This window comes from Pholis gunnellus (genome assembly GCF_910591455.1).
Source record: "Pholis gunnellus genome assembly, chromosome: 16".
In the NCBI taxonomy this organism is placed as follows: domain Eukaryota; kingdom Metazoa; phylum Chordata; class Actinopteri; order Perciformes; family Pholidae; genus Pholis; species Pholis gunnellus.
The window spans coordinates 11,214,892-11,357,934 of NC_136543.1; the positions used below are offsets into that span (position 1 = coordinate 11,214,892).

The window sequence follows — 143,043 nt, forward strand, 5'->3', positions numbered from 1 at the left end:
TTATATTTATGGACACATCACAGTGTTCTTTGTCTCCCACCTCAGTTTTGTTCCTTTTTTATAAACGACATAAAGGCACATTTATATGAAATTCCGATATCAAATGTGGCTGTTTAACAATGCAATATTATCAAAATATATAATTGTGCAATACATGTTAAAAACGTAGGCGCAGTTGCTGTTATTGGTAACATCATCAGAAAGTCATTTCTGGAGCGCAGGCGTGCTGTGTGACGTGGCACGAGGGGGGCGGAAGAACTTGTTTGTGTTTTGGTTCTAAGGGGAAGTTGCGAGAAGAAAGAAAGAAAGGAGGAGACGTGACGGGGTTGTTGAAATTATTCTCTTGGTTTCCCAACACCACAGTGTCCCGGGCTCCTTGTGTAAATACTACAGCAGTGGTATTTAAAGTCCCAAACATCGTCGGCTCTCAGGTAGTGTACTTGACATGAATCTACGAGTTGTGGTGTCCAGCTGACGAGCTAACGCTCATCGGGCACTAACGTTAGCTAGCTCTGTGGCTAGCTGCCTCCAGCTAATGTCGGAGATGTTTGATAGCTAAGGGAATGCAGAAATGCAGGCCTTTGTCACATCTTACCGAGGACAACTGTTCCCCTCTCGTGTTGACGTGGTGCCGTTAGCAAGGTGCTAGTGAAGTCTGGGGGTTGCCAACAGTTGACTGTGTGACAGCTAACAGCTAACACTAAATGGTTGGAATCATGTCAGTGGGTGGAATGCTAATAGTGCTAGCAAGCTAACGTTGGTGCTTATTATTTGAGGGTTGTCTACTCCCCATTAAATAACTTAAGCAAACCAGCACAACGTCTACATTTGATAACGTTTTCTAGCCATACAACGATTATCTTGTTAACCCACCGTATTTGTTTTATGCGTCGTTGTTAGCTGAGCGGTTGGGAGGCTAACGCCAATGTTATTGTCCAGTTAAAAAGCTATGGCTGGCTAATTGCAAGTACGCTAAACCAACTAGCTAGACAAACAAAACATTCCGTCTGGGATCAAACCGATAACTGGCTCCAGCTAATAGGAGTAAAGTGTGTTTACAGTCAACTAACGCCAGTCAAATATTTAGTGAGCATTGCAGTGCGCAGCGTTTGTTGACAGTCCCTGTCGTGTGTCTCGGTAACCACAGCTGCTGTTTTTACGCAGCAGTTCCTAATGCATGTATGTTTTCTTCTTGCCTGCCTGCGTATAAAATTATTCTTGTCAAATAGTCTTGGTTGAAGGATAAATGTCGGACCTAAGTACCTCGGAAACGATCTCTCGGGTCACTTTCTTTTGCGTTTTATTCAAGTGGAAATTGTTATTCCTCCATTCCTGATTTTTTTGGTGTATTTTAAGACAGTGCTTTGACAGGTGTTTTTGATGAAAATCCCTCCATATGTTGTAAATAAATCAGCAGATCCTTTGGTATTGCAACATAAAAATAATGTCTGACCTTTCTGGCCTCAAACTCAACTATTGAGGCAATGAACACCCCACAGAGAACAATATAACTACTGTGCTTTACAAAGGTATTTGTTCTTTTGCATAGCCATTGCACTGTATTGCATATGTGAGTATGATGAGGTATCTGTATTTTTGTTAGTACCCATATTATCTATCTCCTGGATAAGGAATTGGTGGGGGGGGGGGGGGGGGGGGGGGGGGGGGGATTACACGGTGAAATAACTTTTGTGATTAGGGATAATATTCAACAGATCATGCTCGGGAATATTTTCTGCAAATCGGACATAGAACCCATTTACCTCTTGACAACAGCCATCTGTTGAACAAATTAGTCAGCAGTTCGATCCTAAGTAAGTTACTAAGCAATGCATGAATGTGTGGCATGTATCCATACAGAGTTTCTTCCAAGTGATGTGGGTGAGTGAACCTCTGGGATTCTTTACGTCTCCTTTGATTTATGGAATTGTATGTGGTTTTGGGAGCTTTTCCTCTTTCATAATGTCGTATGTAAAGGCAAGGAATGCTTACTTGTGTTTGTAACTGAATGTCAACAATGACAGTTATATTTAAATGCATGTTTGAGGTGCTTTCCCCATAGAGGTAATTGGCTGTATTGAAATGACTTAAATAAAACATTAATTTACCTTTTCATAACTGAAAGACAAAAAGTAAGGCGTTATAGCATACATTGTGAGCACATTTTGATTATATTTGAATTCAATCACAATGCATAATTTTAATGTAAACTTATTTATAGCTTTCAGTCGGAAAATTTGCAACATTTTCTCCTTTTGCAGTGAAAAAAGATGACTAATAGGATGCTACAAAAACTGCAGTGTTGTTGTGGAAGTTCTGCAGAAGCCAGCTGTATATATGAAATGACTTCTGCAAAACTTGTAAAATGCAAGATGTAGAAACCGTGTGATACTATGGGGCTAAAGCTTCAATTTTTAATTTGAAAGTAGGGGTGTGAAATGCATCACTTTCACTAGATTGGCTCTGTTTTCAGTTCACATGATTGTTATTGTCAGTTTGACAGGCGGGGCTAGAGACTATCCAAATGTATTAGTAATAGAAAAGAGAGCGTCACAAACTATGCTGCTGACTTTTTCTTGTGTTACTCCAGATAAATCCCAAAAATATGAATTAAGGACTTGACCAATAATCACTAAACTGATCCATTGTAATAAGGTGCTTAAAGTCGAGCCTCCATATTAAGTACTTGCAGTAGTACTACCACCCGTATATTAGTCTAGCTCTAGTTTGTATTATTTTATGGATTATTTTCAATTTCTTTTTTATTGATTTTTTTCTTATTTATTGCATGATCTTATTCTAAATAGACCACACATTGTCACTCCCCTTATTTGGCAAAGTACACTGATTTATTATTCTATAGTCTTGTTGAACTGCATCTAAACGTCTTAATGTTTGCATTCTGTTCTCCCAATGTTCTTCAGAATTCTAGAAATGCTCAATATCACATGTTCAGTAAGGCAAGCCAGTGAGAAGGCCACGGCTTAGACTTGTATACTGCACAGTTTGAGTAACATAGTCTGCACCTTGTTCACTTACGCCATGTAGATTGGTCTCGCTACTTTCTCCCAGTGTTAACGTGTTTAATGCATTTTATACATGTCACCCGTTGGCAGATCAAGCCAATATCTCTAATTCCCGCTGAATATTACCTTTATTTCTTGAAACCACCACTAACTTCTCGCACAAAATAATAACGCTCAGTAGGTTTTTGATTATTTTGTCTTTTTGCACAGAGTAATACTACATTTTTCTCTCACAAGTGTCTCGTTCAACACATCTTCATTACTCGTCCATGAACTCTTTCTTCTCTTGCTTTCTTGCAGCAGAAGTCCTGATAGTGAGGTTTGGCACACGGGACACCGGGGGATCTGACTAGGTCATGGCCAATCGGGGAGGAGCTACGAGACCCAATGGGCCCAATGCAGGGAACAAGATCTGTCAGTTTAAGCTGGTGCTCTTGGGGGAGTCAGCTGTTGGGAAGTCCAGCTTAGTGCTCCGCTTCGTCAAGGGTCAGTTCCATGAATTCCAGGAGAGCACGATAGGAGGTGAGTTTCATATCAACAAACCAGGCTATTGCTCATGAGCTGCCAGTTGGTTGTGATGCAATTATGTGATATTTATGACAGGTGCACTTCCTTAGAGCCAGTTGGGTGCTTTGCTATTGTAAAGTAAACCATTTTTATTTTATAGTCGGGATTATTACCATATTTGTAAAGTGAGTGACAAGTCATCTGTCTCTTTTTCACGTCAGCTGACATTTTGTTATATTATATTTGATATGTTTATCTCGCTTAATGGCAAAACGGACAATGCTTTGTTTTCTGTAATGTTTACACAGCATTATAAAACATATTGTGTGTAAATATTCATTATCTAGTACTCACTCACCCCTCACCTTATTCTGTCTTTTCAGCTGCCTTTCTCACCCAGACAGTGTGTTTAGATGACACAACGGTGAAGTTTGAGATCTGGGACACTGCAGGTCAGGAGCGTTACCACAGTTTGGCGCCCATGTATTACAGAGGAGCACAGGCAGCCATCGTGGTCTACGACATCACAAACGAGGCACGTTTATTCGCCGCTGACGAACGTCTTACGTCCTGCTTTCACTATTATAGTTGTACAGATGCTACTTACCATAATCATGCCCTCGAGATGGAATAAGATCACTTCAGAACGACAAGCTGTAGTTCAAATACAGCCAGTGGCCTCTATGAAAATGTCTGATTTTGAAAGGAAATCTCTTATGAAGTTACCGATCACATGAAGGTATTGACAGATTGCACTTCTTTTCTATTTGTAGGAGTCTTTTGCGCGGGCAAAGAACTGGGTGAAGGAGCTGCAACGACAAGCTAGCCCGAACATAGTCATCGCTCTGTCAGGCAACAAGGCTGACCTCGCCAGCAAGAGAGCTGTTGACTTCCAGGTCAGAGCAAACAAACAGCTGTCTTCACACTCAGTCTTAGCTTTTGCATTTCTTGTGAATACTGATCTACTACTTCTCCTCGTGGATATCTTGGTTTTGTCTTTGTTTGGTTTAATGTTATTACATCCAGAACATACACAACAAGTGATTAGTTCCATTAGTCTTCTCTACCAGGACTTGCCGTCTCTATACCACCATGTAATTGTTGTTTGTTGTCACTGATGTCATATTGAAAACTCCTGGTGTTGACGTTGTGTTGACAGGATGCCCAGTCCTACGCAGATGACAACAGCTTACTTTTCATGGAGACATCGGCCAAGACATCTATGAACGTGAATGAGATATTTATGGCTATTGGTGGGTAATTATTGACACTTTTATTCATAGATTTTGCCAGTGCTTTTCTAGAGTGGTACAGATATATATAGATGTATAGTGATACAAACAACCCGCGTTTCGGCGACTGATGCCTTTTTTTTTCTCGTCAATTTGGGCGACTTTTGTGAATAGTCCTGATCCGTACAGTTTTTTAAAGAATTGCATTGATTGCATATTCAGGGGACATCCTCATTATACGGGCTACTTCGGAAAACACCGGTGGCAGCAACATGACGATCTCGCTGTAAACGTTTATTTTATAAATCATTTAATTAAAAACTAATACATAGGCTCGATAACACATGGGATTAAAACATGTTCTTCCTGAAAATTACCTTGTTGTATTTCGTTGTATAAAAGTGCATTTCAGTTTCTAGTAAAACAGTATATCATCATTGTTGCATGTCTTGATAAACCTTTCAGTGAAAGTGTAATTACATAATAATAAATACGGTCAAAAATTCTAATCGGACAGAAATATACATTTATAAATATGAATAGCTATTTACAGACTGTGAGCTAAAACACACAAGAAGCCTAATTATGTTGCTTTTTTCTCTTTCTGAAAATATATAATGAAATGTGCTACTTAGCATCTGTCTTAATCTGAGTATATTAAATATAATTACCTATTTATTTAGCCATATAGCACAGGCCTTCATCGCATGTTTTTATGTTATTACGCTGCCTTTTTTCTACTCTGGGTTGCTCTCCTCCCCTTTTTAGTTTTTACCATACATGTGTTTGCATCACTGTATATACGTAGATAGGCAGGTATTAATGAATCCCACTGCTATTTGACATGATTTACATGAAGTTATTCCATTTGTAACTTATGCACCCTGCAAAATGAAACTTGCAGTCTCTTTTGTTGTTGTTCATTGTGTTGTTGTTTTTTTTCCCTACAGCAAAGAGATTGCCGAAGAGTGAGCCACAGGCACCAGGACCCAATAGCGGGCGGAACCGGGGAGTGGACCTGACAGAAGCTGCCCAGCCGGCCAAGGCTCCGTGCTGCAGCAACTAACGTGAAGAACGCCTTCCTGCAAACCAACCTGTAGAGCAGTAACTAATGCGGCAGATGCCCTGAATGCCACCGCATTAATGCAATGTGTTGTACTCTTATCTCCAATTCTCTGATCTGCGAAACGATGCCCTGTGCCCCCCCCCCCCCCCCCCCCCCACCCCACCCCTCTTCAAGTCAATGGTATTACACTGATCTCTCCACATGGCTTTGCCTCTTTCCCGCCATCATGGTTCTGCTGCTACCTGGTTAAGCCCCATAACAATTCTTTCCTACTTTCTGCTATCCAGCTTGTTACATCTATCAATTCTTATTGATAGATTAATGACAGCCGATACTAGAGACATTAGTGTTCCTTGCCTTCCATTGTCAACCTTCTTAACTTGTAGATGTGAGTTTCATTTAGAGGAAGTGGTTACTTCCCTGTTTTTGGGATACTTTAAGACTTTACTACTGCATTTCTAATACCAGTCTTCTGTTTGTTTTTTTTATTATTTTGTTACTTATTGTTTGCTATGGTAGCACACACCTATATACTTACATGGCCTAAAATAGAAAAACTAAAACCCTTTTGTCTGCGGTAGCACAGAAATTGGTTTATTAGAGAAGAGGTGGTGTATTCTTGTGAATCTAATAAAGATGGAAAGGCAGAGAGAGAGAGACACAAACCCTAAGCTCCACACCTCTCTGTCACTTGGACCCTTTTATCTTAAAGTTAGAAAACATTTGTGGACCGTAGTCCTTTTAGATTCTGCTGCCTGTCCATGTCTGTTCCCCCACTAAACCCTAAGTAGCACTAGTGAACATTATCTAAGGCTCCATTCTGGAGCCATGCCTGCTTCTAGCTGTCCCGAGTGGCATTGTGCAATGTTTCACAGTATTTACTCTGTGACTTGAGCGTCTGCAAGGACCAATGCAGCACAGCAAAAAAAACCCTGTTCCACCCGGCTTTCTCCACAACAAGGCACATGGCCCCTCTGAGGGACACATCAGTGTCACCATCTTCTGATGCAGTGTCCCTTCATACACCTTGTGTAGACCGTCCCTGTGGTTCTACCGGGGTCTCTTGGTTTCTGTCTTTGGATGATTTAGTGTATGCAGATTACCTTTCCCATTGTGTTAATATTGCTGGACCGCTGCTGGGTTTTGCGCCTGTTTAAAAAGCGACGGTGATGGTAGTGAGTTGGGAGTTGCAATATGTAAGGCTGCTTCATAATCACCTTTTGAATCATAATTGTTTGCCATCTTCTCTTGTTTAGGAAGTGCTTTAGACACAGTTGTGTGTCAGTGTGTATACAAACTGGGCCTGGGCTGGCTGGCTGGTGACAGATTTCATCCATAGACTCACACACACACACACACACACACACACACCCCGTGTGTGTGTGTTTGTGTTTGAACACATTTGCACATGAACACACACATTACATTGACTTCTTCGGTCTGAACTTAGACCTAAACATGATTGTACATAAGCGCGCACACACACACACACACACATGGTCTGTTACAACTCTCACTCACTTATGTTGAGAGCACTTTTTTTCTTGTCCCAATCTCACTATAATGTTACACATAGCAACACATGCACATGCACACAGGCATACATAAATACACACATACATGCATACATATATGTGATCAATAACTCTTTTTACAGGTCTTACTCATGCCTTGCACTAATGATGCTCATGAATATATCTTGACATAATTACAGCCAGTGTGATATAAATATATATATATAAATATAAATATATAAATAATATACTGTAAATAGGGTGTTGCAGTGTAGTCTACCTTTTTTCGATTTACCAGTGACGGGACTAATGCTTGCTAGAGGAGTTGTCTAGATAATCATTAAAAAATACTGTACAGTTAGCAGAAAAAAACAGCTACAATCTGGGTTTGGAGTTTTGTTGCTGTTCCTTTTTTCACACAAATGGTTAAATTATAATTAGTGGTGGTCTTATAAATGTATGTAGTGTTATTAACAAAAAATGAAATTGCATTTATTTAGTCGTCTGTCTTGTATCTTTTTCTCAAAAGAAAAAAAAAATAATATCCAAACATTTTGGTTTCTATTTTTTTAACATTATCTCTTTCTTGCATTTCACTAATTATTTTGTTGTTGTATAAGACTTGTCCAGCACTCTTCCCTGTTATTAGACCCGATCATCCAGAAACACTGGTTGTAGAAGCTCGAGAGGAGTCGGACACAAATACAATACGGATTGAGTAACCAACTGTCTGCCCCTTCATAACAATTCAGTAACCGTGTGACGATATTGTAGGAACAGTGTAACAACTATCAGCTGGCACGATGGTGATTCATGAATAAATGAATTAACAAATTATAAGGATGCAAATTGTATGTTCTTTTTTTGCCGTGAACACTTAATTGCAGCCAAAAACATTTAAATGCAAGCATTTTACAGTTCTGGTATGTAATGACCAAATAAACACTGAAATAAATGTGATCATTTATTATTGTAATCTTGCTGTGTGTATGATACTGTGATATTTTGTTCTTCTCAACTGTTTTCTTCTTCATGTTTGGTTATTGTAGGTCATGATTTACTGTTTATTTCTCCTCATCGCCTCTCAATTTGACATTAAATTGAGAAACACTTTTTTATTCTTTAGACATCGCCGACCTTTAACCATTTTTCTGCAATAATTGTCAGAATCTGATTAGATCCCATAATTTATTTCATTTAGGGCTTTTAAGTTATTGTTCCAACAATTTTGTATTTTTAATGATAATTGTAATACTAGTCTATACATGATTGGGTATTGGTATTCATTTCTTATGTTGCATGAAATTACCACTATTCACCAGACACTGTGTGCTCAGACATGGATCCGCGTGGCAATACACATTTCTTCTACTACATTTGACCTTGAAATTTTGCTACGAACAGTTGCATTTTGTGACCTCTCCTCTGTGAATTGTAGTGGATTTGGCCTATCCCGGTTGAGTCCCCTAGCGGAGGAAAATGGGCCTACAGTGAGAAATTGAAAATAAGGATGAGCGCCATGTCTGATCCTCCGCTTGTGGAATAGAGCTGACGGCAGAACGAATATTTCCCGGGCCGGGGGTCCCGTCGGGGTTCCGTGTGAATCATGGCCGACAGCGCTGGGATTCAGCAAGGTTCGCCGGCCATCGGGGCAGCGGGCCTGGTTCCGGCCGCTCCTGGAGCCGGGGGGACGGAAGGCTCCGGCGCCGCTGGAGGATCCGCACGTATCGCCGTGAAGAAGGCGCAACTCCGCTCTTCACCTCGGCCAAAGAAACTGGAAAAACTCGGAGTGTATTCATCCTGCAAAGTATGCTGTTTTTTTGCAGCTGGCTGTCTTTAAAACACAGCGGTTTGTTTATTCACAATGAATCGTATTTCACGGGTTTGGTTGCAATAGTTTACAAAATGCAAGCGCAGCAAAGGAAGCCATTGCCGCACTTCATTTTTTTTTTTTTCATTTTGCATGCACGAACCAATTATTGTAAGAGCGATATTAATAATCCAGTGGATGCAAGCGTTATTGTTGCAGGACTATAATGTAGGGGTCTTCCAGCTGTAAGTTGTCCACTGTATGTACAACGTTACTATGTTTCTGTCTAGGTGGGGGGTCGGTGAACGTAAACATTGGCTTGGCGCTGGTACTTGGGAGTAGCAGGCTGTGTGTACAAGGGCTGCATCCCAGTGTGTGTGTGTGTGTGCGCGCGCGGTCTCAGGCTTCCCACTGGAATGATACAATGCCCCCGTGCTGACTGTCAACGGCAGTGTTGAACAGAGAGGATTTTATTGTTTTTATGCAGTATATCTTCTGCAGAGAGGGACGGGGTCTTTGTTTTGACAGGGTGACAGCTGCTGGAGGGGCGGAGTTTGTTGTTGTTTCAGGCGCATGCGCAGTGTGGCAACACCGCCTGACGCTGACAGGCCTTCTCCCCCCACCTCCTGATATTATTCAAAGTTGGTCGTAACAAATCTATTATTCTGAGCGGCTTTGTCAAGTTTTGCTGCTAAGGCCCATTTACTGTATATTAAAATAATACATTACTAGGGAAATGTTTAGTGCCTGAGATATAGCCTACTGTTTACTTTAAAGGCACTGGTTAAAAAACAGATAAAGTATGCAAGTGACTGATAACAGCAACTCCACCTGACAGTCACAAAGCACCATAGCCAACTTTACAAACAACAAATAATTTCAATTTCGAAAAAACAATGAATCTATGCTTTTTTTTTTTCAATACAACTTCAGCGGGTTTTTTTTACTATTCACTAAATATGAATCATATGTTTCACAGATTAAAAAGGCGCTTCATTTGAAGTGGGTCTACCCTCATCTGTATTCCTGCCTGTACTCATTTACACTGTGTTTTTCCTAGGCTGAGGGAGCCTGTAAGTGTAACGGCTGGAAAAGTCAAAACCCCCCTCCTACACCCCCACGAACTGACCAGCAGTCCAGCACAGTCAACCTGCAGGAGCCTTGCCGGAGCTGCTCCCACACCTTGGGTATGTCAGCAAGTCTAGGAAAGAAGCTACAGCTGATAATACTACCAAACAGTACAGAGTATGGGATATACCATTTTAAAATGTATTCTGTCCTCCCTAGGTGATCATGTGACCCATCTAGAAAATGTTTCTGAGGAGGAAATGAACCGACTTTTAGGTATTGTCCTGGATGTGGAGTATCTCTACACATGTGTTCACAAAGAGGAGGATGCTGACACTAAACAGGTCTACTTTTCGCTCTTCAAAGTAAGCCTCGTGTTCTACAATCAAAATTTGCAAAAGCACAGGATTTTACAATTGTGTGCAAATGAAAATTTCTTCTCTCCCCTTTTCTGTGTATTCTTCAGCTGTTGAGGAAATCCATCCTACAGATGGGTAAACCGATGTTAGAAGCACAGGAGAGTCCTCCATTTGAAAAACCCAGCATCGAGCAGGTAACCACATGTCTACCATGTGCATCAACGGCAATAAAAAAACAACAGCACTATTGTTTCATCGCGTCTGCTTTCCCTTGTGTTTCTATTTTTGTTTCATAAAGGGGGTGAACAATTTTGTCCAGTACAAATTCAGCCACCTGCCCTCGAAGGAACGTCAAACCATAATGGAACTGGCAAAGATGTTTCTCAACCAAATCAACTACTGGCAGCTTGAAACGCCCTCTCAGAGACGACAGAGGGTTCTTAATGATGATGCAGCTGGATACAAAGCCAACTACACCAGGTAGCAGCACTACCAGATGTCCTGCCAGATATCCTGTTAACATGCGTCCCACCTGTTTACAGTCATAGTTATTCATCTGGTGTGCTCGTTATAGATGGCTCTGCTACTGCAATGTGCCTCAGTTCTGTGACAGTCTACCCCGGTACGAGACCACTCAGATCTTCGGCCGGACGCTGTTGCGTTCAGTGTTCACTGTGATGAGAAAGCAACTGCTGGAGCAGGCAAGACAGGAAAAGGACAAGTTGCCGCCGGAAAAACGCACACTCATCCTCACACACTTTCCCAAGTAAGAAAAAGAAACTCTTGAGATGAAATACAAAGGGATGCACCACAACGTTAATTATCCATTAAGACTAAAATATAGAGCCACTTGCTCATGCGCTACACATGCATGACAACCATCTTTGAAACAGTTAAATTGTGGTTGTTTTGTTTTGTTTGGCTCAGGTTCCTGTCCATGCTGGAGGAGGAGGTGTACAGCCATAGTTCTCCGATCTGGAGCCAAGACTTCTTGGCAGGAGCTTCAGGAGGGCAGATACCTATCCACACAGGTAACAGACACCCTCGCAGACACACTCTTCAAGCCATCTGTAGACACTGTAAGAACTGTCACTTGAGAAAATGATAATTAAAAAAATGTCTCTGTTGCTCTGTAGTTATCAGCGCGCCCCCTGTGGCCAGGCCATTGTACTACAGCACCAGCCCTGTGTCAGTGGACCCATCCACCTGCGGCAGTGTGAGTCCTGCCAGGAAAACAGCTTCTGCACTGGAGCCAAACCCAGGTATGACAGTCAAACCTGTAATTACTCATAGGATTACAATGATTCCACGTTATTACATGTCATCTCATAGTAAACAGTGGGCACTAGGGAAGAGTTAGCCTTGTGTTTTACATTTAAACCGTGTTTATGTGTTGTTGTGGCATTTGCACTTGAACCTCCTTAGGTAATAAAGATTCATGATTTCCATCCGACCCGCTTTAATTCTATCAATTGATTCAATTAAATCTTTTTTTATAATGGAATGTCCCAAAGTTTAAAATTAAGCATTTCCTCAAATACCTATTTGAAATCTTGGCCTTAAATCTGTATCAACAAACAGTGTTTACCCCGCAATGACATGTCAAAAAGGGGCCTATTGGAGATGAGCCCATAGTAAGCTAACCTTAAATGACAGGTAACTTCTTGTTTGTATTGTGATACAATACTGAACTGCTGAAGGTTTAAAAGAGACATTTAATGAGGAAGATAAACTAAGATAAAACTAAATTCACCCCGAAGGAAATTTCTGTGCAGCAGTTGCAAAACAAAGTGTGAAGAGTGCCAAAATATAGATTGCAAATATAAAAGTCTTAGATAGATACCTTCCTCTGTGTCCATGCACTATCACAGTTGGAGAAAAGCGTAAACCCACTGAGCCTCTCCCCCATGAGGAAAGCAAGAGACCTAGAGTAGTGGGTGACATCCCCGTGGAGCTCATCAATGAGGTCATGGCAACCATCACCGACCCTGCCGCCATTCCAGAGGTAACCAGCTCCCATTGACTTACAGTTAAGAGTTGGATGAAGAAAACACTTATCTTTATTGACATCAAACACATTTTTAGCCTAAAAATATTGTTATTCATTTGGCAGGAAATGTATGAGATAAAAAGAAGATGTTTTGACTACATTTGAGTATCTCCCTCCCGGCATTGCTTGATGCTGTTAATGATCTACTTGTAAGTCCAAGATCCAGGATAGTTTCAGAAACAGTGATGTGCAGTAGTGCGGAGTGGTGTATAGTGATCTGTTCACACTTAATGAAGACAATGTATATCAAGACCTCTGATAAGAGACAGTGATGAAAGGAACTAAAGGTGATTATCATTGTTTAACACCTTCCTTCCTGTGCAGACCAGTCTGCTGTCAGCTCACTCTGCACGCGATGAAGCTGCTCGTCTAGAGGAGCGCAGGGGCGTCATTGAGTTCCACGTTATTGGTAACTCCCTGAACCAGAAGCCCAATAGGAGGATCTTGATGTGGCTCGTCGGCCTCCAGAATGTGTTCTCTCACCAGCTGCCTCGCATGCCCAAGGAGTACATCACGCGGCTGGTCTTTGATCCGTGAGTGCAACCGTACTTAATCATCACATTCAGAGATGTGTTTGGATGTACATTTTGACTAAAATCTCTATTTTTTTTTGTTTTTTCAACAGGAAGCACAAGACGTTGTCACTTATCAAAGATGGCCGTGTGATCGGCGGGATCTGCTTTCGAATGTTTCCATCGCAGGGCTTTACGGAGATTGTCTTTTGTGCTGTCACCTCCAACGAACAGGTCAAGGTGAGAGCACGTTCTGTTTGTTAGCGTGGTGAATTCATGCTGTCTGATTGGTCAGCTTTGACCTTTGCCCTTTTTTGGCTGTGTGCTTGCAGGGTTATGGGACCCATTTAATGAACCACCTGAAGGAATATCACATAAAGCATGAAATCCTCAACTTCCTCACTTACGCTGATGAGTACGCCATTGGCTACTTCAAGAAGCAGGTAACATGTTGCGTCCATTAAAGTGCATGTAACATTCATGTAATGCTGCGGTGACTTTGGTCACATTCTCTTTCCCACTTTTCTACTGAACCGTGTCTACATAAAAAGCTTTAAATAATCTGCAAAAAGCAAAAAAAACATTTCAATTTAGACAATTTCACTTGTATCCAGTGTAAAAAAACCTGTTATTGAACTTTGCTATTTCTGATATTGCTGTATAAGTAGAATTACTATCACTTTGCAGCATTTGTACTGCTTTTCACTTACTTTTACTTTCATTTTTTGGTCTTTAAAGTATCATAAAGAATATAAATCAAGAATGAGATGAGGGATGCTTTGTAAGTGGGCTCATTTTTGTAATGGTACGATTCAGTGTATGTACAGCTTCAACAATACAGAAATATCTTCCCTCTCAGGGTTTCTCAAAGGACATCAAGGTTCCCAAGGCCAAATACGTGGGCTACATCAAGGACTATGAAGGAGCCACACTCATGGGCTGTGAACTCAACCCCAGCATTCCCTACACAGAGTTTTCTGTCATTATCAAGAAGCAGAAGGAGGTGTGTGTTTTTGCATTTAGATTGTTTTAATGCCTTCCTTTTCCGTTTTTCTTCCCTGCACTCACTACCTTTTATTCTCATCTGTCTCCCTCAGATCATCAAGAAGCTGATCGAGAGGAAGCAGGCTCAGATCAGAAAGGTCTATCCGGGGCTTTCCTGTTTTAAGGAAGGCGTTCGGCAGATTCCCATTGAGAGCATTCCTGGCATACGTACGTTACTCACAATATTGACTTCACAGTATGCAGTATATCTTTCTCTTACACTACGTTAGGTTTGTATTTAACATGTATGGATGTCTTTAGTATGATATATGAGGTTGATTTTAGTTTCTTTACATCAAAAGGTGAAACTGGCTGGAAGCCTGTGGGCAAAGGGTGAGTGTGACTCCTACTGTACAGGATTTGAATTTAGCAGAGTGCCATTGCTTCACCCAATGACTTGGGTTATTCATTTGATGATGTTTTCTGTTACTTACTGTATTTCAGGAAGGAAGTGAAGGACCCAGATCAATTGTACAGCACTCTGAAGACCATCCTCCAGCACGTGAAGGTGAGGATTAGGCACACACGTACCCATGATGCAGTGTTCTTTTAACACATACACACATTTTATTCTTACCCGACTGCTCGTAATGTCTTAGAGTCACCAGAATGCCTGGCCTTTCATGGAGCCAGTGAAGAAAACAGAGGCACCCGGGTATTACCAAGTAATTCGCTTCCCCATGGGTATGTACAGTATACAGTATGTGTCTGAAGTATAAGAGGATTTAATGTGGAACACACTTACCAATAGGCAGACCTAATTATTTACGATAATTAATTAAAACTGAGGCGTAAGACATTGCAGATGAGGTTCGAGGACACATCGTCAGGACAGATGCATACTGGGATTGAGGCCACTGTGTCCACTGGTTGAACGTTAGTCTCCACAGGAGGAAATGCTTAACCTTTCTATTTCTATTCGTGTACCATGCTCCACATTAATCGTCCTTTCAAAAATCGTTTGCACTTTTTTTTTTATTAGAATTTTTAGATCACAGCTCAGGTCTTTTGGAATAAGTACTTATAAATACTATGCATGTCCTTTGTGCATTAAGAGAAGAGCTCTTGGTTTGGTAGCGTACATATTCAATCAACGGTCAAAAACTCGAAATGCTTTTTTTTCCCTCACAGACCTTAAGACAATGAGCGAGCGTCTGAAGAGCAGGTACTACACGACGCGCAAGTTGTTCATGGCCGACATGCAGCGTATCTTCACCAACTGTCGGGAATACAACCCTCCAGAAAGCGAGTACTACAAGTGTGCCAATTTACTGGAGAAATTCTTCTACACCAAGATCAAAGAAGCAGGCCTCATCGAAAAGTAGAAGAGAGGACGAAGAAGTTTCTCCTCACCTTAACGAAAGATGAGACTATTCATGTTAAAGGTTAGGTTATGGGTCATGCAAAAGACAGCTGTACGCATGGAGAAGTGAAGAAGAACAGGACTACTGACTCTGGAGCGGTTAGGTTTCAGAAACACATATCTTAATTTAAAAGATGCGAACGGGTCTCAGATCAGCACTCTTTTGACGTTTGACGCATGCCAACCCAGATCCTGAATCAGTAGCTTAGACTGATATTAACACTGAAAGATGGGCCGTAAGGGAAGGCCTCATTGAAGGCATGCGAGACTGTTGCTGACATTAAGCAAAAGAAGCATTGTGTCTTTTTGTTTCATTACATATCCCAAAGTCCCATGGAAAAAACAGGGCAGTGGAATAGTGATATATTTTAACCAGGTCAGAAAACTTCCGTTATTATTTTTTTTTTTGTGGTAGACATTAAAAGGCAACAAAGATTGACAGCTGATTGGAGATTCACTCCCTCCATCTCTTCTCTCCTTTCTTTTCATATTTTCACGCCCTGCCTTTTTGAGTGTCTGCCTTTTCCTCTCAGTTGACTCAGGTAGAGTTGTGAAGCGCAGTAACCACATCTACATTGTATTACGTCATTACACAAGTGTTACCTGTGAGGAACGTGACTGAGAGTTCAGGTTTTTCCTGTCTATTTAACTTCGTTCCTGTGAGCGTGCCCGGCGTTAATGAGGTCAAAGCTTGTCTGTGATGAGTTCATCCTGCCAAAAGAGGAATACATACTTTAAATATGTACAGATTTGAATTATTTTAAAGCACTTATACCCACTGTATATTTTAAATGTGTATATAACATATATTTTCTGTTTCAGAACAAAAAAACAATCTTCTTTTCCCCCAATAAGCCACATAGGGCAGTTTGACTATCGAAATGCACTTTTATTAAGTATTTGTTCAAATATTTTTTTTCTTTTAAGAATTTGTTTTACGCTCAAATTACCGCTGTTCACTAAGGACTAAATCAATTACCTAGAGTTTATTCTTATTTATGTTCTGTAATTTAAAAGAATTATGCTTAAGACAAGGTCTTAATTTATTCTTTCTTATTTTTGTCCTGCAGATGGAGATTGATAACTTTATACTTTGGAGATATATGAAAAGATTGTGCAATACTATGTAGTTTTGCTGTTTTGTAAAAAAGTGTTTGTACTTTTCAAACTTTAGGAAAAAAATACATTTTGTAATATGTCTGGAAAATTATCTCATGCTCTTTGTACAACTGGTTTTAATGACATAGTATTAGCCTATTTTATAGACTGAATAAAACAGAAGTGAGGCTATTTTAGTGTCTTGTAATTTTTTCAACTCAAGGATCCTTCACCTGTTGCATTGTTTTTACTTGCAAACATGACACTTTATACTACTTTATTCTTTCATGTCTGGTAAGGGAAACTGTTCTAAAATAATTATAATTATGGTACAGTTTCCTTTTTATTTTTGTAAGATTTCAGACTTCAGACCAGGCGTACTCATGGTTTCCCTTACCAGACATGTCAAATAGACATTCTATACTATGTTATACAAAGTCATAGTAGTTAAAAAAAAAAAAGTTATAAAAGTCAAATAGCATGTCGAAAGAAATCATGAAAAAGTCATAGTGTAACATGTCATAGTCATAGTATAGCAGGGGTATTCAATTAAATGTATATATATATATATATATATATATATATATATATATTTATATATTCATTTGTTTATAGACCTACATATGGGCAAATATGTTTTAATGGTCTATGGGTGGAATTGATTTCTGATGATTATTGTACATTTGTAGCCTTTTTCATTTCAATTAAAAGGGAAAGTCCTTTAAGTCTCCTCAAGGCGCTTGTCCTGATCTTACATTAGAGAATAATACCAAAGTAAAGTAGCGAGTTTGAGGAAAGTTTAACAGCTTGTGTGCCATCGGAGGCTCATGTCCGATGGCCGCATCAAGATGCACCGCACATGAAGACACACAAACGTTCTAGTAGCTGCATATCTGACGGAGATCTGTTTCCATTACTCTATATAGCATAGCATGCCAAAAAACTGTATCGCTAGGTAGTTAAACAACTGGGCACAAAGGGACCTTCACATTATTATCAAGCAGCAGTCGGTCAGTGAGCGGGCAAACAGTTGTTTTCAGATGTCGTCAAATCAGACAGGCTTCCATAAATAAACTACACAGAATCCCACCACTTGCCTGCACAATGATTAAATGCCTGCAGTGCGAACCTAAGCTTACAACCTCTTCACAGATACAAATTGTTAAAACAAGCTGAAACATTTTATCTCAAAAACAATTAAATACAATTAAGGGCCTTAAATGTCACTAACTTGATTTATAAACTTTTATACATTTAAGACCCAGCGGACACCCTGACTTCATTGTCACGCTACTACAGACATTAATATAAACTTGTATATAGTTGAAAAAGAGAAAATTAAGAAGCATAATTTATTGTCACATAATACAGTAGAATATTATAATTGAGGAAACATTCAAATATATCAAATGACAATAATATGAAGTAATTCAGGATATAATAAAATAGAAGATGCTGACAAATAGAATTAGCCATCTTCATAAAATAACCATTAATACATGTACATAGAGATCACGAGGAGAGAAGAAAGACTTTAGCTTTGCAGCCAACAAATAAGATCTACTGATCACAGTTTTGTATCAAATAAAAGAAAATAGAACCTTGAGAGTTAAAAAAAAACAAAATGACCACTTGTCAAACCTAAGAAATCACATTAAAACGGACAATACCAGCCAACACTCAACAAGGTAGCTGCCTTCAGCGGCATCCAACAAATGACTCATTGTATTTATCAAATGGCTGCTGGCTGCTAACTGAATTCCTTGATTTCGGCACAGACCTCCTGCCAGACTTCTGCTTGAAAATAGGAGAGCGGAGGAACTGCACGTCTGTGAACTTGTCTCCACGCCGAAGTTTCCTGTCAACACCACAATGTAATTGTTGGAACACATCTGAAATCGTTTACACTAACAGCCGCATCAATATGCAAACTTACGCATTTAGCGTGGGCTCCTTGTAGTCCACCACCATGGTGCAGCGCCGCTTGCGAGCAGGAACCGGGGTGGCGCATCGGGCATCAGAGGGCCGTGAGCCGCCGTGGGAGAATTTGCGATAGGCTGCAGGGGACAGATTGGTCACATCACACAGACTCAAGCCCCGCCCCGCTGTCCTTACACCAAGCCCACCTGTGGAAACGTGATGAAAGATGTGACCCAAAAGCAAGAAAAAAATGAAAACAGGGGTGTGCATTCATGTGCGCGCACGAGTGAGCAACTCAAAAAGACATTGCCAGGAAGACTGGAATGCATCGAGAAGTGACAAAGCGATGAAGACGAGATCCGGCAAAAGCCTCCCGTGTGCCCACTGATGCGACAAGGCTGTTGTCTTTAAGCAGTCGTACTGTGAGATTGTACAAGCACATTTAATAAGTGACAAGTAAACGTACGCTTCTTGCACATCTTGATCCTCTGGGGTGTTTGGTGAGGTAAAAGAGGAGGAGCTTCACCAGAGGAATCGCCAAAATTAGACAGGACATTGTCTATTCTCATCATCTCCACTTCAACCAGAGGGCTGACAGGCAGCAAACAATCCTTCTCCTTAACCCCTCTTGGAGGCTCTGAAAGACCAGGATGAACAAACAAGTTACGACAAGCAAAAACAGACACTCGTGTGCAAAAGAGAGCCATGAAACAATTCGCTAAACAATTTAACGGCACATCTTTGTAAAAGATCATACGAGAGAGTCGAGGGTAACACCAAGAAAGATTTTTTGGGTTGCACTTAAGAGGGCTGAGCCTCAGGGAAGTTGAAAACATCGTGCAGGAAAAGAAGAAAAAATGTATAATGTGCGATACATTTTGTCACTTTTATGAGATTAATTTGTTGCTGCAGACCAAAATTAATTAATTCAGCAGGAATATGGACTAAAACCTCCTAGTCTGGCTGGCCAACCTGGATGTCTATAAAGTCTCTATAGACACTTCCGGTTCCCTCATCTTCCCTGAAAAAAAGGTTCTATGGTTTGCACAGGCTTGAGATATTAAAATGTTTCGCTCTACGATATAAAACACATCAGTAAACACCCCTTAAATAAGGCGGTTACTAATAAAGTGGCTAAATGGGACTAGAAAACGTCATCACGCCATCTAGTTCGACTTTGCGTATACTCACGCTCATGCATTACAACCCGAGAGCTATAACTCTAATGCTCAACGTGTTCCTGACCATTTACTCACCGTGGTGATTCTCCTGACTCAACACCGCTGGGTCAGGACTGTTAGAGAAGCTAGAGTCTGGCGAGTGATGAGCTTCTGTCTTTTCAGGCTCTACAGCCTTAGGACTTGACTCCTCATCTCTAAAGACTACAAAACACAAAATAGTTCATTAAATTGTTTAACTACAACCACCTTAACTCAAATAAACCACAAATCAAACATCAAGATCAACGGACCCAAAAGCTCACCAGAGATCCCTTGTTTTGGGGGGATGATTTCTTTCTGTCGGACGACTTTAGAGCGCCGGCCTCCGCGAGTGGTGATCACTTTGGTCTTGTCAGGGGAAGCCTGTGCCCGTCTGGTCTTCTGAGGGACATAAAGGCTGTCCTCCGATTCAGAAGCCGGTGACGACGACGAGCTGGATTCAATCGGTTTGGAAACCACATTTGTAGCCTCCGTTTGAGGAGTCTCTTCGCCGACGGGCGTGGACGACTGGTTGTCCTCTGCCTTGGCCCTAAACGGTGTGAGGTGAACCGCCTCCTCGCAATCAAAGTCAAATGTGTCATTAAATCCCAGTGAGCTGTTGAGCTTATTGCCCTGTGACGGAATCGCTGTTTGGGCCCGTGTGGCTGACCGGTCCCGACTCTTGGAGCGAGTTCTGGGTTTGTGATTCTCCCACGGTTTCTTCAATGGGGCCCGGTCTGGTTTGCGGCCTCTCTCTGCTTTCTGTGGAGCAGGTTCTGGTTTGGTTCGGGGCTGCTGCTGCTGCTGGGCTTTTTTTCTGCTGGGCCGCTGCTGGTTGTTGCCGTTTTTGGGCGGGGCAGGTTCAGGAGTAGAATGGAGAAAATCCTCAGTTCCAACGGGGTCCACTAAATCCGTTTCTGCTCCTCGCTGTGGCTGATTTCTACTTTCACGGTCACTGCGAATAGGACTTGCTATCAAAGCACCCAAGCCTGTGATGGGGTCACCCTCGCTCAACGACTTCCTTTCTTGCACACGCTCAGACCTCCTCCTGCTTCTTCTATCTGCATGGCGACGTCTCACACCCACCGTAGATGGCAGCACCATCTGCCTGTCAGATTGTGTGTTCTTTTCAGAAAGCGGAAGGTCTGTGAAAAAAAAAAAACATTGTCATTATAACAGTTTAGTTTTTTTTGGATACATGCAATAGTTTATTAAAACAGTGAGACCAGTACACAATAGCTGTCATGTCATTTTGTAAAATTAGTCAACTAGGTGATCTGAAGAATAGCCAATATTTAAATGTGTTCTGTTTATCAGTCTACAAATAAGACTCCTGGCAGAATGCCTCACAATTAGTTTCAGTACTTAACTAACAAAATGGTATAAAAGTACTCAGCTGACAATAAATTAACAATTCTGGCTAATCCGTAACATTAATATTAAGAGTAGCAGTAGTGTTGGTGTATATATATATATATACCTGCACAAATTGGTGAGGATTTGCACACAATGGGTGTATCAAGGTTCTGGCTGGACCGCTTTCTCCTGTAAATTGAGAGGTAATAGATCCCGATAGTCATAAATCTCAGAATAAGGGATGTCATCAAAGTTTATGCGATTCAGTTTTGTTTACAAAAAGTTACCTTGCCGAATCCACATGGTGATTGGGTTCCACAAGGACGTTTGGAGCTTTATTCTAAATCAACACAGAAATAAATAAAAAATATAATTTCGTTTACGAAGGCACACAGTAACATCGGAATAATGAGTTAGTTGATCAACAAAGAACAGATCACACAGGTCTCCTCGTTGTACCTCTGTAGCACTCACTGCGAGAGCCTCCTGCTCTTTGAGCTTCTTCTTGAACAGAAGTAGGTGAAGAAACAGTGCCTGTTGCTCCCTTTTCAGCTGCAGGATCACTGCATTAGCCTGTCTCCCCTTTTCCTTCTCAGCCTGCAGGGCAACAGCCAGCTCCTTGTTGTTCAGCTGGACACCCTTCAGGATGGTGTGAATGGAGTTAACCACTGGGAGAAAACACGGGATGGATGTCATTTGCTTGTTTAGGGTAAAACACCATCTGCATTTCAACATCTCTCCTGCATCTGACAATGTCATGGTATTGGCAATGCCAAGTACTAGTATGCTACATAATTGTGGGGAAAGTCCTACACGTCATCTAAGCTGTGATTGTTAAAGCGATAGATAAGCATGGCCCACTTCCTTACCACTGCTGTTGTTTATCAGTTTGGACCGTACTCTTCTGGGGGCTGAAGCACGAGCCAGCCGTTTGTTCCTCTTTTCCTTCATCCTGTCCTTAATGTCCTCCAGACTCTGCTGGAAGGACTTCTTCTGGACCCGTTCTTTCGCCATGGCTCAGGATCTGTGATTAGTTCAAATGTTTTCCTGGCGTTAGCCAATTGATCAACAGCGTAGCCTGCCGATATACCTCAGCAAAACAAACGACTAAGCTAATGTGCTAACTAGGTTAGCATGCTATTTAACGTTCACGTATGTGTCGATATAACAATGTCTACCGTAGTTGTAGGCTGGCGTCATGTTTGAAAGCAACCTAAAAGTCAACTTACCGACACGTGCAAACCACCAGGCTATTTGGTGTGTAGCAAAATGCGTTGGTGACTCAAGTTATTTAGCAACACAATCCATTTCAGGACATCACATCCGACTCTCTGCTCCCCGCAGGTTGACTTTCGAATTTTGAGCCGCGGCTGTTGATTGGTGGGAATTTGAAACAACGTCACTTCCTTTGAGCGAAACTACCGTGCGCTAGATGGCGCTAATGTATAGCAACACAAATAAAGAATGTACATTATCTTGCTCAGTTAAAGAGGTGTAACTGATTTGGTATTCATTATTCGTCTGCATATTCTGATTCTTTGAGAATAAACAGTAAACCACCACATAGCACATCAAGTATCTAATTATACTTAATGTCGGTTCAATCAGCATGTTTTCACCTGTTCTCCTGTCTGTCTCTCTGTTTGTCTGTGGGAGGCAAACAAAGCAAAGTGGAGAACACTGACCACTTGGAAAGTGGAGGTCAGCTATAGTAAATGTCTTTCTTTACATTTTCTTTGTAATAATTCAGATAAGTACTCATCAGGGTCAGGCTCATTCAGCCCAAAAAAATCACTAATTGGGTATAATTGTATTAATCTGAGAAGCCCACTGCAATGTTATATTCCTTTAGGTTTTTCAGAAACTCTTTCAAAAGTAGATTAAACAGTAGCTCAGAAAGCAAGTAAATTATTAGATGAATGCACATTTTTGAGCCAGTTTGTCTTATGACACTATGCTCCAGTGTCCAGCCTTCTGTGTTGTTTAATATATTATTTTTGTTCACATAGGGCATACAGTACACTTGCCTTAATGCATACACACAGCTTTCTTAAAGCCACCCTGCTTCCATGCCGAAAGTAGGCTACCCATTCCTTCCCTTCTCAGGTTTTGTTCAATAAATGTTCTGTAAATATTGGATTACACTGAATACCTCATCATGATCCCATTTAATTTCCCAACTCAACGTCAAACAGGCATGTATTACTTGGCAGAGTAAAGGGCATTGCAGCTAATGTAACATCCATTTGGACCTTCTGTCAGTGAGAATCCAAGAAAGTGTCTGTGACAGCCACCTGAATGGCATATTGAGGCTACAGGAGGGGTTTGGTAAAGCTTGGGTGTTGTCAGTGTCACCAGCTGAAAACAAATGACTTCAACAGGGCGCTTCAGCTGTGAAACAGGCCTGTACTTTCAGCATACAGACAGCTCTTGATTGAGCTGACTTTTCTCACAAATATTTGACGCTTTGTATGCTCTCAGTGGAAATTTACCGTATTGCGTTTGTAAGGTTATGTAGCAGTTAAGTGAACTAAATTTAGACAATTTTATTACAGTTGAAAATCCCTAAACTGAAGCTAACGGTTTTTTTTAGTAACACTTTTAGTATGGTTTAGGGGTCTGAGTAATGACTCACTGTTTTAATAATAACATCACTTCTGTTTTCCAAAAATGTGTGTTATTCTTGCAAAAAGCCAGTCAATTTTACAGCTGTTGCCTTACAGCAGGGAAATAATGAGTGGTGTAATTTGTGTGTGAGAGTGTGTTTTGGGAGTCTGTATTAAAAAGAAAGAGAGAGAGAAAGAGAAGACAGGCGGATAGACAGCCAGAGAGACTCCAGGTTTTAGCTCAGCTTGCTTTAATGGACAAATCCATCACACAGTCATTTTCATGCCACCCCTGACTATTCACGTGTCAAGATGACTGGAGAGAAACGTGTTATCACAGGTACAGCAAAAGGACAGAATAACTGATTAAAATTGACAGAGCATTGTGGCAGCCAGAGGAATGTAGGCACATGAGCATCAATACTGATGAATGCATTGCCTTTTTTAGTGCAACAGAAGCCAGTGCAAGTTTATTTATCTACTGACGTGATGCACTGGTATCATTATTAAGAGAAAATAAACATCTCTGTCTGGTCACATCTTCAGCTCACCCATCTCTGTCCAGACGCCAATGAAGAGATCATCTGCTTCATGAAAAGTAATATCTCTAATCTGTGCACTCGCCTCAGCTGGGGCCAAGAACACACAGCCCTTTTAATATGGAAAATATGACTATAGTGCCATACTCTACTATACTAATGAAATCATAACACAGATTGTGTGATCAACCCCAAAATCAACCTTTAAGACAGAAGAAGCTCAGGTAAGATTATGACTTGTTTTATGGATCTTAGATTGATGGAAAACTACAGAAAAGATAATCCGGAAGCCAACTACATCTTAAGCAATCCGATCAGTGTTAGATCATAGAGTCTGTCTTCCAAAGTACCCTTTCAAACCCACACTAGAACAAAATGAATCAACTGATTAAGAAGCACAATAGTTAAAGGGAATAACTCGTCACTGGATACAGTGAGTACTATAACTGGAACATCCCACAATGCATTTCAGTATTGCAGAGGACCTCTGATATGAACATTCTTCTCTCTATGGGTGTGGGCAATGTCAGACTGCATTGCAAACCAACTAAACTGAAGCAGCACTCTTTTTACCACCGCAGCCCTTTGAAAGCGGCACTGAGCACCAGACACACAATCAACGCTCTGTGTGGTGCAGCTTGGTCATTATGCTTTACAGCCTGCTCTTGAATACCCTGCTGAGCCATTTGCTTTACAGCCTACATCTCCTCCGTTTACTGATCTATTGCTCCCCGCCATGCAGCTGCACTGCCTCCGCAGTACCAGAAAGCCTTACAGGGACTAAACAAATCCTGGCTGGTGCTGCAAGAGCAACAATCGCTACCGAGGAGAAAAACTTGAACTGACGGCTGTGTCGAAACGTACTCTGGACAACTGTTGAAGCGACAGACAGACAGACAGAAGGTGCTTGTGCCACAGCTTCTGCCCATTCATCTTTTGTCTGAGCCACTATAGGGCCAGAGAATCACCGCTCCCAATGGGAGCTTTTACAGGTCTGTTGGTGTAGGAGTGCCAACCTAAGCTGTTTCCCCCATTTCCAGTCTGTTGGCTCCAGCTTGAGTGGTATCAATCTTCTCATCTAACTTAGGCGAGAAAGCAAAATGCGTGTATTTCCCAAAATATTGAACTATTCTTTTAATTATTCCTCCAGCTGTTAAAATGGTATTTCAACTATATTTCAACTGATTTCTTATTTGCACTTATTTGAAGGCAGACTTTAAATAGTACTGGTTTAAGAATGTAGATTGCATTTCATGAAAAAAAGAAAAAGAAATTCCAAACCACATTTCTGTTGGTCGTAGTCTCGTTGCACGTATCCACGAATACCTTCGTTTTATTATATGCAGAAGTCAAAATGCTGCACCCTCGCACCGAGAGCATTTATTATAGTCCTATTTTTATGTGAACTGCCCACATATGTCATGCAAACGATTGCTTTGTACCTTTGTACTCTCTCCAGGTAGCAGAGAATGAAACATTCCCTGAATGCCAAGTCAGGCTTTTGTATTGCTGACATGTTTATGTGTGCATGTGCGCGTGCTTGCCACGAATTTGCCAGAAGAGTGAGAGACAGAAAGGCTGTGAAGAGAGGAGCCCTGAATGTATTGTGAGATAACGAAAGAAAGATGACAAAAAGTGAAAAGAGAAGGCAGTGAAGGTTGGCGAGAGAACGAGCCAGGGTTAGGGTTCGGCCAGACCAGAGGAGGTCTGGATTCTGACAGCCTGTGGAGAATTGGGAATCCCACACACAGATGTTCACAATCACCCCAGACGATTAATAATAATAATGATAATGACCGCTGTGACATGGAGAGTCATGAGGCTGTGAGTGATTGGAAGATAATTCTCTGAATTGGACAGTAGAATTATTGACTTTGGAGCTGCTGAGGGAGAAAGAAGCAAAATATATCTAACTAACTATTCCAGTTTGGTGTCAGTTGATTGATGAAAGACCAAAACAAGAAGATAGTCTGAGGGGTCGTAGAAAGTTGAAAAAAGACAGCAATCACAAACCTGATGGAGTGGGTTAAGACTTTGACCTCTGAGAAAAATAATCATCATTCACGGAACATCAGCATAGTCTCATCAGTGATCACACAAATGTCAAAGGTTTGTGTCAAAAGTTTAAAAAAAGACACAATCTGATCTATATCTAATATTTCTACAGTAAAACATTAGTGCCTGTACTGAAGCAGTAGTACACACACACACACTCTATACCTCTAGGCCTCAACATTAGCTTACCAAAAATGAGACACACATTGATTGAGGCTGCAGTGTTGTGAACATCATCCGACAGACAGACAATAAAATCAGGCAGAACATTCTTGCCTTGATTTATCACAGAGAACGAGGGAGAGGGGATTCAGAGGCTACTCTTCAGTAATAAATAATTGGGAAAAAGTCTTCAAAGTCCTCCGTAGCCAGATAAAGGCTATGGATGCGCTGTTTTCAATTTAGTTTTTTAGAAAAATACTTGAGTGCAAACCAAGAGAAGTTTTTGCGTACTGCTAAGCAGCAAAGGAAGATGAAATTGGCTTTGGTCTGCGCCTGAATGCAGAGAGTTATGGGTATGGGCGGAGGTGATGCGCTTCTACATTTCAGTGTCTGGGTGAACACCAACGCGAGGAGCTGAAAAGACTAACGTAGATGTTCGTTACAGCATATGTCTTATTTAATACATCTGTTGGAACAAAACTGTGTCACCATGAGAACACCAAGTTAAGTTGAAAGGATGTTGCACTTATTTTTGAATAAAATGCATGTTATGGAGCATTGAATTGGTAATAAAGAATCTTCTGGGGTCAAACATGAGTATCCACAGCTATTGTTTATTGGAAAATAATAAACCTCTTCACTCAAGCATGCTCTGACTGGCATATATATATACTTATATGCATATCTGCACACACAAACACACACAGCTATAGACATCATGGAAGTTCACCATAATGCATCTTTCATATACTGAATTAAACTTTCCATTTTATTATTGATTTTCTTGATTGTCACATAGATGATCAGCATCTATAAAAAAGTGTTTATTACTGGAGGAATGAAGCAGTGGTGCAGCAAACATGTTGTAAAAGTTTGACTTCTATGATGACTATATCTGCGCATGCACTCAAAACACATTCACACAAATGCTCACATCAGAAAATGCTGTTGTTTACGCCGCTTTGTGCTTCCTCCATCGCAATCTACTTTGTGGTTTTGGGCCCAGGAAATAATCTTCAGTCCTGGTCCATGACACCCCACAGCATCTGTTGTTAGTAGAGCACTGTCATTAGTAGAGCACTGTCTTATATACCATGTTGTTCTTGTCTCAGGTCTGCTTTTAGGTGCAGTTCAGAGCTGATAGAGACGTCGACGGGGGTCAATAGGGGGAAAACAGAACCGATGTGTGTGCCGAACAGATGGGTCCAGGGGCCGAATGCAGCAGCGCCTGGGGGAGGGGCTGACTCTGAAACAGGGCGAGGCTCGAGTTCGAGGCAGGGCGGAGAGGGAAGGGGGGCAGCAATGCCATGGCAGCAGCAGCGGCGGCAACAGAGAGTTGACGCTGTAGGAGACAGGAGGCCAGAGGTTTGGTCAGGTCTTGCTCCTTCCGCAGAGCGAGACGTATCTGATGAGGAAAACCACAGACAAACAAACTGCAATCAAGGTTCTTTTTTTCACTCAAGAGGAAATTGACCAGTTAAGTAGGAAACCAGGGACGGGACAAGGAGATAAAGTCTTAGCAGCTACTTGGCCAATAGAAGTACAAACTGTCCCAGTTACTGCCAAACAATCTTATCTGGAATCTGCTCTCCAGCCTTTTTTTCCCTCTTACAAGGTCATAGGATTACAACATGAGATTGTTCAACCCATATATCGCAGACAAGGGAGTGAAGCTTCCTGGAAGAGGGTCGAGAGAGTCAACTCATGTACACAAATACAATGATGAGGGATGACAGTAAATCAAGCAACAGCGGAGTACTCACTGCTTGGAAACTCTGGTGACGCTGGGCGGGAGTGTACGGGCTGAACTTAGGCTTGGCTGGTTTACCTGCTGCTCTGTCCTTGTGTCTCCTACTGCTGATGTGCTGGAGGAGAACAGACAGACAGACAGACGCAGGCAGCGGCGTAAAATTCAGAGCGTACAAAGAAAGAAGGCATCAGTCGCCTTTGTTTGGAAGAGATAATTAAAGGAAGCCTAATCAAAGGTCTTAATTTGATGATTCAGACAGCAAGTCAATATTTTGCTGGCTCTGACTTTGAGATTAAAAATATTCATGAGGGGGCGGGTTTGGAAATCGTCTTGGTTTGATTGACTAGCACAAACAGATGGCTACGGCCACACAATCAGCAGTGTACCGCTAAATATTCATGAGCACCTGGCCAAAGTTAACTTTTAAACAGTCAGGCCAACACTGAGCATTCCTATCACGAACAGAGATGCTAACATCATGTTCAGATGCTCGCTGAAAAAGACAAGGCTTAGTAGCTTTGTGCTCATTATTTCTAGGGATCTGTGATTTTAACTCACCTGCAGCGGCAGGTGTGAGACGTCCGCACTGTGATTTAACAGAAAATATGCACGGTGCTGAATTGCCTCTCTGTAATACATACTGGATAAAGTGACGTTGAATCTGTTGATGCCTTTGAGCGACTCGGCTGTGTGACAGCTGACCTTTTCATACCTTTTTATTCAGAAGAGGAACTGGCCAGTAAGAAGAGTGATGAGCCAGTTTCTCATGTCACCCACCAAGTGTTCACTCTGCTCGAGCAACGTAGCAGCTACGGTTGTTAGTTGTGTCATGCACATTTTGCATGGACTTTAAGACACTTCCATGTTATGCTACTTTATATTTCTACTCCACTACATTTCAGTACTTTTTGTACTCCACTACATTGATCTACACACAGCTGCTAGTTACTGTTTGGATTTTTACATTGAATGTCATATGATAAGCTTTTACATTAAAACACATTGCTAAAAATCAAACCGGTGGTGCCCAATCTTTTGGGCTTCTGACCTTGTTGTTTGAGTTCTCCCGCTTATCCTCTTTCATGGTTCCATTTGTACAACTGGTTGTGGCCAAAACAGGTAATATTATCCAATAAGCAAAAACAAATTTAAATTTAAATTCGGAGCAGAGCTTCGTTTTTTTCTTCTTTGCTCGTCTTAATCGTCTTATGACCCCTCACGTTTATCTTGTGACACTTTAGAGGGGGCCCGACCCACAGGTTGGAAACCACTGGACCAAATTTTCTAACTTTATACAAGGTAGTTTAAACTAGCTCCACCTGAACCAGCTACATCAGTTAAATGCTGCTTTCAAACAGATGCATAAATATTAACAAACTAATATTATCATATATAACAACATTACATTCACGGGGGACAATTTTCTGCAGAACAAAAATGAGTACTTTCAGCTGATATCACTATATATCACAACACTTCAATACTTAAGTAGGATTCTGAATGCAGGACTTTTGCTTATAATTAAATATTTTTTCATTAGTACTTTTACTTAAATTATTTGAGTACTTTATTTGACATTATATTAAAAAAATATGTCCCTCATAGCATATGAGCACGAAGTGGACTTATAAAGCCCATTAAACCTGTAACAGTGCACATCACACATAGATCACAACAAACCATGTTGAACAATTTATTCTGAGTTTTGTAAAATGAATGAATTATATAAAAATAAAGATTTGGCATCACTATCCAGGAATGTCCATGCAAAACATCCCAGGAAAAGATTTTTCTGGTACTGTATTTTTCTAGTTCTGTACTCGCAAGTTTGTTCCAAAGCAGGATCATTTAAATTGAGTCTGACGTTTGGAGGTTCAAATCCCAAATCTCCACTGACGCCTAAAACTGGTCTAAACTTAGCCCCGTAATGGACTGTGTATTTCTGTGTTAATCAGTACAACAACTAACCACAATGACCTTTATGACTGGCATTTTCAGCAACTGACCTGTTTGAGCTGAGTCTCGGAGTTGACGTGCACATCGCAGATCTCACAGTGGAATGTTTTGTTCTGGAGTCCAGTTGGCGACTCAGACGGCACTACCAACTTGGCTTTGACCCCGGGTCTCGGGAAGGACTTGATGGCCCCATCACCACTCCTAGCCTGCAGCATTGTCTTGTGCTTAGTGCCTGAGCAGATATAAAGCCAGTGTCAACAGACCATCAAACACAGCACAAGCAGGCTAAGCTTGACTACAGCAGCGCATACACGTCCTCACCACTGTTGTGGGCCTGCAGCTGGGAGGCAGAGTTCGCAGCAACCTTGCAGAGGGAGCAGTAGAGCAGACGTAAAGCTTTCTCTTCCTCTGTTTCGTCCTCTGGAGCCACCTCCATCTCTCCGTCTCTTTGTGTCTCTGTCTCTGGTGTCCTCAGGCTGGGTGAGAGGGAGGGGTCACAGGGTGCGTTCACAGTTTCAGTGGAGCCGCTGCTCGATGGCGACGCCTCTGATGTAGGGTTCAGGGGTGAGGGTTCTGAAATGAATGCAGAAAGAAAAAAAATGATAAGAAAGGAACAGAAAGAGAAAAGAAAGCCAACAAGAGAGATGGAGACAATGAAGATGAGACACATTTATTAAAATAAATTCTCTAGATTTCTGAACTCCTGCTTACAATAAGATGAACTGATTTCATGATGTGCACAGAGACAGAGATAAAAACTCACCAAGCTACAGGTGTCTATGAGCTCTATCAACATCTCTAATCGCACTAATAATCAATGATTTCCCCAAGGATCTGCCTCCCAGCGCTTAAAATTAGAGTTTAGAGTTAGAGATGATTTGGCTGTATTATCTTTTGTGAGACTGACTTGTAGAGGTTCCCTGGAGGAGCGTGTGCTGATTTAAGGATTCACTCTTTGCAAATAACAATGATTAGCTCTGCCTAGCTGAATGGTTGTCTATTTGTTGCCACTGACTCCCCACTGTTAGAGGTCGACGAGGCTGTTTGTTGAAGTAATCTTCAGAGAGCTCTCCTGCCGTCTCATCCACTTCCCTTAAAACTGGAAATGATCACTCTTTCCCTCACTCTTCAAACACACACTCACAGTACAGCGATGAAGTACAATTCTTCAATCTGTTTGCTTTTTAGCTTGCAGCGAAATGTATTATTTTCATTTCATAACACCCACACACATGCAAAAGTAGCACATCAGGACTGGCGCACACACGCGTACACACACACAGACACACACACACAGACATGCTGGAAAGCAGTCAACACTTTAACATACCTCCACACTTATAGTGACACATCTCCAGGCACACAGGTACTCACACACACACACACACACACACACTATACAGTGTTACCCACTGATCATAATCAAAGCATTATAATGGGCTTTTGATCTCAGGAGGCCACTCAAGAGGTCGGTAAATTTAGATATGAAGAAGGAGCGGGGGGGGTAATTCTCAACCTTTAATCTCTTCACTGTGAAACCCAAAGCAGCGGGAGGTTTATCACATCAAAGAATTAAAGTCGTGACTGGGAAATGCCGTATAACACTGTCATACATTTCATGTCTGCACACACACCCACATGCACAGGGGGAAGCATGTGCGCCCGCAGAGACACACACCTCCCGATGTCGTGTCAGCGCTGGAGGGCTGTGAGCAGGGTGACGGGAGGATTTGCGATGTGGTTTCCCTGGCAACCGGTTCAGAGGTCCTGATCTTTAAATCGGGGGTGTCCATCGCTTTCAGCCTTTTTGCGTGTTTGGTTCCAGTATGGTGGGGAAAAGCCTGTGCCTGTTCACACAACAGCAAACAAGACGGTATGGAGTCATCGCACACAATTATTTAGTTTTGTGAACCTGAATTGTTTTTATACAAAGAAACAGTTAAATTTACATGAACGTGAGCTCCAGTACAAAGTATTAAAGGCTGATTTCCCTTCACATTGATGACAGATGTGTTAATTTATAGACTAACGCCAGCCAACAGGTTGATCCAAGTGTGTTATGTGACATAAACATGGGTGTGGTGGCTTTGATTTGCGTGGCATCATTCTGTAATGAGCACAGTAAATAATGCCTACTCTTCAAAGGACAGATATTAACAGGTGTGCACCCAATTATGAAATGTGGCAGGTCGAACCTCAGGGCACTCCTCCTAAGGCGTTCAACTGTCATGTAAAGGGTGTGTGTGAGAAATGAAAGCACCCTGAAAGAAAAACAAATCAAAGTGTGTGTGTGTGTTTCCCACACGACAGCGCCCACCTCAGAGTTGAACCTCAGTGGAAAGACTCCGCAGGAGCTGAGCTTCCTCCTCAGCGGCGTTGTTAGCCCGAAGCCTGGGCCAATCAGAGCTTTATGGATGTGATCCATCTGCAAGAAAAGGAGAGGCGTAAAAATTAAAGGTCATGACCGGTTCAGGGTTGTAAAAAGGCCAGACCGAGTATGTAGTGAAAGTGATCACCTGTAGTGTTAATGGCATGCTGTCTGCAAGCTACTCATGTGCTCCTTTCAAGACACACAGATTCATAACATCTCAGGTCATAGGCGGGTGTTGTAAGAAGGAGCTGAATGGGCGAGTATTTGTCTGGCATGCATGGACACAACAGTGTGTGAATGGCATAACCTGCACTGAGGCTAGACCTTGACTAACCCCAACAGGTTTAAAGTGAGTATGAAGCACTTAGCACCTGTACATTTGAAAGTTGCCATTTAAAAGCCTCCTTTGAAAAAAAAAAAAAAAAAAGCCATCCCTATGAATGTTCTGATGATTTGATTTTCCACACAAAAACATGTAAATATGAGTGTTAAGAGTGACCACCCTGAATCCCACCTGACCACCTGGCCTCCGCTCTCCATGATGGAGCAAACTATAAACTACATTTTACAGCCACCTTTCAAACCTACAGGGGGTGAGTGCTTCATGCTGAAAGCCTCACCCAGTCCTTCTCCAAGAACATTCAGATCCTGCTGATGGTCTTTTAACCAGACAGTTAGAAATCAGGGTGGGGTTTAGAAACATTCCTCAAAAAGGTGTCATTCACTTTTAAAAGAATGCTTTTCACTATTCAGAGAAGACTGAATCACAGTTTTAAAATGATGTGCTGTGAAAAATCAAACTATTGAGGAAATCTGACCTTTCACCCCAAGACTAGGTTTCTTTGAGAGTGTAAGAAACAGGCAGTAAGCCTCTGCATGTCTTTGTGTGTGTGTGTGTCTATGTACACAACTATATCAGTAACTGACCACACATCACCTCTGAACATTACCTACTGGTTTAATGAGCCCATATACTCAATGCAACAAAACCCAACAGGCCTTTGTGGAGCATAACAAACTCGTGATGAAATGTAGGGAGCCATATAATCAGCCACAATCAGGGAGGCATTATGGAAATCTGTCTGGAGGTGACGCAAAAACGTAGATGTTGTTGCGGGCCAGCCAACTAGTGCTGTAAGCCTTGGGGACATTAACTGTAGCCACTAGAGATTGTGCTCGTTTCTCAGAGATGAATTATTTGCTCTTCAAACGTTAAAAACGTAACAGAATCTGTCTGGAAGTTTGTGTGTGTGTGTGTGTGTGTGTTCATTTTCTTTGATCATCACTCCAGGCAGCTGCAGTGGAATGCACTGGTCTCTTATCTCTCTGTTTCCCTGCAGCTGTCTGTCTATGTAAAACTCAAGCAAACACATAAAAACAAATATAGTTCTGTCGTCTCCCATATCTAAAATACAAATCATGACATCATAAAAGCTTAAAAAAACCCCAGTAACTAGGCTTCTGTAATAAGCATGGACATATGCGGTGAGTGTTGAATGTAGCACATCAATAACAACATGGCCACATTAATGTTAATCATTTATGAGGACGTAGTTTTCTATTTCTCTGATTGAGACTGAACATTTTAACATCAGTAGAAGGCCTCCCTCCCTCCTCGGCCCCCAAGGCTCCAGTATCACTATCTGACCTTCCATCACACATTCCTCACTTCACCCCTCCATCTGCTCCCCTCTGAACTCTCTGCCTCTCTCTTTCGTGTCCGTCTGATCAAAGTCACCTTCCTGCCTCAGTGGACTCACTCTTACCCTCTACTCCCGATCCACACTCTCGGGTGGACTAACACCTGTGGCAAAGTCATTTCGCCCTTCTTACTCATTGCCTCTTCTTTCTTTCTTCTGTTGTCTGTACACTTTGCCTTGCATTCATTTCCTGGAAATTTACCCTAACCCGAACCAATTCGAGCCTAATCCTAAACCGTAACCTTAAACCACTTCTTCACCCTAAAATGTAATGATTTACGTTACGGAGAAATGCATTTTGTTCCCAAAAGGAAAGCGAGTCCTCTTAATGTGACTGTGTAAACAGATTTATGTCCCCACAACATAGGTAATACACACACACACTACATCTAACCTCCCGGCGTATTGTGACATTAAAACCAATAAAAGCAGTAAAGTCAGTGGGATGTACAGTAAATAAAGACCTCCACCACATAGCTTCAGCATTAATCAGTACTTTGTCTCTAAGTTCCTCATACACCGCAGTGGTTACGTGTCAGACGTGCTCAGCTCAATGGAGTGAGTAAGGCTGAAACATATGGCCCAGTAAAGGAAAGCAGACTTTTACCTGGAGCACAGTCAAGAGCCTGAACATTTATAGTGATGAATGTTCCTGGATTTATATTGTGTACCAGCGTGACTGCTATTTGTGAGCACATGACGTCAAGCAACAAGAGTGGGTTATGATGACTGAGCTGCTGCGTTTGGTTCTTTGTCATTTAAATGAGTATTTGCTTGGAAACAAAGGCACTTGTTTTTGTTTCCAATTCTGTCAGACTACAAGCCAAACTAGCCCGTCCCAGTTTGGACCCAACCAACACCAAGCATTGTAAAGGTCAGACAATATTCCTCGAACTGCAGAGTTGGCGAAGTGTTGGAAATGCAATAAAATGAGAGAAATGAGTTATAGACAGGTGAGAGGGGATGTAACTCAGCAGGGAGAGGGTCTTGTGAGATTTCAGAAGACATCTTTTGACCTGTGGTAAATTATAAGTGAGACAGCTTTTTCTTTTTTTTTTAAATTTGATGACAAATTGTAATATTTTGATATTGTATGTGTGTGTGTGTGTGTGTGTGGTAAAGGAGGAAGAGAACAAAGAAAGAGAGAGGAGGGTCAGTGGGGAAAGTGATGGAGTGACGCAGAGTTGAAAACTCTGAAAGTCAGAAAGAGTGCATGAGAGGGTGGGAGATGGGGAAGATGACAGCAGGAGACAAAGTGGAAAATACTAGAAAAGAGAGCTGAATTGAAGAGGGTGATGGAGCAAGAGCAACACAGTAAAGTGCACAGGATGGATGAGAAGGCTTGAGAGGAGAGAGAGGTGAAATGGAGGGGAGGGGGCCAAGACCTCCTCAGGTGGCGGAATGGCTTTTTTCGACAAAGATGAAGATGCTCCACTCCCACACAGAGCAGATTTAGAACACTAACAGTCCAGCAGACGCACACACATACACACACAATCCACTCTTTCTTTTAAATGCTCAAATGATCACTCTACATCTCTCCTTCTTAATAGCGAAGAGAAAAATCCCGGTTTAAAGACGAGACCAAAGTTAAGAGAAGGGAGGAATTTTTGCTTTTGGCCAGACTCAGTGATGGGATCATGAGTCATCTCAACTTCATCTCAAGTTTAGGTTTTACAAAAGGTTTGGTATTAGCGAAAGTGTGAGGACAAAAAACACATCATGTTTTCTTGGCTTCGTGTGCTCGGAACAAATAAAGGTGTTAGAGAAGTGCTTTGTGTTAAAATACAAATAAATACGTGGCAGCTATGGAGTCAAGCTACTTTACTTTTACTGCATTGATTTAGGCCAGAACAAATGACTTCATACATCGTGAAGCCAGGAGTATATGGAGGCATACGGTACGATCCCCCCCCCCCCCCCCCCCTCTGTGATCCAGACATCAACCCTGCCTGACACATCAACTCTCTTCTGGACTTGGACTTGGCCAGCTTTGTTTCTCTCCACCTTCACGAGCACCGGGATAGACAGCTCTAAGAAAAGCTGTGTGAGGAATATCAGGGAATCAGCTCCACCCTCCAGCTGGTGTGGAAATGTCACAGCTGTCTGCATCAGAGGTGATATATTTGTAAAAAGGGTGTAGGCAGCTCGCTCATGCATCTGTGTATTGAAAAATAAACTCCACGCAGGCAGACTGTTCTAAACACTTGCAAGCAGAAATCGCCGTGATGAAGTGAACGATTTCTGATTTTCTTTAAAAAGGCACAGTTGGTGAGATCGTGGTTGCTGTGACAGCGACGATGGCTGAAAGTACTCACGTCGGTGAATCCAGGAAGCAGATGGAAGGGGACGAGGGGCTTCGGGTCTGGGGAGGGATGGGTTCTCCCCAGCGTGGGGCGGGCCAGCAGAGCGCTGTGACACACACTACCTAGAGAGGAGACAGGTAGATCAAGATATGGAGGAATGACTCAATAGAGATGAGGTGATTCTCTTTAAGAAATAATAATATGGTGATGACGAGCGCAAATACATAGAAGCTACGGTATATGAAGACATTCTGTGCTCAAAGTTGTTGTGCTTATAAACTTGTCTGACTGTTTTCAGAGCACAGTGTTGTGATACGTTTCCTTCAGATTTGTCCTCTCTTATTTTCATTGCATCTTTACGATGTATGATGCTTGTCAGTTTTTAGGTGTGGCACTAACCAAGGCTCATTTGTATTAATATTGTTAAATGCCAATGTTGATTAATGTGCTTTCTTACCCATACACATAAAATTAAATGATCAAAATGTAGGGTCATAAATATAATACAACATTATTTAGCCTATTGCCACTCTGACTGTGCCTCTGTCTTGTTTAAGTTGTACTCATCCTTATCGGCAGTTATTAAAATAAGATGCACTCAGATCAAATATCACTTAGTTTTATGTTGATTTGAAACACCTACGGTGAAGTAAAATGTGGAACTCAGGTGGCAGGTAAGGCCTACATACATTGACTAAACACTGAAGCACAGTTCTGAGGTAGTTGTACATGAGTACTCCCATTGTGTCTTATTCGTGTATCTCTACTTCACTACATTTGAGAGTGCAGTATTCTTTGCAGATTAAGATTTATTTTATAAAATGCAAAGTAATGTATGTACAAGTTTGGTTTGTCTGTATGTGCGTACATGTTTATATGATAAAAAAAAAACGAATTACTGTAACAAATATTTTACACACAAAACAGGAAATCTGATTGTTATAGATTATGTAAGTGTCTGCTAACCTTAATCCACCAGTAGTAATTAAACAATACGTAACACTCCGATAGCCATTCTGTGTTCTATCAGGTCGACTCGTGGGGCCAAATGTGTTTTTACACACTTCTGGTTCAATGAGGCCATTACTAAAAGTTTGTGCGGCTGCGTCCTGGTTATGGAAGCTTGTTTTTTTAGTTTAGCAATTCCTCTCTGAGCTTGATTACAGTTCAATTTAAGACGTGTGTACTCATCATAATCAAGACCACAGCACACCCATCCGCTCTGCCATTAGCCTGATTGCCTAAGCTTGTAAAGTAATGTAAGTATGCGTGCACGCACGAGTTGTACTCGTCTTGACATGAGTAGGCTATTTGCTTCAGCATGTGCGTGGGAAGGTGAATTTGGTAAGGAGGGGAGGGGCTTATGCACGCGCATATTAGAGACTTTTGCGATTAAATAATAGAGCCAAAAGTAGGATAAAGATATGATCCATATGTTATTAATCAAAGAAGACGTATTGTTGTCAGGGACCTTCACAGTCTTACATAAATACTGCCAAGACGTTTTGAGTCTTTTAAGATGAATTCACTCTTCTGGACATGAGGATCCTGTGTGTCATCGTGTTTTCTGTGCGTAACAGCGCGCGATGTATTAGTCATCACAATGATCCACACAACGCGGTCACCTGTTACCATAGTGCCATATATCAATTGAAAGTAGATTGAAAGCTCAATCTAAATGTTTTTCTGGAATAAAAAAAAAAAAAGTTCATTTACATTTTACTATGTTCGTGCATAAGGAATTGCTCACAATCCGGAAACCGTTTATTTGAATGTTTTTTCACCTTTTTTGTTTGTGAACGAGACTCACACAACGCGCGGCGGCGGACCGCGAGACACATGGTCACGCTTGGCATGACACACGCTCCACCGCCCCTCTCCCCCCAAATGAAACAATTACATTATTCTTCATCAGAGATTTCTTTTAAAAAGTATCGAAACATTCTAAGTGTGTGTGTGTGCATGTGCCGCCTCGTCCACGTGTCTCTTGTATCATAAATTCTTTAAGTATCCAAAAGCACATTAACGTGCAAGGGGGGGGGGGGGGGCAGCTGCAGCCTTCCATCTGGCCAAAGTGAAAGAGTGGTAATGCTATTTCACACTTTAAAGCCTAAAAAAGCGATTCATCATCATTAGATATAATTCCATAACTTGCATGTAATAATCTAAAGCAATAATAATTTGTTTTACTGTGTCCAGTGATTTGTCATAGTTTATAATCCTGTAAGAATTGTATATAGTGTAAGGCAATCAGTACAGTACGGGCAATTTTAAGAGCCAAGCGCAATAAAAAATGCTCTAAACCAAAACAAGCTAAATTATGTGTTGAATAGGCTGCACTATCACAGCCTCTATTTCACTCTGACTGACTTCACAAAGCTCACATCCATCTCAACAAGTGACTCCGCTGCGCTTATAACAACAACAACAAAAGACTCTTTTGAGATCAAAACGCATCGTTTACGTACCAAAATACATGGCAGCTCCAAGTGAAATCCGTTTGCTCAGTGTAAGATAAAGGTGTTTTTCATCTCCATGCAGAGATAAAGCTCTGCGTCTTCTCCTCCACAGTCGGTCTTCCCTCTCTAGCTCTCTCCTGCAGCGCGATGCTGCTCCTTCCCATCTGGATTCCCTCCTCCTCCTGACTGCCCCTCCTCCCCCTTCCTCCTCTTCCTCCGCCTCATCGCTTCACGATTTGGATTCAAGTCTGCTCCACATCTCCAGAAATCTGTTTTTAACTCTGTAAACAGACGGAAATGACCTTAATGAGTGTACAGTACCACCCTGGAGTATTGCAAACCCTCAAACGCCAACAGAGCACGAGGCACATTTGGGTTTGATACAGTGTACAACTCAAAATAACACCACAAATCAGAGAGAGGGTTTCTCATCTTTAACAAAGAAACTTCAGGCAGTTTTTTTCAGGCAATATCAAAAACAAACCTTCATGCTTGAAAGAATGAGGGGAAATCCTTCTCCTCCTGGCCACAGGGTGACTCCCGGCTGCAGGCGTCCCTCCGGGGCGGGTGGGAGCTTTCACTGGGAGGAAACTACACACAACACATCCCAACACAGTCTACAAACATCACCGTCACGCTTCTATCCAGGCTTTTGCATATGCATGCACTCACTCACACTGCATGCAAGGAATATAATATGTTCATATCCGTCTTTTTGTGTTGCGCAAACACACACACACACACACACACACACACACACACACATATCCGTAGAGAGTTTAGATGTACTGTATCTCTTGGCAGATACCTTGTTTAACGTTCATATTCCCTAAGCCCAGGCATGTTTCCCCTCCGTGTCAGGAAAGTGAACAGCAACATGTGTTTTCCCACAATCTGCAACTCCAGGGAGATTAAGCTCTGGAAGGCTGTCAATTCAACAACTGCTCTAAAAATGCACGCACACACACACACACACACAGGCACACACTCACAATCTCTGTGTGCTTGAACTAAGAAACATTTTAATTAGTGATGCACATAAATCGGGCACATATTTCTGATTAGACAGTGCAGCCCTCATTATAAGGACGACATGCAAGATAAAGCCTAAAGTGATGTAAAATATGAATAAATATATCAGAACGGTCCCATAAATCTTCATGCTCCTGGGTGAGCCATGTCATCTGGACATGGCCCCAGATGACATGGAACAAAAGCTGAGGAGGAGAAAAATACACACATGGAAATATCTGCTCATGAACTCAATTTAACGCCCCTTTTGTCACTTACTGTATGCTCTGAGAAAGAGCAGAACACATATTAGGGGCTGGGTGGTATTATAGCCTTTCTCCCCCCTCCCCTGGAAGGAGAAGCTGAAAAAGTTTCTCTCAGAGGCACATTTGGAAGCTCAGGGTTTCATATTCTAGGTTTCGCCAGGTGTCTGCGGGTAAAAATGTTGGACTGCTGTCAAAAATGTCTGGGTCAGTGGAATTTGTGGCCAGTGCAGCTTTGTGAAACCACGCAAAAGTCAAGTGTTGTGACTGTGGATAAATGACTTTATTACGCTAATGTGACTGAAAAGGTTGCCATTCACGGACTAACCCGTGATCTGCCTCCTACTCTCCAGATGTCATCACTCGAATGCACGCTCAGCAGAAAGCTCACCTGTGACACCAGAGGTAATATATTAATGACAATCCAATTTCACGCCGTTTCTGGTCTCGGGTTTCAGCTGAAAGCAGCACTCAAATAATAGTTCACCGCATCAAGTTTACACCTGCAGCCGTTTAGCCCCACAGACAGCCAAACGCAGAGGCTGTCATGGCAACTGAGGTATGTAATATTATGGTAAGTGAACCGATGCTGAGGTCTCTCGGTTCCGTTTGTCGCTGGCAACCTGTTTAATTGTACGCCGGAAAGGAATCCCGTGACCCCAGCTGGACCTTGAATACGGACGGCCAAGCGCAACAGAAATGAAGAAAAAACATTTTAAAGAAGTGACTATGTGGTACAGACACAAGAGAGCACACAAATGTACACAGTAAGTTATGGAAACGTTTTTTAATTTCACAACAAGCTTCAAGTAGGAGCGAATAACACACTTAACACTCTGCAATCACCTTCAGGCGACAATTCACATCTCAGCTCTCTCTCTCTCTGCTGCACATTCTTAAGGCGTAAAGAGTCTGAATATACAGCCACCCATCAGCTCACCTCTCCCTTTGATTGGTCGCCATAACAACATCACCATGGTAATCAGCGTGCATGGACTGTGATTCTATTTATGCGATGATGTCAGATGACAGAGAAATCATGAATTGATGTTCTCGGCTGAGTTGCGCTGAAAGATGCAGGATGATGGAGGAATGTAGGCTTGTCGCACACTTGTGTTTAAGCTTTGGTCTTGTTTTCGTGTTTGTGTGCACATGTGGAGGTGCCACAGACAAAACATATGGCACATGAGCCAATGTGACACAATGGTAATGAACCATAAATCTCGCTCTTGATGACAAGACCTCTGTACTTTAACATAATGATATTATTACCGTCCAGTTTACTGTCAGATGAATACCCTGTATCTCCAAATTTGGTTGGGATTATGAGTTGAGAAGATATTTCTACATCCTAAAATAAACCATCCGTTGAATTAATAGGAAAAAATGCATCATCACAAAGCTGCAAACTGATATTTTTGTTGATTTATGAAAAGTTGACATTATGGAGGTACAAGTTGTTCACGGGACAGCGGTGATGTGCAAACATACTACAAAATAGAGATTTTATATGTATATGAATAAATGTTCCCGGGGTCTTATGTCAGTCTCTGATTATCACATGTAAACAGACGATGGAAGCAGAAATAGACAGCAGGAAAACAGCTCTGTAAAGCCAGTTGAAAATAAGTCGAAAAAAAGTTTTAAAAAGTCAGGTGTCTGGGAAATGAGGAATCGGAGAGGGGAAGATAAATAGCAAGGCAACCGAAATAATGGCTGGAAAGTATGGGTTTTAAAAAGATCCGTGTTCCTCGGGGTGAAAGGTCATAAGAACACAAAGGTCACAATAATACCCATACAGATGTGATATTGCAGCAGTAAATTCTAGGGGGACAAGATTCCCCAAAAGTGCAGGAGGAGGTGTCGTAAAAGGGAGATAGAAAGCCCCATGTTGGGGTCAGACCACTCATCACTTTAGCATATATGAGTCTTGGTTTCAAAGACTTTTTTTACAACCTACACATGTCAAGTAGCATGTGGGTAATAGCCACCACATGTATGTGTTAAATCTAAAGTCTTTCCGATCACTTTAGAACAAGGTCAGAAAGTGGTCTACACACAGATCCAGGGGGAATTTGTGAAATCTGTAAAGTGGTAGCTTACAAAGAACAAAGAAGAGCTTGTAATTTTTTTTTATTTCATTACTTTTGCAAAGATAACCCTTACCTTCAGGCTCTGGATGGAAGGAGATTTACAGATATCATGACCTTTCAACCTGTGCAGCCTGCTCAGCCTGCATGGATTATTACACCAGATGTTTTAACTCAGCCCATAAAAATACCCTCATTCACAGGAAATAATTAAACATGTATTGCCCGGTGCAGAGCCTTCCCTATCATGGTTACGGGGGAGAAACTTAATAAAAGAATTTGTGGTCATTTCATTTTCGCAAAATGATCCTCAGGCAGAAAAAGCCTTGCTTGGAGACACAGACACACACAGACCACATTGAAAGCTCCTTATGCACATCTGTGAGGCAGAGATAGAGCACTATCTGTCCAAAAATGTCATTAACTGAACTACCACTGCTGTCGATTTATATTCTCTCTGTTGTGCCATATGAGCCTGTCCAATTACATCCATAGTCTGTACAACATGTAACCATTCGATCTGTGAATAAATGTATTATTTGTGGGAAAAGTGTAAATTAATTCCCTGCTTCATGGGCACGCTGATTAGCTTGTCGAGAGGGCATCAGAGATTGCTACCATGGCGACAACACCGCAGCGCCACATGAGCATAATATTATGATCATCAATGAAATGAACAGTTGGATTAGACGGCGGTATGAGTCGTGCTGGAGTTAATAAGGAAATGAGCGAGCGAACAAATGCACTGCACAAAACAGTAGTGACGCTGTAAATGCAACGCAGCAGCAGCACTGACATCTACAGGCTGATGAGAGACAAACCTTCAACGCACTAGATTAGCGTTCACAGTCGTTTTTCAATGATAATATGAAGCAACGTCTATGAGCAACCCCCAACAGGCCCATATCTACAACTGATTTCATCCAGTGGTGGAAAGCAATTTTGTAAATTTAGTCAAGCAATGTACAATTTTGAGGTACCAGTACACTATGTTATATTTATACTAGTACAATTCAGTACTCCACAACATTTATTTGACATCTCTAGTCGCTGTTTCAGATTTTAGACACACATATTATGCATTTTTATAGATTGAACTACCCAACAGCATATAAATTAGTTAAAGTTTGCTTCATCTCATCAGCCTCAACATGAAACACTGCTTACATCAATAATAACATCGCTGTAATATACAATAGTCTTATTCGACTATATTTTGTTGATTAAACTTCTGCACTTTTACTAAAGTAACTTACTGATAACAGTGTTGTTTTACATTGGGGATACCACTACTTTTATTAAAAAGGTTTTGAGTTTTTCTTCCAGCAGTCTTTATCTCAGATCAGCCCTCGCTCCTATTCCCTCCTCTAGTTTAGATAACGTGCCTAATGCAGATAATGAAGTCATGACTTTGTGTGGTAATTACACATAGATAGAATGCGGTAAATAATTTATTCCAAGTGAATCCCAATGCATTGCTTCGTAAAAGCAATACAACTTTACGTCTTTTTAAAACATGATAAGAAAAATTGCACATCCATCTCTAGCAAAACACACCCATTAGCCACCACAAGAAATATAGCATATAGAATATAGATTTTCTCAAAATCCATATCTTAATCTATTGTTTTTGAGCTTTTATATTTACAGAGGTTTGTATTATGACTGCTCAACTGTTAAGCAGGTACCTCGCTCTTCAAATCGGATGTGAATGATGTCATGCTTAAGTTTCAGCGACAGTCGAGCGCGACGTTGGTTTCACGTGGGCAGAGCAGGTCTTTACAGGGCAGCAGCCTGTTAGGAGCTCTTGCAGCAGCTTCTACGCTCCCCCTGTGCCTCGCCGATGGGGCTGGTGATGGTTACAGCACAAATGGAGCCGCGGGTCACCTCCCTGCTGGCCACCTTCTTATGAATCGCTGGAAACAATGAAGCAAAGATGTCAGGTTTGCATCAGTAAGTCATTGAAAGAGGACGTATTGATGACACGCTGACTGAACGTACCAATGAGGACTTCGTTGAAAGCAACTTCGACATTGGTGGAGTCCAACGCCGACGTCTCCATGAACAAGAGACCTCTCTTCTCTGGGTTGGTCCGAGGGGGGGGGAAAGCAAGGAAATCAAAGATCACTATCAACAAACAGACATATTCAAGGCGCAATATTGACATTAAATACACTCTATTATTACAAGAAACCTTCAGATACGGTTTGATAAAAACCCAGTCATATAACCGGTTCCTAACCGACCTGCAAAGTCCTTGCCCTCCTCTAATGGCACGGTTCTGAGGGTATCCAGGTCTCTCTTGTTTCCCACCAGCATGACCACGATGTGAGGGTCTGCATGGTCGAAGAGCTCTTTCAACCATCGATCTGCGCTCTCGTAAGTCAGGTGCTTGCTAATATCATAAACCAACAGTGCTCCAACTGCTCCCCTGTAATACCTGAGAGAGGTGAGAGAGAGCAAACAGTTGCAAGTTGCATCTTCTTAATCAAACTGGAAGCTGTGTGGTAATGGCTACGTGTGTGAAGGAGGTGCAACTATTAATTGCATGCAATCAGTGTTACTTAAATTGGCACGTGTGAGCAAACACTGATGTGAGGATTCTCACCTCTTCATTGTGTCTCTATTACTCGTGCATATGTGTGTGTTTGTGTGCGTGTGTGTGTGTGTACCCACGCTGAGGTGATAGCTCTGTAGCGTTCCAGCCCAGCTGTGTCCCAGATTTGGGCTTTGACGGTGTAGTTGTCCAGCAGAACAGTCCGCGTGCTGAACTCGACGCCGATGGTAGTACGACTGTCGTGACTGAACTCATTCTTAGTGAAGCGAGACAGAAGGTTGCTCTTTCCTACGCCAGACTCTCCTATCAAGACCACTTAAAGAAGCACAGACAGGAGAATCTGAACATATTTCATTATAAATACTTTGTCTGATTAACACATTAGTGCTTTTTAGACACATGAAGTCCAAAACACCTATGTTGATTGGTGAAAACTACAACTTCCTGTGATGAATCAGATATGAAATTATCTCATCTAACACATGTAGACTTGCTGTCACCCTCACAAACACTGAGACCTCCCATCAACGTGGCACACAGAGGCTGACTTTACGTTGGAATGAATGGAATTGAAATTCACAGGCGGTTTGAATATACACAGCACAGAAAAGTCTCCAAGTAAAACAGGAAATGTAAGAGAACTAGTTTCTTTAGTAGGTCAGAGGACAAATCATTTACATCCAAATGAACAGACAGCCATCACCTCCTCCTTTACTTCATTCCCTCTAGTCCCTCGACAACTTCTACAGAAGTAATCACAGCTTAAGTAAACATTACTCACCTTTGAAGACAAAATTGTACGCCTCATCAGACCCCATGCTGCATTTAGTGGCAAAGGCTTTCCTGTTTCACTTACTAAATATCCTGAAGCCACTTTCAATATCTGTTACCAAAGTAGAGACGATGAGTAAAAACGAGAACAAACTCACTCCGGTTAAAAACAGAGGAGAGAAAAGAGAGCAGGTTCAGCTGCTCCTACCTGCTTCCTTCTTTATCTGCGGATAGGTCGTGGCTCATGACTGAGGACAGACGGACGGGCAATCCGGTGGCCTGCCGATCCCTCATCAGCTGACACCCAAGGGAGGGCTGAGGGGGGAGGAGAGCAGGTGGAACAGGTAGAACCACTGGCAGGTAGTAATCAGGAAGAGACACCACCCATCCATTCATTGGTATGACAATAAACCTTACCCAACAGGTGGACCTGTTCACCAGAACAATGCCATTTTGCCACATGTCTGATGCCTACAGGGATGTGGGGGGAGAGTTACTTTGGCCTGTGGTACTAATTTTAACTTTTTATTGTACACGAAGAACACAAGCTTAAAAACACAATGAATACGTGGCAACCAGCCAACTCAAGAGTTTAGCCTCACAAGGTAAAGTCATTTCTTCTCACGGGTAAGATACTATGTCATAGTTATATTGACTATGACGATACAAAATTGGATAACTCTGTATTTCACAGGTCCACACATAAGTACCTAACCTTTAATTAGAGGTTTGAGTACTTACTACAGTGAAGACAAAATTCTAAGGCCGTGTGAAATTCCATTAAAATAACGTGTCTATTTAAACCAAAGTAAATATTCATACAAATATCACATGTTTGCATGTTCTACAGACTTACCTTATAGTTGATACCTACTGTCTAAGGATCTAAGGATAGGTGGGGTGGTATGCTGTATGGACTCTAAAACTACTTAAGCAAATTTGCCATATTGGGCTAAGTAAATCAAACTTCCAGAAACCTGATTTGAAATTAGGGTGACATATCGGTTCCTTTATATGAAAACATTGGGGAATATGATTCTCTGTAAATGAAGTGTTACCCATACGCAAATAAACTGCCCACTTACCTCTCAATGTGACCGTTTGTTACCCAAACACAGATTTATATGAAACAACAAACAGAAGCAGAGCATGAATTGAATAACTTTGTATTAACGTTAGCGAATGGAAAGCTACAACTGGCTATAATCACCTGACACAGGGCGTAGACTGTTTTTGACCATGTTTTATTCTTCTTTAGTACAGTACTGTTAAAAGTTAGTTTCAACATGTTCAATTGTGAGATGGACTTTTTTTTCTTCCAGCTGAGGTCACAGACAAAGCAAAGCTATAGAAGCAGTTGCCATGGTTACCACAACTACAATGCTGAGATTTTCACAAAAAAAAAAAAAAAAAGACATAACCTAGAACTTGATTTTTAGAAGTGTATGGTGCCACCACACCATAATGGTTTGTAAAGCCTTTCCATTATTTATTCATTTATTTTTTTTTACTCACTTGATTTCAATGTTTATTTTATACGAGACAAATCATAATGATCTCTAGGTACTAACTGCACCTCAAAAAAAAAAAGAAAAATATAATGAAAAAAGAAGAATCAGATTAAAAGGAAATGAAAGCTTGTTTCTTTCTTTCTTTCATTTTCATTCTCACAGCGTCCTCTGCTTCGGAGCTGCTGCAATGTGATATTTGATTATGGTTACAGTCCTGGATGATGCTGTGTGGAATTTATTGGGTGTTTCTAATTAACCCACTGGATGGGCGGGGGGGGGGGGGGGGGGGGTGTCATTGCCGACAATGCTCTTATAGGGCAGGGAAGGACAGAAGGCACAGCAGTGGTGCCTCAGAAGGAAAAGACACTGTGCACCCGTGAGTGGGCACTTTTATCTGGAATGACAAATTACAAGTTACGGTAAGTGTGGAGGGCGTCATTTATTTTACTAAGCACTTGCAATAAATAGTGAAAGTTGTTGGGCAAAAACAGCTATTTATGTAGACTCTCGAGAACAGGGTTTTAGGGAGGAATGGGGTTGAACGTATAGACAAAGTGTCTTCCTGTTGGTGTTCAGGTTTACTGTCAGTATACCAGAAAATGTTCACGTATTGATTTGCTAGTTAAACGCTAACAAACTGCCAGACAACGGCCATGTGTAAAACAGAGCCAACAGCCAATCACATCACATGGGTTTAATCTGTATTATGTAAATGTCTGCAACACTCGACTCCAGTTTTATGTGAAGAAAACGGTGAATGAAGAAATGGTTGGGAGTCCCTTTTCAGGAGAGGTTTTCGCTCCTTTCTCTGCACCAGAAAGCCCCTCAAGATGAGAGTGGTTCAGTCCGCCTCTACAGCAGCACTCTGTGACAAAGATCTGGTTGGATGACGCCAAAAAGTATGGGGACTAGGGAATGATCGTAGAACAGATGTAGAATGAGGGTCTAACAGATCCTGCCAAGTGTCTTCTGTAAAGTTTGGGACAATACACTCAAATTTCTCTTGGTTCTCTGTAGATGCTGGGTGTGTTTATGAGTTAGGTGTGTATGTATGCACGTGTCTGTGTGTCAGTATGTACTGTATGTCTTTACGAGGGCTGTGAGCCCAGCAGTCTCTCGATAGCGGCATTGATGTCTCCTCCAGTAGCAATGAGGGCCTGAAGGTTGGCCTCGCGGTTGATGAAGCCCATGGCGTTCAGCTGATCCAACTGGGACTGGAACCGCACTTCTGGGGTCTGGGTCTACAGGGGCAAATGAAATGTAATACATTAATGGAATTCTTAAAAAAAACAAAAAAACATACATGTGTGAAAGATGTAATATCATGCATGTATCTGTGTACCGTTGCACTTCCTCCTCCACCTGCTCCACCGGCTCCACCGGCTCCACCTGCTCCAGCAAACATCTGGAGCATCTGTTGCATCAGCTGTTGCTGGGCGGCGTTTGTTCCTGCACTGCTTGGTGAGGAGGCCGGGTTCTCTGTTGGCATGCCCCCACCTGTGGGTATGCCAGGAATTCCACCAGGAACTCCACCTGGAACTCCTCCAGGAGATCCACCGGGTACTACACCAGGAATTCCACCAGGAAAACCACCAGGAAAACCACCAGGAAAACCACCTGGAAAACCACCTGGAAAACCACCAGGAACTCCACTAGGAACGCCACCAGGAACGCCACCGGGAACACCACCAGGAACGCCACCTGTCATCAAACTAGGCCAAAAGAAAAAAACTGAGTTGGAAAAAATGTACCAGAAAAAGCAATATGTGTATATCTGTCTGTTAGAGCATACCTGGGCATAAGGCCTGGTGCTTCTGTCTGCAGTGTCTGTAGACCCTGTTGGATCTGCATTAGAGCTTGCATGGCGCGGGGATTGGTCATCACTGACAGGGATTCTGGGTTCTGCATCTGTAACCAAACAGAGAGTGTAGCAATGACTTTACCAAACTTTCAACCGGGCAGTCCATTTACTGCTGCTAAAGAAAAAAAAGGGCACACATAAGCCAAATGTCTGGATGGAATTTTGATCCACGTTTATGAGAAAATGACATGGCCAATATCAATAACTCTTGAGAGAAAAATGTTCAGCGTGTGCAGATAAATATCTGTGCCAAGTTTCAGATGACGTATACCAAAGCTTGTTAATGGAGTATATGGCCCCCAATGGGCCAATCAGTGCCGTTCTGTATTTCATTTCATGAGGACTGTCATTGTGTCTTACTGGGGAAAAGAACTTCACAACACAGGACTGAGTTATCCGACTAAAATGTGGTACCTGTTGCAGAAAAATGGGCAACTGAGATCTGAACTGGTCTTGCAGCTGTGGGTTTCCAGCAAACAAGGGGTTATTCATCAAAACCTGTTCCAGAGACAGAGACAAAGACAGAGACAGTTAAGGTAATGTGTCATTCCACATCTGAGTTGATGTTTAAATTGTATATGTATCAGCACCTTAGCTGTTGAATAACACAAATAAAAGCCCTAGTGTTCCCCGTATTTCATGCAGCACTCTGCTGTAAGGATTTTCTGGTTTGGTGCAGAGACAGCATTGTTTGTTAGAACCCAACAAGTCAGAGCTGTGTGTTGTTGATTCTTTCTTACAGTTTGCTGCAAATGAGCTTAACAGACAATCCCCTCTGTTGAGTATGCCATAACTAGCTGGGCTTATTTGCCTAATGCACAACAGGGTAGACCCTATTGACATTTCATTACAGACTGCAGAGGTCAACATAATAAATCGATTCAACATGTGGTACACAATCTGAATAACAATGAGTTCTGAAGCAAGCTTTGAATCTAAATAACCAGGATTTGTACTTGATATGACTACATCCTGTCTGTGTTTTCAGTGGGTGTGTAGGAACAGTATCTGTGTTCGTGTGCACACATCTTTCTTTTTCATACCTGGGAGGCCAACTCGGGGTTTTGAGACAGTGACTGCATCATACTGCGCATGTATGGAGCAGACAGCATGTTCTGCATCAGCTGAGGGTTTTCCGAGATCTGCTGCAGTAAACTCTGCATGCCTGGGCTGTTAAACATCCCTGCAACACACAGAAAAGAAAGGAGTTTATTTATGTGTATGCATATATAGCTGAGCAATTAAACTACTTAGCAAAGAGGCGTATTGAGAACCACAACCTGTCCCGTCTTACCATTGCCCAGACTGCCAGGATTGATGCCCAGAGGGTTGGACACACTGGGGTTGGTGCCTCCAGTGGTGCTCGTGCTTCCTGTGGGGGCCCCACCACTCTCAGAGGGGTTAGAGGAATTTGGTGCGCCCCATGGATTGGGCAGTGGCTCCCGGTTCTCTGTCCGTGACGGCTGGGCACCAGACTCAGAGTTCCCACCTAGAGCTGAGAATGGGTTGCTACCAAACTACAGAGAAAGAGATTGGACACATTCGAAAACACAAAACAGTCAAAATATAGCTAGCCACATAAAGCTGGCAAGTAAAGCCAGACAAAGGTTGCAAAAAGTGTGAATGCAAATGCCAAAGAGGATTAACACAGCGCAAACAAACAAGGATTTGATCAAAAACAATCCCTCCTAGCTACCTGTTCCCTGGCAGCGCTGAACATGGGTTCCTGGATGTCTGTGTACATCCTCCGCAAGGCATTGTAACCTCCTGGGATGCTCTCCAAGTTGCTCAGAGCCCGGTCCTGGTTTCGCATCATTTCCTGCATCATGGCCGGGTTCCTGGCGAGCTCCATGGTCTGGGAGTTGAGATAAAAGGAGAGGGGATGCAAGTCAGTTGTAGTTCATTTTAAACAGAGGAAGTAAAAACCTAAATAAACAGCGCAAAATGCAGTGGGGAAACTACTGTAGTCATGCAAGTGCCCACTATACTATCTAAGTCCCATTCGGCCCCTCTTCATTTCCTGTACCTGTCTCATAAGCTCGGGGTTGTTGAGCATGTGGGAGATCTCAGGGTTGCGTTCCATTAGCTGTTGCATCTGAGGGTTGGCCATGATCATCTGTCTCATCAGGTCTGGGTTGGACATCATGTTCTGCACCAACGGGTTCTCCATGATCTGAGACAGCATCTCTGGGTTGGACATGAGCTGCCTCTGCATCTGCTGCTGCAGCTCCATGAAGTTAGCCGAGCCCATGCCCAGTCCAGCCAGACCGCCCAGGTCACCGAAGCCAGCTGAGGGATGCCAGATGGGTGAGTGATGGTAACAAACATTATCTTTGTGCAGCTGAACTAACGATGGGTGTTTGAATGTGAATAGTTACACACGGGTGGACTCACTCAGTATGTTGGGCGTCTGTGTGGATGGTGCGGCAGTGCCAGTGGAGCCTGCTGTGGAGGAGGGGGTTGCACCTGGACTAGAGGTGGAGGTATTGCCTGCTTGAGTGGAGGTTGAGCTGGAGGCTGAGGTGCTACCGCCATCTCCTGCCCTACAGAGATCATTTGTAGTTGGAAGAGAAAGTCAGTACTTGTGTGAGCTGATAGTATTTACACTTTATTGACACAGTTAAACACAAATTTGCCGTACTTGTGCGCTGTCTTTATGACCAGGTGAACCGTCAGGCCATCCTTGATGCCGTGTTGGCTGAGGCTGTCGCCATCCTTCAAGATCTTCCCTGCAAAAATCAGAACCAACTGGTCCTGTTTGGCTTTGAACCGCCTCGAGATCTCTTCTTTAAACTAAAAGAACGGCAAGAAATGAACAGAGATTAGATCAAAAATGGGACAGGAGGGAAAGAAGGTGAGAAAGAAAAAGGAAATGAAAAGGATAATATCAAGAATAAGATGGTTCAATGTCATAAGAGCTGCTCGAATCTGATTATGTTCTGTTGCAACCTTCAAGCCTTAAATTCCAATTTCCAAGAAAGTCCTTTATACTTATCCTATTAGCAGTGGTCTAAACACTCCAAATCGGCCAAATCACAGTTACTCTTTGACTATTGTGTGAAGCACAATTGGCACAGAAAACAGTCTAATCCTGAAGGAAGCGGCTGTCTTGTTACATTCATTTTCACAGTGAATAAAAGGGCATTTTATGTTAACACTGTACTCCAATGAATTATGTGTAGTGACGATATGACCACAGTCAAGTTTTAACATTTATATGAATTTTGATAGCTGAAACAGATGAGATAGATCCACCAACCAACACAAGAACAACAGTAAAAGTCACTTAAAAGAGGAAGAGGATAAATGTCACATTAGTGTTCTGATCTTTGTATTAGTTGAAGCTGTTCAGGACTGTTTTTATTTGTGTCTCTCTGCCACCATTGATATGTAATTTTTAACAGAGGTTTACTGTTATTTTTGTTTTGTGTGAACCGTTGAACGACTAGCAGCCACTTTGTAGCAGCTGATAAGGATCCAAGTGCAGAGAACAAAGAATGCCGTTATTCGCATAAGTCCTCATCTTTAACAATTGCACAGCACTGTAAACACAATGTGCGTCTCAGATAATGCAAAATATATTATGTATATGAAAACATAAAGCCACATGTAACGTTAGATAAAGATGGCAACACACACTTGGAAGTGAGGGATCTAAGTCCAGTGTTTCAACATGAAACACATGTAAATATATAACCATGAAACACACACAACCAGACAAAAATGGCTACCACATGAACCTACATGGATTGCATGGTTTCACCGCAACACGTCGCCAAGCCAACACTAGCTCTGGGGATCCTGTATATTCCCCAGAAAGCTGAATGACTCAGTGGCAGCAGTGAGAATGTTCTAGAGTGATAGCGAGCTTTAGCATCTTTCAACGCTCTCGAGCTGAAATAGGAAATGAAAGCGATTCAACACATCCTCCATCCAAAACCACTTCCATGGTCCCAGGCCATTATTGCTTGAACGCAACCTGTCAGCTGACACTTGTTTGGCTACAGTTTAGTAAGCTAATGTTGGCTTAGCTTGTAAAGCAGAGTTAGCTAACTAAGCTAGCTAACTGTTAACCGTTAGCTGGCTAGCCGGTTAGCCATTTCAAATATTAACGTGGTTGTATCTCTCTTTTAGATGTCAATAACGTTAATAACACCGACCAGTTGTTTAACCAAGCAGTAATACTTTCACTACACACAACCTCTTTGATTTCACACACTATCAGTTAGCCGGTAAGAGTGACGACGAATGCTACCACGGCTAACTAGCTTCCTAGCTGAAGTTGTGGGCAGGGGCATGACGTTAGGGCTGAACCGCACAAGCAGCTCCCCACATGCGAAATTTGACAAACCTGAGTGACAGACGCATCTTCTGCGATGGCGATTTCTTCTTTGTCTTTAGGGGTTTTTACTGTGACCTTAATAATAGTTCCCTCCGATGATTCAGGTTTATTATTGTTGTTATTACCAGGATCTGCGGCGCCTTGGTCAGCCATCTTTATTCCGCCGATGGAACAGCTCGGGTCTGGCGTCAGCTTCCGGGTCATAAAAGGTCATACCCTTTTTCCAGAACGAATCTCAGGAGTGCTCACGTCTGCTGCCTGGTCATCTCAAGCACGAGACGGAAAATGAATTTAATTATTATATTATTGAATCATATCACATTTGTTGATACAGTGTTATGTCATGTTTTATACAGAAGCCACCTGTTAGATCATGTCAGGCGATCATAATCAGGTGGTCTTGAATATTGTGATGGCCATTTTCAGAACCAGTAGACTCATTTTTTGATTAATTACCTAATCAAAAATATAATTGACAGATTAATCGATAAGGAAAATAATCATTACTTGAGGCCTCACAGTAAAGTGAAGTAAATTTTACTTATATAGCCCAATATCCCAAATTTGCCCCAAGGAACTTTACAATCTGTACAGCATACAACAACCACTATCCTCAATTCAGACAAGAATAAACGACCTAACAATAAATAACCTCAGGAAGAGCAACAGATCTAAATGGTAAAATGTGATTTTACCATTGATTTTATGTATGGGAATAATGTGAATTAAAAGTATTATACACTCGGCAATCAGGAATCAGAGCATATGTTCACTCCAAGGTTTGTTTACATTTGAGATTTAAAAATGCAATAAGTATTCTGTCATGTTACGACTTGAATATCCAATTTAGGGCATATGATTAATATCCAGTGTTGATCTGTCATTTCCACACTCACAGCTCTTACTGAATCAGAGGAGACAAAATGTCCTCTTTTTACATTTTGATCAGTTGCTTTGTGACAAGTCATTCTTTGTCTGCATTTGTTGAGTGAATGCTAACAGTGACTGTCTAGTTCATATGAATTTACAGGTTTAGTTTTGATCAACCAATATATCTAGTAACACAATGTGTTAACCACAGATATGACTGTTTTGTTACTTAAATAAATGACCCTGTTTGCTGTGTTTCTTTAGTTATGAATGCATCTCAATATGCAGGATCCCTAATGGTCAGACTCCTTCATAAGGGTTTAGAGGGGATTCTGGAAGGGATCAAACCTACAACTGGCCAGAGTCTTAGGGAAGCCAAAAGCTAATCTTATATTAGACATTTAATGCAGGTAAGAATTTAGAAATAATGATATAAATCCATCCTGTTTGATGGATGCTGACCTGTTCGGGAGTCATTCGGGGGGGGACCCTCACTGTTTCCCTGGGGATCGGGCCAGAGGTGCCAGCAACCTCTGGCCTGACATTGTGCTCTCTTACATTTTCCCTTCGCTTGATCATTCTTTAACTCATATTTATCCAGAGAGACTTCGCTGAAAACAGGGCCTTCCTGAAAAATGCATGTAGATCTGACATCCACCCAGTACAACAGTCTAATCTTTTGGCCACAGGTAGCTTGCAATGGAGTAGTTAAATTGCCCTCTCAGTGGCGCAACTTCTCCAACCTTTAGGCCACCACTGCCTACAGTCTCTGCCCTTTCTCATGCATTCTTTTCGAAGACTAAGAGACTGAAACAAGTCCTCACGTATGCTCACACATACAAACATATGCCGACAGAATATCCAACAATCTCTCACATTACTCATAGTCCCTGATCTCTGATGTTACAGGAGTATACTCCGATCTAAATGGTGGTAATTACCTTGACTTTTTGGAAACTAAATGTCCGTAGTTTGTCATGTTTTGTATGTTAATCTTTTGTGATTGAGTGTTTGTGGTAGATAGACAGAAAGAAAGAGAGAGAGAGAGAGAGAGAGATACTTTTTACCATCTAGATATTAATTTCAAGCCCTATAGTCCGTAAAGTTCATCTCAGGATATATATATATATATATTATATTTGATCTTAATTAAGACAATCCTATAGTAGAGGTAGAGAGACACTGCCACTATAGAGCGCTCCCTCTATATGTGTCCCTCCACACTGCCACTGTGTGACAGCACTGAAAGAAAAGTGTGTGTTTCAGCATGTTGCATTGACACAGACAGTCCTGCATACCTATGCATATCCCCAATTCTAGAGAACACCATTTACAAAAACAGAAAAGAAACATGGACCACCACCCCTTTTCCTCACAAACCCCACACAGACACACACTCAAATGTACAGGGTCACATGCACTGTGACCCCTACGGTGTTTCATTCAAGTGCATCCCACACAGGGAGACTAATTGCAGCAAAGCATTCTGCTTTCATCGACAGAAAAAGGAGGGGGCAGCTTTTTGGTTGTAGTATTTTCTGTGACTCTCTCTCTTTCCCCCTAAGAGAGGAACAGCTCTCAATCTCTCTCTTTTCCCCGCCATCCATTTCTATCTTTACCTCAGAAAGGTGGTCAGTAGAGAGGGTGTATTTCCAGAAAAAAGGTAAGGGATCACATTTCAGAGTGTTTTTTGTGTGTATCCTGGAGCAATACATTTTCACATATGGTGACAGTGATTGGACAGAGGCTGGCAGAATCAGATAAAACCTCATTACAGCTGAACAAGCACTGGTGTGACATGAGGATTGGGAAGTGGAACAACAACAACAAACTGCAACATCATAGCTTTCACTGAGGTTTTGCTTTGCATCTGTTCATCTAATAGTGATGGTTCCACTAAAGAAGAGGTAAATAACGTATGTTTGATTCAAAGTTCGTTGAGTATGCTATTTACAAATCAGGGGGTTCAAGCAACTGTAAATGTGCTTGTTACATGCTCGTATATGAAATCATTTTTTTTCTGTTTAGATGTTTTTGTCATATTTTTGTTGTTGAAATGGTTTTATCATTGGCTGAAATCATGTGTGGTTTTCAAACGGATCTCCAAATGAACAATCGAGTTTCACCATCACAACCCTTTTTTGAGTGGATCCTTTGCAAAGCGTTGGCAGAATTTAAGTGAACATATTGAGTACTGATTCGTTTTTAGGGACGTTATTGTACATTTATAGTGCCATGCTGGGAGGATATTTTAATGTGTGCAGTGTTTATTACAGCAATTGTACATTCAACCTATTACGTTGCAGGTCTTAAGACAGTAGTATGTGTATGTAAATGTCAAATGTCTAAAATTTGACAGGAAGAACTGCAAGTGTGTGTGAATGTTTGTTTGCAGTACGTGAATAGCAAAATATGATGTTACAATATCTGCAGTACTCTGGACTTACCTTCCACGATCTCCCCTTACTACGTTGCAGTTGCTCTGCAGCGGCGCCGTTATCTCAGCTCAAGATGTACAGCTTCATGGGAGGGGGCCTGTTCTGTGCTATTGTTGGTAATATCCTGTTGGTGGTCTCCACCGCAACTGACTACTGGATGCAGTACCGCATGTCTGGAAACTATGCCCACCAGGGTCTGTGGAGGTACTGCATGTCCAACAAGTGCTACATGCAGACTGACAGCATAGGTAAGGACAATTACGATGTCTTTCAAAACCTTCAACCCCCTGCAAACTATTTCAAAGTCTGTATGTTTTTGAGCACCTGCTAATGCAAGAGACATGCCTTTTTTTTTTAAAGTGTGAGAAATGCTATCTGATGTCATACACTGATCCATCTCGTGGGTCTCTTATTTGGATGTAAAGGTCTATTATATGTTTAATAATACCTTTGTAATGATGACATGTCTGATGATTTCTACCTGCTTCCTTCCAGCTTACTGGAATGCCACCAGGGCCTTCATGATCCTCTCAGGGATGTCGTGCTTTGCAGGCATCATCGCTGGCATCATGTCCTTCTCTCACTTCTCCTCCTTTGAAAGGTTCAACCGCTCCTTTGCTGCAGGAATCATGTTTTTTGTCTCCAGTGAGTCCTTTTTCCTCTGAATTGACGCACATACGCTGAACTTTAACTTAATCATAACTGACATGTACCTCCCTGTCCCCCTTTTAGCTTTCTTTGTTCTGTTGGGTATGGCCATTTATACTGGAGTGACAGTCAACTTCCTGGGGAAGCGCTTCGGTGACTGGCGCTTCTCCTGGTCCTACATACTGGGCTGGGTGGCCATGCTCATGAACTTCTTTGCAGGTGAGAAAGGACAAATGCTGGCGGTCAATCTTTCTCCAGACATAAAGCACATTATTGTTGACAGTTGTCAAAGCGCTCAGAAGAAGCAATAACCACAGAAGTTACTAACAAACTTGTTTTCTGCGTATTTTGAGATCATGTCTAATCCCATTGATACTGTATGAATAAGATGTTAATATATATATCCAAAGCCAGATTGATTAACAATTGTTAGTTGACCCATTGAATGAAATTGTGTTATCTCTACACCACCAAAGACTTGTCTCTGTCTGTTGCAGGTATTTTCTACATATGTGCCTACAGAATGTGTGAATGCAGGAGAGGAAATGGCCCACGCTAGAGGGAGAGAGTCTGTTTGAAAAGCCAAGAGAACAATGCTACATTGGATTGAGGACACACAGAAGGCAGCAATGACTGATCTACTGAGGAGATGACGTCGGATGCTCCTCCTGGAAGCCTTTGACTGTCTACTAAACATGTTTTCGAAAAGTCATATTCTTGCAATATGGATTTATTATTAGTTATAGTCATGACTCGTCTAATGGTGATTGCAAAGAGGAACTAAATAAACCATGAGTCTAGTTATTGTGACAAGATATTGGTTTTCTTACTGTAATTTGGCAAATTCAATAAAGCTGATCCTCAAACGTTAGTGTGATTTTTGCAGCTGTACTGAAAGGCCGCCAGAAGATGGCAGCACTAAACCACTCCACTGAAAGTACTTAGATTTGATCAGGGATGTGGGCATTACAGGTTGAATCAAGATCAAATATCAGATAAGACTTCAGACTGTTGAGGGTCATCGATCATTTATCTACAGTCATTGGAGCAAATTCAGTGTCACAGAGGGCCGAAGACATTTCAGGAAATGCTTCATAGTAATAGGTGTACTATATTGTGGGAAGGTATGTAATGTTGAAATATTAGTCCACACAGCCGGGAACAATACCTCAAAGGAACACAATGCATGAGTTTGTCTCAGGATTCCCCCTGAAGCTATTTGATTTGCTTCCGCTTCAGTACTCCGCTGAGACAAGGATTCCCCCAAACTGTGTGCATTTTGTATTAGGTTGTTGTTTACGGGAAAAGGGCGTTTGCCTCTGGCAGCCAAGCATGATCTTCCACAATATGTTTGTTGACATCCCCAGAGTACACTCAAGTACAGGCAGCAGATGGAAAAGTGATGTTTTTGTCTGCATGTGTGTGCAGAACAGGTTACAGAACAGAAAGCTCAACCTGAGAAGAACATCATGTTGCTGGACCGGGGGGAACCAGGGTGGGGTCTCCAGCCACGGATTGTTCCCCTGCCTCTGTCTTTAATAACTGCTTCCTCCTTTTTCTTGGTACTCGTCCATTCAACGCCATCAGCTGGGAGGAGAGGAGCAGGAGCTGCTGGGGTAATGAATGCTTTGGCTACCCGGTGACGCAGAAACAATGAGAGAAATGTAAACAGTCACTGGACAGATCCCTTGATCCAAGTTTCCATACTTGGTCCCTGTGGCTGCTGTGAAGAGATAAGCTCTGTAATATTGTGTGCTTTTCTCTAGATTCTTTCATAACCCCGCTTTAAAGCTTTCACTGAGGCCAGGTCTTAATAGCCCGTGGGATAACTTGGCAAATGTTCACGTTTTAGCAAATCGACTAAATGATTAATAATATTAATATACTGCAGAACTACAATGGGAGGTTTTAAAAGGTGATGAAGTGATGATGGGGTATTTTCATTCATCTGTCCCTTCACGCACAAAGTGAATTGTGAGCATTTATTGAAACATTTTTTTAACACTGGGGTAGTTTATATAAGTGTGTTTTTGTCAGGGATTATGGTAAAAGATTGAAAAGTATTAATAGTTTCCAGGTCAAAGTCCAGGTCATTTCATCAGCTCAGAAAATCCCATTGCAAAATTATCTTCAGAACTATTAGATAGCATTTTAGGTGCTAAAATGAATACATTTTTAAGACTGAATATAAACTTGTAAAATATTGAGATTTCTTCTTTTAAAATCGCTCACGTGTTACCAACAGCAACTGACCGGAGCACATGTGCACTTACAGTCTCAATCTCATTGAAAAGTTTCATAGGTGAGAGATTGGACGCAGGAATGCAAAGTTAAGGTCACCCCTCAAAGGCGTCTGTGCTGGACACAGCAGGTCTGCTCACCCCTCTATTAGCCCAAGTGTTGAACATGGAGTCGGTGATAACACCTGGTAGTTTTCACTGACAGAACCTGCTGATATATGTGACTGTTTGCTTAATAGGGCTAATTTTACAGACCTGCAATTTATCTCACTTCAAACAGGAGGGTGTCCTCTGCCCAGGTTAGAACACTGTCCCTCTCTGAGGCAGATGTTCACCCAGGTGTTTATATGGGACAGAAACACACTTACATACCAAAACAAGGAGGAAAATATGGTGATTTTCTTATAGAACAACTGTGTTCTGAGTGAAGATTGCACTCTTTTTATAGAGTTTAATAATTTATTTTTACAATCAATCTTCACTTTGTTTTGATCTTCTATGAAATTGAGCTGAGAGGAAAAAGCACATACAGAAGGAATTTGTCTTTTAATCAAAAGTGTATACACCAGCACAGAGACAAGAGACAGTTGCAGTTGTCACATGTCTGTTTGTCTGTCTGTGCATTATTGTAGTCATGGTCATTCATACTGTACAACTACGCAAAGCCAGCCATATCTTACAAGATATCACAAAGTCATTGAAGCGCAGATCCCGAGTGCTGCGCATACATTTTCAATCTACAAAATAAAAAAGTCTGTGAATCTTGAAAAACAACTCGAACACCTTTCACAATCAGATCTTCCTCATTGTCTAAGCTCATAAATCCCAGACACAAACATGTACTGGAGGAATAAGAGTAAACACTAAGTCAACAGTCCATCTTTTGAGACAGAGTTCGCATATCTAAATTAAACAAATATTCAAATTTTGTATGTTTCGGGTGTCATGAAAAATATATATATATTTATGTACTTAATTATTATTTTGTTATTTATTTGTTTTATAATCATTGTTTTCTAATTCTTATATTTATGAAGGATTATGCATACTCGTTGGCCTGGTCTTTCACTGACTGATGGTCAGAGTTATTGCTCTCACTGATGGGAGAGTCTGCTGATACAGCAGGATCTTAAAAAAACTGTCCTCATCCCACCCGGCCTCGTCCCATGGAGCTTCCCCCCCTGAACTCCCTGCACCAAGTCCCTCTCATTGTGGCTCACAGATCCCTAATGTTCCTAAAAATCATACACCTTCTCAACCATCCAACCTACATACACGCAGACTATACAAAGCATTCTCCCGGATCACATCAGCTTGTTTAAATACTTCAATGATGCAACACAAACAAGTCCAAGTTCACAATGAGACCATGTGGTTTTGGAAAGACTTTATTGTGCCGCACGAGTGAATACTAATGTGGTATTGCATTTAGTGCACACAAAACGAGAGACAGAGATAATAAAACATTGCACAGGAAAACAAGGAATAAAAGTACAGTATATAATTTACACATCTTGTCATAAATAAAGCCTACACATCAGTGAATATGGAGTGGTTCATTTTATATAAAATACACAACTTCTGAGTGGATGTCTGCTGCAGCTCCTGAGTCGTTGATGTTTTTATGAGGAGAGGTTGTGTTGGAGAAAACTGTTGCTGAAAGTAAGATAAGTTTCTATGGAATAAGTTTGAGTTTTGAGCTTTAATGATATAGTTATTATTGGTCCCATCTGAAAAATATATAATCATAATTTAAGCGACGCATGTTCGTGCACGTTTACTTGAGAATGTTATCAGAGTTTTTGTAAGCCCTCTTCTATACATGCAGTATCATCATTTAGGTCCAAGCGAACAATACACCTGAATGACTGTTAATGCAACACACTGTAAGCAAAATAAATGGAGACTGACAATCAAATGCATCTACTCGATGGAAACTAAATGATTCCAATTCTTCCTTCTGCATGAAAACAGTAACTTTTCTCAGCCCACTGATACACACCAAGTTCAGAACTCACTTATCCAATGTTGAGGCCCTTGAAGAGGGCATGGAATATCTTCAATAAATTAATATTAAAGATTACCCAACATCTGGTGGAATTAAATTGTAATGAAACAAACACGACTAATCTCTGTACTTTCAATGAGGATTGCAAAACAGTGATGCAAACCAATCTAACAACGTGAGTTTTGTCCATATTTGTCTCTCATGTAAAGGAGCTATAGCAACATGCCCACAGATATAGAAAAATATAGAAAAGAAGAATCTCCTTCTTTCTGCTGACAGAAGATTGACATAATCACTCTTCAGGCCAAAGAGCTCAGTTTCAAATTGTCCTTCTCGTCTTTATTGTAAACCTGTTGTGCACCTCATGTTGATGGGCTGCTCTTCATCTTCCACTGCCCTCGCTCACTTCAGAATAAAAGCAAAGATTCAGTTCTTTGCATGAGAAAACATGCAACGAACTGCTTATCCATTGCACATTGCCTGTCCATCCAGACATTTCTCTTTGCTTTTATGCCTTTCTGCTCATCCATGCCTGAAGAAGATGATAGAAGGACCTTAAAGATCACAAGACATGATGATATAGAAATGGAAAAGCCTTTTGAAGTTACAGCTAAAGCACACCAGGATGTAAGGTAAGTGGTAATAATACACCATTCTTTCCTTTTCAAGTGAGGATGTGCTTCAGAAAGATCTGAAACTTCCTCAATTAGCCTGAAGTTAAGACGTCACAAAGCAGTGTAGCAAAGAAAGGCACACGGCTGATAAGTTGGAAGGTGTTAAGTTTTCATACAAACACTAAAAACGAGAATATAAAGCCAAACAGCTCATATGCAACCTGTGTGTATCTGCGTTAGTTAGAAGTGGCTTTACATGTTTATTACATATGAAAAGCATCAAACTACAGACTCTGCAGTCAAAATATGAAGCACAGACCGGACTTTAGCAGCAGTACCCCCCCCCCCCCCCCCCCCCCCCCCCCCCGCCCTCCCCAACACCTCATCCTCCTCGCTGTGGTCAAACATTTACAACTATGTAGACGCTCAAGAAGAAAAGCGACTGAGTGATGAGTGTGTAATGAAAGTTAATACATACAGTACATCGTAAAACAAGTAGTAAAATAAAACTTCACAACATAACTGCGACAAAAAAATAACTTTCTTTAGCTCAAATTGTAACAGTGTACACAGAACGGAGCTAATTAAGACTACTATACACTAACACTTTCTTTCGAAGTGGTCAAAACAACTCTGTTTTTTTAAGGAATTACAATCTTTTTAACCTCTTAACGCATCAGGGATTCATCTTTTAAATGGGATTGTGGTGTCAAGAATGGCAGCATGGCTTTTATGTATATGTTCATTGTCAGTGGTGACTTTTCTTATCAAGTGTGACTTAAATTATTTATTTCACCTACAGCCAAATGATACATGTTTAATCTTATCTAATCTCAAGGGCTTAAGATTTAATTGAATTCATTATTGAATTGTAATCTTAACACTCCACATCAAATCTTCTACTGTTTCTAGTGTCAGATTCTACAAGTTTACTGGAATACGTGAGAAACTCGACAGCTATTAACTCCATTTAAGTGTCCTCTCTAAAACTGAGGGAATTAGCCGTACTGTGAACTCGGTATAACTGACAGTAAGTAAATGTCAGTAAGGTCATCTATGATATATTATCATGTTACACAGTTCAGCTGGGTGTGTCTCTTTGAAAGGGTCTGATGTCTGATTATCTGCCTCTCGGATATCCTCTTTTGCAAACTGTCCGTCTGAACTTGGGTCTGTCTAGAGTATAGATTCAGAAAAGACCAAGGTTTCAGGCGGACAAAGAAGGGCAAAGAAGAATAAACAGATCAGACTGAGCTTCTGCTTTTGTCATCACCCAGCTTTGACATGTCTCACCAGATATTACGTTGAGGATTCTGGGAAGTGTGGTCTTTGGATCAGTAGGTACCTGAGGTGCCTAAGTGTAAGGCGACGCAAAAGAGCGTCAGCTTAGTTGAGTTTCTTTGTTGTTTTGGTGCCATAAACCTTGAGTTACAGGAAGAGTGGGGAAGGTTGTTCTCTTAAACAGGGTAAAGATGGATGAGAAGAGGGGTTGTGTGGATCCCCAGAGTGAAGTAAGGTATAAAATGAGAGGGTTAAGGGGCTCTGGGGTTGATTTTGAGGCTGTCCCAGCCAACGTGATGCATAAGGGGATGTGCTGAAGTTCTGAGACTCTTGGTGTGGTTCTTCTCTGGGGTGAAAAACATCAATAGGTGGGATTAAAAACAAAAGGTCTCTGTAAGGGTTTTAACATCGTGTCTCTAAATGTGCCGGCGACGATGGTGGTGATGATGGCTGTGCATGTCCTCCATCGTGATTCTGCCCCACACACCAATCACAAACGTTTCAATCTCACACTCATTTTCCCCACGAGCGATACGGAAGTAGCCGTTCTCTCCCCAGTTCTTTCCCCAGGAGTTGGCAGCAATCTGAAAAAAAAAAGCATGGTCAAATTTAGTACGGATGAGTTAGATTCAAAGTTAAACAGTCCCTTTAAAATCTATTTTACATAAGAAAGAACAAAATATTTGAGCCAATTAAGGGCATGGGTATATTTTGCACTATGACTTACCCAATATTTTTTTGATGTCCCATCAAAGTTTCTCTCCTCTCCCCACCTGGTGCACAAAGCAGAGAGGATGGTTACTCAAAATGCATTAGAGCCAAAAAAACTGAAAAACAACTTATATAAAATGAACCTGTGGCAGAGGTGAAATGCTAATTTTAAGTATGGATGCTGCCCAACAAACATGTCAGCTGTAAACACGTCTCAGGAATGTGTTAACTTAGAACAACATCCTGAAAACAGAGTATTTAAGCCTGGACACCGCCTAGTTGCACTCCTACATCATTCCAAGCCAAAGAACACGGAATCCCCTTTTCCTTCGCCATTTCCGTACACCGGGTATGAAACAGGAAGGAGAGGGAAGGTTACGAGGACATGAACACCGCCTCAGTCCCGTCACAGAAAACAACACCAACGACGTCAAAATGCCCAAATATACATTTGTGAATCTGAACTTCAAGGCTTATTTTTAACCTTCTTCCTTGCTAGCAGCATTGTTCTCAGGAAACCTTGGCGAAAGGCCCATACATTCCCATCATGCCTTGCACTTTGCTCTTAGCTTAGCCATTGCCAACTTTTATACGCCTGCGTTGCTGCTCCTCATGATCAAAACATTCTCCCAAAGCAAATTCCCATCCTGTTTTTGCACTCGAGGCCTTTCGTTTCCCAAGAGACCAATCACTTGTTATCTTTCATAAGGGAAAGGATTGCTGGGAAATAGAGTGGCTGGCCTCTGGCTCTGCAAACTCAGTAGCCTGCCACCACAACACAGGCAGATGGTGCCAACCTTCTATCAGTGAGTGTATTTCTGTATGCAGTGTTTCCGCATCCAGAAGTCACATTGACCAAACGCCGACACATTAAAAACAGCTTTGTTAGCAAAGATGCAAACTACAATCTGAACCAGATTGGAGAGATGGGATTTGTGCTTGTGAGTAAGGGCACATTCACACCTATATGTGTGTGTGTGTGTGTGTGTGTGTGTAATCCCACATGCCTGCCTGTATATTTATTGGTATGGACAGAGCCAGACAGAATCGGACCACTGCTGATCACTTATCTGGCCTCCAATCAGCTCACTTGCTCATGCTGGGACAATGATGGGCATACCGCTGTGCCCATGTGCCCCGCCCTTCCCCAACGCCCCTCAACCCACCTCTGACCTCTTCTCCGAGGATTGATCCCCTCTCTCTGTCCGGTGCAGTCAGGATCAGCGGCCCAGACAATGCCCTTTCCACCACAGTGGACCTCAATGCTCTTTCCACAAACTTTCCCAGGCCCTGGGCTTAAAGGAACGCACCGCTATGGGATTTGGCCTATGAAAACACACTGATGCCTGTAGTTGGCAGGTTGGAGCTCAAAACACTATTTTCCGCCCGCCCTCATTCCGTCCCTAAACCCGTGTCGCTGCTACGTCCACATCCACTGACCAAGTGAGTGGTGAGGAATCACAGCGTCAGTGGAAGGAGCCAAAGAGCAGGAGGCATTCAGGACAGGTGGGAATCCACATCCTCATCCGCAGCATCACTTCACAAAATGCATACCTCCACGGTTTATTGACATGCTGTAGAGATGTAATTACAGTCCACAGTAGTGTGAGCCAGATATGAGTGTTGTGAAACATCCACAGGACATTTCAGAACATTGCATGCTTGTGAAGTATGTAGATAAAACTATCAAGCTAAGTGCAGCTTGGAGTGTTTATCATACACATACCTTTACATGCTATACGATGTCATAAATATAGTATTTTGTCTTCACCAACGGCCAAGCAGATTAAAACAGAGAGTTTTTATCATAGCTGAGATGCCATGTCTGTAGAAACTGATATTCGTGGACAAGCTCAGACTCTGTGGTACAGTCAACTGCTTACAAACACACATTCCTCAGCCACCATTAGACCCCCACTACAAGGTAGCTGCTCATTTTTGTAATTTGGAAAGGGAAACTAGTGAGTGGCAACGTATCGTTGTCTCGACAGACACAATTTAAAACCAGCTGGATGCCTCTTTACGGGTCAAAACCCCCCCCCACTGCTCTCCAAACCACAGATAAAAAGAGCAGTGAACTACTACCTGTCTGTCTGCGGACAGTCGAAATGATAACAAGAGTGTTTTGGATTGGATGTGGAGAGGAGAGAAAGAGAGGAAGCAGGACGGTCAATGGGTCAGATGTGTCATCTGGGGAGTGATGTTGGAGACACCACAGAGATGTGGCAGGAGAGCCAGGAGGACGGGGGAATAACGAGAGACAGATGGGTGGGGGCAGGTAATCCAGGTGTGTCGGCTGTCTACCCGCCTACATATTTGTGGTCACCGTAGTTACTAGATAGAGGAGCAGGATGGGGGGGGGGGGGGGCTCGTTTGGGGCAGACGGAGGAGTGGAGCCAAGGTGTGTCTCCAAGAGGGAAGCTTGTTGACGCGTACACCCTCGGCTGTGTGCAAACACACATGCAGGTGAAGCTTTGAATCAGGCAGCTACTCAATTGAAACCTGATTTGTCTTAAATAAACATTTGTTTCTGCCGAAATGGCATCAGTTGAACAAGAAGCAACAGTGAAACCAGACACATGGTGACTGGACTCGAGAGGGCAAATGAAACGAACAATGTTTTGCACTGTATGGTAACTTACCCAGTGATCCTGATTGAGTGTGTGCCGTGTTTGCGGTATTGTGGAGGTTTGGTGAAGCTGACATCAGTGTGCTTATAGATCCCATTCTTATAGACAAAGAAGTCCTCATGGACCTCCATAATAGCTGCAAGAACAAACGAGCAGGGAACATTAGTTGGTGGATAAAACACACACACACACACACACACACACACACAGGCAATATGACTATTTAGGCTGCTTGAACCCATTATTGAAGGGAAAGATCAACATCTTATTCAAACAACAATTAATCTCTAAGCAATTACCTAATTTCACCAAACAAATTCCAATTCCCCTCCTGAGTCACACATACCCAGACATCAGACAGGGCAGCAGTGTGTGTGTGTGTGTGTGTGTGTGTGTGTGTGTGTGTGTGTGTGTGTGTGTGTGTGTGTGTGTGTGTGTGTGTGTTTGTGTGTGAGCTGCACAGCTTAATTGTCTTATTCCAGCTCAACAGAAATAACTCTCCGGATGTACAGTTGATTCACTCTTTTGGAGGGCCACATGCACTAAATCCAATGGTCTGTAGCTGAGAACAGTGAGTGGACTCCTCATTTATAAACAACTCGCACAATGCGTGAGTACACACACACACACACACACACACACACTTCTAGGCCTTTGTATCAAAGAGAAGCTCAAAGGCAAAAAGGAAACTTGACATGAAGCCAATACGTTTTCTTGGACTGCTAAACAAGAAGCTGGCACAGGCTCATAGAGAATCACACACACACACACACCATCACACACACACACACACACACACTACACATGACTCCTCTATTCAAGTGTACTTGACAATGGTCCTGATGGGCACCAGACAGTGAGTCAGGCTAGTAAAGGAAGGTCAGTTCAACCACACTGACATGAAGGCCCATTATTTCTGACCAGGTGACTGGGGATCAAAGTTGAAACATAGGACAAAACCATCACGATGACAAGGTCAAACATGACATCATCCCAGGTCGGATGCCTAACATGAGGCTGTGTTTGAATTTATGTGTCCTGTGGGAGTATCTTGTTGTTTCGGTGTTATAAATAACACCCACTTGGGAGCAAATGTTGACACTAACATATTAACTTTGCCTTACCTTGCACAGGGCCATTATCCATAATCTCCTTCATGATCTCCTTTTCCTGAGAGAGACGATAGAAAGAAGAGTTTATAGGCAGAGGAGAGAGAGAGAAGGACAGGAAGATCATTACATGTTAGTGAAATGGAGAGGATGAAAACAACCCCCTGGATGTTAAAAGTCAGATAACAAGATTGAGTCCAGCAGGGACCCCTGGCCTTAATGCCTGGCTTATTGACTTCACAGGCCATCGGGAGACAGAAACAACAGGCTGTAATGATTCAGAGAGACATTAGCCGTCGTTTAGCAATGATGGATGCTGGCTGATAACACCACATGTCGGCTGCAGCTCAGCGGTCGACTTTGAATTGGAGGAGATGCAGCGAGCAGCATGCAGAGACGGCTTGTTACGTGATACTTTGTGCTACAAAGTGAGGCCAGAGGTGCTTTCTACATGACGAGAAGAACATTATCGATTTAGATCAGCCAGCTTTTAAAATTGTAAAATGAACATTACACTTTTATCACAGCAATTTGTAATTGTGCCTTCAAATGTCAACCAAGTAGAGCTCATAGTTTAATTATTCACTTATTTATTTCTCATTCTATAGAAAATACCAATATTTTGGCATTTTTTGTATGTTTATTTTCATTTGCAATTTTTCTATTCTAGAAATATATTTTTTACTCTTGCAGTACTTTGCCTGTAATTTAATTTCCTCTTATTATGGTTATTAAACACCAAGACAAAGTCCCTGTATGTGAATAACCTACTTGGAAACAAACCTTATTCTGATCAGTCACTCAACACTTTGCTCTCATATCGACTGACTCTGGTTTATTCAACTCACTATTGTAGCTGAGCATGAATGGATCACATTGATAATAGAAGGTAAACACAGAAATCTAATTCCAGATACACTTTTGATTCTTGATCTTTAGTAGATAATGACTATGGATGATGATAGTCTGCAAATTGGTTTAATTCACTCACTGGCCTGTATATCCAGTACATTATATCTGAATCTAACTACAGTAAGAACTGATTCAATTCTGTATTATATTTCAATCAACCATCCAAATCCTGAATCCAACTTCCTGGACCATGACAGTGGAAAAATGCAGGAAAACTCATTGCCCTTCATTGATTCAGTGCTGTCGAGCACTTAATCCTGTACATTTCCATGTTCATTCACGAAGGAGTCAAGCATGCACAAGGAAAGAGTGTGAAAACACATACTTTAATAAACACGTGGGAGAGATTATAGTCTACTGTAGCACGAGGAATTCCCAAAAATGTACAGCAAGCTTATTTAAGCTGCATGTTTACTGCAGTATTGGGAACATGTGCTGGTCGGTGTTGGAACTGATGAAGGAAATATGTACAGGGAACACCTGTTTATACATGTATTGTTTTGTGTTTGTGCTTACATTGGATGAGAGCCTGTAGGGCGGTGTGGACTGGTAGATGTCGTTTTGGTAGTTGTGTGTGTTGGGGCAGCGCTGCGTGGCCTGCCTCTTCCCCCGGCCGACGGAGCGACTCTGCATCATACAGCGGCCCACCTCCACTGGTGTCTGCTGCGGGGGCTGGTATGGATAACAGTTTTCTGTCACCACTCTGTGGAGGGAAGAGGAGAGATGGTAAGATGTGCCTAATCTTTAGAAGGCTGTTACCAAGTAATCGCCAAAAGGTATTGCATGTTGCTTTGCTTTCTTGTTTTCTACTGAAGATGAAATGAAGTGAAGTCTTTACCCTCTACGCCGGAGGTACCACCAGGCTCCATCGATGCGCCCCCCTTCACACCCTCCCTGATTGCGCGTGTCACAGGAAATAAGATTTTGTGGGGACAGCTGAGGAGTCATGTGACCCATTGACTGGATGGAGATTCTGTCTGATGCCACAGCTGGTGAAAATGACAAGCTTTATTACAAAATATCATGCTTAAAACCTTTTTGTTATTATTATTTTATTAAAACACTTTTCTATAATTGTAACAATTTGTGTCTTCAGGAGGCTAAAGTAATTAATTATAAATATCCATAAACATTTTGCAGGTGCTGGATAACAAATATCTGCACAGAAAGACAAGATATTTCAACTATAAACTTGAGGAAGACTTTTTGTGGTCAGCACATTGTCATGTCCATTTAAGATACAAGTATTGGGTATATAGTTTGTCTTTTTGAACCAATTTGTTGTGACACTTTCTCAAGTTTTTCTTCTATCTGCCCTTCCTTTACGTCTTATAATGATATCCCATATTTCCCTGCATTTTCTTCATGTGTTCTACCTGCAGTTGAGAAAGCCCAGGATGCAGCACAGTTGCCCTGGTCCAGCGGTTCGTGAATCTTTCCTGGCCACTTCTCTGCCGAGTTGAAGTAGAGCGGCAGACCGTCACTCTCAGGATCCATGTTCATCTGACAGAGAGGAAAAATTAGTCAAGTCAAGTGAATAGAGCTTCATCACCGTTACACTCTCACAGAACAAGTCTCATTGAGGAAACATCAAGTGGCAGACCACAATTTTTAAAGAAGGATTGAGAGCAAAATAGAGGAAATAGCGGTTTAAACCACCAACACAGAGTTGTAGCAGTGGGATTTACAATGTAATTATTTGCCCACAAATTAACAGCTGCAATTAAAGTACTTGTGGACGGCTTTGTACGACAAGTTTGGATCCCGGGCAGATTACATAAGTCTGCTAATCAACCCTCCAGTAGAAGGGACTTATTCACAAGCACTTAGGACCATTTGGCCCGGTGTCAATCTCTGTAGAATAGACAGGAACTTTGATCCCGATCCTCTCCATGAAAGCACGAGGCCGTTTGGTTACATTGAATGCGTCATTTGAACCAACCCAACTCTTTCATGGCGGCACCAATGTCACTGTGATGATAAATCCTAATTAGGATGATGGAGTGCAAATATCTTCCTGATAGCGCATGTTCACTGGCAGATGCTTTTCACATACCAAACATACTCAATCTATTAGTCTGCACTCGAGGTTGGACGCTCTCTTAAACTCTCCGTTATGTGTGATAACGGAGCACACACTTCTGTACAACTGACTTTCCTCCTCTCTCTCTCTCTCTCTCTCTCTCTCTCTCTCTCTCTCTCTCTCTCAAAGAGCCTGGCTCCTGTGCAGCATTCCTCCGATTAACAGCAAGGTATTCAAAGTACAAACTGCCACCTGATGCATAACTAAAGAATGTGCTGCTCGTCTGAGACGTGTAGTTGTGGAAGGTCAAGGTCCAAAAGACAGACACCTGAAACACCCGACCTAAAGGTTTGATAAAAGAGGGGAAATGTTCGGCAAGAATATGTCTCAATACATGAATTAAGTTAAGTAATTCATGAATTCATAATTTCCCATCCCTTACACAGGAGTCTACGTACAGACATGAAAGGACAGTGGGAGAGAGATATTTATGAATGGGCTGTCTCTGATCTGGTTCCTGGCACAGGTAGGGACACGCTGACAGCGGAAGGAGGGGGAGTTGTGAGGTTTTTAGGGTGGAAGTAGTCATGGAATGCTGGGAGAGGTAAACAGGGGGAGTGGGGATGGATGGATGGAGGTGGGGGGGTGCAGACTGAAGACGAGGTTTGCTCTTTATTCTCCAGGCAGCCACCATCCCCTCCATCTTTTCTATCTGATGTTTTGGTTCTGTTTTATGTAATCTGTCTGGGTGAAATATAAATAGAGACTGAGCGGATCAGAGTGGGCTGAGGTTCCAGCCAGAGTCGCCATCGCATACCAACAAGCCACCAGCGAGAAACGTTTTGATCAGCGCTCCTTTGTCGTAATAAGTTTCAAACCTGCATATCACTATAATATCACCATATCACTTACAGGAAGTATGCAGGAGCCTTTAAAGAAGTGACAGGCCACAACAAAACTGCAACAATTCACAAATATGACATCATACAGCTTCAGTGGGAACAACAAATACATAATATGTGACGTATGGGACTTTAAGGTGCTAAAGTAAAAATACTTTTTAAAGTGGAATTTTAAAGGGAAACCCTGGATTTAAGAGGTTACACCCAGTAACAAGTAACACGATATTCTTCAAATCCCTGTATGGAAATAGTCAGGTCAGAGGTTAAAGTTCAGCTACAAAACAGTGAGGATGGCAAGGTTTGTATGACTTGCTTCAGAATATGAGTATCAACACTGAATTTTGTGTCTGTGCCTTCGGGACATTGACCCAATTATTTCTTTCTTTGTCCTATCAACCCCAGAAGTACATTTTAGGGACGAATACTGTTCTGTACCTGCATCTCATTCATGTTCATAATAGTCCTGGAGGGTCTCTGTGTGCCCAGGCGGTAGCGGATGCCCTCGTCCAGAGTCATGCCGTAGAGCTGACTGTAGTTGTCTGCCTTCCATCTGAAAGCACAAACCAGGAAGAGAATGTGTTTGTCACCATGTGTGATACAAATCGTTTTGTAGAATATCATGTCATCAAGTATACGTGTTTGTTTGTTTTACCCATAGTTGCCTCTGTTAATGGCGTGGATAACGTCCGGCTCCATCAGACAGGCGTTCTGCTCACACTCCCATCGTCCTGTGGTCCCACATGTACTGCAGAGGACAGACAGACAGACATTAGGGACAAAGAGTTGAGACCATTAAAAGGCATTAGCTGCTGCAATTACACAAGTTATAATTTTCATATTTATGCTAAAGCCAGTGAGGTCAACCGCTAAAATAGAAGGACTATCTAAGACATAGACAAATATTCAAGGGCTCAGTGGAATTCCCAAATAAGAAGTTAATTGAGAGAAGAATGTCTGTAACTGGAAAAAAATGGAAAAAGAACAGGCGAGGGAGTGAGAAACAGAGGGAGAGGTTAAAGGAAACATTCAGCCTTTTAAGGCTGCAGAGCGAGGATCCATTTTTGGTCAGAAGGAAGCGAAGGAAAAGTCAAGAAGATAACAGAAGAGATAGAAGCAGGATATTAACTATGACGACAATGTAGACTTAGGGGATGCTCAAAAATAACTTCCAATGTGTACTTTCTGATGACTCACTGTGAAGAAGTGTGTGTTTGTCTGTCTGTGTGTGTGTGTGTGTGTGTGTGTGTGTGTGTGTGTGTGTGTGTGTGTGTGTAGCCAAACTAGTGGTGAAAGTATCAAGATCCTTCTTTACTTAAATAAAAGGACTATTAAATGTAAAATTCCTGCATTCAAAGTTTTATCGGCAAAAATAATCTAAATTTATCATATAGAATAAATGTAGTGGAGTAAAAAAGTGATTTCCCTCCAAAATGCAGTGAAGTATAAAATGGAAGTGCTTCATTAAAGTAAGATTACTTTAAAATTGTACCAGACAGAGAGATTACTCACACAGATGAGTCACCAGGCACTTCAGTTCACCTTCCGCTGATACTTCAAAGTAAATGATTCGCTGCAGCTAAATGTACAATTTCACACAAGAGTTCCCTAAACTTTCTGATTAATTGTTTGAAACTAGAATGATCTACAGGATATTCCACCACATATAGTTCCTAAATAGTCTGGACACAACAAAACAACTGAGGCCTGTCCTTTATAAACTCTATATTTTCCGACCAGGATGGAATAGAATAATAAAGAATAAATACAGAGATAATGCAGTGATTTACACATGACTTTTCAAAATCATAAAACTATTGGTGGGTCAAAATGTATTCAGTAGATATTCTTCAATGTCATGCTGTTTCATAATTAATTGTCTATTAATAACAAATATGAATGAGTTATATAATTAATATAGCTTAATATTTTGGGAAACACACATTCTGCCTATACAATAAATATGAAGCTACAGCCAACAGCTAGTTAGCTTGGCTTAGCTTAGCATAAAGACTGGAATCAGGGGGAAACAACTAGTCTGGATTGGTCCAAAGGTAACACAATCTGCCTACCAGCAACTCCAGAGCTCAATAATTAACACAATGTATCTTGTTTCTATAATCAGGATTTAGTTTTAGTCGTTATGCTAACCTAAGCTAACTGACTGGATAATTTCCTAAAATATCAAACTATTATAAGTCTATCATAGCACGCTTTATCAGTAATGAAAAATTCCGTTGCTCTCTGTATCTCAAAGTTGGTCTGCTTTGACGCATTAATCCTGACTGGACGAGATTCAGGTAATATGCAGCATTTAAATGAAATGCAAACACGCTAGATTCTTTCATTACTCTTTGGAGACTTGGAGATTTTAAAACTTTATTGATGTTTTCTTGGTGTCTCGGTTGTGACTGTAAACATTATTTTTCCCAGGTCCCTCTTTCTAAGACTAAATAAAGTTACTAAGCCACCAAAAATAAACAGCTGCAAGGTCAGCCGCTGTTTCAGGAATAACATAATAAATGGGTGCATTAGCGAGAGAGAAAGAATGAGGGGTGTTTCCCACAGAGGCGTGTATAGACGTCCAACCATAAAGTCTTCTGTACATTTTAGACATCATGTTTACAGGGAGGAGAGCCTGCTCATTAAACACACACACACAATGATGAAGAGGCCAAATTCCCCTTCAGTCACACTGAACCTACAGAGTGTGTATCACCTCTCATACTGCACTCCTCCCTGCTGGGTCTCTGAGACACGACCAAAAACAGCGGTCAAGCACACACACACACACACAGGCACAGCGGCAGAGTTTAAACCAGGACCGTCTAATGGCTGTGACTGGAGGAAAGAGACAATGACCTTTCACCTCTCCCTCTAGCAGGAACACATACATGCAACACTGGACATGCACACAGGGACGGGCATAATGACAGACTCACGGAGACACGGGGACAGTGTCAGTGAAAGGCCATATTTCACATTCTCCGTCACGCCCTTTATTAGAGAAAGACACCATCTTCACTTCTGGGACCGCACACACACACACACACGTGCACACACACATAGAAATACACACACCTGGATGCCATGCGGTGCATTGTCTTGGCAAATCTTGCCGGATCAGTAGGAGCAACAGAGCCATGCTCTGCGTTCAGATATGACGTATCTACTTAATCTGAGAAACTAGACAACAATTTAGAAAGTCCAAGCTGGCATTGGCTGTTGTCCAATCTGAAGTACACGCTGAAAGAGCAGAGCTGCTGCCAAATCATGACAGAGATAGTTGCTCCTTCAGGGCTGTGTGAGCAGGAGGCGTCGCGTTTCAGATCGGTTGGAGCAGATAAAGAGTTATCAAGACGCAAACAGCTCAGGGAAGGAAAAGGTCTCCGCTGGGTTTAATACTTCATGCTAACTCCGGTTGTGTTTCTATGCTTTCTAGCACTGAGACAATCTGCCCAGGAGTTATTTCAAGCTAAAAGATAAAGTTTTACAGATTGTGACACTGATGGTCAAAGAGCAGCTTTTTATTGACCGTATCAGTGACGTTTGGCCAGCGGTTAGAGAAGACATGTAGGAGGTTAGATAACAGTGAGCGGGAGCTTGATCACTGCTAATGAGAGACTTTTGGAGGGAAAAGAGGGAGAGTGGCCTGTCAACTCAAAGCGGAAGCCCTCTCCTCCACCCTGCAGCCCTGATTCGGAGAGGTGGGAGGACGCAAATTTGGGAAATTAATAAGTGGAGAGAGTAGGAGGAGGAAAAGGGAGTGTGTGTGTCCCTCCGCGCCAAAGCTGTGGTGCAATTTCTCAAGCATCCATGTGTATTGCCTTAACAAGCATGTGTGAGAGCGTATGTGCATAAGACCCTGTTGTTTGCCAGTGAAAGGGAGAGTTAGCACATAAATGATGTTTTCTGGTGAACTAGGACACTGGAGGTTGTTTTTTAACATGCAGCTTCCACACGTATTTCCTTTAAGGAGAAATGTTTGCCCTGCCATTTATCAACTGCCAACCTGGCCTATCTATCAGACCTTTTAAGTCAAACCTAATTGAGCTGCAATGATAAAAGTCATACTTCAGGCCTACCAGATTGACACAGTGCAGCTTTTGGAGTCAAACAGCTGCTAGGTTTTAAGTGGAGATCAGCGGGGTCAGGGTTAGACATGTCATGACAAACAGTGTGTTCTTGATGCATGAGGATGAATATAATAGGCATGCACAAATGGATGTTAAATCAACATTGGTGTTCATGTTCACACACGTACAAAGGGTCTTTGCGGAACATCAAATGACACAGACGAGAGAAACCGCAGTAGAGGACAGGTGAGGTATTAAATGTCCCCTTTTTCCTGTCTTCTCTCACTTGACCTCCTCCGTCTCCTTCCTCTAGTAGGTCAAGATCTGCTTTACCTCTCCTTGACTGTTAATATGATCACGCAGAAAAATGTGAACAGCCACATGGACTCTGGTGCCCTAAGGCTGTAGAAGGCCATGGAGATAAAAATGCACTTTGCTGCCACTGAGAGCTAATCTAAAATAATGTTTTCAGAACAGCTTGAGCTCATGTCAAGGTCGTAAAGTGAAGAGATGTTTGGGAAATTTGTCCAGTTGGAAACATAATACAAGATTGCCACGGAGCTCTAATCAAAGAGTCAAAACAAGAATATAGGAGCTTCGTAGTACAACATCCAGCCTCACTTTTGTGCATTAGAGGAGAGTGGATCTGTATCCACATCAAAGTCAGAACAGTTCAGGGGATCAAAAGATAGTCTCTTTCAATTAAGGTGAAATCGACCGTGTTACTCAGTAGGCCTGCGGGATATGAACGGCACTGTTGGAGAAGTTGGCACTCACAAACACACAGCTACTAGATGGGAAACTTTAGCATGGGGCCTGTTTTGATTTAGTTATGCAGCTACTGTTCCTCCTGTTACAGACACAAACTACCAAGCTTTTCTTCACAACAGATCATAACAGAGAAAGCTTTGGAATGAATAATAACCGACTTTATGTTCAATACATGGACTCTTAAGTTTAAAAACAAGACGAGATATTGTTCTTAAAACAAAGCAAACTTTAAGTGTGTTTTTTTTCCTTTTCTATCGCATTACTCTCACACTGAACTATAGGCCTTTTTCACAGCAGACATTTTGACTTGTCATAGCAGGAAAAGTATGACTAACATTAACGATGGCTCCGTTCTATTAAAGTGTCCCAGTAAACCATCACAGTGAGCCAGCACGCACAATACCAGTACCCGGAAACTGAAGCAGCCAAATGGAATTCCGTCGTCATTCATTTTATTTTTTTACACCTGTGCTCTTCCTACTGTTTGTATTCCTTAGAAGAAAAATGACCTGTTGCAGACAAAGAGGTATGACGCACAGTAGAGGAAGCGGAAGTAGACAGGGTCAGTGTGTGTGTGTGTGTGTGTGTGTGTGTGTGTGTGTGTGTGTGTGTGTGTGTATATAAAGATATGAAGATCATGTGAAAAATATGGATATAAAAACTGAATATGATGCTACCAGTGTTTTTATTACTACACATGCAGTGCACAGACATGTTTCGTGAACCCACCAACTACAAATCCCAGAGGTTTTAAGAACACAAAGCACTGTATGTCAGCATGAAATCAGGAGAAAACACACATCTACAATTTGTTTCAATGGTGCATCCACAACAACTTGGCATCTTGGGCTTCAATGTGTCACTCGGCATATGCATGCATTGGTTCGTGTGAAGTGTTAGAACAAGTATACACAGAGCATTTAGATAAAGTGAGGGGAGCCATGTTTTTCAAGCTTCAAGCCACTTAAAAGGACATTTAAGGGAAAGCCCAGGATTTAAGAGGTTGAAAGAGAAGTTAGAGGAAGAAAGAGAGGGTAACATACCATAAATTGCAGTTCTCTTTGTACGTTTGCCCAGAAAAGAACTTGTTTCCATTTCTTTCACAGGTGCCTGCGAGGAGACAAAGCGGGGTAACTTAATATATAAGCAAATACACAAATGGGAGACAGAGATGCACTTATATTTAAAGCACTCACACTTAATATGATACAAACATACTGACCAAATTCAATCACCATAAATAAAAGGGCAATCACTAACTCCTCAGGTGTGTGTGCAGAGTGTTTACGTCTTTGTGAGAGTGTACACACACAGAATATATGTGAGTTCTAAGGAGCTCTGAGCTCCAGTAATCCAGTGTAGGAATGTGGCGTTAGCTTCTTTCTTGCCTTCCCAGGCTTCCTGGGCCTTCGTCATGCTTTAACCAGCTTACGCTCTACTTCACCACCTCTAGTGAGACCGAGGGAAAGGGCCACAGAAGAAACCTACCATTACGTCCACGACTAAGCACCAGAAAATCATTAACATTTGTGAGCTGCAATGGTCCACTCGGCGCCGTCACAAACAAACCACAAACAAACACAGCATTAGCATTTCTTCTTGGAATGAATTTGAAGTTTGAACCCCGCTTACTTACAGCTTGTGAAACGATACCGGAGTTGGCCAAAATATTCACAATGAGGTTTATCTACATACTGATTTACAGTGGAAGGTGCTGTCAGTGTGGGTCTCGTACGGAATTTACGGCATGAGCCGGCTGAGAATTTACAGTGTGAGCAGGTTTCCTTGTCTCTGGTGTGAGGCCCAGAGCTGATTGTGTGATTTATGACTGAGGCCCTCTGTTACCCATCATCCCCCTCACAGCTGTCTCACCCAGTCTGTCACAACTCAGTTACTGCAGAGCTGAAGAGGGTGAAAAGTTACTCATTGACATAGAAGGACTTTATATAGAGGACTCCTGTTGAACTGAATGTACGTGGTTTCAATGTAAAAAGTTACATTGCATGAAGGAGGCATTAGCTGTGTAGTCGGATATGTGTGTGTGTGTGTGTGTGTGTGTGTGTGTGTGTGTGTGTGTGTGTGTGTGTGTGTACACTCTTAAACATGCATTAGTGTCCCACCCCGTGACACCCCTACCTTGTCGTCCAGGTAACGCATACCTGTAACGACCCCTCTGTCTCCCGTCCCGCACCCGTTGTCTGTCCCCCCCCCTCCCTCCGCATACCCCACATTCTTTCTCTTGACCTCCATTCATCCCTCCATCCACCCCTCCTCCCTCCCTCTGTCTGTCTGGGTTAATAAGAAGCCTACTGTTCCCTGCTCTGTTTGCAGGTAGTCCTCTGCTGTCACAGGCATATTTTACACCTCTGCAATGAGAGAATGGAGTTATAACTGTGTGGGGAGTCCAAATGGGGTCAACTCAACAGTTAGATAGACGGTAAAATGAGCTAAATCTGAACTTTTCAGGGGAGGGTATTGTAATTTCAATCTTTGCTGAAGGGAGGGTAATCTGACTTTTTTGGGAGAGCAGGGGAGGGTCTTTTATTTTTCTCTCATCCCAAATTTATACTTTATTTCAGCCTTACCTTCTAAGATTTATTAATGAAAAATGGGCCGAACAGACATCAAAAAGAAGGTGTTCATGTGTCCAATAATTGTCGTACGGTCCCTTATCTTCAGCACGTTTCTTTCTTGTGAGTTTAAGAAAGCAGGTATGTAATTGTAATTTCAAGTGTCCTGCTGCTCTCTGACTGACTTTGACTAACTACGACAGGCCCTCACACACCTGCAAAACTCACCGATGCACAAACTCATTCGCTTGTGCACTTTTACTTACCTATGAAAGGCGGCTCCACGCCGAGACAATGTCCCCAGAAGTCAGGGCAGCAGTCAGCGATGGTCCGGTTGCAGAACAGGTCGCAGTAGCAGATGGTGTCCAGGTAGGGAACCGTGCACAGGTCGTCTCTGCCGGGGCAGCAGCCTCCTCTCCTCTGGCAGTAGGAGCCGAACGGGTCCCTGATGCCTCCAACATGGAGCGGACTGGCGAGCTCCCTCTTGGTCCTTCTGGACAGGACTCTTTCTTCAGCGCTCGCTCCCACCACCAGGAGCAGCGCCGCCACAGACAACAGTAAGAGCTTCATGATAAATCTGTGAAAGGAAAGACACAGGATTGCTAGATGTTAGGTAAAGGTAACATGATTTAATACATGCCTTTCTACAATCCATTCTAGCAATGGACATTTACATGAGGGAGCAAAAAAATTGGCCTGCTTTTCCCCACAAGAGACAAATTCTTCGCACTCCACCGGAAGAGATGGGAAAAGGTCGCACTGTGAGCAGCATAATTGGGGTATGACTGCTGCCAACACATTATCCACCTCCCGCTGTGTAATTCACAAACACACTGACGCATATGCACTTAGTAGCACTCACACACGCACACACACACACACGCACACGCCCACGCACACACAAGATACATTTAAACAGACCTCGCAGGAAACCCACGTGGTCCTTGGAGATCCTCTGCTTATTTTTCCAACTTTCCTTTCAAGCATCCAAAACAAACAGCAGCTAAATATGTAAATGCACTCAGCAAGAAAGTGAGGGAAAACAAGAATGTGATGAGGCCTTTAAACATGTTGAATGATGCATGATGGGGTCGCTTCAGGTCTCAGGTGAAAGGTTCTCAGCCCTTAATGTGGGTCCCACATTATACTATATCTTTCCTTAGTGCGTGCTGGCACAAAAACAGTCAGTCCTGAACTGTTATTATTTTCACTAATGCAGTGACACATACATCCAGGTGCACTGCAATCACCCTGTAATTAAATGTTTTACTTTATCTATGAGGGACCTGCCAGTGCAGTTACTAGTGTGAGGGAGGGGACGTTATTGTCCCAGATTAGCATGCTATCTCAGTCCCGGAAATAAAGTAATGTCCTGCTGTCAAAGCTAATCTGTCACACTCGAGGAAATTGTCTGAATGAACAGACACAGCCCACAGTATTAATGGTCCTCAGAGACAATAGTGGTTATCTAAAAGCCATGCTGGGGCACAGTAACAGGGCAGGTGGAGGGAAACTACATGATCACACTTGTGCTCCGGCTGGTGACTCTGGTATTAACGGGCACAGTCAAGAAAAAAAAATCAACACTTTGAGTGATTTAAGAAATTAAACACGTCAATCATTTTACAAACTGCTATCAAAGGAACATCCACGCATTGTGTCACCTGATCTTGATTTATTTTTTTTGTCAGTAACTTTGAAGCAAGAAGGTGATACAGTTACTCTAATGGTTTTAATCGTCACACTATTTATTTTCTTGTATAAGTGTACACACATGAAACACCTTCAATGACCAGAGTTAGTGTGTGTGTGTGTGTATGAACGAGCAATCCACAACTCTCACACTTAACAAAATGTCAAACAAAATCATCCATAGGTGTGGTTTATTGTGTGGATGCATGTGTGTGTGTGTGTGTGTGTGTGTGTGTGTGTGTGTGTGTGTGTGTGTGTGTGTGTGTGTGTGTGTGTGTAGGTGTGTGTGTGTGTGTGTGTGTGTGTGTATTGGTCTCAGGTTACTGAATGTGTGAGTCCTAATGGGGCCGGACAAAGACAAGGGGTTGGAACGCTGCTTACATAAATAGCATAATTAATTATCCAATCAGATCTCAGAGCACAATGGACACTCTGCACATAAAGCAGAGCTCCGGAAAAGATCTTTGCTGTCCTGCTTTCTGCATGACTGCCCCTTTAGTCGAAACACATACACACACACACACACACACACACACACGCATATGGCAGCATGGGATGAGCAGGTCTCCTCCTTAACACAAGTGTTTTGTTGTGACAGACTGAGCAGTAGTGCAATAAAACGCCCACCAGTCTGCTCAACAAGCTGCTGAGGCCTTTAGGTCCAACTGGAAGTGTATTTGATTGTGTTTGGTACAGTTCTCAGCTGAAGCGAAGAGATTTAAGCTGATGGGTCCATCTTCTTAGCTCCTTTTTGTCTTATGAAACAAGGTTGAGAAGCTGCCATATGGCCCATCAGTGCTCCAGACAGCTGTAGCCAAGCTACTGATCCCACACTGCAGCCACAGGACAGAAGAGAAAGGGCAACGCACCCACACACACACACACACACACACACACACACACAGACATGCATAAAGTACACACACATCAAACAGTAGAAGTAGAAGAACTGCACTGTCGCATGTCTCAGCTGGACCTTCATCACCGCTTCAGGAACGTGTTCACAACTTTTACCTGCTTGTTCTCAGTAAACTGAGCAACGCTGTGAGGAATCTCCGACAATGTCGAAAACCCAGACAGTTATTTATTAATAGGTCAGTTCACCGACATTATATAACATAAGAGCGGCACCTCCTTGTAAAAACAGCGTCCAGATTAGTCTTGACAACGCACAGACCTCGATGTGAACACAAACACTTCTCCTACAGATGATAGCCTCTATAAAAGCTTTTAACAGCATGTTGAACAATTTAAACGTAATGTCATGTTTTCAAATGTGTTCATCCCTCCATTGTATTGAATCAACATCTGGACAACTAAAAACCTGAACTATCTGCATGGCTACTAGAGGTACATGAAAAAAAAAAAGCACCAAACCTTTAATGATATACTTCTTCCTTTGACCCCCACTCTCACTTTCCTGCACACAGCTGAACTTTGAGATATCACTGCACCACCCAACAGATAATTCAGGCATCTTGGCTCAGTGTATCTGCGTAAAAGCCCTTTTTAGCTCCCTCTCACACAGTCCTTGACGATTATTTGTCCAGCTCTATTTTTAAGACACCCGCCAGGTCAAGGAGAGCACAGAGACCATTTATAATACCGTGCAGGTGTCTCATGAGGCCAGCACCCTTAACAGGTGAGCGACGGGATAACTGGTCTTTGTGTGTTAACAGTCTCGTTGTGAATTACACAAGAGGAGTCACCACAAACTCATTGTTCTCAATAACCTCTTTAAATTCAATCGCAGCCTCCCACTCGTATTCTTGAACCTATTAATAACTTGAATATTGTATCCGACAATCCCACACCCAAAAGGTAAATATATCCAAACAGTAAAGACTTGACTTAAGTTCAGTGCTTATGGCCACATGAAGCACAGTGGAATTCATCTTAAAATAAATAATGATAGGCAAACATACATCAAAAGAGTTTAAAAGATCCCATAATTCATGAAGATATTTAAAGTAACATGAGATCATTATCAACCGTACTGTGACGTTGAGCCTGCACCTGCCTGGAGTCTGGTATTAAAGAGGGCTGCTGTTTGAAAAGTGAAGAAAACTTTTTGCTACCTTGAGAGAGAAATGCTGGCGTGGTAATCCGATAAAAAGCTGTTTGCTGGTGTGTTGCTCAGGAAGTCATCCAGGTAGAGAGGTAAAAAAGTCTGTCTCTCTTGTCTCTGTTCCTTACTCTCTCACTGGATCTGCTCTGTCTGACTCTGTCTTCTCTATATACAGGCAGTAAGAAGGACTAACCACTCCCCCCCCTGACCCCCCTTCACTCTCTGCCCTGTGCCTGCTTCACTGCCTCAAATCTTCTCTCTCTCTCTCTCTCTCTCTCTCTCTCTCACACACTTTCCCTTTGCTATCTCTTCATGCCTTTCCTCTCTTTATCAGAATGTAAACCTCCAATCTGAAAGTGAAATGGTTTGCACTCATTGACATTTACTCTTTCCTCAGGTTTCTTCTTCTATATTCTTTCTGCTTTCACTAACAGCAGCGGCGGTTTCCCCTCCACTGTATCTGTGGCTTTTCCCTGCAGGGCCAAATCTACTTGTCCCTCTGTGGTAGACATAGTGGTCGGTACTGCTGACCTCCATCTAGTGGTCACGGGTTGCATATCGTCACGTCAGGCAGCCAGGAAATTATGGGATAGCCCGTAAAAAGACCTCCCAGCTTCTAGAAACGTACAAACTGGCCTCCGGAGGTGGAGTTTTGGCAGGTGTTTTAGGCAGGCCATGTACTCTGAATGTACTAGATATTACAGATGTTTTCTTTCTGCATGAGCCACGTGTCTGGAATCTGTTTACACCATTTGCCTCTAGTTTGTAACATCTTCTCTTCAACCTGAAGGGATTCAGTTCAGGAAATTGTAAAGGGTTAGAGGCTTTTTTTGACTTGCTTTATCGCATCAACATCAAAGCGTTTTGTTATTTTATCAATATAAAATATATAAAATACTCAACCCTCTCATATGATTCAGTCTGCCGAAAAGACGTTTATATCTGATACCAAAAACACACAACATACAAAATATCAGCAATTTCCACTTTTAAGTGTGAATGATTAGTTTTGGCTTGAATACTGAATAGGTATTTAGGAGACTGACATGGTGGTCCCAAAAGACACAGCTGTGCCATAGACCCCCCCCCCCCCCCCCCCCCCCCCCTCAATGCGCTGAAGGCTGAATCAATAACTGAGACACTGTGTAGGTGAGGACTGCAGGGTTCTCAATACAGACAAAAGAGCACATTGCCCACACAAAGGTGCTTAAATGCCCGTTCATTTAACTTGCTCAACATAATTAGCACTTGTAGAACATTTACAGAAAATGGACAGTGACCTCTCACAGGTCAGCCATGCCCCCTGATGAGAATCTGCCGATACTCTTGTTGCCCAAAATGAAATAAATGTCAATCAGACAGTTTTAAACATCCACTGCAGAGAAGCTTTTGGGTGACTTCTCACCACAGTCTGCCTTTTTTTGATGTTGCGCCACAATAATGCTCCAAAACCTGCTCAAACTTTGATTCTAATATGTTGACAAACTATTTGAACATCTGAAACTCTGCTCAATCAAATAAATAATCTTCCACAAGTTTTGTTCCACAAAACATACAACGCTGCCAGAGGCCCCACCACAAAGACTTTTAAACTAGACAGCATTCAGACCTCTGCTCTACTGAAGGTGTGAATAATTAATCATCTGAATCAATAATCTGCACGATTCAAAACTGTGTCTCTACCTTACATGACAGAAGTGAAAAGCTCTCTCAGACAGTTGAGACAGTTCTGGGTAACATGTTTGCTTTTCATACACTATAATTACGGCTTTAACACCTCTTACTCAACCTCCCGAAGAAAGGTGCTCTAAGCTGTGTTTACGGCGTCTTATTATCACCACCGTCTCAATTATTTTCACAAGTTTTACTGTCGATGTCGTTGACCATCAAGTGAAGATTGATTCAGTTGCGCTAACATGTAAGGAACGCTATTTCGCACAGCTACTGGCAGCAAATGAGTCACGTATAGAAGGCTATGCTTCATTTACGGTAATTGCACAAGCGGTTGATTGTAGCCATCTGTAGGAGAAGGTGTGTGTGTGTGCGTGCGTGTGTGTGAGGACCCTCAGATAGCACCCCTGAATCAGAAGAGGAAGTCACCAGAGGAAGGAGTATAAGTGATTCATTTCCATTTCATCAGTGAAGACAATGACAGTGAATCACATCGGATGGCTGTTAGAAATATGTTTCACAAGATGTGTAGGCGTTGTGATGTGAGACTTATGTATGGGTTTACAATTGATATGTACACACGTCGGCCCGACCCACCCTGCGATGACTCAGGCCTTAACAAGCCCTCCAGATGTTTAACCGTGACTCGTCCTTCTTCAGGGCAGCAGCAGATGAAGCGAACCAGATATCAGATCAGCGGTGCTTCTGTTAGTGAGGTCATTTCCCCGAAAATAGACTGAACTGCGGAGGCTGAGGACACACATGGCAACAATGGAGCCTATACATACACAAAGAACCTTCCGCGGGTGGACACTACAGAGAAAGGCAACACACACACACACTCACAATTAAAAAAGAAAGTTGTGTGCACTTACAGATGCATTTGTATTAATGGACATTAGATGTGTTTAATAAGGAAACTTTAGGAAGAATAATCTAACATTGAGTTTGGACTTGACAGACACATGGTGTTGGCCCGACACACACACACACACACACAAACACATCGTGAGGAACAATCCCTCTCTTTCTCCCGATCATTGCATCACAATCCTCCCATGATGCTACGCAGCAAGGCCGGGGATCCCAGCTGCACCGCGTCAGGGTGGAGGTCTCCTCTCCTGACCCCATGGAGGAGTGGACACATGTCCATATGCAGCCCTCTGGTGCATTTCCTGTTCCAGGAACACGCGTAACGACTGCAGCCGATCGTTACCAAGAATGTGTGTGCTGGCGGCACACACGTGTACAGAGTGCATCAACAATCGTTCTCGATTTCTCTGACTCAGTTAGCAGCAGGTGTATGGAAACACACCCACATGGTAGTGTTGATGAGAAGCACAGAGATTTGGGAGACTATCAGAATTTTCATTGTACTGTTTGTTCTCTCTTTTCTGCAGCTGGAGTTACGGCACTTGACAGTTTTGTTTTCAAGAGCAGTCGGTGTACTTTTGTTTGGAGGCTACATGGCTTAAACAAAGTAACCCCAACCCAAACAACATCATGGGGTGGAATATGAGATACTAGTCCCCTTTCTCTCTATAATCCTCTCACCAAGGTCAGTTTCAGGATCCAGTTCCTTCTCATGTTGAGTAAAGCATGTGGATCTACATTTGCCTTTGTTCAGAATATCTCCAAGACAAAACACCTGTCCGTTAGTCAGTGTAGACGAGAAAAGGACGGTCAAGGGAAGAACCTTTTTCAACATAACTGCATGGATGTGAAAGTCCTTATAATGCAGCGGTTAGCAGATTTGAAACTAAGCTGGAAGTTTGGTCAATTCCTGGAAATGACTGACTGAGTTAAAGGTCAAACAAGATGATGGTAACAACTAAGCACACACACGTATATATCTGTATGTACCGTACGCCGTCAACTTTTTTGTTAAACACAAAAGGAATAACGGAGGAAGGAAGGAAATTACATTATTGTGCTACTAATTTGTTTATTTCTAAATACATTTTGAGGAGATTAAGCACCTGGCCATGACTCTGACACCGTAAAGCATCCTGAGTGCTGTGGGTGGTCATGTTTCGGCAAAAAAAAAAACGTTGGTTACGGACGAAAGGGGTTTCGGTTAAATGTTTATAAAGTCAACATGTCGCGGCTTGTGCTTTAATAAGTCACTTTTGAGCTTTCTCAATATTTAACCAAGACCATGATCTCTGCCTAAGGTTAAGTTAAAGGTGCATAATACGAGATTGAGAGTATTTCAGCGGCCTCTCATTTCATTCTCTGCTCAGGCATTACATCACTATATCTTTACATAGATTGTAGTTGTTTGCTGCTTTATTGTTGTATATTGCATACAAATGTAAATCATGCTTTAGTTGAATGTTGTCTTTTGTCACTGAATGTTTTCCAAATGTTTATTAAAACGGTTGCCTTTTTATGTTAATAAGTGTAATCCAAGCAGCATTACTTCAAAATACGCTGTTACAAATCACTAATATATAAACGTAATTTCTTTTTTTTTTTAAATGGTTACTATTAACTATATCACATCATTTTGCATACAAAACACAGAGAACGTAAGTTTCCACAGTCTCCATCAATGTCAAACACATTCACCGTCATGTGAGGAAGAAATGGATTGCTCAGCGCGTCAGTAAAGATCAGTCTGTCACCTCTGCCACCCTCACATGTCTTGTCTCAAATGATTCAAATCAATTGTGAAACCACTGACTTGCAGATTGGTCATCGCTGACTGAGAAGTGACATATTCTGAATCATTAAGTCCGAAGAAAAACTAAAACGCTGAAAATCTCTGAACTTCATTCAAGTCAGCAAAATTAAGTTTCAGTGAGTATAAAGTATAAGCCAGAGTTACTGCATGTGGCATGCAGAGGCTTGTTTCTTTGATTGTTTTGTACATTTCAGCTGTGCATATATAGCTCTGATGTATGAGGTGTTTACATGGAAGTACAAACTGTTGAAATCACCACTTCTACTGTAAAAAAAACAAAAAGAGTCAATTGAAAGACTAATTTGGGGGAAGAGATACTTTTTGACGTCCAAGGGAGGAAATGTTACATTAGACAGAGAAGGAAACACTTTCATGAGGATCTGTCCAGATTTGAGATGTGTGTATCCTCTGGGAGAAGAGAGGAAAAGCACCTCATAGATTCTCCCCCCAATACACACCCTCTCCCTGGCCTATGATGTCATCGCTTCACTTTAAACAAAAAGACAAGAGGAGGCATCAGGTGGTGAACCCCCCCCCCCCCCCCACCTCCATCCATCCATCCCCCCATCTCCACAGGGACTGACCCAGCTGTGGTGTTCAATCAATACCTGTCAACCCTGCCCTCATCCATCCATCCATCCATTCACTGAAGGTACTCATCGCTCCTAATGGAGCATAATACATCCACCAGACCGTTCTATGGACCACTTTAAAAAGGCACAGCCTCGCGTTTAAAACTGCAACAGTTTGCGCAGAAAATCAATTCAATACAATCACATTTGGGGGCGGTAAAGAAATCTTAAATTTGACCGTGTCAAATTAAACAACGGTGAACATTGACTCGCAAATTTGCGTTGTTGACCAACAGCAAACCGTCTTCACAGTGTTGACCTTTGAGGTTACAGAGAGCAAAGTTGCGAAAGGTGATGTAGCTTTTAATCAACCCTCCTCTTGGAATACGATCTGCTCCAAAAATGAGGAATTTTCATAGCAATTTTGCATAAACTGTGAATGTATTGTCCCAATAACGACTTAGCAACCAAGCAACCAAGCTTGCTAACTGTTAATTAGGACTGGGAGACAATAAAAAATGCTAACTATAGCTAGCTATCTTTCTATGGAATCATATCATGATGGAATAATATATCTAGATTTCATGATATTCAATTACGTTGCCTACATCACACCATGAAGTAAAAGAAACACAAAATGCTATTCACACAAAACCATTCATGCTGACACATGTAAGTTTGCATCTCATGCTAGAGTCTAAAAGTGCTGAGTCACTTTATCCTTTATTTAAGAAAATACTGCCCCATCAAGCGATAGCCCAAGAAGTATGACTCATTGCAGCGTGACTCGTGTACAGCTTGATTTCATTGAGAGTATGTCTTCCAGCGTGGAGGCCGGTTTGGCCTGGAGGAATGATTTTTGTTATATTTGGAGCAGACTGGGGATCAGAGGGCCAGCGGTGAGCCTCGGGGGGGCGTCAGCATCAGCAGCGCTCCACACCTCTCCTGTTTATCATCCGTTTATCCTGGACAACTTTGTGCACGACTGATACACAAGCGATCTACTGATCTCCAAAGAGATTCAACACCAAATAAACATCTCATGGTTTAAAAGAATTTGATTGTTTATTCTGGTAAAATAAAGATTTCTTTAAATGGCTTGCTCAGTGTTATTTTAGGCCAATTTAATCCATTCTCTTTTAATTTGATCTCTTCTTTCTCCCACTCCTCTGTTAGTCCAACAGGTTGTTTAAAAATGTACTCTGGCCTCCGTGGTTTGTGCTCAGTCACAATGGGACTCTTTGGTTACAGGAAGTGTGTGCGAGTGCATTAAATAAGCATACGAACAGCATTCATGACTACGGGTGCATTCGTTGCTCCAGAGCCCTGCCTCGGGTCCAGGGCACGAGGCAGCAGACAGGGACTGTACAAGCACAGCCCCTCATTGTTTACCAGTCAGTGTCGCAGCAGCGAGGTCGTCTCCCTCAGAGGCGACAACAGGCTGGCAAAGACTTGAGATTACATTCCTGGACGCCTGCGGAAAATCCAGCAGCATGTTCCATGTCGTACGCGAACCGTTACCACAGAGACCAGGACAGAAATGGGCTAAACAGAAGTGTTGAGAAGCAGAGTGTTCGGTTTGTCTCACAAATGTCGAGAGGGCTATAAATGGAAAGTGTTGTTATTGTGAAATGCACTTAATGTAAAATGCAGTTGAGTCACATGTTTTTAAATGGAAAGCATTAACAGTCTCATGGTAAGCACTTTTAAACACCTTACTCGTGTTCAGTGGATGTTTGGTCTCAAGATAATAGCAACAACATAGTGCCAGTAAAAACATAGTGGTTCCCTCAATTATGTGTTCATTTGTATGAAAGGACATTTATTTATTTTTTATTCAATATATGGCCAAAAGTATGTGGATACCGGATCAAAACATTTCAGTGTTTGAGTTTATTCCACAGTGCAACATGTAAAAAAAGAAAAGGTTAAATAATAAGGTTACTTATTGTTTAGGTGAGTTGCAGATGTTTTTCTATTTATGCTGTTTTTTATTATACCTACTCACTATCATCCACACACCGTTTTGCCAACTGTATATTTCGACTAGAGCAGAAGCCATGGTGCTCATGAACAGAACACATCATCTTGTGATGACTGGAAAGTGGGAGCAAACATGCAATGTTTTCAGAGTTAATCATAATTTGATGATGAGAGTTATTTCAGAGTTAGTTGTATTTGTAGCAGCACATCCTTTGGAAACCATGTATATGAAGAATAAACAGCTTTAGTCCAAACTCATGGATCTGCCACTACGCGTAATGGTCCTGACCTTTGACCCTTAAAGAGCTGAAACCTCTTTGTCTGTAAAACCACAACACCAATCCTGTAAGACCCTCCACACTGACCCCTTAGAGACCATCACTATCTGATGACACATGTTATCCATCAATACATTTTAGGTAAAGTTGCTGGCAGCAGAATTGGGTTCCCGAGGCACAATATGGTGCGGTGACACAGACCAGACAGATGCTATCAAACACAGACACATCAGTGAGGGTCTTATCTATTTTCTTTCCACCTGTGGCCCATTCCCCTTTCATCTCCATCCCACTTGTCTCTCCCCCTCCTCCATATTCCTCCTCGGCGTGTCCCTGCACGACTCCTCTCGGATTCCCACAATATCTCACAGCCAAAATAAAAGAAGAGAGTGTGCTCGGAGGAAGACATAACAAAGTAGCGCTGATTTCTGACGTTACCATTCCTCATGTTATCTGCATGGATACATACATGCATACACTGTAGCAGGGGTTCTCAACCTGGGGTTTGGAACCCTCTACAAGATCCTAAAATAAATCTGAGGGGTCACTAGATGATTACAGGGTAAGGACAATAAAAACTAATGTTTTCCTATGAAATCGTTTTTCTTGTGAAAGTTCATCCCACTAAAAATACTTCAAATTTAACAATCTGAGAGAAAAAAAAAGAAACAATGTGTAAAATTTAGAGGGATTAATTGGCAGAAATGGAATATAATATGCATAACTATGTTTTCATTAGCGCATAATGACCTGAAACTAAGAATCATTGTGTTTTATTTATCTTAAAAAAAGCCATTTGTATCTAAATAAAGAGCGGGTCCTCTTCTACGGAGTTCGCCATGTTGCACCGCCATGTTTCTACAGCAGCCCAGAAGGGACAAACATTAACGGACACTCCGTTTTTGCATTACCTAAAAAGGTAGGAATGCATAACGAAACTCGGTATTAACAGTGCGCCGGATTATTAAAGACGTTGCTGGTGCTTCTTATTGGAAGTACAGGTGAAGATTAGCGTTTAGCTACATCTACTGCAATATGTATGTACATTTCACATTGTCCCTATAATAAAGTTCAATAAAACAGTAAAAAAAACATTGTTAACAATAAAATAGGCTGAAGTATCAGAAGAGAATCAAACACAAAACAATAACAGAATGACGGACATACAAAAAAAACAAGATCAAATTCAGATATTTTCTCATTGTGCAAAAGCAAATATTTAGATTCTAAGGGTTGTCATCACCAAGAGAACTGCAAACACAGGAACAACGCCCACCTGTTTAACAGAGATAAACATAAATGAATGTATCACATGCTCTAAAATATCACAATATGCCATACAAACACAGGGGCTGAGCGCAGAGTGACAGAATAACCAAAGTTCCTCTGGGACACAGCCTGCACCGCCTGACCCTGAAGAGAATAAAAAGAGCTCAGTAGCAAAGTTCACTCTCATGACATCACGAGGAAAAGTTTCAGATACGGATACATTTATTATCTAAACACTCCAGCAGGATTTTTCCATTGCTCTACGAGTCCGGGCACCACTCTTTCCCTCGGTTCTTCTCTCTTAATAACAGTTGCGTTGTGTATATTATTGTACAGTCTACTTTTAAGCATGGATGGAATATTGTTTACTCAGGTAAAAGTATCATTAACTAAATGTACTTCGATAAAAGTAGGTCAGTTAAAATGTATTCTGAGTAAACAATACTGAGTTACATTTTTAAAAGGGGAAATTAAAGAACACCTTTAGCCTAAAAAATAAATTGCATTAAATGTCAATAGTGGACCAACATGAGCTGATGTCTAAACCAATACAGAACACTACAGGTGGAACAAGCATGGCCCACATAGTCTGATGCTTTTTATAGAATTCGCTGTACACCAGCAGCATCGCCAAATCATGTCACGGGGTAAAGTGGAGAAGGGTACGGCTGAGGCCTGTAGCTCATCACACTGCAGTCATCGCGCATTAACCCGTCACCTGGACCCTAACTCCACTGTAGCCAAAGGGGGCGTGGGCTCAGCCTTCATATTGATCTCAATACGCACCTGTAAAATGTTGTCACTGTCCCAAAATCTGTCCACAGTCAGATATATGAACACCTGGCAAAGCACTGAAAAGTGCTTCTGTGGTTGTTACCGCTACAGTTGGTGACTAATCAGATTTGACATGATGACTCTCTCATGAGTGATAAGAAGGGAATTTAATGACCCACCCAACACGGAAAGCCAAGGGCACACACACACACACACACACACACACACACACACACACACACACACACTTGTAAGGTAAAAACGAAACCAGCCCACACACTGTCGCGGCAGGTAAACGTCACCAAAGCAAGAATACAGAGATGCACATAACCTCCACAGCAGCTGCAGACACACACTGCATAGTTATCACACACACAACGCTTCCGGTACTCACCTGTCTGCATGTCATTCTGTGCGTCCTGTGCACCGCGGAGTCCTCCACCATCTGCTCTGGGTTCAACTTCATTGTGCATGTGATCTGTCTACTACAGTCTCTCTGTTCAATGGTTTTAATGTTTGAGATGATTGACGCTCTGCAGTCACATCACAAACAGCAGAAGGTCCTGACACAACTAAATGGATTTTGGTTTAAGTTCTTCAGTGAGGAAATCCACCGTGAGCATTTTAGCATTTACCAATTAGCCAGACACAGTGCACCTGCTGATGACTGCCATCAAACACAATTAACTTGCATCTCTTCCGGGGTGTCAGCAAGGCTGCTAAATGAAGGCGTACGGGATAAGTTTGCCTTCAGGGCTTTCTGCCGGAGATCTCCTTAGGTTTAGGCAACAAACCGACTTGGTTAGTTTTAGGAAAAGCTCACATTTGGGGGTAAAATAAACCGTTAAAGTAGGCCACTATGACATTTTCTCTGCGCACGCACCAGTAAAACGAAACAAACATGCTTGTGTTATATCGCGCGGCAGCCAGAGACCCTTTCGGCAAGTGTAAGTACAAAATAAAATCCGTATATTTTTTTAAATACGACTTTGTTACAGAAATGAGAGTAAATGTAGTTGCTTTTAAGTCAAATATTCACACATTTCTCTCTGTAAAGTGTTATTCTCCTTTTGCGTTATTGTCTCAATCTGAACTGAACTCACAGTTAGTAGAGATGATGACATGACTTGAAGCGGTCCTCTGGGTGGGAATCTTGTGAACTGGAGCCACCTTAACCCTCTAACTTGTTTGAGTGACATTTGGGAATACGAAGCGCAGCCTGCACTGACAGTCCAGGTCAGATAATGACATTGGGCCTGGAAACATGATCAATTCAGCACTTACCCGACCTGGAGTCACACCAGTGTGACTGAGTGCTCTGCTGCCACAGGCCCTCTCCACCTGAGAGTTGTTTTACCTAAATGTTGTTATCACTCACAGCACCTTGACATTCTTCCATCTTTCTCTTTCTTTTTCCCATTATCTCATCGTTAAAAACAAAACAAAACACCTTCATCCTGCAGAGGCACGGGTGATCATGGATAATGACATTTGTCAACATCATTTCTCGTGCTGGTCTGAGTGCAGTGATGCAGAGATAGAAGAAGAGGTTTCCGCTGTCATGGAAACATATGATCACAGAGAGCAAACATTCCTCAGCTGTTACATCGGCTCACCTGCCTCGCCTTCCTGCCTGCCATGTTTTTCTGTTTTGATCCTGAGAGATCTAATGAGCATGAATCAAGTGCAATTACCACATAGCCATCTGCAGACAATGACGAATAACACTTTTGCTTCAATGATTTGACTCAATTATGTCAGGCTGTACGCTATCAAAACATCAATTTGGCACAATTTTCTCTCCCTTCAATCCCATCTTTCGTGACAGCTGGATTTGGCTCCATCTTTAGCCCGTCATACATCCTCTGCATTAAGCTTGTCACCGTCTAGACAGACTACATTATCCCAGGCTGTCTGTTTTTATAATGAAAGTATAGCATTTAAATACAATTCAGTGTATTTCTCCAATTATCATCAGTATTTTGAGGATGGTCTAATATGGCTAATAAACAGTGGTCTTACATCATAATACATTTCATGAGTCCTGTCAGGCAGAAGAGAGACAGTATTACATTTTAACATCTACAACTTGCAACTTTAACAATTAAATGACAAGACCAAAGGCAATTCACTTAAAGAGACAACACGACATGGTTACATGATCAGACTTCATGGTGTCCACGCCGGATAGTCTTGCCCCTCCTCATGGGGAATATCAGGGTCTGGGCTTCCTATGCTGGAATGTGGATCAAAAGGATCCATCATCCTCCACCATGCAGGAATGTTTGGAATGAAATGAGTATTTGAGCCAGGATGAATAATAATATGTGTAGGAATCTGTAGGGAGTTACAAGGAGTAGTCGGGGGGGTAAACACATATATGATGTACAAGCACTGAAGCATTTGCAGCTTATCATCCTGAACTGCTGAGAGGCTGCAGAAGACACAGTGCCCTTTGGATGTGATGGGGGAAGAAAGCAATAATCTATGACTGCCCTTTTTGCTCATGAAGCACAGGTGTTCTTGTGAGATTGAACAAAATGTAGTCATTCGAGGCAAATGTAAAGGTTGGTAAAAAAAAAAGAAAACACCTGGAGATAAATGTGTGCTTCACTTCAGGCTAAGATTTAAAAAAAGTGCACATTAGCGGATACCGACTGAGAATTGATGAATAAAAAGGAGAGGAATGTGAGACAGAGATAGATTGGATAAAGATATAAATGCTTAATAATAAGCTCATGAATGAATGAAGCATTAATAGCCTGTACAACTGTCTCACTGAGCTTTCTGTTGTTGTTGTTATTGCCTTGCTTTTGCTGCTTTATCTGTCAAAGCACTTTGTGAACTCTGTTTTTAAAGGTGCTATATAAATAAAGTTATTATTATTATTATTATTATTATTACATTCTATTTTAACAAAATAATCTCAAATCATGGTCCACTTACTCACTTGGTCTTGTGAACTGTTCAAACTTTTCTGAGCACAATAGTTGGCCCTCCCATCCATGTTGGTGCTTTCGACTGTGTCACATGGTCATCATCCAGAACAAGGAAGCCAGTCGACAGTTGTTTCTTGAATAAAATGTGATATCATCTGAGCAGCTTATTGTCCTAATTACAAGGGGTTACAAAGGGGTTTTATTTTTAATTTTTAGTTGCACCACAGAATTTAGATTGTAGTCCCAATTTGCGACAGGAAAGAAAACAAACAGCAACAAAAACAATCACTACATTATATATGGAGGGTGGAGGATGAGTTAAGGAGTCTCACAGCCAGAGGAAAGAAGCTGTATTGAAGTCTGGTGGTTCATCAGCTGATAAGGCAGCAGGGTGACTTTGTGTCTGGGTGGGTTTTGTCTTTAAATATAAACTAATCACCACCTCAGCAGGACATCTAACTCACATTATGACACAATCCCTGCTGCGTGAGAAGAGGAAAGAGTGAGGAAAAAAAACCCTCCAACAAACCAGAAACACCGCAGCTAGTAAAAGCAGTGAGTTTCTAAAGCAGCACGAGGACGCTCTCTGGTGGCTGTGAGGACACGTGCGCTTTGACTGTTTGGGCCAAAAGCGTCCGTTGTCTAAGCAACAGGTACACGAATCTTCTGAGCTGGGGGGGGGGAAGCAAGGCCACCTCTCCGCCAACATTCCCGTGTCCCCGGCGCAAACCGTCCAGACAAGGACGCTGATTGGCTGTTAGTGAGCACACCTGCTGCTGATTGGCCCGTGAACGCCTACAACTGTCCACGTATTTGCGACCTTTTATTGTAGGCTTAACGACCAAGAGACAGAGTTAAAACATGGCAAGAGAAAAGTGTGCGTTTGAGCAAACGTTTTCTTTTAATCATCTTCCCTCCAAGAAGCTGTCCTTCCTACAGGACCGAGACGTTTTGAAGCTCTTAATGAAATGGTAAAGTATGGACTTTAGCTATCTTTAAAATCCATGATAACTGTACAAGTTCTCTGCTTCCTCTGTCAGTCCAGTAGCTGTAGCTGTGGTCTGTTGGCTCCTGGCTGTATGATCGTGTAATAGATGTGTGTGGCAATTTCAGGTCCATGCTGGGCAGGATTTCAGCTCAGTCCTACAGCTTTGACCAGTGCTTCTACCCGTACAACAGTGAAACGTTTGCACTGGTAAGACCCTTCATGATGATACAGTATGACCACTGACTGACAGTGATGCTGACCTTTCTCAATCCTGTTGTGATTGAAGATGTTTAACCACGTTTCTTACATGAGGAACTTGATGTTGAATCAATTACCGGTTGTCTGTCCCGATAAAGAGTCTTCGTGTGTTCAATCATTGTTGAATGCTTTTGATGTCACTCTGTATTATGCAGAGTTTCTTCAGAGATCCCAACGTGGTATCCAGTCTGAGAAAGATGGAGGCCGGAGCCTGGGTGCCTCTTGGTATGTCATGACCTCCAGAAAGCCTTTCATTACTGATAGTAGGAAATTGATCTCATCTGCTGGACAATATTTGCCGTCAAATCTCTGTTGAATGTATTTGACTCGTGTGTTTGTGTGTGTGTGTGTGTGTGTGTGTATATGTTGTGTAGACAAGCCCGTGGTGTCTGTTGACGTGGAGCCGGTGCAGTGCACTAAAGTCTCCATGGAGCTGTTTGACCCAATCTACTCTTGTGGGATCGTGAGGCCCTCTGGACATGTAGTTAAATGCTTTCATGACGTCTACCCCGACTATGATGAACTCAGACAGGTCACTCTCTCTTTGCTCATCCACTCGTCTGTCTGTCTGTCTGTCTCTGTCTCTATTTGACATGGAGTCAGTCCAAGTCTCCCTCTGCTCTCCTAGATGTTGCAGGAGGAGGACTCTGAGCACCACTATGTGGTCGGGAAGGAGGAGCGAGGAGAGTTTCTGTTTCGCCTCTTCAAGCACCTGTGTGTCGGGGGAGAGCTCTGTCAGTACGAAGACACCATCGAGCCTTACCTCAGCACCACGAAGCAAATCTACAAAGACCTGATCAGGTGGGCCGAATCTGACCGTGCTTTTGCTGCCACACTTGAACCCATTCTGTCCAGCAATACAAACACTTTAGCAATTATTGATCCGGTTATTAGACACGTCACAATCTAATAATAACATTGTAATTCTGCCCTTTACTACGCAGTGTTCAGAAGGATCCAGAGACTAAGAAGATCAGCGTTGTCTCCACAGTCCTCAAAGTCTGTGCCTATGTAAGTGACTGGTTGAATGCCGCCTGCATGCATACAAATGCACAAATGTAATTGTCCTTCACACACACAAGAGGCTTACTTGAAGTGTCCTCATTATTTACACACATATAATGTATTATTAATCCCCTGTAGGATGAGTCTGGACCATGTTATCCCCAAAGACGAGAGGAGGAGCAGACGTTTGCCTATGTGATTGTCGACCCCTTCAAACGACACATGACTTTGTTCTACCACGGCTACGGTGTAGGAAACTTCACGTTGTGACAGAGAAGAACTGGAAGTCGTCGTCTTGTAGAGTTTCTTGGATTCCTTGTGCACATGTGCATGTACAAACAAGTGAGCTCAGACTAAGAGCCGTATCCAGAAACTAGCTGTACACAATGAATTCCCAGTTTGAGTTACAAAAGAGAAGAATTCATTATTTTGTTCTATTTAAGTATGTCAATAAAAGGCTTTTAAACCGCCTTAAAATGACACTATGCCTGTCTTTACATGATGTTGAGCCTTTTGTTGGTTCTCCCATTGTGTACTAATAATACTTTGAACAGCTAACATCCTATTATAACTAAATGTTAGAAAACTCAACATGTCAATAAAACAGTTGAACATAAGATACGGTCATGATTGTGGTCCATCTTTCACTTTTGAATTGTGATTTTGAACATATTTAATTATAGCACAATTTCAATAAATGGATTACCCCCTTGCATATCAACTCTTTTCCATGTTCTTTTCATTATTTTGTGAACATAAATTCTCTGGGTAAGTCCAAATATTTTGAATTTCAACACCTGATTTCAACCCCCTGCAATAGAAGTCTATCACTTTAAATGTCAAACATTACACGGTACAGGCCCTTTTCACAGCAGCCATTTTGACACATCATAGCAGGGTAAACAGGTGTAATTGATGATCTAATTTGTATGTCACAGCCGTTCATAATTAACGTAATTAACTACACCTGTGTTTACCCTGCGATGACATGTCAGAATGGCTGCTGTGTGAAGGGTCTATTGAGTTTTAGACAAAAAGAGGCCAAAGTCAATGTACAGTCCAAAGAACTTTATTGAAACAAATAAATTAATAAGTTAGTCAAGTGAGCTAATTTTATCCTCCGCAGATACTCATTGTTGTATCTCTTTAAAAAGATCAGATAGAGGTGTGCATTTGATTAGAAAATAACATAAGCGCCATATTTCATCAACCAGTAGCTACATCAATTGGAATCGGAAGACTTTGTTGGCTTTAGCATTTTTCTTATTGCTTTGATCAGTTTCATTTTAACAACAGTTCCAATACCTAAGAGCAGTTAAAGGGCAACGAGCTGGAATGTCAAATGGCAGCAAGTCAATGAATGATGGATGGTCGGGCGTCGTGAAGGAGAACAGGGTGAAAAAGAGAACGTGCAGATTGAGTCATGCATAGCATTCAGTCAGTTAGACAATCAGTTACTGTTTCTCATACTTGGGTTTCTAGACTAGCGCCCCCTAGTGGCCTCAGAGGTAGTTGTGTGGAAGCCATACTTCTCTATGGGACATGCTTATGACAGGACGCATGCCTGCAGAGTTTCCTGTGACGCTACGAATGTCCATGCCTGCAGATCTGACTGGTGTTATGATACAGTAAGGGTGTCGATGCGAGGAGGTCCGGGCAGAGTTACAAAGATATGCTGAGTGTACGGTAAAATTCCCAGAATATATCAAAAGTTGCAGCAGTCATGAAAGACTAATACCCTAAAAATTACATATTCAGAACAATGTTGATGGTGTTTCTTTAGTTAGATCAATGTTTTGAGAAAAGCATTGCTATTCTTATGTGATACGCCTATGAAACACTTCTTTAAAGCAGCATTAATATTTAAGTTTGAGACAGGAAGCTGCACCGTATGTTACAGAAGGAGGACATAGAAGGCACAGGTCATTTCCTTTCATGTCTTTACTCAAGACTTCACAGGAGACATCCTTAAGTCTTTCTTTTCTTCTAATACCGGGGCCACTACTAACAACAACATGCAATACAGTGGTGTCACATACATGAAGCTCGACATTCCAGGTGGCAATGATGTTCCATTTAATTCCTGATGGCATAGATAGATCTAAATAGAGCGACCAATGAAGTACATTCACCGTTTGAAGTTGAAAAATGGAGCACCTGAGTCAACTGGTTTGACTGGAACAAATGAATGAACCACTTGCAGGGACGGAAGAACTGTTCTCAGTGGCCGAATACAGTATTGTGAATGTTTTCTTAGTTGAAGCTGGCAGCAATTATCTGATGACGTTAAAAATATATACATATGAGCTCTGCGAGTGGTGAGCGTGAACCTGATCAGCTGTGTGTAGCTACAGTTGTGTCATCCGTGATTCGATTTGACATAAATGCTACATGTATTTAAAGATCTAACTGAATTAAATATATTAACTTAAGTCCTACATTCACTTTAACAACCAAAATCATTTAAAAAAAAAACAGCATTCTGACATTATGGGTTACAAAGAAATTGAGTGCTTTAACATAATTACAGTAATCAAATCAAAACACAAAGACTGTGCCAAAGTATTTAAGTAAAAGAATCGCTTTCATTTTGAATGTGTGTATGTGTGTGCATTTGTGCACGCTCCAGTTTTGTCCATAAGCACAGAGCGTTAACTGTGCATCAAACATCTCCAACAAAGAACCGGAAAAGACAGAAGAGAGTAAAGTGGACATTCAACGACAGTCAGTAACACCCGTGGGTGCCAAACCGGCACCCTCTGCTTCTAGGGAAGCTGTGAGGCTGGAACCATTTCCTAAGACACGTGCATTCATGAGGATAACGGCCTGGAATTCATGCTGGACACCTCACAGGTTGTTGAAAACTGGCCAAAAAGTTTCTACATCATCTCCACAGCTGCTGCGAGAACACATGCCACCTGGTGACGGGGAGAGTGAGAACCAACCTGTAAAGAGAGGCGGACCAGCTGACGTGGTAAACCTGATCCGAGGCTAGATGTGAGTGATGAGGAGCAGTGCAGAAAAATGTGACATAAATGCCTAAATTGGGGATCAGTGAGGTTTTATCTACAGTAACATGCATATCTGTGGGGGGGGGGGGGGGGGGGGGGGCTGCAAGACAGAGAGGTTTAAAGTGGGCGTGTTAAAAACACACACTAGGTTCCTGAAATACAGTCACCTTTAAAACATTTCATGGGATCTTGGACCTGTGAAAGGCTCTATCAAATCCTTAAAGAAGTCGGGGCATTCCTTACTTAAATGCCAGCCAGGCAGGGAATAACGTCTTTGGGGTTTTTTTTTTTTTGCAAGTGGGCTTGTTGGAGACAGAACTTCTGAGAGAGGGAATGGAGATGAAAACAAACAACAATGTACACTCCACATCAGTCACTCCAATGCATTCTTCCAGCTCAGTTTTCACGTGACAAGTTTGGGTAATTAAAGCACGATTTACACATTTAAAACTCCCCCCTTTTTTTGGGTGTGAAGGTGTACCATGGAGGTTTGGTGTCAGCCCAGTCTGCCCGTCCAGGTCCGAGGGAGCAGAATATTTCTGCGTCAACGTCTCCTTCGGCGCTTAATCGTTTGTCTGGTTGGTGTGAAATTTTGCAGGTGGGACTCATATACATTCATCACAGCCATCCTACGGTACTGGACAAATGACTGGCATGGCACTTGCAGCACTGTTTATGACGACTGAGTCAGCAGACTCTCATTCATTTGATTCAAGCAGCCAAGAAAAAAACTAAATGAGGGGGGGGGGACGACGACAAGATTTCTCCAAAGATTTACAAAACTTCAAAGCCTAAAGTCTGTTTATCTACAGCTGACGCTTTAAAGGAGGCATAGACATATAGCATGAGCTGAATGGGTGAAAGTGGTTCAGTAGTCAAGTCATGTGCCCTCTCTTCATCTTCCTCCTCATCGAGTGGGCTGAGAGGTGTGTGCGGTGAGCAGCTTTGGCTGAGGCTCCTCGTCAGGTGGAGCCATCCGGTGGCCTCTGTTTGTATCAGCTCTGGAAACACATCCACTTCGGGGGAAAAGAGTAGAGGGTGTCGATTTGAGATGGAAGGGTAAAAATCATCCCGGATAGATATGAAATGATTTGATGACATTAATGCCCGGCTGCTCCAAAGTGAGGACTCAGCCGCAGGAAGACGTACTGTAAAGGGTTTCGTGTCTTTGTTCGAACAGCCCTGGGGAGACTGCGCGGCTCACTGTCATTCCAAGTTGCCGCTCTCAGAGATGTTGAGAGTGTTGGCGGAGGGGAAGAGGTCTCTTTGGTCCGTGGGGCTGTGGTAGTCAGACGTCAGGTCGGGGTCCAGGAGGGAGGACAGGGTGAAGTGGGAAGAGCCTTTCTTTAGGCACTGGGTGTAGAAGCTGAGCAGGAGATCCAACTTGTTCTCTATGGACTGTACCTGAACAAACACACACATAAACGTGTCAAGCTTCTTTGCTACGAGTGTATTCGTATGGTATCGACTGTCTCACTGAGCTTTCTGGTGTTGTTATTATTGCCTTGCTCTTGCTGCTTTGTCTGTCAAAGCACTTTGTAAACTCTGTTTTTAACGGTGCTATATAAATAAAGTTAATATTATTATTATTATTACCTTATTTCTTCAGTCTTTCCAATGAGATGAAGCATGTGGAGTTTTCTGTCCATGACCATAAATGTCCTCGGGTATTTATATTTACACTACTTTTATATTACTGGACTTTTTTGTTTGTTTTTTCTCTATGTTTGTTTCCTGTATTTTCTCTTATTTTGAACCTGTTTTGTATGTTGTTCTGTCCATAATTTTGGTACATAATGGTAAAAGACATCATTTCCTGCTCTCAGTTTATTTCACATCCTGTACTTTTTGTATGGCAGCTTTTGTGTTTATCTACCAGGGTGAATGAAAGCAATCCAGTGAGATTTTGAAGTTGATTCACATGTTATTAACTAAGAGCACACAGTTCACACAAATGCTATATGAATATTAAACTCTTCCTCTGTTACCTGTTTCTCCACCTTGACAACACGTCCCATCATGCTCAGCTCATCCAGTGGGTCCAGTTCTGGCGGCGTTTTCTCTCCCTTTTCACTGCGCGCTTTCTTATCGGTCTGAACGGCTCCTCGCCCAATTATCTGATCCACCCTTTCACACATAAGAAACCAAACAGATTACCATCAATATAATGAGGACTTAGACTTACCGGACAATGTTATTTTTAAAAAAAACGTTTTTTATTGATTTGGCATCATTTCTTCAGAGCAGCAGTTGTAACATACCGCATTTGCAGGCTCTTGATACGGCCCAGCATATCCAGGTGTCCAGCTGAGTACTGCTCTATGACGTCCTTCACATCATACGGACGCAGCGTCTCCTTAAACTTCCTCTTGGCCACAAGGAACTTGAAGATCCTACACAAACACAGCACACTCACTGTTATCACTCCTCTGGACACCTTTAAAGTGCCTCACGCTGCACACCCCACATATATGGATGTACAGTAAACCTTTGGAAAAATGCAGCGGCAGGACAAATGATGCGGGAGACCCTGAAAATAACAAGATTAATTACAGCCAGAGTGACCTTATCATTCACCAGCAGCCCCATAAAGAGAGCAGAGTCGCCCCCCCTACTTAACCGTGTGGATGTATTGTGATGATGACACATCTCCCAGAGACAGTTGCTTATCAGTGCTTGCTGTTTCAGCAATTAGCACAAATCCTAATGGGTAACACACACACACACACACACACACCTCTCTCGGAGCTTTCCCCTGTTCCTGCTCTTTTGTCAGTATGACAGCCATGTTGGTGCCACTGGTGGACCACAGCTGCTCCTACTCCCAGTGCACACATCACCACCCACATTTCAATGTGGGGGAATCACACCGAGGAATGTTGGCCCAGCACTACTGCACCCGGCAAAAACATATCGCTGACATCCTCTTTTGCCAAGAGTATGTCTGGTTGGGTGTCATGCTGTAGGGAGTGGAGGATGTGCAAGAGATAATGGGAAGGGAGCGAAGGAAATGTGTGCATGTGTGTGTGTGTGCGTGTGTGTGTGTGTGTGTGCGTGTCCCTGGCTTTCTGTGTTGGCTGGGTCATTCAATCCTCCTTCTTATCACTCATGAGATAGGCAGCTCGGAGATGCTTGCACCGCAGAAGCACCGGAAACACCAAATGTATGTGAGACAAAAAATGCACACTGAAGCTGTCATCTCACGCTGTGAAGGATTGTGCTACAAGTCAGCTGTGAGAGAGAGAGTGGAAGGGATATTTTTTTTAAACTAAGAAATCCTATCTCACACAGCCAGGGGACTAAATCCACTATAATACTCCCACTTTCCTTCACAGGAGGAAGAAAAGGAATCACATCAAAGGTCTGAGAAGCAGAAGATCAGGAGCACTCAGCTGTTCTGAGAAAACGTCACACTTACACACACACACACATCTGTGTACACAACTGCACACACGCACAAAAATACCCCCAAAAAATAATGCCACAGATGCCTACACCAACACACACACTCTGGGTCAAAAGTATGTACACACCAACACAACTACACACACCTGGGCTTAGTGGGAGCAAGTGAAATCTGAACTTGAGAGAGAGAGGGGTCAGCTTCTGAAATAACCACTGTAACCTTTGTTGACGTCTGCAGCGCTTGCACTTACAGCTGCCACATACCGCACACAGTTTTGTGTGGTGACCAGTGCTGCAACAAAGAAGGAGAGAAGGTGTGAGGGAAGGAGAAGAGGAGCGAGAGGAGGAGGAGGAGGAGGAGTGGTGGTCTTCGGCTGGTGGCATAGCAGCCGTCAGCGCACTCTTCCCCACACGCAGCACTCTGTTTATTGATGACTCCTGCGTTTGGGGTATTTTTGCAGGCGGTCTCTTTCTCATTTTGCTGGTAGATGCAGATTTCTTTTGCCAGGGTGGGTCTCAGGTGTGGGTAAAAGAAAGGCTGTGGAGGTGTGGGGGGGGGGGGGGGGGGGGGGGGGGGAGTTGGGGGACTTTTGATTTGGATCCTCCAAGGGTTTCTTTGAAATGCTGACTCTTTTTCTCGGTCAATGAAATGGCTATTATAACACATGGTCTGATTGTGGCCCGCTCTCCCCCCAGAAAACCTCCACCTGTGGGGCAACAGGGTCAGTGGCAGTAGTACAGTACAGCTGGCAAGGCTCACTAAGACATATTATACCTTCCTAAGGAAGTTGAGACATAACAACGCAGCAATGACTGGAGGGAAGTGTCATCTGTGCCCCAAAATGCTTGCATAGCTAGTGCAAACATTTTTGCAATTCAGCAAAGGTGATAGTCTCCAATGGCAGGGTTTAATCTGTGCCTCAACAATGACTGTTATGCTGACACTAGTGAGCCACTGCAGGGGGCAAGTCTGATTCTTCACCAGATACGACTGCCTACCTGCTAAGAGAACAAAATCTTCGCACACAAGCTACAGTATGTGCATTCAATCACTCCTACAGAGAAATATACGACGTAAACATTATTTGAGTTTAAAAACATTACAGCTGATACGATACAAAAACTGATGACGATGACTAAGGATCAAATGGTTGTAATTGTAACTATTTGTTTAACAAAATAGGAGCTTCATCCAAGACTGCAAACGTGCAGAATTTTTTGGTGTTTTGTGCAATATTGGATTTGTGCGTGAGGAGAGTCACAGTAGAGAGAGCACAGAGAGATATCAGGCCTTGTGTTCCCATCCTCCCCTTCTTCTTCTCTTGCTCCCTCCATACACAAACAGAACACTGTACGCATTTATTCGGGCAGCCAGGCACTGATAAACCACATGTGCCTCTCCAAAGTGAAGTCTCAGCACTAAGGCCTGCTGCGAAATTCTGTGTTTCACGACCATCAATCATGAAACTCGCCAGGGCGACTGCATGTGTGTGTGTGTTACCACAGTGAAGCACCTGCTGTTTACACACCTGCACTATCTATAGGAACTCCCTCTCTCCTATTGTCTGCAGCACAGAGCAGCTGAGGTCACAGATGTCTGTTGAGTCGAGTGCAAACCAGAGGTGAGGTCAGATAATACCCTATCAGTGGCATAATGAAATCAAAAGACTATATCAGGTGTTTCAATCACACAATACAGAAGTGGTCGTTAAAGACACATCAGGTCAGATCTGCACACTACTGAGTGAACCTTTAAAGCCTATTCAATTATTACAACAATCATAACCACGATGGATCATTCAAAATACATATCTACACTCATCTACATGCAAAACACAGCCGAACCGAAGACAGCACTGGTGATGACGTGATTATACAGTATGCATTCTAGCAACTAGGACACCTGGATTCCAAACACAGGGTGTATTTCCAGGCACAAACCGATCTTCATTAAAGAGCTTCACAGAGAGCATATGGAACCACACACACAGCGTAGCGCTACCATGAGAAATGCTGTGAGGGAACAGCCCTGACGTCAGGGACCCAGAAGATAGTCTTTATAATCCGCTGTCATCAAACCTCACTGGAGACCAGCCTGGCCCCAGCACCAGATGTTTGCTAGCAATTGTAGTTTCTGCCACCATCAGTAAAAAAAACTCTACGCTGCTACTCTGGGAGTGTGTGCGTGTGTGCACGCGTGTGTGTGTAGGGGGAGGCTGAATTCATGATATTGTTGGTAACCCTATGGGATATCTGCACATTTCAGAACAGAAGGTTATGTATTTGTGCATTTTGCAGATGAGTAATTACTAATTATTTTAATTGTGGTATAGATTTGCCAACAGAGCATTTCTTCATTCACACACTGTCCATGATTTATGAGTCCCTAGTTTATATGTGCAAAGTTTTTGCTTTTCTTCGTGACTGTGTACGCTGAATTAATTCGTGTAACGACATCCATCACTGACATACTACTGCGACATTACATCAAAGCTTGTAGTTGATAAAGAGATCACACAATGACAGCAATCAACATCAGCAATGCTCTTAATCAATTGTTATTACAGCTGTCCTTGTCGACGCTGTACAATATCATTGGCCTCTGCACAGTCGTAATGTACTGTGATCCTCCATCTGTACGGTATTTGTACGAATGTGTGTGTGTGTACTTTACTATCACGCCACATGTCTGGTCTGAATGAGCTGTGCTTGCTGAGTGACAAGGTCACAGAAGGGAACGAACCCTGCCTGCAGGAGGGCTCAGTTACCTCTCCTAAGTGGACATTTCTACTCCGTCAGCCGAATCGGCTCACGCCAGCACCTAAATGGAGGTGCCGCATGTTCACCAAATATTGCAGGCGGTGAAATTCCACGAGAAGCGCCCATGTCTGAATACACATGCATGGGTTGTTCATCTGACCAAAGTTACCTTATTCTATAAATAACCAGAGGCTCAGCAGCTCCAGCTTGCACCTTAAGGAGCTTAGTGCGCAAAAAAAGGAGACACAAGCTTTTACTGCCCAAAAAAGTCCTCTGCTAGAGGTTTTCACATTTATATACATTTGAAGCCTTGAATGGTACAATAGCGGACAGAGAGCAGGACTCACCTGACAGCCCGTATGAGCGTCTTCACTGCTGGGATCACCTCCTCCATGGATACGTCACAATATGGTTTGTCTTCTACACTGTCCTCCCCAACCCCCTCCACTGAGCCGAGACAGAAGGAGAAACATTAGGATGCAGGAATGATCCTTGTGAGTGTAACATGTTTGGATATGTGTGCGTTGCCTACCGTCAACAGGTGGACGTGGTTTGAGGCGAAGGGAGGTGCGAAAGCGTGTGCGGTCATTAAAGCTCCAGCTCTTCTGGACCTTCCCGGGGCTGGTGGCATCGGGGACGTTCTCCTGGCTGGGAGAGCTTCGGACACCGGAGCTCGGGGGCAGCGGTGACGCCTTGCTCCTAATGCTTTGGGACGATCGGGAATTGTTCATCCTGATCCGATCCCGAAAGCCCATTTTACTGCTGACAGTGAAGATTACATCGTCAAACATCTGTAAGCGCATTATTCTTTTTTGATCAATTTAGGTTTTTTTTCTCACTGATCACAATGTCCATGCCTTTGACCTTAATGGAAAACTAAGCTGTTAGTTTAGTGGAGCAGCAGAACGGCAGCCTGAGCTTGTTAGAAAAGAGTTAGTTAGTTAAAGTGACATAACAAAACATGGCCTCTGACTTTTACAAAAATCATCAGAGAAACTCCACAAACAGCAAAACAGGGACACAGACAGACATTTACATATTGTCTCAAAGAAGGACAGACTAGCTGACTTATCATAAAGGCAGTTTGACCACAGGGACCACGCATTATTGCTAAAAAAACTGATTCTGCCCTGCGGATTTGTTCATTTAATGTGCCTATCATAGCACCTGATTCAGCAAAATCAGATTGAAACCTGATTCAAGACCTGCAGTAGTGCTGGGCCGGCGGAAAATGTTCCAACCACCATCACAATAAAGACACGCTTTCTTAATCCCTTCAACAGAGTGAAAAAAGCATCAAAACATCGGCTTCAAAGTGCAGCCGTGCAGAAGGTGTCTCTCATTAAGTACCACTCACAACAGCCCAACGCAGGCCGGTATGTGATGTCATCTATTTACAGGAGGAAAGCTATTTGGCACCCATTCTCTCCAACAGATCGACTCCTAACGTGGCTGTTATAGCATGCTCTTGAGAGCACTCCTTCTCTGCAGCCACGTTCATGTTGCACACTGTCACGGGATCCATAAGGCAAGGCAAACATCATGCACCACAGAGCAATTCCAGCCCGGTCGCTCACCACCACATGTTTACGATGATATACTCTTTGTTGTGCGTGTGTGTCAGCTGGCCATTTAAATTAAAATTTAAATAGTTATGGGGGTTTAGTGGGAACAGCATTTCATACAAGCAAGATGAAATGTTTCAAGTCGACTGGAGGAGAAGATAGAGGGGAAAGAGCTTTGCATGCTGTTGGGAGAGCGAGCAAATGATTTGGATGCATTCAGGACCATGAACTTCACTGAATCTTTCCAAAACGTCGAAAGAATATCGCATGCAAACAGAAACATTTTAGCACTTAAAAAACCTTTTAAAAATACAGCACACAAACATACTGATTTTATTGAAAGGTTACATGACTAATCTCAAACAGGAAAGCGTTCTGAATCATTTAAAACCTTCTCTCCAAGAAGGCCTTATAAATGATCCAAACGACTGAATTGAAAACATAAAGCAAGTCAAGAGCGGGGGGCAAATCGTTTGACTAGATGAAACATTTGATGTTAGCAAACTAGGAACAGGTGTTTTTTTTGTCACATTGTCATAAACTATTGAGGACTTCCGTTGTGTTTTCAACACATGGTTTATCCCGACTTTCAAGCCAAACCAAGCAAAAGCAGCCCTAGTTACTCCAGCAGGAAAGAGGATCACAGCATTTCTTCACAGCGGAGGATTCACTCAGGCATTTGTGGACCAGAGTATAGTGCCTGTTTAAAGTATTTAATTGATAAGTGCAGGATGTCGTTAAAAAATGAATCAACAGTAACAAAACATTTAGCAAGCCGCTGCACCGGTCCACAAATGGTTGAGTGTTTGAGGCGAGGTGTGGAGGATGCGCGTTAAATGAGAAACAGTAGTGTTATCGATTTCCAGCGTGCCCCGTGCACAGGCTTGTTGCCATGGATACCTCTGCTTGCGGCCACCGTGAATCCGGAAGAGACCCCGTTTTTTAGAAAGGAGTTGACTGAGGAAACACACAAGGCAGAGGGAGAGAGGGTGAGGGGAGGAGATGAGCGGAAGGAGGGAGAGAGAGGGAGGGAGAGGGGGGGGGTGAAGGAGGACGAGACGTTGTGGGACACAACCTGGGTGTGAGGTGAACCCGCGAGGATAAAATGTGGTAAAGGACAAAACCAGGGAGAGCGGGCGAGGAGGAGGAGGGGTGAAGTGTGAGATCTCAATAATCCAAACAGACCTTTTCCTTCCTGATCTAGTTCCTTTACCTAAAATTGAAGAATGTACTTCTGAGAGGCAGTTTTTTGGATTATGGAGAACAGGGTTTGAAACAGTAGGTGGGGAAGAGTCAAGCAAAGGTAGTGGGTGATGTTTCAACGGAGTATATTCATCAAGACAGGCCATTAAACATAATGGTGTGACAGCAGCTCCTCAAATCAAAGACATTTTCTACCAGCTAAACTTTTATTATTCAGGTGCTTCTCTCATCTAATCCATGCACAAGTCCGACACATACAATTTAAATAATCAGCCCTATGCTTGGGTCTATACAAAAGATGTTATGAATCTAATGCAGCAAATCCACTCTAACTAGGAATACCCTAAAACACGCAAGCACAGCTCATGACTTGAAGAACAAACCTGGATGGAACTTCTGCCTTCCTGAGAACAGATGAAGGATGGATGGCATGGAAAAGACACAATGGAAGTAAAGGGAAAGAAAGGAAGACAGGAAGAGGCAACCAGTGAGTGAACAGCGGGAGGCGGTGGAGAAGAGTTTGAGCTAAGCAGACAAAGATGCAGAGAAGCAAAGGGGGGGGGGGGCCTGCAACACAGTGGTCTCAAATCAGCATTAGTGAAACATTGTTAGATACACAACTCATCCATGCGGAAAGCTCCAAAAGCAGTCAACGTTGATTTCTTTCTTTGTACACCCGTTGAATGTGTTCTCCTGTGAGTCCCTGTTGTTACTGTTTTGAGTGGGTTTGGGTGTCTGAGTGTAGGCAGACATTCCGCCACCTGTCTGTATGTGCTGTGAGGCTGTGAGAGGTGGAGGGGTGCGTACCTGTCCCCTGACAGGTAGGGGAGGCTGTAGGGCCGCAGCCCAGACAGCAGCGTGTGGTAGGAGTTGTGGAGGACCTTCTTGGTGTTACCCTGTCGCTGGAGGTGACTGAACAGTAGCGTCAGTTCTCTGACACCCCCATGTGCACAAATAAACAAAACAAAAAAAACACATGACAAATGAACAGAAAACAACAAAATATGGAAAAACTCACAAAAAGGCCAAAATCAATGGTCCAAATGCTCAAAAGAAGAGGGATACTTGAGAGGGATATAACATACGTGAAGTTTTTTATTCAAAATATTGCAATGTGAAAGTTTTGACTTGATGAAAAGAGATGTTTCTGTTTGAGTTTCTCATGTTTCCCTCCTTTTTAAGCAAATAAAAATTAGTGAAATTAATACATGAATGCAAAATATAAGAAACCACTGCGTAGAACAAAAGTAATGAGAAAATCGAATTGAATAGCGGTGGCAGAAGCATTTAAAGGGCTTGGCCCAGAATTAATTAAAAATGATCATTTAGAAATTAGAGGAAACACCATTGCTGTTTACTTAAAGGGGACATATCATGCTCATTTTCAGGTTCAAACTTGTTTTTGGGGTGTTTTAATAAGTTTACATGTTTTAATGTTCAAAACACATTATTATTCTCATACTGTCTGAAACGCTCCTCGTCCTCAAGCCGTGGATGGACAGTATGTTCTCATGAGCCTGCATGTGACGTAGGAGTCAAATCTTAATAGCTTGTTGAATCACGTGTTTGCTGATCTAGGAAGCCCACAAACCTGACTGGGTTGTCTTATTTCACAGTTTGTGGGTTGGTAGGCTCTCCAGAAACCCAAATGTATGTGCGCAAGCACTGAAAAAGAGAGTTTTTCATAATATGTCCACTTTAAACGATCACTGCACAAATGTAGCTGAATGGGGTTCTGTATGGACAGCAGGTCGCATTTCTGATATTTGTTGTGTGTTTTAATAATATTACGAATATATGAGCAGGAACAAAAAAACACTACTTATTGTACACGATTCCCTGTTATGTGATGCTACTCTCAAATCGCTGTCTGTATTTATTACAACACGTCAAACAATTGAGCAAAGACAACAACCGATTTCTGCTGTTTTGAATCCACTCAGCTCTGAGCATGTAGACGGATGCGAGGACTCACCTGAACGAAGGCAACATGCTGTCATAGAAGTACCATGTAGCTGTCAGATAGGAGTGTTTGGCATCCGTAGAGTAGAGACGCCATGCAGCCTAAAGAAGTACACAAATACACACAAACATCAAGTGAAACTCTGCACTTGCGTGTGACGTATTGCCACGGCATACATGACTCACTGTGGTTATTACCTGTATCAGGTTGGCAGCAGGCATCCTCCTCTTCTCAAAGTGCTTCTGTCGATGCTGCTCTTGAACCTTCAAAGCGAAGCCTGACCCCAGAATTCCCTGAGGGTCAGAGGTTAAATCAGAGTCAGGAGAGTAACTGTAGCCGGGCTGAGAGGCGCCACTGACGGGGCTGTGAGTAAATATATAGATGTGATCATACAGGGGACTTACAGCAGGCAGGGCAAAGAAGGACACTCCCAGAAGAGCGAAGCCAGCGGCTAGGAGCCGTCCTTGCCAAGTACGAGGGGTCTTGTCACCGTAGCCAATGGTTGTTAGAGTAATCTGGATGGGTAGAAAAATTAAGCGTAGTTTGTACAAAAGAGGCCTTAACCCAAAATGTGCCAATTCAATGTGGAACTATATACTTTTAAAACAATTTTAAATATAGAAAGAGAAGGAAGAACAACAAGATATAAAAAAAAAACATAGATAACTATTACCAAACCACGGAAGTGAGAGATATTAAAGAACCACGATAAAAACACCTTAACTGAGAAGTCCTCATTCATGCTCCCTGGAAATAAACTTTAAAAATAGAAAATCCAAAATGCTTCTCTCTTTTTCCTGGGTAAACTGACATTACCACCTGTTTGGCTGGACTTAATCACCTCAATACATATAAAAACTAAAGATGAAATGTGGTGCTGCTTTTCATTCCTCTTAATGGAGCTCCTATGTTCAGTGGTACGTTCTTCAAGGGAACAGGATGTTTAACCTATTTATATTTTACCACACAGACAATGAAGAACATCTGGAAAGCTTGACAACAAGACTGAACAACGCTGTACTGTTGACGCCTGGAATCTCTCTGATTGGACATCATATACAGTTGTCAAGGACTATAATACAAATGTGATCTACAGTGTTTTTTTGGTTGTACTATTCCCAGATGTCTTACGCATATTATATGCCTCTCTATATTTGCATTGTTTGTCGACCTCGCTTTTTGTTAATAAGACAATTTTGATGACCTTCAGCCTCAGGGATCCTGTGTGCATTATGCGGTACTCACAGTCCCCCACCAGAGGGAGTCTGCATAGGTGTTGAAGTCTGAGTTGATGTCTTTCTCTGCCAGGTACACGAGAAAGGAGGCAAAGATCAGGACCAGGAAACCTATGTACCAGGCGGTAATCAACTCCTGAGAGAGACACGGAGAGAAGGAATCAATCATCTGTCAGCAACAACAGCATGTTTACCACCATAATCCCTGCTGTCATTACCGTATCACTATCATTATTCTTGGCTAAATTCCCCGTCATCATCACATTTGGAATCTACTTTTGACTTGGCTGCACAGTTCTGCTTCGAACGCTGATGCATCAATTCCTCATGATCACCACCGCCGCTCTAACGTGAGTTCTGCAGCTGACCGGACGGTGTCGGGTGTTTAAATCAGCATAAAAACCAAAAAACTAATTGCCTAAAATGAGCAGCTAATGGGGAGTTTGGTGTTTGAGGGCAGTGAGCGTAATCAAGTTACAGCTGGTCATCAGCAGACGCACCACATATTCCTCAACACTGAGCGTTCTTAAGTTATTTATCCCATTAGTAACCATCATGACCATCATCCTCAGCCTTTTAAAATTCCTGCTCTTACAATAATCCATAAAGCTGTACAGCATGCGGCTACCATGAATTATCATACTTTATTTATATGTTTACCTACCAGTGTCTTTAAATGTAGGTCAGTAACATCAACCTCAGAAAGTGTGTCTCTGTAGTAGAGCATGTGTAAAAGGAGGACTATATTTAGCAGGCTGTCATTCCCACCTTGCTGTGAGCGTAAACCACTGAGCCCAGTAGTTTCCAGGTGCCTCCCCGACGGTCCATACGAACCATACGCAAGATCTGCAGGAAGCGCATGCTGCGCAGCGCTGACGTGGCGAAGATGTTGCCCTGCGTCCCAGCTGCTATCACTGCCAACGATGCCACAAATACTATGAAGTCTGTGAAGATGTTTAGAAAGGAAACACAAGAGTGAAGAGGTGAGGACACAGCTTTCTAAAGAACACACACACACAGAACTTTGACGTGGGTTTGTGTACTGCCCACACACACACACACACACACACACACACACACACACACTCACAAACCGACCTATGACACAGAAGGGCTTCCTGGCAAATCTCAGCCGTCCCTTCCATCCACGGTATCTGCAGCAACAGCCAGCTGCCCAGACCCTGATGAAGTACTCCAACCCAAACACCACGATCATCACAAACTCCTACAAACCACGCACACAAAAACACACACACACACACACACACGCACACACAGGTCAGTGACATGCAGCTGTCAAGTGAGCGTAGAGTTTGACAGATCACCCAAACAAATGTTCCCTCACTTACCCATGAACCTTTATTTGGGTGTATGTATCAGTTGTTTAGCATGTGTATCAATTTCTCAACAGAAAAGTGTCCCCTTAAACAATACATTCAAGTTATTAATTATATTCAAAGCATCATATTGGTCTTTATGAAGCAAACATCATCTGACCTGGTAAAATAGAGGTTAAAATGTTACAAAGCAAGCAATTTATGCTGTTATATTTTATAAAAAAATGAATATATATCATAACACTCCCAGAATATTAACACGCCTCTCTGTTAGTGTTTTTCAATATCTCTTTGTCTCTCTTACTTTCAGGTATCTCGACTGTCCGGGGAGTTTATGGTTTAAGGTTAATGTTTGTGTAAGTAAAGTGCACTAATGGCTGATTGCCTGCTAATGGCCCAGGTGATAGTTCGAAAGAGTGAACAGAAGGAGTGAACAGAAGGAATGTGAAAGTCAAGAGTCTGACTATTTAATAGCATGTAAAGATGATTAAGGTGGGAGGAGAGGGGTGGGAGGGGGGGTTAGAAAGAGGACGAGTCAGGTTAAGAAGGAGTAAGCGAGTGTACATTACCTTTCATGAAAGCAACTGGAGCACGGAGTAAGAGTGGGATTTATGGGATAGCTATTAAGATTAGTGTGTGTGTGTCTGTGATTTCCTGCGCAGTCAACAACACCTGAATCCTCCCACCTGCTTACATGGCTGTCTGTGCTTCCACTGGCAAACAAAGCAACACGTACGCAAGCACATATGAATGCACTGCAGTAAGAGAGATGGCGCGTACGAAAGGAAGGTGTATGGATGCTGAAGTCGTGTGCGTGCGTTTGTGTAGCGAAGCAGAGAGAGGGAAAGGGTCGTACCAGGATGAAGAGGCCTTGGTTGGCAAACTTCTGGTGGTCGGGGATGGTGGAGAACACAGACAACACCAAGCAGCTGAACACCAGCAGAAAACTGAAACACAGAGTCACACACTGGTCAGAAAACACATTTCAAAACACACACACATGATAAATAACAATCCTGGGTGGATTAAATCCCTGCAGGGGAAAAACAAATGGACTAAATAAAACTCATTCAAATATGCTTTGTTCACTCTGAGTGATTAACCAACAGAGAAAAACTAAATTGTAGATAAGCAGGAAAAGATTTGTTGACCCGATACGTAATAAAAAGCACGCCAAGTTAAATATGGTCAGTCCACAAGAATCAGAACAACGTAACCAAGTTTAGTTGTTTTATGTGACTGAATATCAAATGATCTTGTTTTTGCTGAATACACATGACTGGATGAAAGGCAGCATCTATAGTTGTACTGAAGTAATTCACTGATGAAAGTGTTAAGCAGGACGTCTGTTCAAATGAACAATAGCAACACGGAGATGACTGGTACTTCTTTCCCAGGAAGACTGGGACCCTGCAGCTCTGCTGGGACGTAAAAGACTGTCCCACATACGTAATGGCCACTTCAGTTAGAGAACTACTCCAGAATAAAACACAACATAAATTCTGGTAAAATGTGTCTTATGTTCGAGGTGCTTTCATGTTCGCACAAACACTTTGTCTCTTTTACGACACCGGAGAAGAGGGACGTCTCGACTAGACAATCTCCATCATGAGCTCGGGTCCAAAACGACGTACATTACAGTGCTTTTGTTTCAGTTGAGGAACACACCAATGATGTGAAAGACGCGCGGGTTCCCTTGTGGTCGAATCTTTTTAGCAGCAGGTTACAGACCTACCTCAAATAAACTAAGGATGATGCATTAAGTACAACGTCAAAGTTAAAACATTTACGTTGGAAATAGTGAGCTGCTGAAATGAAAAATGTTGGCACTTATGTGGCAACCGCCACACTCTGTCCCACTTGAACAGTGGAAAAAGTTATTGTGAGATGTTTCAGACGAACTGTTGACAGCGAGATTAAGAGGTACCAGACAGCAGAGAGGTTCCTGCAGGAGGAATTTGATTTCAAACAGTTAGGCTGTAAAGCCCACGTTGTATTTTTTCTGTCAACAAAGATATCATTTGTGTTATTTGGTGTTAGTTTTTATAATTTGTTCTTTTTTTTATGGTGTTATTTATCACATCAACTTTTGTGAGAATCATGTGCGATGATGGCTGGTTGTTTGTAGGAAGTGGGAAGGAGAGGTTGACCTAAAAGAAAAGATCACTGAGGGTCAGCCTGGAGAACAACACTGGGGCTAATTGGTGTGAAAAAAAAAACAACCTTAATATTACTGTAAGTGACACAGCAATGTTATTTAATCAGGCGGTCTCCTTAAGATCAAGAGATACCTGAAAACAACCAGCATTCAAAAACAATATAAAGTTAGACAACAGCGATGGCGTCACAAAAATAGAAAAACAGATAATAAATGTCAAAATGTCAACCTGTGGTTAATAATGCAGCAGCAGCAGGTAGATATAGTTCTGTATTTCCTATATTTTGTATAATGGCTTTACCTTATAGTTGTATCTACAAAACCTTTTCTTTTGTTCCTAAAAACACAGTTACAAAACGAGAGGACTTTTGTTCGCTTTCATTGAGATTAGCTTCAGACAAAGCAGTCAGAACGCTAACATATTGTATCCTGTAGTCAAGTGTTGGTCATCACAACAATGTTTGACAAGGACCGAAGCAGCTTAACGACATATCTGTGACCAGAGTACTGTGGTATGATGACAACATGTTGGCTAAGACGAACAAGAGCTGAGAGAGGGAAGGGAGTCGCACACAAACACACGGCAGCACTTCCCGCCTTCTGTGCCGTGTGAAGAGCTAACAGCGAGGCGGGATTAGCAGGTGGCAGCTGCTGGTCCAGCTGGTCTAGATGTCAGAGCCCAAAGTTAGAGAACACTTGTTGGACACCAACTCATGGCCTCACACAATGGTGCCCTTTCTCTGCGATTAGTAATGCGATCGACTTACCATTACTTGTTTGCCCCCCACCCCTCTAATACGACCCACAGAAGCGTTTCCTAAATATGCGTCTCCACCAGTGGCAGGAGATCAGCACGCCTCATTCACATGTCCTCAAGTTTTAAACATGTGGCTAACGTTGGGAAACTTTCGCAGTTTGGTTAGGTTTAAGTGGTTTGGGTTAAAAGTGTATGAATATAATCCCAGAAGTTATCTCAGGGTGTGTGTCTTGTAGTAGTGAGTGTGTCGTGGAGTGGAGTTGGTGTGTTGTGTAGTAAAATGTGTGTCTTGTAGAAAGGTTGGTGTGTCATGTTTTGAAGTTGGACCAAATGTCAACGTCGGGTTATTTTAACCTACGTACCTAAGTTAACTTACGTCACATGCTTAACTTTTATCAGGCACTTAACTGACATCACGTAGGTGAACGTATCTACCGAACCAAACTGCGACTGTTTCGAGGGCGTATCATGTAGGTGGACTTTGGCGCTCTTTATACTACTACTAAATCACCTGACTCCCTCCTTTGCTCCAGTCATAATTACTACAGTCACTAGAAGTCATCGTCAACAATAAACATAAATATGGGTGGTAATAAGCTGCTTGTACAAACAACGTATGTGGTCGTTTTTGGGGGGGAGTCTCGATCAGCAAGGGTCTCACTGGGCTAATGTGTGTGAAATGAAATGTATTTTAAGCACTCGCATTAAAAAGCTGCTTTCAAAATGTGTGCGAAACTAAAAAAAATACTGGATTGTATGTAATCTATCAAATTCCCCGACAAAGTCCCATAGAACAAATCTAAAAGTGACAGAAAAACAAGAAGTGAAACTTGTAACTCACAAACAAAATAATACATCCATCAGCAATCATTTAGAAGAAGAGGAAACAAAAATAAAGACTGATTTCCTCTCAGACTAAAACAGTGAGGGTCTAAAACTGGGTTCTTAAACTGTTCCGTGACACCCTTAAATTGATGCACATTAGGTCACGGACACCCATTTGAAAAGATTTCTCTTCAGGGACCTTCATCTGAAAAGATTTTGGTTGTTAGATATGATTAAGACCAGAATTCTTTAGTTGTCAACAGTTGAGGAGAAAACTGAGGAAGTGAAACCTTTGATCAGAAAAGTCCCTCTTCTTCTTAGAGTGAATTAAAGAAAAACAGTGAAAATGAGCTATTCCCCATTTTCCAGATACAGTCAGTCTGAAAAGCTTGAATTTTGCTCGTTTCATCTTAACTGCATCCAAAAAGAGTGTTTGGTCATCACATGTGTGAGGAGTCAGTGAATGAGCAACTGTTTTTGTTTCGTCTGCCTGGCCGGCCACAGTTTCCAGATGGCAAGACACAAATAAAAAGAGAAAGTAGATCTTAGACAGCTAGAATGACACCTTACACCAAGCGTGAATAAACAGACACCCAAATTACTACTGTACATTTCTCAGCCCAGGGATGCATGCCCAGAGGAGGCTTTGTGTTTCAGCCACAGCGGAGTTAGTTTGTAAAAAACACACTCAGATAACGCTCTGCAACAAAATGCATTTTGGTCGTTCATCAACTGAGTAATGTGCTGACTAAACTGTCTGTCTTTTTCCTCTCAATTAACTTAAAGCGCTGTGTAGGTGATTAGTTGGGGCAGCATCTCAGGTGGTTTCTTTCGCTTGAGCGTTATGACAGGAAACAAGTCACAGGACAGATAGACGGGTCGACAGCTTGGCTTTTACAAAATGCAGACGCAACATTCCCGTAGAAATAAGTTATGAAAGCAAAAGTTACATTTCCCCGAATGTAACGCCATCGCTTACTTACAGTAGCTCACCGCAACGAGTTACTGCCAGCACGGGTCATAATATCTGTTTATGCAGCCAGTTTGCTTAATCACACTGTAGAAATCAGCTGGGTGTCGTTTAACCAACCCCTCAAACCTCATCTCATTCACACCACAAGGATTGGTTGCTACTGAAAACATCATCTAGGCATAAGATCGAACCTAATATTAATTCTTGTTTTAAGTATAGCGACCTCTACATCCTTTATGAATGGACATCCACACATGTTGTCCCCTTTGATCACGTTGTCTTAAGTGTTCAGCTGAAGCTCCTCGTGCTGAATGTGGTTCAGTGACCCGGGAGCATCCGCCAAGACGACGCCTTGTTGTTCCCAATGAATAAATAAATGTACAAATAAACAAATACATTAATAAATAAATAGATACATAAATGAAACGGATGAGGAGACATTTAGGCCAATGCATCCGAAGAGGGAGTCACATTTCTGCTGAGAGCACACTTTCACCCCAGCACCCCCACCCCTCCCTCCTTTCAGGGAAATGTCAATTAAAAGCAAAGCATCGGTCAAAATCCACCAAATCAGCAAGGTTGGTCTCATGGGGACATCGGGAAAAAAAATCTGCTCAGCCCTGAGTGCTTTACTGACGTGCCTCAACAAAATATATTCATATTGAAATATCTCAATAAAGACATCCGGACAGGATTCCCAATTCAGGATTTAGAGACGAGAGAAGTTAAATATGAGCATAAATATTGCTCTCATGGCCAAGACAATAAAATAAATCATTGAATATCTATTTAGAGATAAAGATCACAATGCCTCGGCTCTGCCTATTCAACACAAGGTACAGGGTCTCCTCCGCTACAACTGGCCGGACCATGTGACCCAACCTGGAGTGAAGGTAAAGTGAAGTAAAAGCCTGCGTCGTTATATGCATTCTAAATGGACATGTTGATGTGTAGATGCACCACTGGTCATGTAGCAAATCAAAAAAGGCCATTATGATACAATGAATAAAATAACCAAGCCACTCCAGAGGTTTACTCTAAGGCTGTCTGCATTAGTAATTGCTCCAGGACCTTTAGAAAGAATAACGCATGCTCGGCTATATACACAGGATATCTGACTTTTCTCCAAAAAGCCGGCCGAGTGTAATTTGTCTCATGGACACTGTGGAGAATCGGGAAAAGTGCAAGCTCAGTGAGACAGAAAGAAAGAAACTGAACACATAAAGTCTTCATCGATACTGTACAATTGTTACTCATTCACATCCCAGATACAGTATCACTGATACACAGCACAAGACTGAGTATGTATGAAGTGCATAGAACTTGGCTCACGGCCTGTGAAGCTCCAGAGGGCCGTTGGGCAGCTGGCGGGGCAGACAACAAATAAATGTACAGCAGCCTAACAGGGCGGCCAGATTGCTTTTAATGGAAGCTAGGCTGGGTGCTTTTACTGCTGTTTTCCTGTCAGCATACATAAGTGAGACATTACACCTTACTTAGACTGGACTGTCGAAATATTTTAGTGAGATAAATAGGCATAACCAGTGCTAATAAACATATATGACGTTGTGTATTGCTGCATCACACAGTGTGTGTTTCTGTATGCGTTCCCATGCCGGGGTGAAGCGGAGCTGGACTGTGGGAGAGTGCACCTTTGATTCAATCACATCTGGATGATAAAGCAGCGATCAGTTACACACAACAGAGGGGGCGGAGGGAGAGGAGAGGGTGACGAAGAAAACAGATGAAACTGAGGTAGAAAGATGTGAAGACAGAGGGTTGACGACTCAAAGAGAAAGAAAGAATGATGCCATGAAAAGATTAAAAAAGTAAATCAGAGAAAAGAAAGAGCAGGCGAGGGATGAAGTTGGACATGAAGTGAGAGAGCCCTGCATGGGGTCATGTCGCTTTACCTGTACATGTACCTGTACATGTACAGGTATGTGAAAGTACACGTGTACGCGCCAGCCCTGATCAATGAGGCTCTCACGACCGCTTTCAGGGAATTCAGGAATTGATCCCCCATCTGTGCACACGCTGCAGTTGCACAAACACGCAAACAAAAAGAGAACACGCACACGGTCTAATTATTGAACTCACACTTCCACAAGGACACACGCAGGTAAACAAATAGACCTGCCTCTACAAACGTAGCAAAACAGATCAATTAGAACATGAGCTGTATTTATACCAGAGGCTGAAAGACATATGTATTCAAACCTACAGTATGTCAAATGTCACCTTGGAAATGCCAAACTTCACACCCTGACTGTCGTTACAAAAGTGCAACACACACACACACTTCCCTTCACAATGCTAACAGCGACGAAGCGCTAACAAACAAGCCATAAAGAGAGGAACTATTGAGCTCTGTCTGGAGAGGGGGGGAAAGGGAGGAAAGAGGTGAGTAAGCGGAGAGTGAGGGGGACGAGTGAGTATGTCGTGAGCAGAGAGAGGTGAGGGGGGGGGGGAGAAAGAGAGGAGAAAGGTGGAAACAGTAGAAAGGTATTAATAGCGTTTCTCTCTCCTTAAATAGCGACTGCAGGTAAAATGTGTGCGCAGGTAGCAGCACAGCTCGAAACAGGCCAGTCTCCCGGCCCGTTAGTCTCCCCCCCCCCCCCCCCTCCCCCCTCCTCCTCTTCCTCCTCCTTCTTCTTCTGGGACAGCAAACTTTTCACGGCGGGAACAAAAACCCAACACAAATATGACATGAACAGTGCTTTTTCACGAGGAAAGAAGCTGAGTGAGCAATTCAGGGGCTCTAGTACCGGCGCATGCCCCAGGAAGAGAAAGGGGGAGGGGGAGGGGGAGGAGAACCTGACATGAGAATGTTGTGTAAAAATGAGAGGAATGAGTGTTTTCCTCTGAATGCCACAACCTTCAGGAATATTACGTGAATAGATCAATTATTTACATCACTGAGAGAAACAGTGTTTTGTCACAAAGGTGCAGCCTTGGCAGTTTGCATCACAAACGCCACTAGCGCCACACGCTTTCACACAAATAATTTGCTTTGCTACATAAACAGGCTCTTCACACGCCACAAAAGTGCCACACGCTCTCCATCGCAGGCACACTACTACTGTTCAGCCAGACGATCTCACACACACACACACACACACACACACACATATTCACACACTCACCAAAGAGCCACAGACTGCCACGCTGTTCCATTGTCTGTCTGCAGATGATGCATTTCAAACAAGAGTGCCAATTAGACTGATACATTTTCCTTGCTGGAGAATGTCACTCCCAGTCACAGCAGCCTTGAAAGTATCTGCCATCTACACACACACACACACTCACACACACACAGCCAATGTTACATCACATCATAATTGAGTCCTTTGTTCCCCGCTTTTGATTCATTGAAACTAATCCTTTAGTTGCATGAAACACCAGGTAAACAGAAGGCTTCTTCGGCTTGTGGAGTATTGGTTCCTGACCCTCGCACACTGGGATATTGAAGTATCACACACAATGGATTAAGACTGCAGTGCTGCAAAACCAAGTTCCTGGAGTCTTTTAAGCAGCTGTGAGGATTTCAGTGAGTTATTGGTGCCTTCAACCAGTACAAAGAAACATTTCAGCGACTCTTTTCCAGAGAATGAGACTTAATTACGCAAAACAATCTATGAATTCCAAGTGTTCCAATTTCCAATAACACTATTTTAATGGTCTCTTTTGGATCTGGCTGTTCACATAGTTTCAAGGCATTATTCCAAACGCAATCATTTTGGAATAATTAGACCAAAAACAGGACAGAAAACACTTGATTACTTTAATTTCCTTTAAAAAAACAGTGAAAATTATTTCACTTTTTTCCACTGCAGTCAGCGCCTCAGCCAGGCGTTTAGAAACTACAACCCATTAAACACCACACCACCCATCCACCTCCAGCTGAATATTTAGAAACAACAGTATAAAATATATGCATGCACTGGGTAAAAGGGAGTGTACACCTGGACCAGTGGCCAGTCTATCTCAGACAGAAACCTGGGAAATCATGGAGTTTTACAACTTTCTGAAACCGATAATCCAACAAGCAAACCCATCTGACACAGTAACTGGCCAGGTGAATGGAGATGTGAAAATTAGGCAGAGTTTGAATTTTTCTCTCGGGAATTCTTTTTTATCCACACAAACCATGAAAGACAGTGTGCATCCATATCTCATTGATATTTATTGCGTTGAGGCTACAAAGAACAACACCTTGGCAACACGTTCTAACGCACAGTCACAGTAAACTCCGGTTAACGTGGATTTGAACAAAAAAACACTGAGATATTGTGTTTGTTTGACCTTCACGCCCGGTGTAGCTTTTTGTCTTTATACTCCGTCATCACACTCCCGGAACATTTTCTCTGAGCGTCTAATAATGATGCGGATGGGTTTACATTGTTACTTGAAAGCCTCTCGTACAGACACTAAAGGGCACCTTGTGCGTTGGTATCACATGCGGAGGGGCGTGACAAAGCGTCGGCATTTGACGGCCTCGGAATAAGAACGGGAACGGAAACAAGTAACAATTATCTTGGAATGTAGAACGTCAGTCCACAAGTATCAAGAACAACGTTGACAGGAGTGACAGGAGTTGTAAATAATAAGTAAAATGTGTATTCAGAGTAGAGGAACATGTTTTGTGATTCTGGGCACACTTACATACTGTAATGTTGCAGCATTTCATAGCTTCTTGAAACACGTACCGTAAGAAGGAGTGTTCTTGTCTCTGGTGGTTTCCTGTGCCTCAGTGGCATGACTCAAATATGTGGTACAGATGGTTAGAGACTGAGGAAATATCATATCTAACCAGTAAATGGGGTGGAATGAAAGTGTAACCACAGAGGAAGTATAAATCCACAATGTGGGGAAGGTTTCATGGGTGTGTGTGTGTGTGTGTCTAACGGTAACTGGATTCATAGTAATTACACACAATTTCTTGCTGATTGGTGCTGCTTTGACCTGGTGGGAGTATCAGATGGGGGCAGTTTATGACATCAGGACAATTCAGTGTGAAATTGTCCACATAAATTATAGAAAATGTGTGTGATTACGGAAAGAGAGGCTGGGAAAATGAAACCCTTTGATTTATTTGCCTTATATTGACATCAGTTGTCCACTAAGCTGGAAGAAATGGTGTCCATCGTAAAGACCTTATAATCAGGCGTAAGCAACGACCCGCGCACACACACACACACACACACACCACAGCCCAACAACAAATCAAACACTCCATTGTTTCTGATGCTTTTTTTTTTAACTTCTGCTCTTTGTTACTTATGGACTTGTCGTCAGTGAATTGTACTGTACAGAGCTGCCTCGGAGATGGGACCAGGGTGGAGGCGAAGTGCTGAGAGAGCTCTGACATTTAGCTGCGGTATTGTTAGCCCCAGCTAGCCAATTAGCACAAGAGGCTTCAGACCTTTTAGTCGGTGTGTGGGCCCTCACTTCACACACCAGTGTGCTTGTATGGCGCTGACATTTCCCCATTGAACCGGTGAGTGAGCTCAACCTTCACACAGCTTGGATCAGCAGGGCTGCAGGTTGGGGACGGGTCTTTTGTTCGAGACCAAATAGGAAGCAGAGAGAACTCTTGGCGCCTCTGAGTATAATGTTGTATCTGTATCAAAGTATTTTGCACTAATTGAAAAACTTAAACTTGAAGACATATCAGCAGACCCACCATGTGACTTGCCAAAGGTTCATTGGAAGTGGAACCCACCCCGATCCTAAACTCCCGTTACCCTCCCTCCTACAACAAGGCCACACCTGCATTTCAAGCCAATCATCATTACTGTGCAGGTCTAATCTTGTTACCATAGCAGCGGGGATCTCCAGTGATGGATTGCAGAGGGTCAGGGGCGTCTCTCGAGGATTGAGAAACAACAAAAAGAAAGCGGTGACTGTAACATTTCAACTCGGGGTTAATGGGATTGGGATCACCAGCTTGAGGCAAGGGGTGTGAGAAAGTGAGCCGGGGTCACGCACAACCCTGGTGGTCAGCGGATCTCGAGGAGCTGACATGATTTACAGAGAAACAATGGTTGTGGTAATGTTAAGGCCACTGTTACTAATACCGAGGTTTGAGGGCATTTAAAAAACCGTGCGAAAACTGTGAATCTCTGGCCAACACGTTAAAATGCAACATATAAGGTCATTCTCAAAAGACAGCTTTGTTTGAGACAGTGGACAATAAAAAGACCGATAATGGATATCAATATTAGAATTTGAAAGTTCAAAAATATTTATTGGTGACAATGTTTAAAAATCACTGTAGTGCGACCGCTTTTTTAAACATATTTTATTGCATTTGCTAGAGAACAGGTTCCGTAAAATCATAAATGTCCAAATGGCACACGTCCCAGACCACAAGGACAGTGAATATCTACTGACATATTGGCCAGATCCTCAGTGATCTGTGCCTTCATCTAACTGCTACACAAACATTAACTATAAATACCTAAACAGTCTGAATCTCTTGTGTTCACTGGAAAAATACTTAAATCTTAATGGCTTGTGTGGACCAACAGCAAGTAAACAAGGCTACATGAGCAGCAAAAGTCTTAATTTGTTCCAGAGGACAGCGAACACTGTACTTGCAAACCATCTCTGCAGTGCTACCACTCTGTTGTTGGTAACCATTGCAACGACCCCATGACCCTAAAGCTGGAGCTCCTTCTTTGATGGTGAACCGTCAGTTGGTATGCGACAGATATGCAGTAGCTATAGGAGTGGTGTCTTCTGTGCCTCGTTATCTGTCCGTTGACGTTATCTCTGCTGTGATTACAGTCAAACACTGGTACCCAGGTCACGTCACATGGTGGGGCTGCACTGTGTTACTCCTCAGTCCGGTGTCTATGCTGCATGCTATCCCTCCCTGTCAGACCAACTGTTTGAGTGTCCCTGCGTGTCTTTGTGTAACTGTCAGTGTCTTTATGTTATGTGTATTTATAAGACAGAGTCCAGAGCCACGTGAGAAAGGCTTACATCACCCCCACTACCCCTGTAAACACCACCACCTCCTACAGCACAACCAGTTGTTTTCTCAAAAGCTCGGAATTTTTTAGGCTTTTAAAATACCTTCAATCGTGTGTCATTTGTCCTCAGTCAGATTAGTAATTCAGTGTACGCCAAATTCCTACCTATGTATGTTATGTAACTTAAAGATAGTAACATCAGGCCATTTTTGCACACATTTGTTGCGTTATGGTTTCAGAATGATGAAGACAGTTAAAGAACTATTAGATACAAAGTAGGATCTAGGCTCAACAGGATGGCAAGTATCGTGTTTTTCCCAAAAGATGTACAGATTTATTAGGCATACAATTATCAAGTGGCTTGAAAAAAGTGCATATAGTTGTCGTAAATGGGAAAATATCTTCCCCCGGACCACCCTAGGTCTGGGCTGAGCCCTGACTTCTTACAACCTGTTGGCCAATACTAAGAGATTAAGGCTAGTTTTTGCTTTTATTCCTTGTACATTGCACAACATCTACAGTGTGCAAAAGAGCACAGATAACATTTTCTTGTAGGGTAAAGGGTACTGCTCCTTATGTACGGCTGCATCCGCTTACAGCTAACATGTAGCAATGTTTTTATCAAACGCAAACTGCACAACTATATCACTCTGTTAACCTTTGTTCACTTACTATATATAGCACAGGAAGTACATTTTCAAAGCTTGGACATGGCCTTCTGTTTGCCTACATTTTGGGTCATAAATATCTGATCTATGAGCAGTGTCGTGTTATTTTATTCCCCTCTGACACACATCCCCTTGCGGGAAAACCAAAGCATGAAGCAGGATGAAGAGTATTTGTTAAGTTTACACTTTCTCTCCGCATACCAAGTCCTTACTTCGTGCTACTGGATTGGATACTCAAACATAACTCAGTGCCTACCACTCAAGACTGCAGACGTCAACATGTGCTTTCAAGATACTAGTATCACAACAGCTGATTATGTGGAGATTATGACCGAATTACATAGAGATAATGTACCTTTGACCCATTTACTACGCTCAAATCACTGTTGTTACATTTGTTCCTGTTTTACACTCACTTTTCTATTCTCACCCTAACTTCTCTCCTTTCTCCTCCCCCTGTGTCCTCTCCTCCTCCTCCTCCTCCTCCTCCTCCTCCTCCTCCTCCTTTCTTTAGTGTAGCTTAAGCAGAGCCAGGGTCAGAATGGACCACTTGTGGGCCTCTTAGACACACCCTCTTCCCTCTTTAACTCATTACAGCCAATTAGTTGACAAGCCAGGGAGAGGGAGGAGAGATAACACTCTTCTGAATTATTCATCACTCTGCTGAATCTCCTCGTACCTCCTGATCTCTCTCTCTCTGCCCAGACGTCTTAGATCTTCTTCTTGCTGTGTTTTAGACACTGTGCAAACATCGCCAAACAAAGCAAATTTTTTTAAATAATTAGTTTGCCTCCTATCAACACTACACTGTTAATTTCTCACGCCTGAGTGGATAAATCGCAAAAAACGGCAGCTATGTGTTTTAGTGTGGACGAGGAAAAGGCCTGTTCAGACACAGTTGGCACCTGTACGTCAGAAAAGTAAGGAAGCCAACTCTGTGATCAGTCATGTAAGTGTCATTGAGATGTATTTATGGTATTTGTTAAATGACTTGCCGATTGTAAAACAGTGATTTGATCAAATTTCAGCGTGGACAGAGATCTTTACGAACAAACCCGCAGGTGTAAACGCACATTATTTTCACTCGTAAGCGACATTACAGGACTTGGTCATAGTTCGGTACACGAGCTCTCCTCCTGGATGCGGCAAGCTTTTATCTGGCATTACGCTTGGGACGGCGTTATATGCTGCGGTGATTTGCTAGCCAGTGGGACACACACACACACACAGCTTCCATTCACATGATAGGTATCATGAAGCACTCTATTAGCATTTGTATCACTTTAAAGGTACTGGTATTGGCACTGGCATCATCATTTTTGAAACGATACTTAGCCCTAATCATTACACCCCTACTTGATTGTGCAGTAACAGAATGTCTTCCTTACTGAAGAGAGTGTTAAGAAGAGACAGAGGAAGAGAGAGAGAGGGGGAAAAGATATACAGTATTACGGTAGTAGATGTATAGGTAGAAATAGGAGGAAGGGGGGGTGAAGACAAAAGTAGCAATGAGCACATGGAGTGAGTATCAGTCAGACACAGACAGCGATAATGAAAATGGTGGACAAGAGACAGAAAGAAGTGGTTGAATAATGTATTGGACAGACAAGGGGGACAGTGAGACGAGGAGAGCCAGAATGGAAAAGAGCAAGAGATGAGGTATCGTCTGTGAGGTCTCATCACACACTTGCTGACATTGCTTTAATCTCGGGGCCAAGAGAAGACTACAGGGCCCACCGACACACACACACACACACACACACACACACACACACACACACACACACACACACACACACACACACACACACACACACACACACACACATACTGTCACAGGGTGAACATGGTTGCCGGCATGTGGGAACAGATTTACTGTGTGTTTGTGTGTGTATGGAGCAGCATTAGCAGCTGGGTTTTTTGCAAAGGGAGTAAAAAAAGAAACAATCTAAAAGTCAGGCAGAACTCCTGCATGACTTCATAAGATACAAAAATAGGACAGTTTGATGTGGCAGGTTTATGTTTCTATTTCTATTTTATACTTGGCTGAAATAAATGTAGTATTTTCAACAAAATAAAACATGTTTTGACATCGACTGAAACCTTTTCATCATCAATGACCGTTCCTTGTATTCAACATCTGTTGTAAAAAGTGAGTGTGTTAGTGAGATGTGAGGCCAGAGCTGCAACACAAGCAGCAGTAGATGTAGGGGACATGGGGCACAGGCCTGGAAAGCCTGTTAACTTCATGTAGTGAGCAACCAGGATAAAGATGAAGAGAACAAATGAAGGTAGAGGAACAGAAGGAGAAATAAAAACCAGAAGGAAAGACAAGGTATAAAACAGAGGAACAGATGAAGCTAAGAGACGTTCTGATGTAAATAGACGGAGGAAACAGATCAGAGAAGCAGATTACAGCAGAAGGAACTGAAAAGAAACCGTCACACAGGAATAGAGGAAATGACACCGGCTCAAGAAAAGCAATGGTGCGCATAAGGCCTTCAGAGGAGGAGGAGGACGAGGAGGAGGAGGGGACAGAGCGCAGACAAAAACAATCTCAAAGCGAGAGTAATTATGGCTCCGTCGTTAACATTTGATTATTGTTTATGCTCTGCCCACGATGCAACTGGCCAGGCATTTACACACACACACACAATCTCCATAAACCTACACATGCATGAATGCACACACATTTTGCAAATGTACGCACGCCAATCAAGACCTTACCTGACAGCGTGCACACTCAGCCACATGAGCAATGACATACAGACACACACACACACACACACACACACGTATATGTATACACACATTGCAAAGCGCTTTCTGCAGTCGAAGGCAGACCTTATTAATACGATCCCATATTGTGATTTTGTTTGAGCTCCGTCTCCATGGTGCTGCTTCCTCACATGCTTATAGTGACTGCCGTTATAAATTAAAATGATCTTAACAACACTTAAGATGGGCCTTGCATGCTGGTGCAGCCAGGCAAGCACAACAGGAGAAAGACACAGAGACCGAGGCTATCCCAGGATCTAGAGAGACAAGAGACAGAGACAGACAACAAGCAGAAAGAGCAGGAAGGGAACTGGGAGAGAGAAAGAAAGAACAGGGTTTGCTCCAAACTGCAAGTAAGATGTAAAGCAGGTATATTGAAAAACCTGAGGATACAATCAGGCAACACAAATCAGGTATGCCTGCACAGTCATGCAGCCTCCTCATCCTGAAAACTATATGCAGAGCCCTCACGTGCCGGATGGGGGTAAAGTTACAAACACTGGGACAGAGAATTAAACCCAACACCAGAAGAATAACAAGCCAAAGAGACACAGTGTGATGTACAGAAGTTTGTTTGGACCGAAAACTCGTCAGAGAGACTGGCCAGCCTCTGCGGAGACGTGCACTTTTATATAGCTTTCAAGCTTATATCGTAACGTTTTACAACAGCTTAAATATACAAAGAAAATTGGGGCTGAGCGATGTAACCATATACATATACCAGGGGACCATATTAATGTGTCTACTGTTTGAGGTTTTGCTATAACACCAGTCCCAAAGCTCTCCATTGTGCACGTCTCGGTATATTCGGCCATTGTGGGTAGATCAATGAGCAGGAGTCAGGACTAATTTATGACATTGTAGGATTTTTAAGATGTTTGCGTCAATGTAATGAAGTACATTTTATTTGTCAGGTACTTTATTTGCTGATCTGGCTAAAAGCAGACGGACAATTTCTCAATTGATTTTCCATAAAGTTAACAATACCACAATATATATCATGTAGAAGATATGAAATAACATACATCCTGGTAGAGGAGTTTATCCATATTGCTTATATCACTCCTGCTGACAAAAAATGTGTTGCATTACAACTTTCTTAAACTTGATATTGTCTCTGGAGACTTCTTTAATAACATTTCCAGCGGCTTTTGAATATATTTAAGATTTCTATCCGCGTCCTGCATCGGTAGCTCGACTTGTCACCTTTCGCTTCATCATCACATATCCTTTAGTGCCTCCGAGTCATTGTCATGTAGACCGGTGAATGAGACAAGAAGAAGCGGGCTTTCCCACATATGTATAAACTAACATGGTAATTACTTATCAGCGCCTATACAGTTAGTTTCCACATTATTCAGCATCTGCTTATAATCGGCGGTGTGCAGGTGCAGACACCCACTAGGGTCCGGTCTTAAGTGTGCCGCTGAAAGATAATGGTAAGACTAGAGCTATTGATTTATTTCTGCATGGCCCCCTTTTGGTCTTCGCAGCCGCTGGCGACACACAGTCCCTGCTTCCTCAGTCCTCTTCATCACTCTTACTCACTAACGAACACCTTGATGAACACATACATCCTGCTTACCCTATTCATTCAAGCCCTGATACGTCTTATCATTGAAAATAAAAGTGAACGGTGGACGCGGATCATCTCAACTGATTCTGGATGCTGTAGAAAGTCCTCCTAATGCGTGGATACTGCCCGGGGATGTTTACTGTGCAGATGGTGGCAGTGTGCCCTTTACAGTTCTCTGGAACTGTAAGCTTAAATAGAGGAGCGTTTACAGAGGGTGATGTTAAGTAGTAACCTTCCAATGGCTTGTGACACAATACATTTCCAGTCACAAGGTAGTCAGACTTTACTGGCAGGGCCGTCTTTCGTCGCCCAAGTCCTAAATGTCTTGTTTTACCTAACAGCTGGGCTGCAGGGTTTCGACAGTCCACTGTAACATTGATTTAAAGCAGGACAGTTGCAGCGCAGTCAAGTGTTTCAAGAGAAAGCTCAGAGATCAGCCGGAGAGAGAGGTGCATGATGACATTTTGCAGTTTAAAAAATAGAGGGAAGGTAATGTTGATCAATCAAAACAAATCAGGATTGAACGTGTGCAGTGAAATCTTGTCGGACGATGTCACGCTTTTTTTGCGCTTTGCACCGTTATGTAGCAAACGCACAGATTTTTTCAATTGAGAGGTGTCTAAAGGGAAAGTGTAAAGCAAGGAAGCAACTCAATTTGGTTAGTTTTTGACAGAAAGTGAAGAAAAACTTTCCCTAAAAAAACTGATTGAGTGAGGATACTGACATACAGGTTACATGTTGAGTGAATAAATGGAGCCCGTTGTTTAGTTTAGTCTCTCTTTTGAGAGCTTGTTGGGCAGCTGGTAACATGTTTTAACATTAATGTTTTTTTGCATGTGTATTTGTATTCCTTGTATGGAAATCTGGATTCAACCCGTTTCATTCATCTTGATTGTCAAAGAACATTTCTATTAAATAATGTATTAGTTAGAAACCAACATTTCTGAAAACAGGCTCTGACATTTTGGTGTTGAGAACTTTTAGCATTTCTGTCACAGAAACAAATCATCCCAACCCCAACGTATTGCAGCACAAATGTTTGCAGTAGTTGTTTATTTGTATCCTAAAACTGAAGTTATCTCACCTCCTCAGCATCACTGTGTACACGAAAATGTGTCAGCAGCTAAGAGGAACGTGTAGTTTGAACAAATTTACTAAAATCCCCCACCAACGGTATTTTGTTTGAATGAATGACTGCTGCAAGAAAATGACACAACAATTTGTCAGTATTTGCAGCTCCTGTTGTGCATCTACTTGAGCAGAATCGCCACCTCTGCATAAATCTCCAGATGCTAGCAGTGAGATGTAATAATAAGCTATACAGTGCAAGGGAGCCGGAAGACTGCTTCTGGATTTTTCTGGCAGTGAAAGTAGATCTGATGTTTAGAGGGTCGTGCCTAGTCAAAATAAACTCCTGGCATTTCCCTTTGACCCTCACGAGTGCATGCCACAGTATTCCTGGCCCGCTTCAGTGACAATAACATTACATGAACACAGATTACAGCAGATTAGATGGTGTCAACAACGCTGCTGATCGCCCATCTGCAGGAGAATGAAACAAGACCATTGTCTGTGGCTCAGGGTCTCTGCTGAGTGTGTGTTTTTACATGTGTCACCTTCAGCCTTTTATATTTGTTCTGCACTGTCAAGTAAATAAACAACATCGTGATAATGGTGTGTGTGCATGTCTTTTTCCTGCATGAACGTGAGCAGAGAGAGCAGGACTGGATATTGGGGGGGAAACCTGATGCCTGATCGGCCATCCCAGGACAGACAGTCCCCTCTCCAGGGAGACATATTTTGTCCCGAAAGGAGAAATTAATACACCAACTAACCTCGACTCTCCTCTCTCTCCATCTTACTCCTATTCCCCTCTCCTAACCTTCACATGCACACACAAGTCACTTGCCCTGTTTTAAGCCCTTCCCTCCTTTGCGGGACGACGAGGCCATCAACACTTCCAAAACGGATGTTTTCTTTACCGTTTCTGGACATACCGTACGCTCCTGACATATCCTCCCACATTTTTCTCTCCCCTGTTGGCTTTAAAGAGACTACCTTTCAATCCCCATTAGCAAACATCTGCCCTGCTGCAGTGCCCTTGAGCAAGACACTGGATCCCTTCCAGCTTCGGGGCTGCTGTTGCGGTAAGGGTCAAGCGGAAAGAGAATTTTCCGACAGGGATCGATAGAGTATCACATTATCATGTTTATCCTTCATCCTTAGCAAAATCAAGCTCCCTCCTACTCCTTCCTCCTTCTCCTGTTTGTCCTCTGTGTCACACTTTGGCGTTGGCAGGAAGCAAGCCACTCTATGGAAAAATAAAGCCACAGCAGGGCAGGCAAGGTGGTTAAAGCAGACGTCAGGAACGCGTGACATGATATGAGACATTCAGCTGGACCGTGACAATCACACAGGCCCGGTGTGAAAGTGGGGGAAAGACCCCGAGACATATACAAGACATTCACCTTTTAAACAGCTTTTATATGTTTTATTATGTCCCGGATGAACTGTTGTCCTCACAGGAAGCAGCAGCACCAAGACATCAACACATCTTGACTCAAAAATGACCTTGTGTCTGTATCCAAAATGATGTCTTTAAAATCTCAAGAGCACAGACAAAATCATCTTCTCACTCTGGACTCAATCTCCTTATCAGCTCGACTGGATGTTGGTTCCTCCTTTAGACAAATCAAAGACCAAACATGCTCTATTGAAGAAGAATTAGCAGGGTACTGCACTACTGCTGTGTCCCTAAGACTCTAAATACTTTACTAACTTGTAACTTATGCATGTGACCATTATTACCTATTTATAAATGTTTTATGTTTTAATCCTCCACATTTTCAAGGCATAGCTGACCTTACCTCTCACACACACACACACACACACACACACACACAGAGCCCTTTGAAGAAAAGACATGAGCAGCCAATCAGGAGTGAGAGTAAGAGAGGGAAAGAGATAGAGTGGCAGTGAGGGAGGGGAAGTCAATTAAACAAATGAGAGATTATATTCCCACTCAGGAGGAAAGTGAACGATGGAGGAGAGAGAGAGAGAGTGAGCAAAGGCATTTGTGCCATAAAGGATTCTTAATGGAGCAGAATTTACACAACCTGCTGAGGTGAACAGATAAAAAAAAAAAACAGCCGCGGTAATTGAACAACAAGCATCTAATCTGCAGTCCTGAGCGGGTTAAAACCCCCGCACAATGTGCCGAGTGGCTTCCACCCTTCACCGTTTTATGGTGCCACCTCCCGCTCCACTCCACCTTTCCTTCTTAGTCATCAATAAAAACACATTCATGCGCAGACTGAAAAAGCAAACAAACAACAAAACAAAAAGCTATTTTCGGACGCTACTGAGATCATCAATAATTAAAAAAAACTTCAACACCAAGTGCGTCAGTGGTTCTTCGGAGGACGCCAAAGCGAGGGATTTTAGTGGGTTTTGTGTCGCGTGGTTGAAATCCTGGAAAAGCAGACCAGACTGTTTACATGACCGAGGTGCGAAAGTGGATTAGCTGGCTTAGACCGGGTTCAGAGGGAGGGAAAACTGCAAGGATAGAGGGAGCACATTCAATAAACAAGCTGCCTGGGCCAAATGAGTTTCATAATGTCAAAAAGGCAATTCACCTTTTACGTAAAGCTTGCAAGCTGCATTCTGTGTGCAGCACCGTGAGCACAAAGGATGTGTGAAGAATGAAGCATGGCCATATACAGTAGATATTTCAAACAGTATTTTCGGTAGATCACTCAAACCATCAGTAGAACGGTTATGGGGAGCATTAGGCTGTGAGTCCTGTTGTGGGTATCTCCCTCCACATCTATAAATAATGTGGCTTTAGGCTCAAGCTCTCATAAACAGAAACCATCACTGGTGCGTGTGCCCTACAAGGTTAAAGTGAAGGGATTCCCGCACGTCATGGAGACAGAAGGCTTCATCCGGCAAAGATTCATGAGAAGTTTACTTTGCGAAGCTACTGTTCAGATCAAAGGGACGGAGGAAAAAGAGAAGTCGCTTTCCGCTTCCCTGTCAGATTAATGATAATTTCTTTACAGGCATAAACAACGCGTTATTAAAAGCTGCAACAGATTTTCAAGCATTCAAGTGTTCTCTCGTTCATTCAGTTACTGCAGAGTGATGTGTATTTGTGTAAGTTTACAACCACATGTGCAGCTTGCAAGAAAGTCACCGCAAAGTGGTTTAGTATTGAAGTTGCAAGAGACAAATTTAAAAGAGAATCAACCAAAACCGAAGCAGGCGAAGGAGGCTGAAGATATCCTCACTTCTTGTCCCTGGTTTGGGTAAAGCTCCATGAACACTTGATGCTACGCTTTCTGCACCTTTATTTTGTAACGCAGGTTTCCTTCGAAAAACATCAGAATTAACCATTTTAGCACGTCATCAAAATGCCATATGTTTACGTCCGAGCGACAAAGCCCTCGAAAGCACCATTTTCTCAAAAACTCAATTAGCCTGGCAGGAAGGTCAGAACAGAGCTCTTCGTAAAACAACGACTTGTAAAGACATTTCTCTCCTCCTCACTAATACTGATGCCCGAGGTCAAGTCTAAAAACTCTAAATAATACATGACCGGTATATTTTCAACCTCCTTAGAACCATCAATCACTCTGGCTGATCAGTGCTTCATTTTCCTGTCCGTCCACGTGCACGATTACTGAATATTTCAGGCTGGGGGAACTAAGATGGAGTGTGACAGCCAAGATCAAGGGATGACATGGCTTGTTGGGTTTCCACAGTACTAGCAATAGTTGGCACAATGCAGTGGGACCTGGTCGGGGACTGGTAGTCTGGTACACTGGAGTTCCACGGCCCCAAAGGACCTGCTGCCGGGATGAATTATTACGGGCAAAAGCAGGGGGCCTCATGTGATGGTCTATATGTGGCACTGCCAATGGTGGAAATGGGTTAGAGGTCAAAGGTGAGGGGAAACACTGAAACCGATCCCTCTGAATGTAGTCGCTCACAGGGAAGGTTTGCCCACAGACGCACAGATGAGAGGACCAACAGTAAAGCTGCAACAATTAGCTGATTAATCAATTAGCGCACAAATCTGATGAGCAATCCTTAATTTAAAGTAAAGGTGAAGAGAAAATTCCAATCATTCTCTGGTTCTTGTCTCTGTTTTATGTCTTTGCAGACTTCATATCTTTGGGTTTTAAACTGATAGTCGGACAAAAGAAAGTATTTGATAAAGCACCCTTTCCTCTGGGACATTGTGATTATTACTATTTCCACAGTTTTTGTACACTAAACAATGAATAAAGAAAATAATGTGACAATAAATTGGGAAAATAATCATTAGTGGCAGTCCTTACCAACAGCTCCTCAGAAATCCACACAGATAGTGTTGACACATCGAGAACAATACAATGAGGTATGTGTCCCAACTTTAGAGATCCAAGCTTTTATGGCCAACAGACCAACCCTCCTGCTGCTGATGTTGTAGTTTTACAGCAGGTGTAACAAAAAGAAGCGATTCAAAGGTGACAAAGAGTTATTTTACTGTGAGTGAGCGAAGGGACCATAACAACCCAAGCGGCACTTAACATTTAACGCACCATTTGAACCAGAGCCTCGGCAAACGCAAGAACCTGCACTGTCGTCTAAGCAACGGATCGGGTTGGTGAAAAGAGGAATTCTCATTCACAGAGGTTTCCAGGAACACTGTTGTGTCTTTTAACAAGTTACCGCAACCTTAGAATTCCTCCATCCCTTTCTTTCTTAGTTTTTTAGTTGAGTCTGTTCATCTAATTAATGCCAAGTTTCCAGGAAAGGAGGGGAGAGGAGAGGAAATGAGAGGAGCGGAGAAACTGAATTAGCATACAGCTGTTACACTTGCAGGAGCAAGTGCTCGATGAAGTGTCTCTTCCACAGCAGCCAGTTGAAATACAGATATAAAACAGTTTACAATAATGCAACCTGAGCCGTTTTAGAGGGCAGGATGTTAAAGTTACGCAAGATCTTTATCTAGAGCGGAAATCTGTCTCGATGAGGATGCATCTTGTGTGCAGCTGTGACAGAAACAAGGAGGGGTGAGGAGTGTGGTGGGACCTGAGTGGGTGCCCGTGGAGAGACATTACAGTGGAGAGCTACCCCCTTTCCCCGTTCCCGCTCCAACACACACACCTGTGACGAGAGGCTCTCTGGAGGCAACGCATCTGTTTCAGCGTCCCCCATTACAATGCAGGACTAATTAAAGGTTCGGTGGAAGTTAGCAAAGCGCCCTACACACAGCGGTGTACGGCTTGATTTAATTACAATAGATCAACGCCGCCTTAATTGAGCTTCATCGTACAATTAATTTTCCCCCCACACATGGTACAGCTCTCAGCACGGCGAGCGCCTCACATGTAATTAATCAAAACAAGTGCACAGCTCAGGATGATCCTGTATCATGGGAATGATGCACTCTGCTAGACATATGTGCACTCGACACACGTCATGTCGAAGTGGAAGGATTTTGGAAATGCAGGGTACGGTTTTAGTCGCAGGTACATTTCGCAATCTGTTAAGACGGCAACATCAAACAGGACATCACAGAGGCGGCTCTCTTCCAAAGTCAGTACAGCTCCGTCTTTGAGGCCGTGGCATCTGAAACATGATCTGGGCAACTCTGAAGGGCCTGGCCTGCCTCTCTGACAGAGAAATAACAATAATGGCATGTCGGCCATCCACTCCGACACCCAGTAACATCAGGGAGAATGTCACCCGCAACTACCCTGCAAAGGCCATGGCTCTTAATGAGAAACACAAACACACAAACATGTTACTTCTGTTGTGTGTGCAGAGACATGTTTGCAGTCCCATGGGAACGGAAAAGGCAGAAACAAACAAGAGAGAAGTGAAAGAGCTGAAGGGCAGCGCGAGACTAGCCTTTGCTGATCTGCACTCACTAATGCGCCAACGTTATATGACGAGAACACGTATGAGATGTTCTGCAGTGGGCTTTCCCTGTTATAAACACATGATGGCATTGGCAGGAAGACTGCTGCTCTTTTCTAAACAATGACGGTGAAAGCACGGCCCGGTCCAAAAGAGCTCCCACACATAATGTTCTGTCCACTATATGAACTTAGAAAACTGGAAATAATCACGGAGTGAACTTTGACTTTTTTCAACACATACCAAGTGTTTCGATAAAGTTATTAAAGAGGTTATATTTAAATCTGACACAGGTGCACATTCAACCAAATGACAATTCAGAAGAGTTTGGTTTGGACTAATACGTGCTGCGTGTTATTCCTGGGCTGTTGGGAACAGCCATACCAGTGAGCTCACACTTTTCCAGTGTTTACATGTTGTATACATTATAGAGCATATGGCACACACGGGTACTTTAAATGGTAAATGGACTGTACTTGTTTTGCGGTTTTCTAGGCTTCCGACCACTCGAAGCGCTTTAACACTACATGTCATTCACACCCATTCATTCACTGATGGCAGGGGCTACCATGCAAGGTGCCACCTGCCCATCAGGACTAACTAACATTCATATCCATTCAGACACAGCTACGGGAGCAACTTGGGGTTAAGCGTCAGTGACAGAATACTTTCTACAGTTGTTTCAGTTGCATGTTTAGTGCAAGATTATTCTTCAAATGGTAAAAAAGCTGTCAGGTAATTATTCATTCAGAATTAATTGAAGAATTGTTTTTACTACTACATTATTTACTTCACCTGTACATAAAAATGCTGCAACAAAAAAGTTCCGTCTCAATAAAGTTTTTAACCTCACTCACAATGAGAACACTGTTATTTTTCACTTTCAAATTCAGTTTATCCAGGTTCCTCCTGATGATTTAATCAGACACAGAAGAGGGGAATTAAACAGGAGACCCCGTGTTGTGATGATGAATGACATGTAACTGTGCTAACTGCCGCATAAGCAACTCTGCCTGGTTAATTGGTAAATACATCAAATGACTGCTGGCGTACACTGATCAAAACACATGATTGGAAACTAGTTTAATGTCGCTTATCTCGCAGCACGTGGCTTCGCTCACTGACTGTATTCATCTTTATAAAGTTTTTAGCTGATAAAAAGCCAAATGTTTGACATGCGCTTCATTTGGTCACTCACCAATAAAAACAGACGAAGAGGGCACACTTACATGAACGCATGGTAGATGAAAGCCCATCCTCTTGGTCTTTCCAGCACGTTGTACATGCAGTTTTGCAACTTTCTGTAGCTTTTGTTTGAAGCGGGGGAGTTAGCCCGGAGTCCAGGCCGCCCGGGCAGCGGGGTGCCCAGCAGACCCGTGCGGTGAGACGCGTGTCCGCGCTCCGGGCTGGACGGTTCGCTTCTCTCCGTGTGAACAGCGGCGAGAGCCACAAACTCTACCCGCCTGTCGTCGTTCGAAGCCGGGGGCACGAGCATTCTGATGCCGCCGTTTTTTGACGGACTTTCTGACATCCTCAGCTTGGCACGATTAAACTATCCGGTAGGATTTGACACTTTTCACTGGATCATCCGCAGGAGCGCAGAGCAAAGTTTTGACCAAGTCATAGTCCGGTTTGCCTTTCCTATAAAGTGGACTAAAACTACTCTGCTGGTCAAAACACATGAGTGAATGCCATCCCCTGCTGTCTCGGTTTAATTACTTCAGATTTAAAAGTTATCTGTCAATCAAGTCACGGTTGCAAAAGAACAGATGCATATTACTTAAACAAGTGCGTCGCACTAAAACGTGACCTTCAGCGACCATTGTTAAAGTCAATGTGAGAGGTAATCAGCGGGATGCAGACGAGTAATTAGGCATGCACTAATTCCGAGAACAGAGTGAAAGACCTGTCACCCCTTTGCAGAAGTAGCCCAAACTGAACTAAATCAAGTAACGCGTATTACCATAAATACACTTGGAACGTGCAGTCATAAATCACTAAAAAAAGCCACAGAGCAGGTGAGCGCAATGCTCATGCGGTGAATCGGTGTCCGTCAAAACCAACTGTGTCCAAGTCTTTCCGTAAGTTGGTCTGAGCTGTTCTTGGTAGTTTGAATTGTCAGAGCAAGACTCGCCCAGTCGCTAATACATCAGCCTGCTCTCCCGTTCTGGTGCGTCTCTCTGGTCCAGCGCTCGTGCGCTCCGGCAGGCGGGGTGGAGCGCGCAGAAGTGAAGACCATCAGCACGATGTCAAGAAATCGCAGAGGACCAACTCTAAAAACTCTGTTGAAAAGGACAAATAAACGCTTGCCGGTGTACGCATGTGGTTTGTAAACGCTTACAGAGATGAAAACTCTCTCTCACTCTCTGGTGAGTTAAGGTTCAGAAACAGAAGCGAGAAGCGAGGACGTGATGGGTACAAGCATGGGAGGCACGCAGTGACGGGGAGAGGATGGCCGGACGGTGGTTTTCTTGTTCCCAGAAGAATGAGGTTTCTGATAGAACTGATAACTATCATAAGAACTGCTGCTTGTGCATATACGTAAATGCTTAAATTACAAATGATCTGGGGAGGATCCAAGCGCCTCAGCTACCTTCTTTAATATTTCCAAAACATACTTTTTAAGGGTCAAGGATTTTAGGAACAAAAGTTTATTTTGTGAAATGGAAATGTCAGAAATGTGTTCATTGTGGGAGGGGGCTCGATGCCACGGCTACATTCTTTTGGGAAAGCAGAGACAGGTGCAGGGGGGGACACAGCGACAGCGACCTCAGTGGACGGAGATTTCTAAATCTATGACTGTGACACACACAGAGGCTTGTGGTTATGACACAAATACGAGCGTTATGGAGCACTGTGCCCATGCAGAGAGATCACCTGTCAAGAGGGCCTCCGAGGAATGCATTGTTGAGGTGGTCCTCCCCCCCAAAACTCCTGCTGGCCTCAGTGTATCATCTGACCACCAAAACTGACATCAGCAAATGCCAAATAATAATTCACAATTATGCACGTCTTTGAGCCAATGTCTCTTTTCAGATAAAAACAGACGCACTCAGTTACTGAAAGTGTAAATTCCTGTTGAGGACAAGAAATGAGGAGTTCAGAGGAACAAACCTGCTCTCTTTTTCCAGCACCTCGTCACTCACATCTCCGGTCCCCGCACTCGAGTGACTCATTACTCAATAATATCACTGTCTTGATATTTAAGAAGAATATATGAAAGTAATTGCTGAATATAAATACACATTATTGCATGCGTCAAACAGAGAAACTGACCCATCACAGACATGTGTTCAGCGTTAATGTTCTACCGTGTTACACAACAACATGGAAGGTCACTCGTGCTAACTATGTGCGTTCATGGTGGCTGCTGCTGCTTATGGATCATGCCGGTCTGTGGAATGGCGAGGGGGAAGAATGCAGCTGGAGTCTCTCACAAGTCACTAACCTACACATTATTCCCAGGGCCCGCTCCCATTACATAACTTAACATCACTAATCCTCAACTCTTTACTTAGAGTCACACATATTGACTGATGGACTCGCTGGTGCCTATAAAATGGAATCAACTGTTGACAGCTGTACTTCTAACAGCAATGGTTTGATACGTTTTTTTTCAGACTGGTTAACATGACAAATCAGTCTGAAATGTGAGGTGACATTTTACAAATGGATCTTCTGTATTGAAAGTATATAACCATGTTATCTGTTGTTTTGTTTGTTTGTATATAAAAACACAATATTTGAGCAGACCTCAGCTGCAACTACTATTTATTTGCATTACATAGATAGAAGATTTCAATAAGAGTCAATAGGATACTTCAATGTCATTGATCCAACGTAACGAAATTCAAGGGTCAAAATGTCCGCCCGAAGTGAAAATTGCCCTTTAGAATTTCTCAGAGCTCAAGATGACGTCTTAAAAATGTCTTGTTTTATCAGACCAACAGTCCAAAACACAAAGATGCTCAATTTACCGCGACATAAAACAGATAAAAGCAATAAATCCTCACATTTGAGAAGCTGGAACCACAGAATGTCATTTTATGAAAATGGTAACAAATCAATTAATTGTATAATTGTTTCAGTTTACTAGACTTGACTACCAATTAGGGAAGCAGAGTATGCTAAAGTCCTGAGTGCCAATTGCATAAATAAATAACCAATTTTAAAGGCACAATACATCAAATAAAGGCTAACAAGTGTCACCCCATCATGGTTCCAGACCTCTGAATTGCTTCTCAGATCCCTGATTATTTTAAACAGCAAAATGACAATTCAGTCCAATTATCAGGAGAACGCCAAAAGTGAAGTGACAACAATCGAACTAGCTAAACTTATTTGTTTGTTCTGGATGACAACTGAATCAACCTGACTCAAGTTCTGGTGCTGCTAAGAGATTTATTTCAGGGGTGTTAGGAAATACAGGAGTGAAACCATCTTGTATTTTGGATTATGATCAGTTGAAAAGCACATAAACTGCTGATATTGAATCTATAAATGAAATTCTTGACTTATCAGTGAATTAAGGTTTAATTTATATGCTGAAAAAATGAAGGACGGGGCCTTTAAGCAAAGGTGAAATTCACACCTACATGTGTAAACAAAGGTTTTCTACCTAGAATTGTAATGTAAATGACAGAAAGATAAGGGACAGGGGATCTAATTTGAGAAGGTCATCTAATAGTAGAGTCTTGTGGAGCCTAACCACCCAGTGATGAAAGAAGGAGGTCCTAACTAAACATCAACACAACGGCATCCTGTACTGGGAATCTCCCGCTACAGCTCCCTCTCCCTCAGCGTGGTTTCCTCTCCTCCTCTAAGCAGTCCAAACCAGGCCAGGGGGGCGACGGAGGAGGAAGGTGGCGACGGACAGGCCGGCCCTGCTCTTACCCTCAGGGATTTACATCAAAGCTCCACCGAGGCAAAAACCATGCGCCCCCTCTTTCTATTACAGTACCAGCCCTGCTGCAGTGTTGCTTTCACCCAGTAATCAACACTCGGGGCTGGGCAGAGTATCCAACGTGGCCTTTGGGATAACGGCCGCCCAGTGACAACACACAACAGCTGAGCAAGGTCAGACTGTAAAATGTGAATGGGGAACGGGTGGCTGGATGTACAAACGTATACAACCAGACCATAAGGAAGGGCGCAAACTCTCATATACACAGATTTGATGGGAGTCAGGGTGGAATCACAGTCGGGGATGACCCAGGGCGGACTACAGGGGCCCAGTGTTAGCAGTGTTCCTTTCACGCCCACCTTTTTCCCCTCGCTGTTGTTTTTCCACTGCACTTCTCACTCCGAGCATTCGCTCACGCCCCAAAGAGCCAAGCTGAGCTACGGGAGTCGACAGCCACTCAGGGAATCTATGGGAACTTCAAAAATACTCGCATCAGCAATTGTGAGCTACACATAGTACGGTACAAACTCGCCGCGTCCGACCCCACCGACCTTTTGTTTCCGCTGTGCACTTGGACGTTTATTTACACCACTTAATGGCTTTCCCAGACCACACTCTTG

The 143,043-nt window shown here is 42.5% G+C and overlaps 10 protein-coding genes across 13 annotated transcripts; 4 read left to right on the forward strand and 6 right to left on the reverse strand.

The window, feature by feature from the left end:
• The first annotated feature begins 288 nt into the window (after positions 1-288).
• LOC306708673 (ras-related protein Rab-5A) lies at positions 289-8,305 on the forward strand. 2 transcript variants are annotated; one of them, XM_079176564.1, is made up of 6 exons: positions 289-431; positions 3,327-3,548; positions 3,917-4,068; positions 4,307-4,429; positions 4,693-4,786; positions 5,716-8,305. In XM_079176564.1, the coding sequence occupies exons 2-6, from the start codon at positions 3,383-3,385 to the stop codon at positions 5,829-5,831; spliced, it is 651 nt and encodes a 216-aa protein (XP_079032690.1). In that variant the 5' UTR covers positions 289-431; positions 3,327-3,382; the 3' UTR covers positions 5,832-8,305. The 2 variants fall into 2 exon arrangements, with proteins under 2 accessions (XP_079032690.1, XP_079032691.1); XM_079176565.1 differs by having other exon boundaries at positions 3,330-3,548.
• Positions 8,306-8,857: 552 nt separating this feature from the next.
• kat2b (K(lysine) acetyltransferase 2B) lies at positions 8,858-16,835 on the forward strand. Its single transcript, XM_079176555.1, has 18 exons — positions 8,858-9,152; positions 10,216-10,342; positions 10,443-10,588; positions 10,690-10,776; positions 10,881-11,062; positions 11,157-11,348; positions 11,510-11,613; positions 11,719-11,844; positions 12,454-12,587; positions 12,957-13,165; positions 13,258-13,384; positions 13,477-13,587; positions 14,004-14,147; positions 14,242-14,356; positions 14,491-14,521; positions 14,633-14,696; positions 14,788-14,872; positions 15,320-16,835. The coding sequence occupies exons 1-18, from the start codon at positions 8,952-8,954 to the stop codon at positions 15,511-15,513; spliced, it is 2,379 nt and encodes a 792-aa protein (XP_079032681.1). The 5' UTR covers positions 8,858-8,951; the 3' UTR covers positions 15,514-16,835.
• A 1,326-nt stretch (positions 16,836-18,161) lies between these two features.
• On the reverse strand, positions 18,162-22,447 carry sgo1 (shugoshin 1). Of its 2 annotated transcripts, none has more exons than XM_079176558.1 (10): positions 22,354-22,447; positions 21,994-22,148; positions 21,599-21,792; positions 21,412-21,464; positions 21,249-21,313; positions 20,053-20,913; positions 19,826-19,951; positions 19,036-19,206; positions 18,586-18,775; positions 18,162-18,507 (listed from the first exon to the last, which is right to left on the reverse strand). In XM_079176558.1, the coding sequence occupies exons 2-10, from the start codon at positions 22,136-22,138 to the stop codon at positions 18,348-18,350; spliced, it is 1,965 nt and encodes a 654-aa protein (XP_079032684.1). In that variant the 5' UTR covers positions 22,139-22,148; positions 22,354-22,447; the 3' UTR covers positions 18,162-18,347. The 2 variants fall into 2 exon arrangements, with proteins under 2 accessions (XP_079032684.1, XP_079032683.1); XM_079176557.1 differs by having other exon boundaries at positions 21,584-21,792.
• Positions 22,448-27,093: 4,646 nt separating this feature from the next.
• On the reverse strand, positions 27,094-39,166 carry LOC306708671 (zinc finger protein 385D-like). Of its 2 annotated transcripts, none has more exons than XM_079176562.1 (8): positions 39,038-39,166; positions 36,582-36,687; positions 32,510-32,617; positions 31,871-32,039; positions 30,514-30,765; positions 30,243-30,424; positions 28,250-28,351; positions 27,094-27,891 (listed from the first exon to the last, which is right to left on the reverse strand). In XM_079176562.1, exons 3-8 carry the CDS (start codon positions 32,615-32,617, stop codon positions 27,646-27,648), a joined length of 1,059 nt encoding a protein of 352 aa, XP_079032688.1. In that variant the 5' UTR covers positions 36,582-36,687; positions 39,038-39,166; the 3' UTR covers positions 27,094-27,645. The 2 variants fall into 2 exon arrangements, with proteins under 2 accessions (XP_079032688.1, XP_079032687.1); XM_079176561.1 differs by having other exon boundaries at positions 36,582-36,691; positions 39,038-39,157.
• A 1,938-nt stretch (positions 39,167-41,104) lies between these two features.
• On the reverse strand, positions 41,105-46,020 carry LOC306708674 (ras-related protein Rab-25-like). Its single transcript, XM_079176566.1, has 6 exons — positions 45,929-46,020; positions 45,731-45,832; positions 45,069-45,264; positions 44,639-44,832; positions 44,394-44,474; positions 41,105-44,308 (listed from the first exon to the last, which is right to left on the reverse strand). Exons 2-6 carry the CDS (start codon positions 45,765-45,767, stop codon positions 44,190-44,192), a joined length of 627 nt encoding a protein of 208 aa, XP_079032692.1. The 5' UTR covers positions 45,768-45,832; positions 45,929-46,020; the 3' UTR covers positions 41,105-44,189.
• A 935-nt stretch (positions 46,021-46,955) lies between these two features.
• LOC306708667 (ubiquilin-4-like) lies at positions 46,956-53,638 on the reverse strand (the record flags this gene model as incomplete). Its single annotated transcript, XM_079176556.1, has 11 exons — positions 46,956-48,472; positions 48,574-48,943; positions 49,024-49,139; positions 49,507-49,590; positions 50,136-50,275; positions 50,387-50,609; positions 50,789-50,947; positions 51,119-51,381; positions 51,487-51,635; positions 51,734-51,885; positions 53,444-53,638. 11 exons carry the CDS (start codon positions 53,636-53,638, stop codon positions 48,320-48,322), a joined length of 2,004 nt encoding a protein of 667 aa, XP_079032682.1. The 3' UTR covers positions 46,956-48,319.
• Positions 53,639-56,815: 3,177 nt separating this feature from the next.
• On the forward strand, positions 56,816-57,949 carry LOC306708675 (lens fiber membrane intrinsic protein-like; the record flags this gene model as incomplete). Its single annotated transcript, XM_079176567.1, has 4 exons — positions 56,816-56,990; positions 57,238-57,387; positions 57,475-57,609; positions 57,888-57,949. The coding sequence occupies 4 exons, from the start codon at positions 56,816-56,818 to the stop codon at positions 57,947-57,949; spliced, it is 522 nt and encodes a 173-aa protein (XP_079032693.1).
• Positions 57,950-62,641: 4,692 nt separating this feature from the next.
• Positions 62,642-83,122, reverse strand: tinagl1 (tubulointerstitial nephritis antigen-like 1). Its single transcript, XM_079175728.1, has 12 exons — positions 83,005-83,122; positions 79,501-79,811; positions 77,708-77,774; positions 72,473-72,565; positions 72,256-72,370; positions 70,272-70,398; positions 69,734-69,884; positions 69,412-69,598; positions 67,999-68,044; positions 66,887-67,010; positions 64,261-64,306; positions 62,642-64,117 (listed from the first exon to the last, which is right to left on the reverse strand). The coding sequence occupies exons 2-12, from the start codon at positions 79,802-79,804 to the stop codon at positions 63,950-63,952; spliced, it is 1,428 nt and encodes a 475-aa protein (XP_079031854.1). The 5' UTR covers positions 79,805-79,811; positions 83,005-83,122; the 3' UTR covers positions 62,642-63,949.
• A 12,889-nt stretch (positions 83,123-96,011) lies between these two features.
• On the forward strand, positions 96,012-97,687 carry cfap300 (cilia and flagella associated protein 300; the record flags this gene model as incomplete). Its single annotated transcript, XM_079176363.1, has 7 exons — positions 96,012-96,137; positions 96,280-96,361; positions 96,568-96,637; positions 96,787-96,944; positions 97,041-97,213; positions 97,357-97,423; positions 97,556-97,687. Exons 1-7 carry the CDS (start codon positions 96,028-96,030, stop codon positions 97,685-97,687), a joined length of 792 nt encoding a protein of 263 aa, XP_079032489.1. The 5' UTR covers positions 96,012-96,027.
• A 3,679-nt stretch (positions 97,688-101,366) lies between these two features.
• kcnq4 (potassium voltage-gated channel subfamily Q member 4) lies at positions 101,367-139,106 on the reverse strand. The gene is made up of 16 exons (XM_079176762.1): positions 138,750-139,106; positions 114,753-114,843; positions 113,658-113,784; positions 113,328-113,503; positions 112,570-112,695; positions 111,729-111,839; positions 111,522-111,617; positions 111,337-111,425; positions 110,169-110,294; positions 109,745-109,765; positions 109,059-109,115; positions 107,126-107,355; positions 106,941-107,040; positions 102,690-102,821; positions 102,417-102,555; positions 101,367-101,832 (listed from the first exon to the last, which is right to left on the reverse strand). The coding sequence occupies exons 1-16, from the start codon at positions 139,049-139,051 to the stop codon at positions 101,635-101,637; spliced, it is 2,121 nt and encodes a 706-aa protein (XP_079032888.1). The 5' UTR covers positions 139,052-139,106; the 3' UTR covers positions 101,367-101,634.
• Between the last annotated feature and the right edge of the window lie 3,937 nt (positions 139,107-143,043).

Excerpts from the sequence above, each read along its gene's own strand:
- LOC306708673 (XM_079176564.1), top strand. The coding sequence starts at position 3,383 with ATGGCCAATCGGGGAGGAGCTACGAGACCCAATGGGCCCAATGCAGGG. Across the intron at positions 4,430-4,692 it reads AGAGAGCTGTTGACTTCCAG|GATGCCCAGTCCTACGCAGA; the intron begins GTCAGAGCAAAC and ends TTGTGTTGACAG. Across the intron at positions 4,787-5,715 it reads TGAGATATTTATGGCTATTG|CAAAGAGATTGCCGAAGAGT; the intron begins GTGGGTAATTAT and ends TTTTCCCTACAG.
- kat2b (XM_079176555.1), top strand. The coding sequence starts at position 8,952 with ATGGCCGACAGCGCTGGGATTCAGCAAGGTTCGCCGGCCATCGGGGCA. Across the intron at positions 11,614-11,718 it reads GCAGATACCTATCCACACAG|TTATCAGCGCGCCCCCTGTG; the intron begins GTAACAGACACC and ends GTTGCTCTGTAG. Across the intron at positions 13,166-13,257 it reads ACGCGGCTGGTCTTTGATCC|GAAGCACAAGACGTTGTCAC; the intron begins GTGAGTGCAACC and ends TTTTTTCAACAG.
- sgo1 (XM_079176557.1), bottom strand. The coding sequence starts at position 22,138 with ATGGCGAAAGAACGGGTCCAGAAGAAGTCCTTCCAGCAGAGTCTGGAG. Across the intron at positions 21,465-21,583 it reads TCGCAGTGAGTGCTACAGAG|AATAAAGCTCCAAACGTCCT; the intron begins GTACAACGAGGA and ends GTGTTGATTTAG. Across the intron at positions 21,314-21,411 it reads CACCATGTGGATTCGGCAAG|GAGAAAGCGGTCCAGCCAGA; the intron begins GTAACTTTTTGT and ends CTCAATTTACAG.
- LOC306708671 (XM_079176561.1), bottom strand. Across the intron at positions 32,618-36,581 it reads TGCTTCCTGGATTCACCGAC|ATGGATCACATCCATAAAGC; the intron begins GTGAGTACTTTC and ends CTTTTCTTGCAG. Across the intron at positions 27,892-28,249 it reads GTCACCAGAGTTTCCAAGCA|ATACGTCTCGCTCTGCGGAA; the intron begins GTGAGTACTCCG and ends TTTCCTCATCAG.
- LOC306708674 (XM_079176566.1), bottom strand. The coding sequence starts at position 45,767 with ATGGGGTCTGATGAGGCGTACAATTTTGTCTTCAAAG. Across the intron at positions 45,265-45,730 it reads GTACAATTTTGTCTTCAAAG|TGGTCTTGATAGGAGAGTCT; the intron begins GTGAGTAATGTT and ends TGCTTCTTTAAG. Across the intron at positions 44,833-45,068 it reads TACAGAGCTATCACCTCAGC|GTATTACAGGGGAGCAGTTG; the intron begins GTGGGTACACAC and ends CACCTCTCTCAG.
- tinagl1 (XM_079175728.1), bottom strand. The coding sequence starts at position 79,804 with ATGAAGCTCTTACTGTTGTCTGTGGCGGCGCTGCTCCTGGTGGTGGGA. Across the intron at positions 72,371-72,472 it reads ATTAACAGAGGCAACTATGG|ATGGAAGGCAGACAACTACA; the intron begins GTAAAACAAACA and ends TTGTGCTTTCAG. Across the intron at positions 68,045-69,411 it reads CCTACAGGCTCTCATCCAAT|GAAAAGGAGATCATGAAGGA; the intron begins GTAAGCACAAAC and ends CGTCTCTCTCAG.
- kcnq4 (XM_079176762.1), bottom strand. The coding sequence starts at position 139,051 with ATGTCAGAAAGTCCGTCAAAAAACGGCGGCATCAGAATGCTCGTGCCC. Across the intron at positions 110,295-111,336 it reads AGCATGTTGCCTTCGTTCAG|AGAACTGACGCTACTGTTCA; the intron begins GTGAGTCCTCGC and ends TGGGGGTGTCAG. Across the intron at positions 107,356-109,058 it reads CACGGTGGCCGCAAGCAGAG|CAGTAAAATGGGCTTTCGGG; the intron begins GTATCCATGGCA and ends CTTCACTGTCAG.